The sequence below is a fragment of the Ananas comosus genome, linkage group 20, assembly GCF_001540865.1.
Source record: "Ananas comosus cultivar F153 linkage group 20, ASM154086v1, whole genome shotgun sequence".
In the NCBI taxonomy this organism is placed as follows: Eukaryota; Viridiplantae; Streptophyta; class Magnoliopsida; order Poales; family Bromeliaceae; genus Ananas; species Ananas comosus.
In genome coordinates this window covers 10,076,232-10,198,791 of record NC_033640.1, presented here as the reverse complement: position 1 = coordinate 10,198,791, position 122,560 = coordinate 10,076,232, and the positions used below count along the sequence as shown (strand labels likewise).

The 122,560-nt window shown below is 36.4% G+C and overlaps 16 protein-coding genes and 1 long non-coding RNA gene across 28 annotated transcripts; 9 read left to right on the top strand and 8 right to left on the bottom strand.

Moving 5' to 3' along the window:
- LOC109725951 lies at positions 1,077-8,756 on the bottom strand. Its single transcript, XM_020255358.1, has 4 exons — positions 8,235-8,756; positions 7,190-7,558; positions 2,596-6,850; positions 1,077-2,190 (listed from the first exon to the last, which is right to left on the bottom strand). The coding sequence occupies exons 1-3, from the start codon at positions 8,412-8,414 to the stop codon at positions 2,609-2,611; spliced, it is 4,791 nt and encodes a 1,596-aa protein (XP_020110947.1). The 5' UTR covers positions 8,415-8,756; the 3' UTR covers positions 1,077-2,190; positions 2,596-2,608.
- On the top strand, positions 18,584-21,686 carry LOC109725957. The gene is made up of 3 exons (XM_020255366.1): positions 18,584-19,026; positions 19,733-19,902; positions 21,563-21,686. The coding sequence occupies exons 1-3, from the start codon at positions 18,744-18,746 to the stop codon at positions 21,677-21,679; spliced, it is 570 nt and encodes a 189-aa protein (XP_020110955.1). The 5' UTR covers positions 18,584-18,743; the 3' UTR covers positions 21,680-21,686.
- Positions 22,422-27,904, top strand: LOC109725610 (DEAD-box ATP-dependent RNA helicase 22). The gene is made up of 9 exons (XM_020254850.1): positions 22,422-22,436; positions 23,605-23,796; positions 24,312-24,599; positions 25,309-25,431; positions 25,670-26,106; positions 26,422-26,749; positions 26,931-27,083; positions 27,319-27,370; positions 27,482-27,904. Exons 1-9 carry the CDS (start codon positions 22,422-22,424, stop codon positions 27,520-27,522), a joined length of 1,629 nt encoding a protein of 542 aa, XP_020110439.1. The 3' UTR covers positions 27,523-27,904.
- Positions 30,761-38,514, top strand: LOC109725655 (GPI ethanolamine phosphate transferase 1). Of its 2 annotated transcripts, XM_020254920.1 has the most exons (18): positions 30,761-31,062; positions 31,157-31,348; positions 31,637-31,792; positions 32,181-32,474; positions 33,067-33,284; positions 33,686-33,760; positions 33,917-33,983; positions 34,268-34,596; positions 34,996-35,229; positions 35,315-35,502; positions 35,820-35,961; positions 36,078-36,186; positions 36,361-36,463; positions 36,546-36,720; positions 36,907-37,005; positions 37,112-37,170; positions 37,619-37,724; positions 38,106-38,514. In XM_020254920.1, the coding sequence occupies exons 1-18, from the start codon at positions 30,795-30,797 to the stop codon at positions 38,268-38,270; spliced, it is 2,979 nt and encodes a 992-aa protein (XP_020110509.1). In that variant the 5' UTR covers positions 30,761-30,794; the 3' UTR covers positions 38,271-38,514. The 2 variants fall into 2 exon arrangements, with proteins under 2 accessions (XP_020110509.1, XP_020110510.1); XM_020254921.1 differs by lacking the exon at positions 33,686-33,760.
- Positions 39,365-41,892, top strand: LOC109726005 (peroxidase 31-like). The gene is made up of 2 exons (XM_020255432.1): positions 39,365-40,092; positions 41,075-41,892. Exons 1-2 carry the CDS (start codon positions 39,484-39,486, stop codon positions 41,531-41,533), a joined length of 1,068 nt encoding a protein of 355 aa, XP_020111021.1. The 5' UTR covers positions 39,365-39,483; the 3' UTR covers positions 41,534-41,892.
- On the bottom strand, positions 42,931-47,543 carry LOC109725862 (protein bicaudal C homolog 1). 4 transcript variants are annotated; one of them, XM_020255258.1, is made up of 8 exons: positions 47,405-47,543; positions 47,165-47,277; positions 46,606-46,745; positions 45,617-45,684; positions 44,992-45,542; positions 44,339-44,419; positions 43,779-43,841; positions 42,931-43,403 (listed from the first exon to the last, which is right to left on the bottom strand). In XM_020255258.1, exons 2-8 carry the CDS (start codon positions 47,210-47,212, stop codon positions 43,344-43,346), a joined length of 1,011 nt encoding a protein of 336 aa, XP_020110847.1. In that variant the 5' UTR covers positions 47,213-47,277; positions 47,405-47,543; the 3' UTR covers positions 42,931-43,343. The 4 variants fall into 4 exon arrangements, 3 of the variants coding, with proteins under 3 accessions (XP_020110847.1, XP_020110846.1, XP_020110848.1); XM_020255257.1 differs by having other exon boundaries at positions 47,165-47,503; XM_020255259.1 differs by having other exon boundaries at positions 44,992-45,533; positions 47,165-47,501.
- On the bottom strand, positions 48,548-51,596 carry LOC109725887 (ferredoxin-thioredoxin reductase catalytic chain, chloroplastic). Its single transcript, XM_020255284.1, has 6 exons — positions 51,391-51,596; positions 50,641-50,753; positions 49,898-49,947; positions 49,745-49,816; positions 49,262-49,322; positions 48,548-48,831 (listed from the first exon to the last, which is right to left on the bottom strand). The coding sequence occupies exons 1-6, from the start codon at positions 51,491-51,493 to the stop codon at positions 48,787-48,789; spliced, it is 444 nt and encodes a 147-aa protein (XP_020110873.1). The 5' UTR covers positions 51,494-51,596; the 3' UTR covers positions 48,548-48,786.
- Positions 52,106-58,924, bottom strand: LOC109725853. The gene is made up of 2 exons (XR_002220351.1): positions 57,185-58,924; positions 52,106-53,248 (listed from the first exon to the last, which is right to left on the bottom strand). It is a non-coding gene; the product is annotated as an uncharacterized LOC109725853 (long non-coding RNA).
- LOC109725731 (CRM-domain containing factor CFM2, chloroplastic) lies at positions 67,393-74,203 on the bottom strand. Of its 5 annotated transcripts, none has more exons than XM_020255049.1 (12): positions 73,456-74,198; positions 72,119-72,641; positions 71,899-72,029; positions 71,311-71,625; positions 71,026-71,182; positions 70,276-70,568; positions 69,819-69,878; positions 69,615-69,734; positions 69,030-69,158; positions 68,535-68,769; positions 68,069-68,199; positions 67,504-67,965 (listed from the first exon to the last, which is right to left on the bottom strand). In XM_020255049.1, the coding sequence occupies exons 1-12, from the start codon at positions 74,152-74,154 to the stop codon at positions 67,777-67,779; spliced, it is 2,982 nt and encodes a 993-aa protein (XP_020110638.1). In that variant the 5' UTR covers positions 74,155-74,198; the 3' UTR covers positions 67,504-67,776. The 5 variants fall into 5 exon arrangements, 3 of the variants coding, with proteins under 3 accessions (XP_020110639.1, XP_020110638.1, XP_020110640.1); XM_020255051.1 differs by having other exon boundaries at positions 67,786-67,961; positions 73,456-74,201; XR_002220330.1 differs by having other exon boundaries at positions 67,824-67,961; positions 68,552-68,769; positions 73,456-74,203.
- Positions 74,940-75,791, top strand: LOC109725609 (major centromere autoantigen B-like). The gene has a single exon (XM_020254848.1). It carries the CDS (start codon positions 74,940-74,942, stop codon positions 75,789-75,791), a length of 852 nt encoding a protein of 283 aa, XP_020110437.1.
- Positions 85,633-90,898, top strand: LOC109725934 (protein NRT1/ PTR FAMILY 6.4). The gene is given in 7 exon segments (XM_020255339.1): positions 85,633-85,766; positions 85,932-86,055; positions 88,511-88,728; positions 89,032-89,432; positions 89,595-89,662; positions 89,665-89,740; positions 89,940-90,898. Coding segments are annotated over 7 exon segments (1,761 nt in total). The 5' UTR covers positions 85,633-85,763; the 3' UTR covers positions 90,811-90,898.
- Positions 91,513-96,837, top strand: LOC109725362 (enhanced ethylene response protein 5). Its single transcript, XM_020254519.1, has 12 exons — positions 91,513-92,026; positions 92,123-92,216; positions 92,318-92,407; positions 92,983-93,048; positions 93,383-93,472; positions 93,584-93,640; positions 94,092-94,153; positions 94,426-94,513; positions 95,018-95,094; positions 95,174-95,248; positions 96,005-96,110; positions 96,475-96,837. The coding sequence occupies exons 1-12, from the start codon at positions 91,716-91,718 to the stop codon at positions 96,604-96,606; spliced, it is 1,248 nt and encodes a 415-aa protein (XP_020110108.1). The 5' UTR covers positions 91,513-91,715; the 3' UTR covers positions 96,607-96,837.
- Positions 97,453-103,390, top strand: LOC109725608 (betaine aldehyde dehydrogenase 2-like). Its single transcript, XM_020254847.1, is given in 17 exon segments — positions 97,453-97,503; positions 98,589-98,628; positions 98,631-98,691; positions 98,794-98,956; positions 99,843-99,923; positions 100,024-100,172; positions 100,329-100,421; positions 100,502-100,625; positions 100,746-100,811; positions 100,983-101,049; positions 101,260-101,336; positions 101,512-101,625; positions 102,003-102,080; positions 102,186-102,337; positions 102,453-102,513; positions 102,735-102,841; positions 102,981-103,390. Coding segments are annotated over 17 exon segments (1,575 nt in total). The 3' UTR covers positions 103,072-103,390.
- Positions 103,852-108,145, bottom strand: LOC109725769. The gene is made up of 7 exons (XM_020255113.1): positions 107,604-108,145; positions 106,758-106,898; positions 106,304-106,669; positions 105,726-105,968; positions 105,291-105,383; positions 105,024-105,224; positions 103,852-104,456 (listed from the first exon to the last, which is right to left on the bottom strand). The coding sequence occupies exons 1-7, from the start codon at positions 107,946-107,948 to the stop codon at positions 104,244-104,246; spliced, it is 1,602 nt and encodes a 533-aa protein (XP_020110702.1). The 5' UTR covers positions 107,949-108,145; the 3' UTR covers positions 103,852-104,243.
- On the bottom strand, positions 110,570-112,442 carry LOC109725818 (protein ELF4-LIKE 4-like). 3 transcript variants are annotated; one of them, XM_020255190.1, is made up of 2 exons: positions 111,731-112,442; positions 110,570-110,810 (listed from the first exon to the last, which is right to left on the bottom strand). In XM_020255190.1, the coding sequence occupies exons 1-2, from the start codon at positions 112,079-112,081 to the stop codon at positions 110,760-110,762; spliced, it is 402 nt and encodes a 133-aa protein (XP_020110779.1). In that variant the 5' UTR covers positions 112,082-112,442; the 3' UTR covers positions 110,570-110,759. The 3 variants fall into 3 exon arrangements, with proteins under 3 accessions (XP_020110779.1, XP_020110780.1, XP_020110778.1); XM_020255191.1 differs by having other exon boundaries at positions 110,570-110,774; positions 111,698-112,441; XM_020255189.1 differs by lacking the exon at positions 110,570-110,810 and having other exon boundaries at positions 111,653-112,136; positions 112,226-112,441.
- Positions 113,475-122,453, top strand: LOC109726083. 2 transcript variants are annotated; one of them, XM_020255511.1, is made up of 7 exons: positions 113,475-113,622; positions 113,752-113,773; positions 113,878-113,976; positions 114,104-114,442; positions 120,882-121,002; positions 121,080-121,255; positions 121,758-122,453. In XM_020255511.1, the coding sequence occupies exons 1-4, from the start codon at positions 113,512-113,514 to the stop codon at positions 114,397-114,399; spliced, it is 528 nt and encodes a 175-aa protein (XP_020111100.1). In that variant the 5' UTR covers positions 113,475-113,511; the 3' UTR covers positions 114,400-114,442; positions 120,882-121,002; positions 121,080-121,255; positions 121,758-122,453. The 2 variants fall into 2 exon arrangements, with proteins under 2 accessions (XP_020111100.1, XP_020111101.1); XM_020255512.1 differs by lacking the exon at positions 120,882-121,002.
- LOC109726082 lies at positions 115,164-119,052 on the bottom strand. The gene is made up of 4 exons (XM_020255510.1): positions 118,940-119,052; positions 118,714-118,836; positions 116,086-117,117; positions 115,164-115,578 (listed from the first exon to the last, which is right to left on the bottom strand). Exons 1-4 carry the CDS (start codon positions 118,952-118,954, stop codon positions 115,549-115,551), a joined length of 1,200 nt encoding a protein of 399 aa, XP_020111099.1. The 5' UTR covers positions 118,955-119,052; the 3' UTR covers positions 115,164-115,548.

Below are 122,560 nucleotides of genomic sequence, written 5' to 3'. Positions count from 1 at the left end.
ATCTTTAAATATTTATTGAAAATGTTGTTTTGTTCTCTTTAAAATAAATTTTATGCTAGAAATTTATAGATGATTTTGGGAAACATAAAAATGTATGGGGGCATTTGTTGGGAGGTTATAGGACCTGGTCCATGCAATAATAAATTGGAGGAGGAAAAGTGTGACAAGTTAACATGGTTCTTGGCCCCCCGCCCCCCCCCTTTTTTTTTTTTTTTTTTTTTTTTTTTTTTTTTGTGTGGCTTACCACACCCCTGACCTTTCCAAAATTTAGCACAACTTTAGTCATTAATAATAGCCCATCATTTCAATTCCACTTGCTTCCTCCTCTCCTATGTTGTCCCCTTCACAGCCCTTTTAGCTTTACTTGCTTCTGACAAACTCCTCCAGCTTTTAACAGGAAAAAGAAAAAGAAAGCTAAAAATATATTTTATATTAAATATTCAATTAAAAAAAAGATTAAAAAAAACATAAAGAAAAAGAAGGTACAAATTCTCTTACACACATGGCTTTGCTCATGAGTTCATTGTCTTGGGCCCCCACCTTGTTTTTAAATACATGTCCACATCTGAGGCCTCTCTCTCTCTCTCTCTCTCTCTCTCTCTCTCTCTGTGAAAGGGACAAGGGAACATGTGAGGGGAGTGGGACCCACAAGGATATCTACTAAACCTAATGTGTGTTTTTGGTGGAGGTGGAGTGGTGGTGACGTGGACACAAGCACCACCACCCATTTGTTTTTTCAACTATAGCTGCTCATTTGGATCTACTGTGCTTTTGTGTTCCTCCACATGGGGATGGGGGGTGGTTAAAAGATTGGATTTTGCAGTATTTGGATTGGATACAAGGTTTTGCTTCCATAACCAATTGTAAAGGATTCAAAATCATAGCACTAATCAATGATAACAAAGATTACAAAAAAATACCAACTATTCCTAATGCAGGTGGCAAAGAATTTAATTGGTTGGTATCTGAGATTTCAAGTTCGAAATTCAATTACTTTATACTTTTCAATTACATCCATTTCGAACAAAAAATGAACGGAAGAAGCAGCATACTATGTTTTCTCCAACACAAAGAAATATAAGATAAAAGCCCAATGTCATTTAATTAATCTCGAGAAGTTCAAGAGACAACTGTCACTGTGACATTTTTATCAAACAACTAAGAGTACAAAACAAGAAGAACCCTCACGCAAAACATGATTTGGATTCAACTCGAGTCGAATCTACTCAACCGAGATCAGCCACAAATTTGTTCACCAGCCACGACGGACGGAGGCTGCAAACCACCGAAGCTGTAACAAAACACCTGCAAGCGCAGAACTCGATTTGGGAGACGGCGGCAAAGCATCATCACCACCACCTGCACATTTCTTCTCGAGAAAGTTGCACAGTTTCTTCAGTCAGTGGCAGAACTCCGGAGTTGGAGAATGTTTGTGCTGGGTCATTGGGATGTCTGAGTTCTGCACAAAACACCTCCGGTGAGTCGGCAAAACACCCCGAGATACACCGACTTCATTCAAAAGTGGCGCTGTATCACCTGCTGATCACCGGACAGCCACATGGAGAACAGAAGCACACTCATTGACAAGTATGGGGCAGCAAATATCCGAGCTCAGCTGAAGGGCGCAGCGCATCAGTAGAATAAATTTGAAGCCTCAATCTCGGCCATTCGTTGCTGCCTAACAGACAAAATAATATGCGGCACAAATGTTGAAAGAGATTTTACACCGCAACAACGAGATAAAGAGATGGGGAACTAATATTGAGCCTTGATCTTTAATTTTGTTAGAGCACCTTTCGCCTCTCCGTGTCTTCTTCCTTTCTCGATTCACCTTTTCAACCTCCTCCCTCACAAACCCTCTTCTCAGCATCTTGCCGCTGCTCAAACACCATCTGCCGCTGATCTCTTTCTCAGCAGACGCTGCTGATGCAGCCATTTTCACCTTCTAATGGTAAAGCAAGGAAGAGCTGGAACCCATGGAAAATTGCTTCTAGGATAGTGATTCGCGTTTTTTTTTTTCTTTTTTTTTTGGGCCGGAACCCACGGAAAACTCCTAGGAGAGAATGGTGATCCCAACATTTACACTAGTGAAGCTCATTTCCTCCGAGGGATTCCCACATTGGCCTTAGGGCAAACACCAGCATACATTGGTTTTCTGCGTGCATAACTTAGCGTAACTGTTGCTTGCACCTGCAAATTAAGCTAACGGTCAAACATATGAACAAAGACACAGAATAAAAATGAATAGAATAATATTTCGAAGGTCAAAAAGTACAGGCTATACATGAACTACATCGAGTACTTGTAACTCCAAAACAATTTTCATTTTATTACCTGATCTTTCATTTCTTCTGATTTCAGAAAACTCCGTCAAATTCTATCAGAACTAAATGATTTTTTACAATTACGTTTATAGAAAATACTTCTTTAGTTTACAAGACAGTCAAAAAGAGCAACAGATATGTTAAATTCTGATGTAGAGTGGTAGAATCAAACATATTATATGGTTATGCAGTAAAACCAAAATTTTTGCAAGTTTTATACAGTTTCTTCATATGCAGATCAAACCCTAAAGTCACCAATGAAATGGATTACCCGGAGGTGTCCGTCACTGCCATGAGAGTTGCTTGTAGCCGGATCTCTCTGCTGCATCCCAACCCCCCTCGGGCTCCTTCCTCTTCACGCCGCCACCTGACATTTGGTAGATCCTGCCCTGCTCCTCCACAAAAGCCTGGGAAGTGGCAACAGGGATTTGTCTTAAAGGTGCAGCTAATCTGCCGTCTTTCCCTTCTACATCTGTACTTCCAGGGCCCGCATTGAGATCGAGGCCCTGTCTAACCCATCTCCGACTGCTCTCAGACCCACCACTATTACTGCTTTCCGCAAGGTTGATCATAAATGGCCTAGGGTAATGGGCCGGGCCCACACCAGCTGGGCCCACACCAACTGGACCAACAAACGGAGAAGGTATGGTGGGAAAGAAAGAGGGTCCTACGGACATCGAGTCCGCATAGGTCGATCCGGCTGAGAAAGATGTTGAGACGAGAGGGAAGCCGGAGCTGAAATGGAAGCCTGCATATGGAAAAGCTGTAGCTGGAGGAAAAGCCATCGCAGTAGATGAGGAGAGTACTGGGCCCCTATAGATATCACTTCCAAATGGCCCGCCACTGGCGACAGGGCCCAATATCCTCTGCTGTGGCCCAGGAGCTGCAACAACAGGGTAAGGCTGCTCACCTCTCTCTGGTAAGAAAGAAGGTATAGCGACAGCTGGTAAAGAGTTCCCTGTAGGAAACCACGAAGACATATTTCTTAGTTCGTCATTGTTCATTCTGAAGGCTGAAGCTGGGGATAAAAATGACATATTAGTGGTGCTTTTTGACACTTGGCTCCTCGGCGTGGCCACTGCACTGGCTTCGTTGAGCTCGGGCCCGTTGTTCAGATCAAAGTCCCTTAAACCATTAATCTCTGCAGTACTTAACCTCCGATTACTCTTAGCCAAGGATTGTAAATTATCAGGAACTTCATCAACTCTATTCAAGTCGAGATCAAGGCCCCCACCAGTTGCTTTTGTCCGCGCATCAAGATTAGTGACGCTCCCTGATGCAGAGCCAGTTGTTTGAGCTGAGCCCTGGGAGCCCATGTCTTCAAGAAGTCCCTCGTCAGGCACATTCAGATCAAAGTCCAATAACAGGCGGCCGTGCTTCCCACTGGCATCGGATCCTACTGTCTCTGATGTGCCAAGTGGCATATCCAGAACCTTCCGTGGTTCTGCTGGACGAAAGGCGCTAGTAGCAGCAGAGCCTTTCCATCCAGGCTCGCCCTTACTCTTCAACAAGTTCTCTGGAGGTACAAAAGGTCCTTTTGCAGGGGCTGCTACTGTGATTGGGGCACGTGACCCACTACTTGGCAATGGTGACAAAAAAGGAGAGAAACCAGGCAAATGGACTCTTGTCGAAAATAACGGTGTAGCGGATGTAGTAGTAGCAGGCTCACATTGGGGTGCGTCGTCACCACCGATGCCTTCATTTAAGTCGAAGTCGAGCTTAGCCGCAACATCAGGTTCAGGTTTAGTACCCAAAGAAGATGCATCGGCTAATGGTCCAACAGCCTCCTCCCTTCCATCTTCATTTTTACCCGAAACCTTAGCACTGTGGGGCTTCCCACATGGCTCACTCTCTTGAGCAGACTCCATTACTTTATTCTCTGCTCCAATATTTCCACCAACTTGTTCAGAGATGTTTGACGTGACAGGAGCTGCCTGTTCCTTCCTTTCGTTATTTTTCGGTACGGACTTGCTCTCCTCCAAGCTAACAGGCCTGTAAGAGTGAGATCCGTTGGCATTTGCTGCAGAAGGGAATTTATCCAATCTAAATGAAGCAACGGCAACGGTATCAACGGTATCATTATTATCAGGCCTATCATCAGCATCTGCGTGATTTATTGATGTGATATGTTGTTTGATTGAGTTAGTAGCCTTCTGCACTACTCCATCCTTAGCACATGATAAAGATTCCTCAACAACCAACTTCTCAATTTTTGAGCTTGAGGGAGCAGCATTATCACATTTATTGTCCAATGAGTTGGAAACAACATCAGAAGTGCCTGCATTGTCCTCTCCATCTCCACTTTTGTCACAAGCAATATCTGCGCATTTACCTTCATTTGTTGATGGGATCTTCAATGAGGGCCCACGATCTATAGGATCAGCAGTAGCATGCTTAGTAACAACGGGTTTGTCCGCTTGATTATGGGCTCCGTCACTTTCACACTTCTTGTTAACTAGACCAGGCCTAGTAACATTTTCTTCTTCACCTTTTCCACTAGTCTTAACAAAAGAATTCGTATTTCTATCATGATTCGAGTCGGAAACAATCAATTGTCCGTTAGGCCCTGCTGTTTTATTTTCCTGCGAAGGCAAGTTAGTTTGTTGTGGGTCTGTACCCATAATTCCACCATTTTTCTCATTCTTTCCAGATTCAGACTCAGCAGCTTCCTCTGATTTCAAAATACCACGAACTTCGTAGTCGCCAACACAAGGTTCTTCAACCACAGGCGAAACCCCAGGGGAACCAGATGGCGTATTCAAGCTCGATTGAGATATTTCCCCAGCAGCCACACTGGCAAGTAGATTCATCCCACCATCATCCCCAACTGGTATCAGAGCACTGCTGCTTTCAGCATATTGTGCACAGCTTTCAATTAATGCATTTATAGAGCTGAAAGAATTTCTGGCACCGGGTTCAACCAAAGGAGTTTTCGCGATGTCTGAAGCCCTTCCCGTTTCTTCAGCTTCCTCAGAACCAGCTGGTCCTTCTTTAGCATCACGACTCAATGACGATTCTGTATTCACTTCTGTATGACCCTGAGATCGAGAAGAATCACCCCTCTGTTTCATTTTTTGATCACTATGCTCATTGCCAGGAGATGCCATTCTACTTCCTGTAATAGATGGGTCCTCAAAAGCACTTCCGGTAGCACTTTGTACGGGGCTGCGACCAGGATTAGGAAGCCTAACGATCAACCTGTGGCTGTTCCCCTGATCACCAACAGGTGTATCAAGAGGTTTTTCACATGCGAGTCCACCTTGTAGAGCTTTATCCAATGAAGCGGTTCTGTTAGGAGAAGCGGACTTGCCCAAGCTGCTTTCCTTTTGAGCTCCAGAAACAGCTGCTCCAATAAGTCCGTTGTTGGACCTTCGATGGCGTGATGAGCCACCAGAGGCCTTGCTCACATTCGTTGACCCAGCAGTTGAACTCCTTGCGTCATCCTTCCAAGAAGACTGGCTATTGTTTTGTGAATGACTAGAGCTGTTGCTTTTCTCCTCCTTTATTGTTGTCTGTGTGGAACTAATAGCTGCAGGTATAGTTGAAGATGAGTGCAATTTCGAAGAACTAGAAGCTAAAAGATTTGACTTTGTGATAGAATCAGAATGTCCAGGTTTACTGGTCAAAGCCTTAGATGGAGGAGGTTGTGTCGAGGAGCTTTTTGTGGTCAAATCAGTTGAGCCCATTCGTCTATTTCCTGAATTAGAAACATCCGAGAATCCTGGCTTTCCGGGCCAAGCCACAGCCTGGCCTGCAATTAGAGATTTTGCATCATTAATCTTCATTTCAGCATCTACTCGTTTCTTCCAAGTATCAACCAGGCTCCTGGCTTTCTTCTGAATTTCCAAGTTCTTATGGCTTCGCAAATTGTTCACCGATTTCCCGACACTACTAGTCTGTAGAGCATTAAGATTCACAGGCAATTTATCAAGCGCTCGAAGTAGAGCTAGTAGAAGTTCTTCTACACCTTTATCACCTTCCTTAGGGCTAGTATTATCACCGGTCTTTCCTTTGTGTGCCTCTTGGAGCCAATCATCCAAAACTGGCAGAGCCATCAGCTGAACGAACTTGCCAAGGCAATCATATCTCTCTGTGGCCGCGATGACATTTGCAAGCATTACTTTACCAGCCAAATCTATTTTTTTCTCAGTTCTATCCAGAAGCATGAGATTGACTAGCTTTTCAACTGCTTCAACATTCGAAAGCCCACCTTTCTCAGTTATTTTACCAATCTCTGCCTTCATATTATCGAGTTTAATGTTACTAGGATCAACATCTTCTGGTTTGGTAGAGTGATCTCGCTTAACCGGCTCTGGGCCTGATTCAGCCCGGTCCCTCTTCTTTCCCTTGACCTGTGAATGGAAAGAGGAGCTGCTATTTTGTACAGTATCTGAACCGGATTTCACCTGCTGTGTGGATGACGGACTGTTTGATGATCGTTTTGGTGAACGTCCGCCAGATTGCACTGCTGCATGCATTTCTAGTCCCGTTCTATTTAAAAGTCTATCTACTTCTTCCTGCCGTTCCTGAGGTCCAAAAAGGAAAAGAGAACATCATGAAACAAGAAAAATTACTTTAAAGACTCAGTCCCACTTTTAATGACGCCCTAAGAATTCCAATTTTAGCAATTTTGATTTGTGCAGTGTGACGATTGAGTCCTTCCATCAGTCTACTATCCAATCACAACACCATGTCAACATCATCACAGAATTTAAACCTCAAAAAACTGAATTGTCAGCAAATTCCGACAATAATACCACGTGCCATTTGGCTAACAGAATGGACTATTAGTTATATGTGCCAGCAGTATGCTTTGATTTAGTCTACCAATATTATAGTAAAAATAATACAGGAAAAGCACTTACATTAATATAATTCTTATCAGTTAGCCACCATAAGCGCTTATTCTCGATATCATACACTCGCCTACAAACGAATGAGGATATCCCTCGTGGAAGCTCAACACCCTTACGTAGAAAGGCAACTTTACAAGGATGAAGCAAAGAAGCAGCGGATACCACGTCCTTATGAAAAGAATAAAAGACCTCGTTTGGTGCGGCGTCAAGTGTTGTACCCTTAGCAAGCTTTATATCAGCAGGTCGGTAAAGCCAATTCACACACAACTTAAGATAATCTTCCTCACTTGATCTAATCCAACGTATTATTCCAATGAAAGGTGGGGCATTTCCAGCCTGAAAAAGGGCAGACTCACCAACTCGAATCTCACGCCCGTCCTGCAAAATATTGAAAGTTAATCTACATTAAAATGTTGAAAATTTTAAAATCAATGCATATTCTATCAGCAATGAGAAAGGAACTGAAGAGTTCAGTCTAATTAAAAACAAAACAAAATGATATATGAATGAAATAAGAAGTAAGCAAGCTAATAATCCACAGCATCCTGTAGCCACAACAAACACATCTTGGAAACTAGCAAGCAAAGCGCAAAAGACAAATTAATTTCACCGAACCTCTTAAACTCTACAACTGTATCCAAATACTAAAGTTGAACTAATTATATGGAAGATGCAAGGGTTGTGGCTTAAGTAATGTTAATAAAAATGAACGCTATGGTTGATTTGTTTTGGCACGGCAAATGGACTCAGTATCATATATCTTTGAAAGCATTTAGTTGCCCAGGTTTCAATCGTGTGCTATAGCTAACTTCAAAACATTCATAACTGATGTAAGATACTGCAAAACAAGAACACATTCCACCACTCATAATACTGAACTATCGGTGTAGCGAATCATAGAATTGAAGCAGGAAAATTGAAATCCTTGATCAAACTCCACATCCTCCTCAAAAGTCGATAGGTAAACATCGAAGAGAAGGGGCGGATAGCACCACTACAACACGCCAAGCTCGAAGCTTTCCCTCGTCGACCGAAAACCTAATAAAAGCGGTACCTTTAAGAAAGAATCAGGCGCGGAGGGATGGGAATTGGAGGGGGAAGGGTTGATTATTGGCCCCGGCGGCGGAGGAATCGTTGCGGCTGGTGCTGCTGCTGCTGCTGCTGTAGCGGGCGCAGGCGCTGGCCACATGTGCCGAAGCCGCTTCCTCTCCTCACCTTCCACCCGCCCATGCATAGCCTTGCATCTTCCCAGCTAGGGTTTGCTCCGATCCCTCCAGCCGCGCGAACCATCAATCCGGGGGCACTCAATTCCACCTCCCGCGCCCTAATCGCATCGAAACCCTAGAAACCGCCCTCGCCGCCAAGTCCCGCACCCGCGAAGCCCTTACCCGTCGGCAGATCCAGGGGATAGCAACGGACGCAAGCGGAAACCCTAATCCGGGAGCTCGGGGGATCGAATTGGAGGGGTGAGGGTTGGGAATTAGAGATCGGGGTGCCGGGGGGGAGGAGACGAGGGGGAGAGAGAGAGAGAGAGAGAGAGGGGCCAACGCGTGGGGTGAGAGAAAAGGGATTTGTAGAGAGAGAGAGAGAGAGAGAGAGAGAGGAAGCGGATTCGGAGGGCGAAATCGGAGTATTTGAGGAGAGATTCGGGTCGCGGATTTCGCGATTGAGGGGAGAGAGAGAGAGAGAGAGAGAGGAGATGGTTACATATTGAGTTAATGTGCGTGCACCGGGTGCAATGCACCGGGTGTAGAGTACTTCTCGTACGCTCTATATCATTAAAATATGCTAAATTACGCTGTACTACACTTTAATTCAGCTCCACTGCTTTTTTTTCTTTTTTTTTTTTCAAATACACTAAAAAATTTTCTTTTGCTTATTAATTTTTATTCTACTGTAAACAAATCCTATAATTTTACACAAAAATTAGAAGTTTAGATAAATAATATTGGCCGAAAGTAACCACGCATGTATTCAACCTATTTTGACAAAAGAAAGAGTCTTAAAAAATGTACAATTAAAAATTTGGGTTAATTGTATACAGGTTCTCACAAACATAATGAATTGCATATATATTCCTACAAAGTTCAACTTTTATAAATTATTCTTGCAAAAGTTCTAATGTATTCAGATATGTCCCTGCCGTTAGGATCCGTTAGAAAATTTTAATTAATCACAGGTAAAATACTTAACTATAATTAATTAATAACGTGAATAGATAATTTTACCTTTCTTCTTCCTCCCTCTTCTTCCTCGGTAGCTACTATTGCCGCCCTCTTCTTCCTCCGCAGTGCCGGCAACACCGCCGCGCTGCTCTGCGTCGACAAGACCCGCTCCGCTTCGTCGATTTGGAAGCCATATCATTGAAAAACAACTTGGTAGGACAGAATCCTCCGTACTGCCGATAATATACCAGCCTAACTCTATACACACACATGGTTTAATATCATTTAGGCTTAGTTTGGTATTGAGGCCTATCTAACGCTATTAAATAGTATGGAGTTGAGGAAAAAGTATATAGGGATATACTTCTGCGTTCTCCGGTGGGACCGCAGAAAATATATTGTAACCGACTCATCGCGATATGCGGAACGCAATATTAGGTACGGAAATAAACATAGTATTTTTCCAACATACTTTTTCACCGCACGTAACGCAATATCTCTGCAATCCCAAACGAATCCTTAATGGGGTAACTTTCGGCCCATAAATGAAATGAGGCTCACAATGAGAAGAGCGAAGTGAACAAGGCCTTTCAGTTTCCAACAAAGTCCGAAAACTCATGATTTTGGGCCGGGTTGGCCCATTAACCCAATAACTTTATGCTGTATTATTTTGGGCCTCTTGGGCTGAGCCGTATATTTTCGAGATAAAATTACCGGTAGGAGTGCCTTTACGTGCGGTGATAAAAATACGATGAAAAAAATATTATCTTTATTTCAATAAGCGATAGCACATTGTGCGCATCACACTAATTTATTAAACTTTATTTTGTTTAAGAAGAGAAGCTCTACTGATATTGCAGATTATTATTTTTATAGGTTGCTGATGTGCTGCTAATATATTGGATATGTCATGTACATATTGGCTCTGTGCAATACATGCATGATTCCACATCTGCTCTGATAGAAATTCCGTAATGGATACCCCAAACACTTATAAAAATGAAATATGTGGACTGCTGATATGCTAGCATGCTGATATATCTATATATTACAGACCGACACGTCAATTGCAAAGGCGAACCAAAACGGTTACAAAAAGCACTTCGCAAAGGGGATTTAGGGTTTACACTTTGTCTTAAAACTTTGTATGGTCCCAAACAAATCAAACTATTAATTTTCCTATGCCCGAGCTGTACAAATCTCCACCTATGATGAGGAGTGAGGACAAGATCTGATTATTCTTAGATTTTCTTCATTATTTTTTTTTAAAAAAACANATTCAACCTATTTGGACAAAAGAAAGAGTCTTAAAAAATATACAATTAAAAATTTGGGTTAATTGTGTATAGGTCCCCGCAAATATGATGAATTTCAGATATATTCCTATAAAGTTTAATTTTTATAAGTTATTCCTACAAAAGTTCTAATGTATTCAAATATGTCCCTATCATTAGGATCCGTTAGAGAAATCTAGTTAATCACAGTTAAAATACTTAACTATGATTAATTAATAATGTGAATTGATAATTTTACCCTTTTTCTTTCTCCCTCTTCTTCCTCCGTAGCTACTGTTGCCGCCCTCTTCTTCCTCCGCAGCGCCGGCAACATCGCCACGCTGCTCTACCTCGACAAGACCCGCTCCGCTTCGTCGATTTGGAAGCCACGTCATTGAAAAACAACTTGGTCGCACGGAATCCTCCGTGTTGCCGATAGTATACCACCCTAACTCTATACACACACACAGTCTAATATCATTTAGGCTTAATTTGGCATTGAGGCCTATGAACGCTATTAGATAGAATGGAGTTGAGGAAAAAGCATATAGAGATATACTTCTGCGTTCTCCAAAATATATTATAACCGACTCATCGCGATATGCGGAACGCAATATTAGGTACGGAAACAAACATGTATCTTTCCAACGTACTTTCTCACTGCACGTAACGCAATTTCCCCGCAATCCCAAACGAAGCCTTAATGGGGTAACTTTAGGCCCAGAAATGAAATGAGGCTCAAAATGAGAAGAGCGAAGCGAACAAGGCCCTTCAGTTTCCAACAAAGTCCGAAACAAATATAAACCTCATGATTTTGGGCCTGGTTGGGCCATTAACCCAGTAACTTTATGCTGTATTATTTTGGGCCTCTTGGGCTGAGCCATATATTTTCGAGATAAAATTACGGGTAGGAGTGCCTTTACGTGCGGTGATAAAAATACGATGAAAAAAATATTATCTTTATTTCAATAAGCGATAGCATGTTGTGCGCATCACACTAATTTATTAAACTTTATTTTGTTTAAGAAGAGAAGCTCTACTGATATTGCAGATTACTATTTTTATAGATTGCTGATGTGCTGCTAATATATTGGATATGTCATGTACATATTGGCCCTGTGCAATGCATGCATGATTCCACATCTGTTCTGATAGAAATTCCGTAATGGATACCCCAAACACTTATAAAAATGAAATATGTGAACGGCTGATATGCTAGTATGCTGATATATCTATACATTACAGACCGACACGTCAATTGCAAAGGCGAACAAAAACGGTTACAAAAAGCACTTCGCAAAGGGGATTTAGGGTTTACACTTTGTCTTAAAACTTTGTATGGTCCCAAACAAATCAAACTATTAATTTTCCTATGCCCGAGCTGTACAAATCTCCACCTATGATGAGGAGTGAGGACAAGATCTGATTATTCTTAGATTTTCTTCATTATTTTTTTTTAAAAAAAAACATTCCCTTTAATTTTGATTCTTTTATTAAAGAGTAAGTATCCTGAACTTGTGGAATTTTAAACATGAGTGTGAACGTATTCATCATGTCCAAGGGGATTGCAATTTTATGGGATAAGAGTAAAGTTATGTTATGCTAAATAGGAAAAACTTCGAATAACACGTGTAGTTTCGTACTTTCTCACTTTACTTTTATGTGATTTTAAAATGTATCATTTTAATACTCTGTAATTTTATTTTTCTCTTTCCGTTATTTTCTATATTAATTTTTTTATTAAATAAATGACAAAGTTAAAATCACAGAGTACTAAAGTGAATATTCGATAAATCATATGTGGGGTATCCGAAGTTTTTTATATATTATTTAACGGAGAGTCAACAGAGATAGTGGCGGCGAGAGAAAAATAAAATCACAGGATGCTAAAAAGATACACTTTAAACCATATGATACTAATTGTGTAACACCAACCAACTATATCTAGAACGGTTGGTTAAAGACTTAATGGGTAGTATTCGAAGTCCTACGTTCAAAACTTAATTACTTTATATTTTCAGCTAAATTTATTTCTAAAGAAAAGGAGCGAACTGAAAATAAGGTTCACATTAGCAGTAAAAAGAAAAAAGAAAAAAGAAAAATAGTAATAATAGTTGAAACTGCAGCTCCTGTTTTGATTGTTAAAATGTCCATATTGTCAAAAGTGTCAGAGTAATTAAATTTGTTCAAATTTAGCAAGCAAATAACGACCAAGTTTAACGATTCTTTCTGTTTATAGTAAAATCAGTTCTTTTCGAATCAACTCTATTAATAACAACATCCAGAATATCCAGAAAGGGAGAAACCATTTATTCTAAAGATCATAAAGGGAACCAAATACAAAGACCAGAGTCAGATCCAATCAATATATGTGGCCACCTGCATTAATTAACGTACTACACAAAAAAAAAAAAAAAAAAAAAAAAAATTGGAGCAGTCAAATGGTGGTGTGTGTCTCTTCTCTTCTATATATATAGTGTAGAGCTACTATGCTATCGGAAGTATAGAGGATTTGATACTTTCGAATTTTTGACTTTTTGATAAAAAATTATACGGTTGGGATGATTGCGGTCCCCAAAGATTGAGTAGTACCCCTAGGGTTGAGTGGTCTCCATAGAGTAATAGTATTAATCCAAAGATTAGAAATAATCAAAGGAGTTGATCTAAGGGTCAAAAAATCGAAAGCATCGGATTCTCTATGCTTCCGATAGCATAGTAGCCATACTATATATATATATATATATATATATAGTCCGGCTATGGTGCTTGTAAAAGCACCAATCACTTTGTGCTTGTAGGTTTTTAACCGTTAGATCAGCACTGTTGATCATTTACACCCGTTAGATTATACTATTCAACCAACCATCCACTCAACCCTAGAGGGCCCATATCTTCCTAACCACATATTTTTTAATCTAAAGGCTAAAAACTTACAAGCACTAATGTCTTGGTACTTTTAAAAGCATAGGAGCTCAATTCTCTCTCTCTCTATATATATATATATATGGATAATTGCCTATATACCTCTCAAAACTTTAAAAATATCTCATATATTCCTACTTTTTTTTTCTTTCTAATATACTCCTCATATATTCCTCCGTTATTCCAAAATATTCCTATACTTATCACCCGTTAAGTTAACATAGTTTAAACGTGAGTTAAATATTTATTAGAGTTAAAAAAAATTAAAATATTTTTTTATATACCCCTAATTTAAGGGCAAATAAGAAAGATTGGTTATGGTAGAAGGGTATATTTGAAAATACCAAAATTAAAATACTTTTTATGCCCCTAACTTAAGAACAAATAAGAAAAGTCAGTGGTGTTGAAAAGATATATTTGAAAAGGTAAAATAGTAATTTCATATAGATAACAGTTATTGCTAACAGTTCATTAATAGAATTTAACTCTAGATGTATATTTGAAATAAATTGAAACGTAAAAAAAGTACTTTCAATATTAGCCTTTTCAATATTAGCCTTTTAAAAAGGGTAAATTAGAAAGTTAAAAACTTTTTACGGGTATACATCTAGAGTTAAATTCTATTAATGAACTGTTAGCAATAAAATTATTGTAATAAAAAAAGCAGATCAAGTGGGCCCACTTTTGTCTTAAACACAAATTTTAATACCACTTAGTTGTTGTTGCATTTTCCTCTTAATAAATGCGCACAATTAATGTTTCCTTTCCCACTGTGTCTCTTTGTCAGATATGTATTTGTCAATCCATTTTAAGTCTCATATCAGTTTAAATTTGTCCTCATCAAGTTCCCATCAATGAGCAAGTTATGGACAATTCCCCTTCATTCAGAATGTCCATGTCCTTGAGTGAGACAAGGATATATCTAAGTCCATAATTTCACTTGCAACTTAGACTAATATGAAAAGGACATTGAAGTTGTAGGTAAAGTGTTAACATCATTTTTTTTTTCTTTTTTTTTTTAGAAAAATAGATAGTATGTTATCTGTTTTGTTTATTTTATTTATAAATAAACTTAGCTGGAAATGTGAATCAACTAAAATTCAAATTTGAGACTTCGGATATTAACCATTAAATCTTTTACCACTTGCGCTAGGAACGGTCAGTTGTTAACATTATTTCTACGGTGTGTTTCTTGTGGTCAAATTAACTTTTGGGTCGCATATTATCAGAGCTTGTAGGCAAGTGTACGTCTTCAATCTTATACTTTTTGGGTTAAAAATGTTGAGATATTCTTAAGCTTAAACTTTATAGCATGGTATTTTTAATCATTTATATTCAATAATTTCACATCCATCATGTCATTAGTAAGCTAATTATTATTATATTAAGACTACTACTCTTCTTGAAGTGCTCTTTTTGAAGTGCTCTTTTTCATCTTTTGTCAATTAGTGTCTAAATTAAGCATTAGCCAAAAAAACAAAAGGAATATCAAAAGAGAGCACCACCACAACACATTATGATCCCACAAATAGTTTGATATTAAAGATAACTAAGGTGCACCAATGCCACCCACTTTTTGTAGTTTAAATAGCCCAACCAATAGATTACTCAATTAATATATCTTAATCCCCTAAGCTGGTGTATTATTATACTATACTTTTAGGGCTCTTTTTTTTTGGTAGGTTAGGCATCTAGGGTCTTGGTTTATTATGAGCTTTGAACCAAAAAAAATAGCATGAGATTAGGACTATGACCCCAAGATCTCCAACACCCTCACATGGCCTAATAAATGGTTTTGAATGGGGATGTTGAAATTAGAGATAGGGTATAATTTGATGCTAAAAAAATAAAAATGCATTGGAGGAAGAGAACAAATGAGGTCTAAGTTATTCATTGCTTGACGCATGCGCGCGATGAGAGGGTCTTCTCCAAAATTTAAAATTCATTGTATCTTTCCCGAAACATATATATATATATATAAATTAGTTCATTTTTTATACAGAACAATATATAGCGAGCTAGGCTAGTATACTGTCGGTAGCACGGAGACCTCCGTGCTACCAAGTTGTTTTTAATGATATAGTTTTTAAATCGACGATCGGTTTCGTTAGACTTGATTTACACTATTGAAAGTATTTGAAAATTAAATTTCATAATTTTTCGACATCATTTACCTATCAAACGAAAAATCTAAAAATAAACCGCTGAAAATAAAAATCTCATAAAAAATGATGATAAAGGACTTGAATTTAAGATCAGAGATACCGATCTTACTCTAAATAGTAAAAAGAATTTTCTATAAATATTTTATCAGATTTGGATTGATTTACACCGTTAAATTCACAAACGCATTACATTGACCATTAAAATTATCAATTTTGAGACTTTTTGATCACTAGTCAAATGAGGTCGAAAAATTATGAAATTTAGTTTCCAAATACTTTTAATGGTGTAAATCATGTCTAACGGAGCCGATCGTCAATTTGGAAGCCACATCATTGAAAACAACTTGATAGCACTGAGACCTCCGTACTACCGATAGTATACCAGGCTAGCTCATATAATATAGTAAGAAAGATAATGAATATGGAGCCCACGATGAGCTGATATGGACCGACCCAGTGACGAAGCTAGGACTTGATTATGAGGGAGAGCCAAAATACATACAAATTTAAATTTTAGCAAGTAAATAAAATATACCTAATTAAAATTTTGATTAGGAAATATATTGACTAAATTGTTAGTGTAAAAAAAACATTTACCTTTTTTTATTTATACTTACTTAACTTTTAATTATTTTATTTATATTATTTCACTCAAATAATTTTGAAATTTACTAAATCTAATAGTAATTCCGTTAATAATTTAATTTCTTAATTTTTACTAAATACAATTGTGATCATTGATTATTATTAGTTGACTGAGCTATTAACTTTAATATAATTTTTTTAATTAAATAAAAATTTATCTAAAATAATTAGAAATTATGAAAGTATGTACTAAATAACAAAAATTAAAATAAATTTAGAGTTAAGAAAGTATTATGTTCGCACCAAGAACTTTTTTAAAAGATAGGTCGGTCAATATACTTTTGAGATTAAACAAAAATAAATCCTTCAAATTTTTTATATGAAAAGGACTATAATGAAAATTTTGAAAAATCTGGGGGGGGCCATGGCCCCCCTCAGCCCACATATAGCTCCGCCCCTGGACCGACCGATGACTGTTTGTTCGATACGAGATTTGGGGGATTAGGTGTGGTGGTTGATCTCATCAACATTAATGAGATCATGTTAACATATTTTGTTATAATTATTATTTGTTTTAAGGAAAAGTTTCAGGTGGGGGGGATGCTTAAATTGAAAATTGTTGAATGTCCAACCCCACTAATTGTTTAGATTACATTTCATATATATACATGAACTTGTATTGTTATTATGCTTGGTCCAAAAAAAGGTGAAGTGGAAAAGCTTGGTAGTGGCATCAACTTTAGGTTAGTCACATTAATATTAAAATAATTGGTTTATCATTAAACAAATTTAGATTCTTATGATAATTTATTTGTCCCTAGGATCAAGTGGTGCACTAAGCAACAAATGGTGGGTTTGAATAATTAATGGGGTGGATTATTATTATTAATTATTATAACCTTATTGCATGGAGCAAGTTAGTGAAATTATTACATGGGAGTATAGGACTTTGAGATTTGGATTCATCCAAAGCTAAACCCACATGTAGATTAATGGATAATATATTAATGAAGAGACTATATATAAACCATGTTTTTCCTTTTTTTTTAAATTTGACAAGTTACATAGATATATATAACTTTGGATTTTTTTTGACTAGTTATAAAATTTACAACATTTTGAGACACTTTTGTTGTCCTTTAATATTCTAAAAAAAGCAGTTAATTATCTTTATGTAAATATAATCATGACCTTTCTAGGAAACAATAAAAATATTTCAACATTATAAAGGATATTATATAAGTTATTTTTGAACGTTTCCCTATAGTTTCTAAGCTTCAAAAATAGATAATAAGCACCTTATTTTAGTATAAAAAAAGTGCTACATATACACTTCATATATATAAGAGCGTAAATTTTACAACATTGCATTAATAAAAAACATATAGATTATTAGATTTAAATATATTATGGGTGTGTAGAAGTGGCATTTTTAATTGTTGTACTCCACTTGTCGCGTTACGATTGGCCGGGTCCTGTAGACCACTTCCACCAAAAGATTTCCCCCGTACGTTTTATATATTTAATATCTCTTAGCTATAGTTTTTTTTTTTTTTTTTTGACTAAGACACTGTTAATTTTTCATGATTAATTAATCTAACCAAATGAATTAAAATTATTACCAAAAGGATACATATTCTTTCAAACTTACTATCTTAACCATCTAAATTAGATTAATTAATACTAATACTAAATTTTAACCCGCAAAATTTAATAAAATATTTTAACATAATCAAACTATATATAATAATTTTAATAAAAAAATTAGAAATTAAATAACTACCAATTAAAATAATTAAAGTTGAGCAAGTTATTTAAAAACAGCTTATAGATAGTGGAGGAGGTGCTCCATACATTTTCACTCTCTTTACAGTAAGTTACATAATAACCTATAACCATAGTCCCATAGTCTTTATGGTTATTATAACAGATAAACTAGAATATGTTGAGATAAAAATATATAAAAATATGTTTCTGTATTTTTTTATAGCACCATAAATAATACATTATAATTAATTAATTACGAAAAGAATATTTTCTTTCGTAATATTTTTTTACTACATGCATCGTAAATTTAATTTCTATAATTTTGAACAGAGTCTTAAATTTACTGATGAGTTAAGTAAGCAACGTATAAAATAGAAGCAACGTATAAAATAGTCTAACGTCGGGAACTGTACTACCATTTTTTTTTCTTTTAATTAATTATCAGAGTCTTAAATTTTTTTTTCTTTAATTTCTTTACACCCCTTCTCTCTCTCTCTCTCTCTCTCTCCTCCCCCAAACACACTCCCCAATCATCATCACCACTATTTCCATATTACTCCATTCCCCCACATACTAAACACACACTCACACACACACACTCCCCTTTCTCTCTCCTCCTCTTCAAGAGAGAGTGTAGAGAGAGAGAGAGAGAGATTTCATCATCTTAAGCAAAGCAGTGCATGCAATGGGGAATTGCCAGGTGGCGGAGGTGGCGGCGGCGGCGGTGGTGGAGCTTCCGGGGGGGAGGGTGCGGCGGCTCTACTGGCCGACCCCAGCCGCCGAGCTCATGCGCTCGAACCCCGGCCACTACGTCGCCCTCGTCGTCGTCGCCGCCGCCACCGCCGCCAATTCCGATCGCCTCTGCAGCCCCGACGACAGCGGAGGTGCGAAAGCGACGCGCGTGAAGCTGCTCAAGCCCAAGGATATGCTCCTCCTCGGACACTCCTACAAACTCATCACCTCCCAAGGTTAAGTTCGATACTATCTGCTTCATTCATTGAGAAAATAAATTTAAATAAAAAATAAAATAAAAACTTCCTCAATTTGAATATGAAAAGCCTTGGCTATGAATAACTAGAATACTGTATATCTTACATCAAAAAATAAAAAATTTTTTAAATTTTTTAATATTAAAATAATTGATAAGATGAGTCAGCAAATTTTAGCTTTGTAGATGTTATACACGATGTAAAATTTATGCCAGTAACATAGATGTACAGGTAACATTTGCTCTTTATATATATATATATATACACACACACACATATTGTTTTCTTTTTCAAGGGGTGGTGAATATGGTTAAACTAGTGTATATTTTTCTATGTTCAAATGCATTTTTTGGATAAAATAAATTATGTTTTTAAAATATTATTTCTATAAATTATTGATGCAGAGGTAAATTTTATACCATAAATTGTACAGCACGTGTATTAGTAAAAAAAAAAAAAAAAAATTCTTATGAATATCAATACATCAACAACATAGACCATAAAATATTATTCAGGTGAATTTTATATAGTATTTTGCTGATGACACTTTACAACTGGTCAATAACTTATTAAACAATAATAGCCACTATATATGTAAGATCAAATTATTATTATTTTTTTAAATATTTGTAGTTTCTGTTTTCTAATTTGTTTTTTTTTTTTTTTCATTTGTGTGTGGGATCAGAGGTGACAAAGGCTCTTAGGGCGAGAAAACAAGAGAAGATGAAGAAGAGCCAATTATCTGAATCGATTCAGAAACAAAATGGTGGAAAAGATGATGATGATGAGGCTCATGTGGATCATGTTGTTGATAAAGGGCGAAAACAAGTTGACTCACAAAGTAATAATGGGAAGGTAATTAATTAATTTCCTATATATTATATTTAGTTTCTTTCTTTTTTTTTTTAACTATCTAAGTAGAAAAAATTAACAAAGCATATTTATAAATATTTCTTTTATATCACACAACTATATATATATATATTACTTTCAGTTTTGAATTATATAATAATATTTTCAAACAAGATTAAAGAGATTTTTTTTTTCTTATTCTTTTTTGTACTAGAACTAAAATAATGGACAATTGATTCTACTCCATTATATATGTATAAACAATTAACTTTGTTATTTCTTGTGAAGTTTTCAACAATTATGTTAGATTAATGTTACCTCTACAATTTATATATACCCCACTCATCCAATGACTTTTGTTTTCTACTTATTTTATCAAGGTATATATTTTTAAATTTAAGGAGTTTTGTAAATTTTAGATTTGTGGGGCGCAAGATTTATACCTATGTATAGGTGTACATATAACATTTTTTATTATTTTAACTGGGTAATTTCAAAAAGAGTCAAAATGTTGTAGATAATTCTTCAAAATTTAAAATATCAAGTACACCTTCCTAAATATATGAATTTATTATAAATATCTCTATCCGAGTTAAAAAAGAGTTAAACACTAGTCTATCTAATAAAATAATAATTTTATCCTTAATTATTTTTTGGAGGGCAAAATATGAATTAATACATATTATGTTTTAATCCTTATTAAATGTGTGATCTTTCACATTAATTTATTTAAGTAAATTTTTTTAATAAAAATGTATTAAATTTACTAAAAATTGCACATCCAATGAAAAGTGTTAAAATTTTAATATGTTGGAAGATAAAGATCGATAAAATTTTAGGAATAATCTATCAAATAGGAATATTTGATAATGTTTTTAATATTTACGAGAACATCAGTAATATTTCGAACTTTGGTGGAGTATTGGTACAATTATAGTTTGACAAAAACAAAAAAAAAAACTCAAAAGTATTATCTCGATTTTAACTTAATTTAGGCTAAAATTATTTGATTCATTTGGCTATTCTTTATTTTTTTTAAAAAATATTGTAATTGACTTTGACCGTATTCTAATTAGGTAAAAACGTACAGAATTTATCTGAAGTTTACATCATTTTGATTTGACTACTGTACCTTTTAAAATTTTGGTTTTACTATCTGATCTTTCGATTAGTTTGATTTGAGTCAGTTAACGACATTTTAACTTTCAAATATAAGCTTATTACTTATTTTAATAAATTTATATTTGCGGGAACTACACGGAGTATTCTAATTAAACTTGTAAGATAAACAATTGGATAATAAACTAAAAATTCTAAAATATAAGATAGTAAAATCAAAATAATTAATACTCTAGATAAGTTTTACATATTTTTACCTTCTAAATTATGTATGGAATTTGTGTAAGAAAATTAGATTTGTGGAGCAAAAAGCCCATGCATGGAAGGACACAAGTACAAAATATTTTGGATTGAGTGATAGAAAAAAAGAAGCCCATGCATGCACTTCACAAAAAAGATGAATGATTTTGTACTTGTTGGGATCTTTAAAAGCAGTGCAAAAATTGTGTGTATTATTTGTCCCCTTATGTTCATGGAATAATAATAATAATAATAATAATAATAATAATAATAATAATAATAACAAAGAACAATAAAATCTCAGGTGGAGAAGCATGAGAGAGAAAGGCACAAAAGCAGAAGCTCACAATCACAATCACAAGCCAATAAAGCTCGTCAATGGCGCCCTTCTTTGCAGAGCATCACTGAAGTGGGAAGTTAATATATTTATGGTGTTTTTTTTTTTTTTTTTTTTTTTAAAATCAATTAGATGGAGCCTTCACCGGCCCGATTTTTTTCAAACAATTTCCAAACATGAAAATTTTTTTCAAACAATTTCCAAACATGTAAGCTCTGTGTAATGTAATGTTTATTATTTAACATAAGAGGACAAGAACAGTTGGGCTAATTAATCCCACTTAATGGAGAAATATAATATGCAGTGATATTAGGGACTTAGAAGAGTAATTGTTTTTGCATGAGTGAAAATATGAAAATGTATTTTTCTTTTGTAAAGTTGGTATTTATGCATGTACCTTTAAAATATTTAGGTAAAAATGTATAGAATTTATCTGAATTATATATTATTTTGAGTCGGCTGTCCAACCTTTCTAAATTTGATTTTATTATCTAATCATTTAATTTATTTGATTTGCGTCGGTCAACGTCACTGACTTCAAAATTTAAGCTGGCTGCTTATTTTAATAAATTTTTAGTTGTGAGAATTGCATGAAATATATTAACTAAGTCTGTAAGATAAACTAGTGCATTTAAAGTTTGAAGTCAAGGCGTCGTTGACTGATTTAAATCAAACAAATTGAAAAAATTGGATAGTAAAATTAAATTTTTGATAAATTGGATATATAGTCAATTTAAAATGATCCACAATTCAGATAAGTTTTACACGCTTGTATTGAAACTTAGATGTGCATATAATTACAAATGTAGCAGTTGCAGCTGCCTATATGAATCTTATTTGGGTAGATGTAGTAGAAAGTGCTGTAACAATACATAATTTCTTTAGTTACACATAGTTGAAAAATGCATTTTTAAAATTTTATTTCTTTACATTCATATGACAGTGAGAATACATCCAATGTAGATCAGAAAAATTATTTTCTATCAAAAAAAAGATTAGAAAAGTAAGCTTATTTTTGCTTAAAGCTACTCTCTCCAACTATTTCAGTCGGAACTGCTGTAGTTGGGTCTCATCATGTAGTTCCAATTATAGTAATTGAATTTAAATACATCAAAGCAAACATCAAATTTGGATATACATGTAGTTACAACTATAGTGTAGTTGATCACTATAAGAGTAAGTACATAGTAATATAGGGTATTAATGCAATTTTGAGTTTTTGCAAGAGTACATAAGAGCAATCCTATGATTATAAATAAATTTTATAATATTTTACAAACTAGCAAATATATATAATTGATGAAAAAATATAAATTACAAGGAGATAAATATAGCTTATAGTTTAGGTTGAAATCTAACCATTAGATTGTAAAGCTAGAAAAGTGTTGTGAAATTTATTTATAAATGCATCGAGTTTTTAAGATTTGAAAAAAAAAATTTCCCCAAAGACCTTCTGAACTTTAGCTAGATATTCGAACTTTTAATTTTGATAATTATACATTTTAAATTTTATCAAATAGTTTAGTATATACAGGCTCCTTTTTTCAACTAAAGTTATTAATTTCACTATCAAAATAGTTGCGTGTTTAACATATTATAATCTTAATAGGCTTACTCTGATCTTTATTTTCCCATGCCTAGTTATCAAAATTAGAAAAGAAAAAAAAATAGTTTTTTATATTTTAAAGTCTTATAAAATTTTATATATCCAATCAAAATGACAACATAATTATCCAAATTAAAAGTTTAGGCGCGTTTATGCAAAATATCTAAAGATTGGGGTTAGGGGGGATATTGTCCGCTTGCTCTGATGCTTATAGGTACCAAGTTGCGTTATGGAGATAGCACAGGGACCATTTATACATTTTACCTTACGCTCGAAGCCGCGCGAGCTCACCTCAATGCACCGTCTCCGCCCCGCCCCGTCCCCTCTCCTCCTCCTCCGCGGCCTCTTCCCCTCCTCCTCCTCCTCCTCCTCCTCTCACCCCTTCTTCCTCCTCGCCCCTAAGCCCTCGTCGTCGCCGCCCCCGCCGCGGCGCCCCCGCCCCTTCCACGCGCTCTCTACGCCGAGCCCCTCCCCGGGGGCGGCGGAGGTGGGGTTCTTCGCGGAGGAGGGGGTCTCGTGGGAGTCGCTCGGGGTCTCGGAGCGCCTCCGACGTGCTCTCGAGGGCGCCGCCCTTCGTAGGCCCTCCTTAGTTCAGGTGCTCGTGCTGTCCTTGCGTGGTCTGTCAAGTGTTCGACGAAATGCCGAGCTTCGAACACTCAACCGACCAACCCTCTTGGATTATTATTACTGTTTGTTATTACTTTTTCGATAACATGTTAATATTTTTTTTATCGACACGCTTCTCTACTTTTATTGTTTTGATTTGAGATATTCGCATCAAATTAATGATTCTATTAAATTTAATGGCTCCGCATGCTTTTCAAAGATGTTGAAGTTGTGATTTTTGTCATCAATTAACTATCGCTAGCTAAAGAAAACCGTTAGTTTAAACAAAAAACAAAAAGTGGAAATGTAGAGACCTTATCTGAACTATAGGGCATTGTAATATGCGAACGGGAAAACTAATATATTTGATTCATTTTATTCAGTTAGTAGAAATTTTTATGTTGCCTTGTACTTGCACCTCTTAGAAATCTCCCAATTTCAGTTGTATATGCTTATGAACTTGGTATAAATCTTAAAAAGGCTGTAAATTTTGTTGCATTGTAGGCTGCTTGCATTCCTTGTATACTTAAAGGAAGCGATGTGATTATCGCCGCGGAGACAGGTAGCGGCAAGACGCACGGATACCTCGTGCCGTTGATTGACAAACTGTGTGCTGCTTCTGCTCCCAGGGAAGTAGCAGATGTGTTTGAGAGGACTTCTCGGTCCAATGATATCTTTCTTGTGCTTTGTCCGAATGTGATGCTATGTGAGCAGGTGGTACAAATGGCTAACTCTCTGCTCGATGAATCTGGCGAGTCGCTTGTAAGAGTTGCTGCAGTTTGTGGACAGAAGGTTTGATTCACTGTGAAATGCTTTCTATGATCAAGCATAGAATGTGGAGTTAATACTGTTGTTATAATCATCATAGATTTCATTCAAAATATATGGTTTTGCGTGGTTCCGTTCTTGAAGTTCAAATGACTAAGAAATAGTGAAAACATGGTGATAATGTGGTTGGTCGCTTGTTGCTTAAGCCTCAACTTAAAACTTAGGAGGCTTTAAAAGTGTCAGCTGGTGCCATATTTGTTGATGTAAGGATCTTATGTCTTACTAGTCATATATGAGTTTCAGGACATGTTTGGCTGAGCTGAAGCTTCTGCAAAAATTCTATTTGAGTAAAATTGTCCAAAATAAGCACTGATTATTTCTTCATTATTTCCTCTACTGCTTCTTGTTGCCCAGATGTAGACATTTAGGATAGTAGAAGCTCATTTTAGCTTCCCTTACCAAAATGTCTAGACTATTTTCTACTCAAAAGCATCATTTCTAAGAGCTTTTGCAGTTGGGTTTAGAGACACCGTTCTAGAAGTGACAATAAGCAAGCTCTTAATTTGGTTTATGGTTGACTGAGGCTAGTTTTCAGGGTTGATAAAATCTCATCTTGGGGCCTAACCAGCTAATTCTTGAGGCTGATCTTATTTTGACGGCTAGCACTCCGTATGTGATAATCATTTGTATTTTGTATTTCTAGACCTAATATATTTGAACTATTGGCCTGCAGGGATGGCCGGTTATACAGCCCAACATTCTTGTATCTACTCCAGCTGCTCTTTTGAATTATCTTTTTGAGTTCGACCCAGAAAAGAAGCGGCGGGAAAGTTTTTTGCGCAGTGTAAAATTTGTGGTAATTACCTTCTTCGAACTGTTATAACTTGCTTAAATTTGGCATGATACGGTGAAACTTTTATCCTATTATTCAGCTCTGTCAAAGCATCTGTAGGAAACTTCTCTAGTAGTTTCAGATTGTAATACAGAATTGCCTTTCCTAGCAAATTTATACATTTTTTCAAGGGAACTATGTGCGTGACTATCATTATTCTACAGCTACCATAAACACAATAATGATCATGATTTTCACACAGGTCTTTGACGAAGCTGACATGCTGCTTTGTGGGAGTTTTCAAAATCAGATCATTCGTCTCATTAACATGTTTCGTTTTGATGAGAAACTTGTGTCTAAGATGGAAAGTTCTGCAGAAGACGTTTCAGTAGATGAGAATGATAAAAATCATGGTGAACTTAATTTTGAAGACAATGAACTTAACAGTGATTGTGAGGATGCAGAAGCTGATCTTGAGGATGCCCTAGAAAATTTTGCTACAGAGGAGAACAAAGTTGAAACAACTAGCGTAAGGGATTGGAGGAGGGTTAGAAAAGTCTATAAGCGCAGTAAGCAGTATCTCTTTGTTGCTGCTACCCTTCCACAGAGTGGCAAAAAGACTGCAGGCGGTGTTCTGAAGAGAATGTTTCCTGATGCCATTTGGGTCAGCGGCAGTTATCTACATCGACATAACCCTAGGTTGGCACCTTTTTCCAGTTATTCTTTCTTATATACTGTTGCACCTATTTGACATGGCAGTGCCAACACCAGGGCCATGGTAATCCTATCCTTGCGAATGATTCTATCAACATCTTTTTTGTGTTATCTCTTCTCTTGAATGGTTATATATGCTTGCGATGATACGCTGCAGCATCTTACTATAGTATGATATATCCTGAATGCATATAGATATGCTTAGCTCGATGTGGCTTTCTGCCATTTGCGTTATATATACTTTTCTTATTTTCCATCTTCATATTTTACCTGATTTCTATCTTACTGTTTCTTTCTCAGATTGGAACAAAGATGGATAGAGGTCACAGCTGATACACAAGTAGATGCTCTTCTGGATGCTGTGAAACATAGTTATAATGCTGAACACAATGAATTCAGTACCAGTCCAAGTCGGACAATGGTGTTCTCCAATACAGTAGATGCTGCTCAATCAGTGGCTAAGATATTGCAGAGAGTTGGCATTCAGTGCTTTTTGTACCACAGAGAGAGCTCCCTGGAAGAACGGGCATATAACCTACAAGCTTTCCGAGAAAATGGTGGAGTGCTTGTGTGCACGGATGCTGCCGCGCGTGGCTTGGACATACCCAATATTTCGCATGTTATACAGGTAACGTATTTTTTATGGATAGGAGATTTTAGTCATGGTTTATATAAAATCTGTAAAATCTGAAATTTTCACGAACTGTTATCACTAATTGTTTGTATCATGTTTCCTCTCTAAAGTATATGCCATCTAAGAATTTTTCTCTTTCCCTTAATCTGGCATACACTCTTCCCTTTACTTAAAGGCGGAGTTTGCAACCTCTGCTGTCGACTTCTTGCATAGAGTTGGTCGAACAGCAAGAGCCGGCCATTCTGGGATAGTCACAAGCTTGTATACGAAAGCCAACAGGGATCTCGTGAATGCTGTTCGTGAGGCAGAGGAACTGGGTCGACCTGTGGTAATTTTTATCTGAAATTCCATTTCCTCATATTAATTATTGTTTCCTAATTATGGAGTCTGAATAACGATTTTCTTTTTTTTTTGAAATGGAGGGGGAAAAAACTGGAAGATATTTCCTGTTCAATTCACGTTGTCTATGTTAGAATATTTAACTATGTATTGATCAGATGATAATCCTTTATCTTTTATACATTACTATGTCCTTTTAATGTCAATTGTTTCTATGCTTGCAGGAGCAAGCATTTAGCAGGAAAAGGAGTTTCCGAAATAAGCTTAAGAAGAAAGGTACGCTATCGAAACATTCCAATGTTGCGAACATATTGAGAAATTATTGCTTGCACGTGATGCACCACGTTGCACCCTTTCCGCCAATTCATGTTATGTTGTTATCGACAGGTCGAAGTAAGGCTGAAGATAAACCTAAAGTCCCAACATAGTTTGGATCGAGACGAAGGCGGTTCAAATTTTTTTTTTGCCCCTTCTTAATGTGTTTCTCATCTTAAAATTTTGACTATGAATGTTCCTGTATAAGTGGTTATGTAACCTTCACTTGTATTTAGATCTCCTGGTCTTGGATCAAGTTTCTAAAAAAAAGAAAAAAAAAAGAAGACATGTTTGAACTATCATATGTGGAATGCATTATTGCTTATGTTGATGTTATACATGTGATATTACTGAGGTATCCAGTTTTTTTATTTTAATTTTTTGGGGCATTGCTTGTATCATGTATGTATCAGTATATACTCTAGCGTAGGCTTTGTTGTTGCACTGGACATGTTTGACATTTTGGGGAATCAAATTGTAACTGGATTCTATCTATGATAATTTGTAATTTACCTCCTTATTTGTAAATTTTCTTATTCTATGGAACTAGAAAGAGCTGATGTTACAAATCTTTTGATCTTTAAAAAATATATAAAAAGATGGAAAAAAAATTCAGTGTGGAATAAGGGATGTCCATGCCTGACATTTCGGTTTTGAAAACCCTCTCTGAATCCGACTCTATTGACAACATCCTTGTGTGGAAGGATGTAATTGCAGAGACAGAAAAAAAGTCTAAAATACAGAAAACTGTACTATGAATATTTATTTATTTTTTTTATTTTTTCCCTCTAATTTTTAAAAATTTATATTTTAACCATTCAAAAATTTTAAATTGACGTATTTAACCCCCTTTTCGTCATTATTCTGTCTTTTTTTTTATACTGTATATTAAAAATAAACTCGAGAACTACAGAAAGATATTAATTTTTTTCTTAAAGAATAAGTAAGAACTATTTAGTCACGTTGCTCCCTCCATTAACACCATAGTTTTTTTAAAAAAATTTATAATTTTTAAGAAAGTCAAATATAGATTTTTAGAAGTAAAACAAATAAAAAAACATATTTATATCTGTATTTTATCAAAAAAAAAANGGAGAAGAGCAAAGAAAGCGAAGGCGAGGCGACGGAGGACGGCGAAGGGGATGTGGCTGAGGGCGAGGCAGTGGAGGACGGCGAGGCGGCTAGGCGGCGAGGCGGCGGCGAGGTGGCGAGCCGGAGGGAGTCGAAGCAACAGGGAGATGGCAGAGGGGTATTTTCGGCATAAAAATATATTTTTTAACGGAGTCTTGACGAAACTCTAACGGTAGGGGGTGAAGTGCACATTTTTTATTTTACAGGGGGGCAAAGTATAGGTTTTTAAATGTCAGAGAAGGAAAGTGAAAAAGCGGGTTATTACAAGAGAGTTTTCTGTAATTTAGCTTTAAAAAATATATAAAAAGATGGAAAAACATTCAGTGTGGAATAAGGGATGTCCATGCCTGACATTTCGGTTTTGAAAACCCTCTCTGAATCCGACTCTATTGATTGACATCCTCGTGTGGAAGGATGTATTTGCAGAGACAGAAAAAAAGTCTAAAATACAGAAAACTGTAATATGAATATTTATTTTTTTTTTATTTTTTCCCTCTAATTTTTAAAAATTTATATTTTAACCATTCACAAATTTTAAATTGACGTATTTAACCCCCTTTCCGTCATTATTTTGTCTTTTTTTTATACTTTATACTAAAAATAAACTCGAGAACGACAGAAACATATTAGTTTTTTAGGCTGCGTTTGGTTCGGGTATAAATAAGAACTGCTAGTTCTAGGGAAAGGTACAAGTTCAGGTATAAGCAGGAACTAGACCAATTTTGTGTTTGGATGAAAATTGAGTTGTTCCTAGGAATAAGGTAAATAGTGTTTGGATGGTTAGATTGGAACAAGAGGAATAAGAGTTATAATTTGAAATTAAAATTATATTATGTAATTAATAGTAATAAAAATATTACTTAAAAAAAACAAGAAATTAATTATTAATAATTAATTATAAATAATAATTAATAATAATAATTAATTATAAATAATAATTAATAATAATAATTAATTATAAATAATAAATTAATAATATGGATGATCTAATTAATAATAATAATAATTATTATTAATTATTAATAAATAATAATAATTATTAATTATTCTTATTAATTAATTATAAATAATAAATTAATAATAATATTGATTATCTAATTATTAATAATAATTAATATTAATATTTATTAATAAATAATAATAATAATTATTATTTAATTATAAATAATAAATTAATAATAATATCGATTATCTAATTATTAAGAATAAAAATTATTAATAATTATTAATAAATAATAATTATTATTAATGATAAATAATTAATTATAAATAATAAATTAATAATAATATCGATTATCTAATTATTAAGAACAAAAATTATTAATAATTAATAATAATAATAATAATTATTAATTATTAATAATTAATTATAAATAATAAATTAATAATAATATCGATTGCCATTAAGAATAATAATTATTAATAATTATTAATAAAAAATAATGAATATTATTAATTATTTATAATTAATTATAAATAATAAATTAATAATAATAATTATCTAATTATTAATATTTAATTATAAATAATAAATTATTTAAATTATTTAATTATTAAAGTAATAAATAATGATTTAAATATATTAATTAAATTAATTAATAATTTACTGTCATTAAAATTAAATTTAGATTTTAATTAATCTTGTTCTCATAAAGGAACAAGCTTGTTCCAGGAAACGGGTAGAACAATAGTTCCAGCCTTATACCAACTAGTTCCAGATTTCCGGAAACTACTGTTCCCGGAAACCAAACATTGCGTTTGGGAACAAAGGGGGGAACAAGGGCTTATTCCCCCCCTTGTTCCCGAACCAAACACTACCTTAAAGAATAAGTAAGAACTATTTAGTCATGTTGCTCCCTCCATTAACACCATAATTTTTGAAAAAAATTTTAAAATTTTAAGAAAGTCAAATATAGATTTTTAGAAGTAAAACAAATAAAAAAACATATTTATATCTGTATTTTATCAAAAAAAAAAAAAGCATCCCCCATTTCACCCAGACACACTCTATACCTTATATATATATATATATATATATATATATATATATAACACACTATGCAACTAAAGATTTACATTCCTATTCAAACTTTATATACCTATATTTTGTTCAATAAAATTTAATATTTAACAAACGTAAATGTANAAAAAAAAAAAGCATCCCCCATTTCACCCGGACACACTCTATACCTTATATATATATATAACCTTAAACTCAACTGCTCCGTCCCGGATCCCGCATTAAAATAAAGAAATGGCCGGAGCCGGGATCTTAGGAGGCGGCGCCGCCGCCGGGAGATCCACCGGCGCTCCGCCGCGCGGCGGCGGAGGCGGCGGAGCCCAGCTGCTGCGGTGGCGGCGGCGGCGGCGCGAGCGGTGGCTGGTGGCGCTGGGGATCGCGCTCCACGCCGTCTACATGCTCAGCATCTTCGACATCTACTTCAAGACCCCCATCGTCCACGGCACCCTCCCCGTCCCCCCTCGGTTCTCCCCGCCGGCCCGCCGCGTCGTCCTCCTCGTCGGTGAGCTCTCCCTCTCCCGCTCTCTCTAAAGAGCTCTCGATCTCGATCTCTAATGGTGGATGTGTGGATTTGGGGATCTGGGGCGTCGTCGCAGCTGATGGGCTCAGGGCGGACAAGTTCTTCGAGCCCGACGCCGAGGGGGGCTTCAGGGCGCCGTTCCTGAGGAGCGTGATGCGGGAGAAGGGCCGGTGGGGGGTGTCCCACGCGCGTCCCCCGACGGAGTCGCGGCCCGGTCACGTCGCCATCATCGCCGGGTTCTACGAGGATCCGAGCGCCGTCACCAAAGGTGTGTGTGTGTAGGGGGGAGCTCTTCATCTTGTGTTATATGTTCATGAATTTCAGCAAAAACATAGATTTAAACTGGAGTTTCGTTTTCTAGGGTTTCCGAAAGCTCTTTTTGTTTGCGAAATGCCTAGCTTTTGCTCTTAGGACTGTAGAAGCTGTTTGTTTTCAACTTGAAGCAATTTAAGACACTAAAGTATTTCATAAGCTATTGGTGATCAGAGTGTTTGCAATTTATGTATCATTATTTTAACTTTTGCTAACTCTAGAACATGTCTCATGCTGCTTGCAGGATGGAAAGCTAATCCAGTTGAGTTTGATTCAGTTTTCAATCAAAGCAGGCATACTTTCGCTTTTGGAAGTCCGGACATTGTTCCCATATTCTGCAGTAGCCTATCTCACAGCACCTGGGGTACCTATCCCCATGAATATGAAGATTTTGCGACGGGTTAGATTCCCTACTAATCTTTGACATATTATTCTGTTTTCAGAAGTTTATTCCTTTTTGTTTTTTTCCCTCATCCTTAAAAGTATAACATTTTTAGAGCAGTGATTTATTTAGTATCAATAGTATCTATGTAACTGAACAACACGCATAATCAGATTGCATAAGACCTCTATAATTGATTTGCTTGCTATTAGTATCTTGCTAGAACTGATCGTAGAACATTGACTCCAGATTATTACTTTGTATTAGGCAGATGAGATGGGATACACGTACTTAGAGATGTTTGTGGTTCGCCTTTGCTAATATCTGGTTGGATGGATAATTGTTTTGCTCTTTCCTTGTGCCTCTGTGGATACTTGTTTTTACTTGTTTAGAGACTTTACTGCAGATGCATCCTTTCTGGATCAGTGGTCATTTGATCAATTTCACGGTCTTCTGAATAGGTCACATGATGATCCTAAATTGAGGCAATTGCTCCGACAAGATAAATTGGTTATCTTTCTACATTTACTGGGTTGCGATACAAATGGCCATGCACACAGGCCTTACTCGTCCATCTATCTGAATAATGTGAAGGTGGTTGATCAAATTGCCGAAGGTGTCTATAATCTTATGGAAAACTACTTCAAGGACAACAGAACAGCTTATGTCTTCACAGCCGACCATGGAATGAGCGACAAAGGTTTGGATATTTGTCATACCTGTGGATATTCTCATACATGTCATACCTGTGGATATTCTCATACATGTCATACCTGTGGATATTCTCATACATGACTACTCTGTTCTCCTTTTTTTATTTTCCTGTTCTTCTTAAATTCAGCATTGTCTGTTGATATGGGGCTTTGTAGATATATGAGAAATTTGAATGCAGTAGCCAATCTGTTAAAATGATCTTTCCTAATAATTTGGTGGATCATTGTTCAGCCCTAACAGTGTAATTGGTTGATACATATTCCTTAGGTCAGCTAGAAATATTATTTTCCCTGACAATAATTGGATTACTGCAATTAAAATGAGAATATTAATTATCATTATAATATCAATCTTCTCAGGAGATGATGTGTGCAAAACATAATATTTACAAATTTTATATTCTGAAGTACATAATTTACTCTTTGGAAATATAAAATTCTTCAATATCATACCAGATGAGAAGTTGAATGCTGTCATCTATATATCCGTTTATTGTGCAAATTATATTGGCTCATCTTGGGTTCTGCAATACTACTCTTCCTTTGACATACTGACAAGATAATTGCCTTTACTATTAGGAAGTCATGGGGATGGACACCCTTCCAACACGGACACACCACTTGTGGCGTGGGGAGCTGGTATTAAGAGTCCCAAGTATTTGGCTCATGCTGAAGAATCTGATGATGGTTTTCGCTTTGTTGACGATCACAAGCATCATATGCCTACGCCGCAAGAGTGGGGCCTCGCTGGCATTGAAAGACTTGACGTCAATCAGGCTGATATAGCACCTCTGATGGTCATAAAACTATTTCTGACTGCATTTTGATATCTTTACTATATGATTTCTTTTAGAGATACTTACATGTATATCCTTTCATAGTTATTTATTTACCTATAAATCCCTTCAAAATCTAAATTTTCAGATATGCCCCACAAAAGTTGATTTCTTACATACATAGCCTTGTACTTAGAGAAATACCCCTGTTTAATGACAAACTGCCACGATTTGGAGTCTTGGATTACTTCCCAACTTGAGGTTATTCTTGTGAGAAACTAGGCTTTCAAGCAGCATAAATATGAAAATTTAGATTTATAGAGGTAAATATGTAAATAGATGTTTTTGCGGGGATGCAGATGTACCATTCCCTTTCTTTTGTAGATTTCTGTTTCTTCTTCTCATTTTGTTAATATTTGCAGTCTACTCTTGTTGGCTTGCCATGTCCTGTTAATTCTGTTGGAAACTTGCCATCCCAGTATCTGAAGTTGAGTAAGGTTAGGATGTTATTCAAATTGCGCATGTTATTTCATTGAATCTGTTTTGTTTGGTGGTGTTTTTCTTGAGGCAACAGAAATGACTATTCACCTATTCTAATTGGCAATATGTTAATTTTCTGCGAAATGTGCTTCTCTTTTTTTCTTTTCAAGTAGGCAGATGAAGTTGAAGCAGCTCTGGCAAATACAAAACAAATCCTTAACCAGTTCCTCCGCAAGTCGCGTATCCTGTTCAAAATTTTATATGTTAAGAATGTAAACTTTTTTGCTTCCAAAGTTTCTTTTTATATAGTAGAATAGTACTATGAATAATATAATATCCTGCAAGGCTATTCTCGTTTTTGTATGTCTGTGCATTTTCTGTGAGGTATCACTCAGCTGTATGTTGAATTATCTAAAATGTTGCCCTGAAGTACGGTTTCTTCTATGATCTTTTGATGTGATACATAAATTGATACAGAGTAATGCGAGTATACAGTACTTGTTCTTCCTTAATCAGAGGTAAAGAGCTAAAGCAATCGAGTTCACTATACTTCAAGCCCTTCAAGCCTTTGGCGAATCATTCTTCAGTTCTTGATCAAATTGAAGATCTCATGTCAGCACGGGACTATGAAACTGCCATGCGATACGTCGAAAATCTTAGGAGCCTGTCCCTGGCAGGTCTTCATTATTTTCAAACTTATGATTGGTTGATGTTAATGACAACAATTACCCTTGGATATATTGGATGGATGGTAAATGTTATTATTCATGTGCTACAGTCTTACACGATATTCCCAAGTAACCCTTTTCTGAAGAAGAATCAAGCATCCCTTCTTCAACCCATGTCAGAGAAGGTAAGTGAATGACATTATATGTGAAGAAAGAATTTTGCATAGAAGTGTTTCCTATATCATCATTATACTTAAATGCGCAGGCATAATCGTTTAAATGATGAACGGTTATCTTACTAAAGCTTTTATTTTTCTATTTGACATTAATATTCTTGATATCATTGCTTCTCAATGGAATTGTGTCATCGTGGCAGTTTTTGATGTTCCAAATTCTTTCGGGAGACATTGTTTTGCTCTTGTTTTCAGACTAGCTGGGTAGCTTAATATCTTTTTTGTTGTCTTAAAAACAGATGATAATAACTTTTAAATAATTGTTATAAAGTTAAGAAATAAGAATAATACTTTTTGGGTTTAATCAGTTATTAATAAGTTTCTTTTTGAAAATTCCTCCTTTTATCGCAGGTGTATATAGGTGGATGCTTGTTGGCGGGTTTACTCTCTCTTTTACTGGTCCTAGAGAAATCTCCACCTCTTTACCATGCTTATGTTTTAATGACTGTATTCTTGTGGACACAAATCTTCTCTAATATCCAATTTTTGGAGTCAATATGGAGAGAACTGTCTTCTAGAACATTTAGCTCTATTATAAACCTTCTGTTTATCTCCGGCGTGGCATTATTTGTTCTTGAGTTTCTGGTATGTTCCTAGTGCGGTGTTTTCCACCTGTTACCCAGACTGTTCTAATGTCGATTCCACTAATTAGTTAATGTATTTGGCACAGGTTATGAGCTTCTTTGAAAGGAAACTGTATACTTGGTGTTTTCTGATCGTGGGGTTACTTGCTGCTATTTTTATACTTTTATTCATCCCGGGAAACCCTTTCGTAGCAGTATATATATGGGCATCCTGCTGGTTTATATCCATCTTTACACTGATGCCTGCGGAAATTCCAGACAACAATAATTTAGTGTAATCTCAACTCTTTCTTTGTTTGTTTTCTGAATCGTAAAGGACTTTATTTGTTCATCAATATCACCTCCACATATTTTTCCTAGTGGTTAGCAGAAATCTGGGAAATAAAATTCCGGAAGCCTTGGAGTTGTTATGGTGATTTTGCAAATAAATGATAAACGTGAATAAAATTGATGCTACTCCGCATGTACATTTCCTTTATATGCTCATACTTTAAGAGTGATTCTATTAATCTTGTTTTCTGTTAATCAATTATGTTTTTTGAAAACTTTTCTTACAAAACATTAAGTGTCTAACCATGTTTCTACATGCAGAATATTCAGTGGCGCACTGATAATAGTGATCGGAATGGCTTCAAGATGGGTTGATTCAAAGACTGATAAAATTAAGTTTGGGCTGTATCTTTCCCTAGCAAATAAAAAAGGGCATCGGTTACTCATGCTCTTCTTCATTCAGGTACACTATGTAAACAAGGTTTTCCTTATCTTAATGTATTAATTGGGGTCCTTTAATCAAAGTATAATAATCTTGTGTAACAATCAAGATATTAAATTGCTTTGTACTCGTGTTAGGTTATCCTAGTCGGGCTATCATCTATAATGGTCTGGTTGTCCACCTCACACAGGGCTCAGAACAAGGAACTCCTCCCGATGCACCAGTTAATCAACTGGTCCATAGCTGGTGAATTCTCAACTTTGTATTTTAATCCTACTGAAAATAGCTTTCAGCTATTCTCATAAATTTGGTTATGTAACAGTGTTATTCCTAATTTGATTTGTCTCACAAGTATTGTTAACTGTTATCACTCGCAAACTTCCGACTGATGATATCATTTTCTTGCTATTTTACAAACAGGATCCTCCCTGGTTCTACCACTATTTTCTCCCCCCAGTATTCTTTCTCGTCTCACATCAATCTTTTTGGGTTTTGCCCCACCTTTCTTGCTACTCTCAATCGGGTACCCTATTAATTCATGCTGTCTATACACCATAAATTCCAGTTGCAAGGTCCCGAGCTAAAAAGGGCTGAATTGTTTGCAGTTATGAAGCTGTCTTTTACAGTGCTTTTGCTCTAGTACTTATGGGATGGATATTGGTTGAATGCGCTTACCTATATAGTTCTGGAGAGAGAGGATCCAGTTTGGGTTACAGTGAAGTTGGCAGCGCTGATGAAAGATGTTTACAGCTGTCCGACCTCCGAATTCCGCTTATATTTGTAAGCCTTTTCCGACAAATAGTAGTAGCAGAAGTAAAGACAATAGAAATTTTAAATCTCAAAGCTTAACAGGCCGAGGATATATGCGAAGAGATTGCAATGAAAAATAAAGGGTGATTGTTCACAAGAATTCTGCACACTTGTTGGATGTTATTCTTTGATACTTACGCGTACTCTATTTTGCAGATGGTTCTGTTTAATGTTGCCTTTTTCGGCACCGGTAACTTTGCCAGTATTGCAAGTTTTGAGATTTCTTCCGTGTATCGTTTCATTACAATATTCAGCGTAAGAACTGGAATCTCTGTATTTATTATTTTTGTGAACAAAATTGTAGTATATATCTTGTTTAATATTTTTATCACTTATTAATGTTTTCACCTCCTAATTGCAGCCGTTTCTAATGGCGGCGCTGCTCATTTTCAAGCTGTTCATTCCATTTATGCTTGTTATGTAAGTCCGTATCTATTTTTTTCTAACTCATTCATATATGTATGGGCTTAACTACATTTAGTGATAATTTTCGAAGATTCATCGTGATTAACCTTGTTGCTCATTTTAACCAGAAAAATAGCACTTGATGTCGTATGTAAAAATTTGTAATTAAAGAAATGGATGTGAACTTGCTTTCCTTTATGATCATTTTCTTCCTCATTTAAACATACTTGAAAAACTTGAAAAAGGATGTATCGTGTGACTAGAATTTTTTTCTAATTTCTGGCTCAGCACTTTCTGATTATTGTATTAGCCAATATAATCGTGCAAGCCCTGAATCATGTGTCAAAGTTAAATTTGAATGCCTTTCTCAACGTTATCATGATATTTTTCACTTAGATTGCATATTCTGAATATCTAACGTTTAGTGGTTTCAACATTGTCTAATTATTCCGACCTCATGCAGATGTGTTTTTAGCGCCATAACCAAGCTTGTTCGTGTTCCACGACTGGGATGCTATTTTCTTGTAATATTGCTTTCCGATGTGATGACTATTCATTTCTTTTTCCTGGTAAGCATTCTCTCTTACTTTTTATTTCACTTCCTCTTTCATCTACAGATTTACTACCACAGCGGTGTTTCAAGTCACTTCAAGACACTAAATTGTGAATGATTTTTTTTCTCTGCCTAAAAGTTGAACCTTTCTCTTAAGCCATACGGTCCGCAAACAAATTAGCCGATGTTACACGAGCATGCGTATTGATCAGCTGAACTAGCTTTCACTTAATCAGCCGATTTGTCTCGTTGTTGGGATTTTGTTTTGCTTCCGATAAAAACCCCACATAATTCGCCAGTTGCTTATTTACAAACACAAATTTCGCTGAAATGCACAAACTCCGTGTTGTTGTTGTTGTTGTTGTTGTATGTTCTCACATTAAAATTATGCCGACAGGTGCGCAATACCGGGAGTTGGATGGAAATTGGTAACAGCATCAGCCATTTTGGGATTATGAGTGCTCAGGTAGTTTTCGTATTGATGCTTTTCGCCCTCACGAATATTTACACGAAGGATATCGAAGTTTCGTCTCGGCGGCTATCCTCGCAGAAAGAATTGTAGTATTTTGTTCCTTTGATTTTTGTTATTAGAATCATAGGATGAAATTGCTTATTCGTTTTTGTTCAGGTATTTAAATAGAAAATTTTGTGATTCTATTCATGTTCTCTCTAGCATCATTTGGCTTGTATCATTAGAACTTTGGTTCTGTTTCTGATTCTTTTTTTCTTTTTTTTTTTAAACTGAAACTCTTGGATTATTTGCTTTGCGTTGTTTAAAGCATTCTTATTGTGATTCCTATGGTGAATTGAGAGGCTTCTCTTGAATTAACAAAAAATGAAAGCATTTGTAATAATTTTTTTTTTCCTTTAATATCATAAAATTGTGATGAAAATTGCTACTTAGTTCTTCAACGGCGGTTCCTACGATGATTTTATAATATTATCAAAAGAATATAAATAATATTTTTTTAAAAAAAAATTAAAATTTTTTTAAATAATATCCACTTATAGTAATAGAGACCGAGACAGCTGTTTCCAGTTATAAAGCTTTTTAGCTGGAAACGGCTCTCTTCTTATTCCGCAACTACTACACGTGTCGCTCTTCCATTCGCTCGTCGGGGTTTTGGGTGTTCCGTGCCAACTATGCGGATCCTCCTCGGATCCGAACATATTCCGTACTCGTTGGATCCCATGCGTCGTTAGATTTTTTGAGGAACTTAATAATAATTAATAAAATTAATAATTAATTACGTTGATAAGCAAATCTTCAGACAAATTTTATGGGCAGAGTCCTCAACTAACTAGTTTGGAGACTATCTAGATGGGCGCCATGTGGCCCATCCAACGGCCACCGATGGAAAGAAAATAAAAAAATACTATATTGTTAGAGAGAGAGAAAATAGTAGAGAAGGACACTCGTCGGATTGGCCACGTGGCGCCAATCTGCACCGTCTCCAAATTATTAGTTTGAGGATGATGCCCACATGATTTTTGTCCCAAATCCCACCTTCGTCCCCCGTTTATAAATTATAAAGAATGATCTTAGTTCTGCATATTCGCCACACCCGGTCCACCGCATCACCCTACACCGATTTGAATGTGTTGGTGAGTGTGGTAAATATACTCGACACTTTTGAGATCCGAGTCTATAAAAACTACTTAATTCAAAGAGAAAGAGAAGAGACAAAAAGAGAAAAGAAAAAAAAGTAACATTTTATTAAGTCACTAGCTTACTACTACTACCAGTACTACTGCAGCTGTGTACTAACTACATCATGCCGCATCCTCTCTCTGTCCCTCTCCCTCTCCCTCTCCTCATGATCCTGACCCTAACCCTAACCCTAACCCTAGGGTCGGGCTCCGGGGCCCCGAGGATGAAGGTGAGGGTGAAGCTGAGGGCGTCGTACTACCGGCGGACGTGCCCGGGGGCGGAGCGCATCGTGGCGGAGGCGGTGACGGCGAAGCAGATCGCGAACCCCAGCACGGCGGCGGGCGCCCTCCGCGTCTTCTTCCACGACTGCTTCGCCGGCGGCTGCGACGCCTCCCTCCTCATCTCCCCCGACTCCGGCCCCGGCTCCGGCTCCTCCGCCGCCGCGGAGCGCGACGCCGAGATCAACCGGTCGCTCCCGGGCGACGCCTTCGACGCGGTGGCGCGCGCGAAGGCGGCGCTGGAGCAGGCCTGCCCCGGGGCCGTGTCGTGCGCCGACGTGCTCGCCCTCGCCGCGCGCCACCTCGTCTCCATGCTCGGCGGGCCCTTCTACCCCCTCCGCCTCGGCCGCCGCGACGCCCTCTTCTCCCCCGCCCCCTCCTCCGCCCACGTCGCCCCCGACCTCCCCCGCACCAACATGACCGCCCCCCAACTCATCGCCCTCTTCGCCTCCAAGGTATATACTCCTTTTCCATTATATTTTTACAATCGTGATTCATAGACTCATCCCTTGAATGATGTGATATGACTCTGATGCTTGTCATGTCAGAGTCAGCGCTAAACCTCCTCCCCCTCCGATTTTTTACTTTGGAACGTCGTTGTCACTCAATTTTATATGTAGATAGCACTTTTGATCGTGTGATTAATATAAATATATTAAAAAAAATTTAATTTTTGGGGCTTTTTAAAGATTTTAGAGGTATAAAAAAGAGGAGGAGAAATATGATTGTTTATCTGGTAGTTTCAGTTTTTGAGAAAAGGCAAATGGTAATTTTAGGGATATCTCGAGTTTTAAATCTTCATGAGGGCCCTGAGATGGTAGTTTAAGTATTTAGAGAGACAAAAATAGTTGTTTTAGGGGGTTTCAGATTTGGCCTGCACGTTCTGAGTTTCGAGTTCGAATCATATCAGGTTCCTACTGATATATTTGATTAAGCATTTAGAGCGACAGAACAGTTATTTAATTTAGAGGTGGTATCAGAGCTGAGCTGCAGGTCCTGACCCTGACTTCATCAAATCTCATCAGGCCCCCACTAGGCTACACTGATAGGTAGTTTAAGTATGTTGAGAGACAAAACACTTGTTGTTTTAGGGTTATCTTATTCAACTTTTCACCCAGATTTAATTTAGTTATAATTTATTTAAAACTGTCGTAGAACTGGCCCGATCCAATCAGATTAATCGGGTTAAACCGATCGACCACTTCGTTATTTCAGAATAGGTTTTGTTATTATTATTATTATTATTATTTAAGGCGTGAAGAAACCGTCTATCTGACACACACTTTTAAACAGACGCAAGATATGAACTTGAATTAATTTTGTATTCGTATTCTCTCGCTTGTGATAACCATACCGGGGATAGAACATAGATGTTCGCGCCACTATTTGATTCGTATTTGATTCGTATCTGATATCTCTTTCGCCCCCTACCTGAAGGGCTTCACGGTCCAGGAAATGGTTGCCCTCGCTGGTGCCCACACCGTCGGCTTCTCCCACTGCAAGGAGTTTGCTGGCCGGATCTACAACTTTGAAAACCGCGGCCCGAATGCTTTCGACCCGGCGCTGAACCCGCGCTTTGCGCAGGGGCTGCAGAGAGCATGCGCAAGCTACTTGAAGGATCCAACCATCTCCACCTTCAACGACGTGATGACGCCAGGGAAGTTCGACAACCTGTACTTCCAGAACCTGCCGCGGGGGCTGGGGCTTCTGGCGTCGGACGCGGCGCTCTTTGTCGACACCCGAACGAGGCCGTTCGTCGAGCGGTACGCGGCGAACCAGACCGCGTTCTTCGAGGACTTTGCGCTCGCGATGGAGAAGCTCAGTGCGTACGGGGTGAAGACCGGGCGTGACGGTGAGGTCAGGCGGCGGTGCGACGCGTTCAACGACCATCCCTAACAAACTGAGATGCGCAGCGATGGTGAGATCGGATTATAATTTCAACCTAGCCGCAAACAATGGCTAATAGGATTTGAGCAGTTTTAATGAATCTTATGTGTCGATAGTAAAAGTGGCTCCATTAATATATCTTCTCCTGAGTGAATCTTTGCATGTTGTTATAATTAATTATTCCTTTCTAGTGTTTGTAAGTGGTGGTGTTCATTTTGTCTATGGGTGGTATCTTCTTGGGGAGGGATGTGGTTGAGTTGAGATGAGAAGAAATGTGGCTGTATCTTCTTGTTGTCAACACATTAAGAAATTTTATACATTTGTGTAAGAATAGGATTTTTATACTTTATTATTTATTATTATTATTATTTTTTTTTTTATCATTTTTGCTGTTGAGGGTAAATTTAATGAAACGCCAAATTGTAATTGGCCGGATGTGATATTCTTTTGAAGTTTTAGTTTTATGCTTCACAAGCAGAAATAATTGCTTCTTACAACTTTCTTTTGTTTTTTGCTTTGTTTTTCTCTGCTGCCTGGCGATCATAATAACGGCACTGGAGATGGAGAGCAAAAGTTTACTTATTTGGAATATGATGAAGGTATCCATCCAGGTAATCAATCCCCGCGCTTTTTGCAAGCATGCAAAAAAAGAGAGAAAAAAGAAAAAAAAGGAGCTTTTGCTGCATCAAAATGTTATAATGAATGTTTGAACACCTCCAATTTGGAACCTTTAATTTCCTTGCAATACAAACGTCGCCGGTGCCAAGAATATCAATGAAAAAGCTGCTAGAGCTTTCATTTTTTTTTACAAACAAAAACTCTCATTTTTTTTTTTTAAAAAAAAAAACGACCCAGTTCCAGCCCAAATGGTTAAAACAAATATGCCCTAAAATCTACTTCAACCCAAAGTCCAGCTTCGGTAGAACTTCACTTACATAACTACAAAATAAACAAAAAAAAAAAAAAAATTTCACCGAACTTTACTTTAGCCTAAAGTCTACTTCAACCCAAAGTCCAGCTTCGGTAGAACTTCACTTACATAACTACAAAATAAACAAAAAAAAAAAAAAAATTTCACCGAACTTTACTTTAGCCTAAAGTCTACTTCAACCCAAAGTCCAGTTTCAGTGAAACAAGCATGCTCCGAGTGCTCGGGGAATTCAAACTAGAGAGTTTTGAACAAAGCACTATATATACCCTTTCAGTCAGATGCATATGCGCCTACGGACCAATAGACCAGCAACTGTAAGTAGTAAATTAAGCATCATGATTATGGCATGAGAGATCTCACAGCAAATCGCCACTGATTCAACTTGAGATTGTCCCACAACAGTTCTCAAAAAATTGCAGTGAGACTTCAGCAACCACCAATAACAACAATAAAAGTTTCGCAAAAGAAGCGAAAAGAAGAAAAAGAGAGTGATAACTCGTGTACAACTACATTATATTAGGTCACAAATCAGGATTAATATACAGCTTGCTCCTGGTGCATCCATGACAGCCCTTCATCTCACCTCTTACTCGTAATCCGACAATCCATTTTTTTAAAAAATTTCTCCTAAAGAAAAAGGACGCCATTCATCAGGCGGCGGCAGAGATTATACAGTACGAGACAGGATGAGAGGTTAGTGGAGGACATTTACTAAGAAAAAAGCAGCACCAATAAAAGTTGGAAGGCGATAGAGCTCGAAAAGGCAAACATCGGAGGATATACATGGTCCCGGAATTTAACAATCTTAAAAATCGCAAGTTTAAGCAACAATCAAGTTGTGATGATCTCAAATGCGACATAACGACTACCCAAAATTCCACTATATTCTCACCGCTGCCGCTGTTTTGAATAGGATAGCATTGCGAGGAGAATTTTCTTCCGAGGGCCCTGAAAAGTGGTAGTCACGTGTTAGGAACGTGCGTGCAAAAAAGTGATGTTCATTTCCACTTAAATGATAGCGCAAAAGGCGTCAACAAGTATCAGCATATTTAAACTACAGAACTAGAGTTGAATTTTGATCCAATCTATATGAAATGCATCACATTCTTTAAAACGACCATCAGCGGTGATGATATTATCTATGACATGACAATGTAAAGATGCCTCTAGAATTTAAGGTAAGAAGTGTCACAAAATGTCGTGCCGCATTGGTGGTTTGATAGTGATTATATTTTAATCTAGAGACAAGGTGATAAAGTAATGCGATTTTATGTGTCAAATTGATAACGCAAATATGAAAACCTTGGGAGCAAGAGATATTACCATCGGTATTCCCAATTCTTTGAGGTCGCCATCTCCCATCTGCCTCAATGCGGCCATGTCCACCTGCAGAGAAAATAACCAACTCATGACAGTTAAAAAATAATAGTTATTTCTTAGGAACAATTTAAATATTACAGACCCGAGAAATTGGTCAACAACATAGTTTTTATTGGATATGTGGCTTCAAATAAGCAAGCCTCAAGCTTAAGCAAATTGATCAACAACGTCTTAATATGCTTAAGCCTAAGGAAATCCTTTGCCACACATTGGATGCACCTCGAGATCAGTGTGCCCTGTGAGCGGGAATCTTGATAAGATTCACAGGCATGCATCATAAAGTTAGTTGAGGTATACTCACCTTCAGGTGCTAGTGCATAAGTATGGTGAAGTTGGTATTACATATCAAACTTGATTTGACGATGAGTCAGAAGTAACGTGGAACAACACAGGTCCACGACAGCTATAGAAAACTAGCTATGTAAATCCATGCTAGCAATGTGTGTCCTTTATAAATACATTTACCCTAAACATATACTTGTAGGGTTGAAGAAAAACACTACCTCCTCTGCCTGAAACAGAATAGCATATTTCCCTAGTCCTATCGAGTGCAGCAGGCCAGATACAGTAAGTGGTTCTTCCGTCTGCGAGAAAACAAAAGACTAATTATATGAAAGGGAGAAATTAACTAATATCTTATTCTTAACAAAGAAAGCTACGAGTATGATGCACTAGTTCATTGCTGGAGACAGCCAGCAGTCAGCAATCACGGAGATCTGGGCTTACTATCAACAACTTTAACAGGTATTAATCACAGAAATTTTGACTCAACGTGTACCCAAACACAGTTATGACTTGGACCAGCTGTCAATATACATGCACAATAACAGTGTACTTCAACATCCAAGTGAAAGTCTATGTATTGACACCTAATAAAAAAATAAAAAGAAAAATAAATAAATGCATTCAACCGGTTAATAAGCTGAGAGTGAAAGCATTTATGCATACAACTGGAAAGTTGTCCGCCACAAGTAATGATCATATGCAAATGCTTCTGTTCAACAATAGGAGGCTACACCAAATCACTACAAAGGGAGAAAGAAATATTACAGGGTTATAGCACCGTAGTTGGTCTTTTAACAATAACACTAGTAACTGACCATGAAAAGATTCAGTCGAACATCACGAAATTGAAAACTTGGTTTTTGAGTAATACCGTGAAAGAACTTTTCTGAACGATGTTCCCAGCAGGAAGAGATGGCACAACTGGCCTTTTTGCATCAAGAGGAGCAGAAGGATTACTCATATAAGCTGCTGATCTTGAAGCACTAGGTACATCTTTTGTCAACATACTAGAAGGCCTCGAAGTGCCAAGAGATCTAAGGGTGGGCCTCATCCTCATCTCCCCATAACTCCTCGGAGGGGAAATAGCCCTGGAAGCACTTAAATGTCTATCAGGAGAACTACGCCTGAGACCGTCACTTCTCCAAGAAGTGTAGGAGGTCTTCACTGAATCTAGCTGAAGCAAATCATCCGCACTTCTTGCAGGAGGAATTCGCCTTACAACAACGCCAGACTCCCTTGATCTTGGCGCACCTTGTCGTGTATCATATCTTGATGAACTTTGAGTGTTTCGAGAAAGCCTTTCACGAAGGTCAACTCCATTAGAATTGGCTTTTCCAGCACCAGCATTTCTTCTCTGAGACAAGCTTTTCTCCATAAGTTTCAGTCTCAGATCACCTCGCGCAACGCGGCGATCTTCCCATACTTAAGGAACCGACATGAGTAACAAGAAAAGAGTGAAACAAAAAAAAAAAAATCAAGATATTTGCAATGGATACTGGATAACTGATCGTCATAATCCAAATCTCTGTTACTGAATCTTGAAGCATGGCTTTCAAGTCGTTGGCTGCAAAAAAGCTATGAACTTTCATATGAGTAACGAATTCACGAACTCGACGAACAATCACTTTTGCAGTTAGTGAAACTACTACTAACTACAGAATTTGAAAAGATATATGTAGGACAAAAATTGGGGAAAAAAAAAAAGACACGTGAGAATGTCTAATAACCAAGACTCAAGGAGCAACAATACATTATGAATAAACTCCATATGATACAAGTCAGGCAGCATCAAAAATAGAATACCCATGATAATATAATATACAGAACAACAGTACATTTTGAGTACGAGTAAGTGTGATTAACTACACACACACAAAAAATCTCTAGTCAAAGCACGTATTTATTTTCCATTAATTAAAGGGTTAAAGTAAAGAAACCAGCATTGAAAAAGTGCAATACAAATAAGTCAGCATCCATAAGCGAATAGAGTGAATGAAAGTAATGAAAGTACTTCTCTGCCGACTCCAGAGAATGAACAATAATCTTTTCCAAACCAATAAAAAAATACATTAGAATAACTTTTTCGATAAATAGAAGCATGAGCAGAGGTAGGGTATGGCAATAATGAAAAGGGAGAATTTTGATCCATTTCATGTTAGACAGGTCCTCAATTTTGAATCAGTTATTTGTTTTAGAAATTCTTATCTCAGGTGTACGCAGATCCTTATGTTCTTCTGCCTTTAACTATAAAGTAAACATATATATTGTCGAAACTTCCTTTAGCAGGTGAGCATTTGAAAGTAGAAATTCAACTAAACCTGCAATTATCAAATAAATCATCTGAATTTCCAGTACTCCTGGGGGAAGATTGTTAAGTATGACGGTTCTAAGTCCATACATCAGTGTTGAATTTAAAATAAGGCTAGTGAAGATGAGTCCAGAATTATAATTCTGGGAAACCAAAGTAGGCGACAGAAGAGAGTACCGTTTGTTCTTGTACAAACTTCCATACGAATCAGATTCATCCATGTTGCTTCCCAATCTCTCTCTGATCGACCGTTTATCTCCTGCCGATGGCATATCATCAGAATGACTAAGATCAGATAAAGGCCCCTTCTTGACAACCTGCAGTCGGCAAATAAGAAAGCGCCTAAGGCGGAGCAACAGCACAATTCTACATAAATGAAGGCCCTTTCATGGCATTTCAGAAGCCATGATGCCTCTAACCTAGAGCAAGTAATTCGCGCATGTTTTCATGCAGACCCAGAGAGAAATTATAGAAGATTAGCAACTCCACGGATTTGCTTGCCATGCCATACAATGCTCTTCTCATTATCTCCAGATTTAATAAAAAAATCTTCTATGTTACATGACAAATTAAACCTCATATTAGAAATATTTAACCATGCCTTAAAAGTTAGAGCAAACAAACGATCTCAGAACCAAAACAAACTACTGAAGAATCTCGAAGTTTCACATTTAGCAGCCTCATTAGTATTACAATTGGAGCTCAAATTCGGGGGTTAAAAAAAAAAAAAACGAACCTGACCACTCCGGCCCAACGTGATCGTCACACGGGGCCGAGACGACATCGTCCTTCTCCTCGAATCCCTCACCAGAGAGAAATCAAAGCTCCCGAATGACGAAACCCGAAACCCTAGAAATGGGAAAGAAGGGTGGCGAATCAGCTGCCTCCGCGGGGCAAAGGGATCGAACGAAACCCTAGAAGCGACAAAGAGGAGAGGGAGAGAGAAGAAGGGAGGAGACGAAGACGAGGGTTTCACCGGGAAAGGGGGCGCAGCGGAGGAGAGAGAGAGAGAGAGAGAGAAGCTTCAAAAATCGCTCCCGAGGAGAGAGAGAGAGAGAGGGAGAGAGAGAGAGAGACGTGTTGTCGCTCGTTAATCGTGCTTCGCTTATTACTTCATTTCCTTTTTTAAAAAAAAGAAAAAAATTAAGCGCACATTTTAGTGTGATTTAGTTTTAAATTGTAAAAACAACTAAATTTAATGCACACAATTTAATTTGTAATAAATTTTCATTAAAACTAGAAAATAATTTCAAATAGTACCATGAATGTTTTGCTTACTTTCCAAAAATAAAAAATAAAGATTTAAGTTTTTCGGAGATCAAATCGAAATTGTGCGAGCGAACTCATAACTAGTAAAATGCTAATGAGCTTCCAACGGTACTTCTCTGTGTAATTCAGTACGTTGAATTTTTTCTGTACAATAATTTATATTACCGTTCGTTCGACGAAAGTAGCGTGCATCTGAACTGTTAGAGTGAAAAACTGTAAAATCATTCACTGCTGATGGTAAGATTGTTTGTTTATTTAGAATGGACGGTTAGATCAGCCAGTGCGTAAAAATGTCCTGCACACTGAATTATAGAAAATTTACTCTGGAAATTCTCGGAACAAGAGAATAAGAGAACATCCGGAAAAAAGTGCTTTTTAGATAAAGCTTCAAAACTCTGGAAACGGACTTCGAGGGGCCTGAACTGGTCAATTACCTTATCAGAGAATTTCTTAGAATAAAAATCACAGATGATTCTACCTCGTCAGATATTTATTCTACCCCATCAAATAGAGATTTTTTCTTTCGACCATCTTTCGATTGTTAATACGAGATACAAGGACCAATACCAATACTATTACAACTACAAATAATACTAATAATAGTGATCAAGCGGAAGAGGTGGCTTTGATACGTTACTCGCAACAATCGGATTTACCAATATAGCTATCTACCTATCTGCATATTCCATTTTTTTATCGTAATTTCACTTGGAGCAACAGGGATCAGATCAAGTCAGAAGAATGGATTGTAAATTCAAAGAGAAGTCACAGAAGCATTGCATTTATTCCCCTTCCAAACTATTGATAAATCAACAAATTAAATCAATCACAAACGTATTATCATCAGAGATATCTCGATAAAGTAAAATTTAGTCGATCGCTTTTCCTCATTGAAGAGATAAAAAGGCTACATTAAAATGTATTATTACAACTGTTACTTTACAACTCGGGTAATTTTGCATCGGTAACTTTTACGATTGTGAAACAGGAGAGGAAGAAAGAAGTATTCAGGCCTTTTCTCTACGAGTGTAGGAGTACATAATGTTTATGGAGATGCTTCTGTGAAGATCAACAAACAATGCGACAACTTCAGAGTTTTGACGTCGCTTCTTTGATCTCTTCCAAGGTGATGGCCTGCAATAAAAAAAAGCCAAACTGGATTACCGGAATAAATTGAATGAAAAAGTTGAAAACTAATTAAAACTTTGAAACCACTAGTAAGATAACATATGCAGAAACATTCATCGAATGTTCCAATGAATACAGGGAACGGAAGTAGAATCTCGTTGATCAATTTTATCAACACTATCAAACTCTTATGCTGCCCAACAGGAGTTCAAGTGGTAGATCAATCCAAAATGAAGTGACAGGGAAGTACTCACAGATGATTATGTAATTGTCGAGAACTACGAGCCGATGATATGAAATGATTACATGTTTTCAGGTATATCAAAGCGATATGAATGAAGTGGTTATGTTGACGAATCAAGATAAGCCCTCAAAATATTTGGAACAAACCACCAAAAGCAGTATTAAATAAAAGAAATTGCCATAAGCTACATGCCTGTTCCTTTCCGGCAAAATCATTTTCAGGAGTGAGAAAAAGCATACAGTGACATTCCTTCCTGGAAAGAGAAGAAAATATTAGAAGGCGATATAAGGACAACATAATATATCAGTATAGTGATGAATTAGGAAATTTTTTTTTAAAAAAAAACTATTATAAATTTGGGAGTTTAATTCCTTACTGCTATATACACAACTAGTAACTAAAATGCAAAAAAAACAAGATCATAAAGGAAAAAAGCATTCAAGAGGTGAATAATGAAAGATTATCCTAGAAAGTGGTTCTCCTCAGTCTTCCCTCTGTATAAAAGGTTTTGAACTCAAAATTGTTAGTGTTTTCTGAAGAACAAGAACAGGTAACAACGATTTAAGAAAAGCAAATCATTAATCGAATGCATGTAGCTCCAGCCAACGCAGGGTCTTCTGGTAGAATTAGGTAATTTTCACATGAATATTTGACTAAATTCAGAGAAAATCGCACCTTTCCCTCATGGGTACACATGGACAGTTCCAAAATCCTTGCCCCACCTCAGCAGCCTTGTCATCGTAATGCCTGATATTTATAAATCATGAAGAACGAGTGTTAAGGGTAGAAATATTATTTTCGAGACCAAGGAAAGCGGAGGGTAATTACCTACAAGGACATAAAGGTGCTCCGATTGAATCTTTGTGTTCAGCAAGCCCCTGTTCAAGTTTGTTGCTGTTCTTAGATTAACGATGAAGCACAAAAATGCTGAGGCTAATTATAGTAGAGAAATCGTAATGAAAAGAGACTTCAACACCAACTCATCAAGTAACATAGATAAGTACAATCTCTTGTTATGTTGTGAGTGTTCAAAATCAAGTATGAAAAATAAATGCATTCTACAAAAAGGATGAAAAGAAGGGCCCTTAAACTCCAGAACCCGGACAGCCCATTGCAAAGTGCTCAGTTACTGCTGGAGATTCAGCAACTCGTGGCAGCATAAACCTTTTTCTTCATTAGTCATTAGCACGATATACAGTTAATAAATTATTACACGAAACTACAACATTCACTCTGCCAGCAAAAGATATCACAACATCAAACAGTATTGTCAAAATTTTCCCTTCGCTAAGAACCACGGAGAATATCAACATCAAAAATACGTAAAGAATCACATTTCGGTCTTCCGCGAAACTCTTAAACTACTTTTACAAGAATACTACTTACCAGACAATCATCACTCAATTACATACCTAACTAGCAAACATTCAAAATGCTAGAAAAAACGTATCACAGATATGATCCAGAACAGAGAGCTACATATGCATAATGGGAATGAATCGAACAAAATTAAATGAAAACATCAGCATATATTCTTTCAGACGAATTAATCGAAGAATTGTGACATTTACCTTTATAACAACAGCAGTGACTCCTTTATCCATACAAAAGTAGGTACCCGACTTACGGGCATACTGCTCCGAGAACTTCCTCATTATCTCAACTGACTTATCAGAAGGCTCCACTGCAACATCGCAGATATTAAAAACATCTTATAATCTCTCAAGCGTAGATGAACATTCATTACTTTAAAAGACTAATCTCCATTCACTACTTAGCCCTAGCTTGATTAATTTACTACTGAACACTCTTGTCCAATCGATCGCAACTCACAAATTACAACCAAGGGCCTGTTCTGGCCCTGCTGTAAGGTGCAGCGTTGTTTAACAAAGTATTTTTCTAAGAAGTGGGACTAGGAGAACTGCTTTTTCGCGTCAAAATCACTTTTTTTTTTTTTTTTTGATCCTGCTACAGCAAAAGCTAGATTTTTCTGGGTGTAAATGCGCTAATAACGGTAACTACAGCTCAAAACAGAAGCACAAACAGCAATAGGGCCAAATAGACCCCAAATTGTTTACTACTCTTCAATCTTCCCATTCATTCTTATGCTAAACAATGGATTTAAATCAAATTAGATCGCGAATTCAATTCATAATTTCGTTCAGCTGAATAAGTACCAAATATCAAACCCTATTCGTCTCCATTGGTTCACAAACACAAATCTAACAACAAAAATCAATCCGAAAAGCATAAATTTGCAACAAAAACACAATTAATCGAATCAGAGATCGATTCAAGGGGGGAAAACCCCGGTCCCAAACCTTGCGCTCGGATTCGGAGGCGACGCGAACGGGATCGGGAGGGGGCGAGGGCGAGCGCGGGGCTCGGGAACGCGGCGCCGAGGAGGAGGGTTTGGGAACTCATCGCCGAGTTTTCGCAATCTGTCGTCGCCGATTCTCTCTCGCGGCCGCGTAGATTTTTTCTTTTTTCTTTTTTTTTCCTTATTTTTTTTTCCTTTGGAGTTTTTATTTTTAATTACTTTATTTATGTTAAAAAAAATTTGCATGATATTTTTTATTTTTTTAATCTCTGGTGCTCGCCACTCATTTGGGCAAATGAGATAACCTGAAAAATGTGGCCACGAGAAAAGCATCGTTTTTTTTAAAAAAATTTCAATCTTTTATAAATGTATTTTCACTGTAATGATGTTTCATGTTTGTGGAGCACTTTTCGTTTTTTTTTCTTTTTTGAAAAGCATTTCTTACATAAAAATATATAGTTTTAGATGTAATTTTTTAAAAACTCTAAAATATACAAATTTATTCTATAAGTTTACTATATTTAGTTTTTTTTTTAAAGAAAAAAACAGCGCGCTACTCATTTTATTCATTTAGAAAATAAATTTTGCTATAGAGATTAAAGCAACATGGCCTCGGAAAATATTAAAGGTAAACAAAACAGAAAATACAAATAAAAGCAAAGAGAAAAAATTGTAGAAAAATTACTAATTCTACTCCTCACTCAAGATCAAGTAACTAAAAGCTGCAAAACTCAACCCATTTTTGGCTCACTTCTCAGATTCGTTTAATTGTTACAAAAAGGTCAAATGATTAGTTCCTAAAAATTATGTCGTTTCTTTTTTGCCAGATCATCCACCAACAGATTGCGACTCTGATTAGATCCCTCACTGTTGCCCCTCGGGGGTGGTCCCCAACCAGAAGTTCCCAAACACGCCTGACATCCATCCCAGGCCACAGGATGTGCCTACCTTCTAGGATATTGAATATTAAAAATCTGCTGATTACACATCCAACAGGCAGATGATCAACAGTCTCAACATCGTTGCTGCATATCATACGCTGTTGATTCCCGGACCAGCCTCTTTTGAGTAAGTTGTCAAACGTAGGTAGGTGCTTCTTAAGTGCTAACCAAATAAAAATTCTAACTTTAGATGGTATTTTCAACTCCCAAACCTTCAGCGAAAAAAAATCTCGTATTCCCCCATCTCGAATCAATACATACATAGACTTAACGGTAAAACGCTTTCCAGCATGCCATCTCCATTGAATTTCATCCGGCCTGTCTGCTACGTTGAAACTTGAGAGAAACTCCTTGAATTCTCTAATTCGGCAATCACCCCTCGACAACCCAACCCCTGCTCCTCGTAGGATTTTTCTCCATCTCCAACCTTGTAGGGAGCAACACTTCTTGATTAAAAGTCCCTTCTGAGCTACTTTCTCATAAATATCGAAAAAATAGCATTTTCAAAGGAGCGTCACCACACCATCTATCAGACCAAAAGTCAATAGACCGCCCATCACTGAGATCAAAGCATGTGCCACTTTTAAAAATCTCTTTAGTAGAAAGCACACTCTTCCACCATTGTGAAACAAGTCAAAACGTTCTTCCTTCACTTAAAGGTTTCCTCCTCTTGTAATATAGAGTTCCAATAAGAATGCTCCACTGTAGGCCCTGCTTTGATAAAAAAATGCCACCACCATTTCGAAAGTAGTGCATCATCCATCATGGTGAGGTCCTTCGCCAGAGTCCTCCTTCATTCTTTTCTCTGGACACACAATTCCATGCCACCATACGTGTACCTCTCTTGTCATCCATTCCCCCTTTCCAGAAGAAATTTCGTTTTAGGGCCTCAATCCTATTAATAACCCACTTCGGAGCCTTGAAAATAGAGAAAAAATACAGAGACAAATTAGTGAGTACTGAATTCACCAATGTTAGTTTACTATCTTTAGTTCATCGTTGAATTTTTACTGTTTGAAACATTACACCTTTGAAAAAAACATATTTTTTTTAAAAAAATTAGAATTTATATTTTCTGATGATTTATGTAGAATGACACCGATATTAGAAAAAAAAATCAAGATAATAAATAATATTAAATATAACTAAAAAAAAATTATTTAAGGATAGAGTGGTTAATTATTTCGGCGAAAATTCAATTTTAACTCATTAACTGATGTAGACGAATATATTTACAAACTACATATTTTTTAGACAAGCGTCCACCACGGACCAATTTTTTCAATCAATTGTTAAAATTCTGAGATAAACTTTTAAATCGCTATAATGTGATGTATAATATCTAAAAAGTCTACATTATATTTTATTTAACCCAAAAAAAAGGTCCACATATTTAAAAATTATAAATTCGTTAGCTTCTTCAATTATAAATGTTCACAAGTTATAGCTTCCATGTTTATGCTACATCAATGGCTTATTTTGAGAACTCTATAGCTTAAAAAGTTTAAAATTAATGGTTCTTGCATGATGTGGTAGACCCGGTCCACGCAATGACTTCTTGTAGTGACCCGTGCACCAACTAAAGGGCCACTCACTTTTGAGTCGATTTTTTCAACACCTAACTCATAAAAGTGGATTCGTTTTCAACACATATAACTTTTTTTTTGTACATATATAAATTTTCATTTCATTGATTTTAGTCCCTTTTTTTTCCAAAAAAAAAAAAATCACTTTTAGAGTTACATCTAGTTAAAATTTATTGACCATAGTAATAATGTTTCTATTTTGCTCTCAACGTAAAACGCAAAATGAGTTGCAATATATGAAACGCCAAATGGTGCAATGTGCCGCAGCAGTACAAATTGCTGCTGCATGGAGAAGCAGCTAAGGACCGAGTGCCAAACATTCATAATTAATCTCCCATTGTCTCTTTATACTGCACAGTAAAGACCCTATTATGGGTTCCTATTCCAATGGCTTCATATATAGATCATAATCATTAAGGGCGTGTTTGTTTTCGTCGGAACGAGTGTTAATTTGTTTTCGTCGGAGCTCGTTCGGGCTCGCTGGAACTCGACTGGCTCGACGTGTTTGTTTTCGTCCGTCGGGGGAATCCCCCGTTCTCATATGATCGGAACTCATGACTCCGGCACTGATGGCCCGCTGTTGGGTTCAAATCACTGACGAGCGCTTTGCTTTCGTTCGTGAGAAAAAGCGCTAATTCTGATAGAGTCAGAGCTCATGATTGATAGTTGATATATGTATGAAACAACGGCCTAGTGCATATTTTGGCTATAAATAGAAGTTAATGTATTGTTGTAAATGAATTTCTATAGTAATATTTTCAAAAGAGGAATCTCACACTTCAAAAGGCCATTGATTATTTTTCCTCTAGCAGGGAACTGTTAAAAAGAACTAAATGAAAAAGATATTCGCGCGTTCAAATCATTCTACTCGATCAATTTTGGTACATGGATAGAAGCTCAAGTTATAAGGAGGAGATCATAACATTAATGGGATTGCAACTAAAGTGATGGAGTTTGAACTTGCAAACGCAATTAAAAAAATTAGGTGTGGCTTAGAACTGATGCTGTTACCATACTACATATGTAATACCAAATAATCAATATTCTATGTAGCATCAAAGTTTATATATGACATTTAAGTATAAACAATCATTTATATATGATTTATAAGGAAGAAATAATGTTAACTATATTCTTACTGGTGTAAGATCAACTTATTTTCTTTCGGAGTAAAGCAAAGTAAATTGTCTCTATTAGAACCTATAATTAAAGTAACCAGCTGGATATATACAACTTGCATGTAAATTCAAGAGAATAAAAATTAAAGAAGATCACCTCAAAAACTGAAAGAATAAGAGGGATAGTCCACAACTTGATTTGCTTAAATTGTAACATGAATTTTGACAAAACAAGCCTTAATTGATGGATAATAAAGATACCATCTAATTAGCAACCGTAACAAAAAAAAAAAAAAAACAAACAGACTCTTTAATTATCTTTAATTACCAAGACCAAGAGTTTCTCCAAAGATGTCTTCAATTTAGAAGAAATTAGCATTATGTTAACAACTACACTAAATACAATTATGAATATTTTCTTCAAACATGGCCAATGATATTCTCCTGAATACAGGTGTTATTTATCAGAAACATAGAAACTAAATAGGATCACAAATAGTTTATTAAATCCTTTTTCATGTTTATAGATACTGAGAGTTTGTACAGTTAAATACAATAAAATAAAATAAAACACAACACCTCATGAGAGTTTGTAAAACTAATGAATGAAGCTATCATACAGATTGTGTTTGAGGAAGCAAATGAACAGCTACTCAAAAGGTTAGCTTTGGTCAACAAATTCTACAAAAAGGAGATATTACTCCTTTATATATATATATTTAATTTATTTACACAGAAAAGAGAAAAATGAGCAAAAAAAAAAAAAACTCTAAAAATTTAGTGTGTTAACTAATGACTGCTTTCTAATATACTTGATACTTTTCATCAAAAATTCATAAAATTTTTAAATAGCAACTTATAATATATAGAAATCAAAGTAAGATACCTATTAATCTACATCTACATTAAGCATTATAGTTAAGCAAATGAAAGTTTTAACATTAGCTTACTATATATGTCTATCATTCACTATCTAATAATTAACATTGGTATGTAGTCTAGAACAAAAGGTTTCAGAATATACTCGATAGCACAAAGAGTTTGGTGCTATCGAGTTTTCTATCGTTAGATTTAACCCTCTGATTATTTTTACCCGTTGGATTATACTATTCAAACAACCACCCACTCAACCCTAGAGCCTAACCGCAAATCTCTCAATCCAAGGGCTAAAAAACTAATAGCACCAATAGCTTGGCGCTACCCTTTGTGCTATCGATAGCATCCCAGCCGGACTCTCTCTCTCTCTCTCTCTCTCTCTATATATATATATATATATATAAACAGCTACTTTGATCAGCAGTAATGAAACGACTGAAAATAGCTGATTAACTAAGGGGAAAAATCATGATAGTGCTATTTATTTTCATGTTTCACTCTATATGTAGATCATTTTATTCGGTATTCAAAGAAAAATACACATTAATATGATTCAGTTTTGCAGGCCAAAGAGAGAGAAAATAAAGAGCTGGTGTAGCTATTAATTATATGATTCACTCTAGTAATACATATAATTAATAGGAAAAAAAATGAATAGCTTTCATTAGGCTAGAAACAAGAAAAATATTCTAGCAGAGTGATCAGTTGCTTAATTAATCTTCCTACAACTAACACCATGAGATACATATGTTGCTTGGGAAACTATTCTTACAGCTAATTCCCAATCCAAAGCATATATTATTATCACTATGACTAGAATCTCCATATTTACTTGTTTAACAATATTAATTAGATGACCATCACAAAAGCAAAGAAGTCACATATATATGTAGTAACAGTATTAATTAGATGACCATCACAAAAGCAAAGAAGTCGCATATATATGTAGCACACAATTCATAGTCAAAATTGTAGTAGTGAAATGAATATATCTATCTGTAGATTTGAGACATGATCAGATGCTTTTCTTTAAGAGCTCCATCTTCAGTTGACTATGAACAACACCACCAGTATATACAGGTCAACAAAACCAACTCTATGCAAGTAAACAAAATCATCTTCATGATCATACAAAAAATAGAAAAACAAAAGAAGACAAGAAAAGACATACCATCTTTGTGTAGATCTTCAGCATGGAAGCATTTAATTTCTTTGGATTCTTTCCTTTTCTACAACTACAAACAAAATTGGGTTCAAAAGCTATGATAACATACCACTGTAAATCCTGTGCTTGGGCATAGGATGAGTCATGTTTTCTTTCTCTGATCCATTACTTTACTTCAAGCATGTGACGTATCTGAGCCTTCTCATCCACAGCATGATCAGAGGACCAATGTCAAATGTTTCTTTCAAGGCATGCAAAGAGGTAAGTGGGGTTTTCCAGCAGGATCAGTTGGTTGCATTGGAAAAGCAAGTTGCAGAATAATTAAGCCAAAGAGGACACATGAGAGTGGAGATCAGGACAAGTTATCAATTTTTGAGCTATGACCCATGTTATCATTACAATTGTCGAGCCTTTCACTTTTACATGTTACATGTTACATGTTACATGTTACATGTTATGCACTCATGCTCTCTCACATATTTAGAAACCCAACAGATTTGGACATATCTATATACAAAGATATAGGACCTTATATATAATTGTAGATAATCACTCTCTCAATAGAAATGCATGCAATATATGTTGAGGAAAACAAAAATGACTCATGAGAGTGCTCTAGCTACATGTATTAGTGGTTCTTCTCATACTTGCAATAACTTAATGCTGAGTTTCTAGCAAAGGATCTCTCTCTCTCTCTCCATCTATCTATCTATCTATCTATCTCAGCTAATTTTAGTAACCAAAAGAAACCAAGTAATCAATTCATAGGAAAACAAAAAGGCAAAGCAAATAAACCATTCACACACACACATATATATATATGTCTTTGATAATCATCAAACTAATTAAAACTCCAAAAGAATAAAACCCACAAACAACAACACAACACAAAGCTTGTTCAAATAAACAAGATCAATAGGGACATGACAAGTCCAAGTAGAATGGAAATAAAGGAAAGAAACAAAAATTAAAGATACCAACCATAGAAAACAGATGCATAGGAGATAGATAGTGGAATAACAACTACTTGTTATATATATATATATAAGTAGCTAGCTAGCATATAGCAAAGTATGGATCGGACCAAAACGGCTTGATTCCCCACGAGAAGTAGTACACAGAAGGAGTGAAGAGTAGTTTTGATGATGCCCTCTTTGACTTGAACATAGTGACAAGAATCCCAGGTTCTCCTCACAAGGCCACCATCATCTTCTGTCTCTCTCTCTCTCTCTATATATACATCTCTCTCTCTCTCTCTCTCTCTCTCCCCTCCTACACCACCTCCTTAAATTGTCTCTTCATCTCTTTCTAGGTCTTTCTCTCTCTCCTCTTCAACATCTCCTTTGGAATTAGTAGCATGGTAATGATGAGGATGGAGAAACCCATGAGGAGTACACATGGGATGTGTGGGTGGTGGTGGTGGTGGTGATGATGATGATGGGGGTTGATAGGAGGAGATGATCATGAGGTTTGAAGAGGAAGGAGAGATAAATCCAAGGTGGTTTTGGTTGTAGTAGTAGTAGCAGTACTACTACTACTACTACAGCCACAAAAATTGTGCCTCTAATCAACATGGAGAATTATCATGATTATGAGAATACCCATGATCCTCTCTCTCTCTCTCTCTCTCTCTCTCTCTCTCTCTCTAGGTTTGGATGAGGGATGTGGTGATAGATATTGGACCTGTGATGGGGGCTAGTGAGTAGTTGGCAATCCCAAAAACCCTAGCTAGCTAGGGCATGTTTTTTTGCTTTTCTATTTTTCCAAGATTATTGTCTTGGGTAATTACCAAGTTAAAAAAAAAAAAAAAAAAGAGTCCATGGGATGTGTGGCAGGGAAAGTAAAAAGACAAAGCTGTGTGAAAGAGAGCTCAAGAAAAGGAGGGAGGGTTGGGTCCATTGGTGCTTCAGAAAGGGCTTTTGGGGCAGATGAGTTGCTATTATATACATACATAGGGGTTAAGATTAAAAATATATATATAATATAATTATATAAAGTGTTTTATTCAATATAAATATAATATAATATAATATAAAACTGAGAAAGGGGAAGGTGTGCAGAAGAGAGGAGCCATGTGGCTAGATTAAGACCAGTGGTGCAGAAAAAAATGTCTCTGATTATGCATGTGTGGGGATGGAGAAAGTTGAAATTTGGGTTTATGTTAACTGTAGTGTTGTTAAAAGAAGATATTTTTCTTTTTCAATTTATATTAAATTATTATTATTCTCATTAAAGCTGTTCATTGACTAATTTGTTTATATTTAGTAAAGCTGATTTATATGAAAGATGCTACTCATACATTCTATATTAATATATATAATTCTATATGAGTCTAGCTATAGTACTTTCAAAAGTACCAAGCATTTGGTACTTGTAAATTTTTTACCGTTAAATTTACTCCTCGGATCATTTTCAACCATTAGATTATACTATTCAACCAACCACCCACTCAACCCTAGGGGGCCCACATCATCCTAACCGCATATATATATATCTAAAGGCTAAAAATTTACAAGCACCTATGCCATGCTACTTTTAAAAGCATAGGAGCTAAATTATATATATATAGTATAGTTTGGCTACTATACTTTTATGAGTACGATCGCCCTCTTACNTATATATATATATATATATATATATATATAGTCTGGCTACTATACTCTTATGAGTACGATCGCCCTTATACTCATAAGTTGATTTCGATGATAGAGCTTCCTAATCGACAATTCATACCGTTAAACATTATCTAGAGCATTTAAAACTTTTAAAAATTAAATTTTATAATTTTTCGACATCATTTGCCTTACGATCAAAAGGTCACAAAATTGTCAATTTTTAACGGCCGGTATAAGATACTTGCTAGTTTAACGGTGAAAAAGAATCAAAATAGGTTGAATTTTTAATAGAAAATTTTATTCACTACCTAAATATAAAGATCAATAACTCCGATCTTAAATTTAAAGATCCGATCATCCATTTTTAGGATGTCATTCGATTTTAACCGTTCATTTTATACTCACTTGATGGACTTTATAATGATTTCGAAAATTTATAAAATTTATTTTCTAGAAATTTCAAATACTCTAGATCATGTTTAACGGTGTGGATCGTCGATTCGAAAACTCAAACATCGAAAACAACTTATGAATAGTAAGGATTCTATACTCATAAGAGTATAGTAGCCCTACTCTCTCTCTCTCTCTCTCTCTCTCTATATATATATATATATATATATCTTACATTCCTCCTGTTTAGGGTTCGTGAAACTCTTTTGGGTTTAAATTAGTGGGATGTAAAATTTACATTTAATTAGTCTAGGTGTTTGCGTAGCATTGCTCTATAGATATATTTATAGATACTAACTACAATTTTGTTAATAATCATCCTAGCCTGAATAATTATTATTAGTTAATTAAGTAGTTAAATAAAGCCATTATTGTCGAGTATGTTCAGATTATTTTTGAACTATTTTATGGATAGAATTTGTTTAATAACTGCACACGAGCTTAAAACTTACGGACTAACTAAAATGCGCCCAAAATTTGGGAGTTATGTCACCCAATAATTTTATCTATTGCATACAAAATTTTAACATAATTGACCTAAGAAAAGTTGGGAGTTCAGATTATTTTTGAAATCATATTGCATACAAAATTTTATCTAACAAAAAAAATAATACAAAATTAATCTTAACATAATTGACCTAAGAAAAAATTCCTTTAATTTCTTGAATCTTTTTTTTTTTTGAGAGATAGATAACACGCTATTCGCTTCGTTTATTTTATTTAAAAATAAACTTAGCTAAAAATATGAATCAACTAGAATTCGAATTTTGGGTCTCGGGTACCGATCACTAATTTCTTGAATCTTGAGACAGATAAAGTGGAAAAGGGTGAAACTTAGAATCATTCCTGAATTTCAGAAACAGTAGTCCACCTCAAACACACCATGAAACCCAACAGTAGTGATGCACAATTAATTATAAAAATGAGGGAGCCAGGATTTGGTATCAATTTTGAAATCAGATTAAGTCCCACCCACCCCAAGGAGTTGACCCACTCAAAAGTTTGAGCGAAAAAAAAAAAAAAAAAAAAAAAAAAAAAAAAAAAAAAAAAAAAAAAAAGTTGACACATGATGACATGAGGGTCACACACATATCTCCCTCTTTATATATCTAAGAATAGGTGAAAATGTAAGAACCCTCAAATGTACCCATAATTCAAATTATTTACTACACTCCTTAATTTTTTTTTTTTTCCAATTATTTTGATTTATGTTGTTCTCTCAAATGAGTTAGAGATTTTACTAAATTTCTATATTGCAGTTTAGTTAAAATTAACTGATATATTAGTTTTTAATTAAGCTGATGGAAAATGTTGATTGGGCAACTAAGTTACCAATGTAATGACTAGAGTAACTCAAATCAAAATGGTCAAAATTAAGTTTGACTTAATGTCAAAATGGGCTATAGTTGATGGGGTCTCCATACATTTTCACCAAATAAATACTATTTCCTTTCCATGGAGAGGCAAAAGGTGTGGGCTCTGTGAAGTGTGTGAGAAAAAGAGGAGAGGTGGGAGTGGTGGGGGTAAAGGAAATTAAAGTGAAAGGACCTTACCCTTCTCATCATTGTGCTAACTAAGTAACAATTAATTAATAAGAGGGGTTTAATTTCCATTCACAGTGACCTCACCCAACATCTTGGTCCCACCATTTGGCAGGTCCTCTGGCCATCTAGGAAGAGGCTAATCCCTCCCATGTTGGTGCCACTGTTTCACCTTTCGCCTCTGTTTTAAGCATGTTGCTTAAGTTTACTGCTATCATCACTATTTAGAGTAGTTGGCTGGTTAAATATTACGTTTCTATCTTACTGTAAATTAATCTCTCCTGTGTTGATGCTGCTGTTTGACCTTTTGTCTCTTTCTAAGTGTGTGCTTAATCTTATTACTATTATCGCTATTTAGAGTAATTGATTGGCTAAATATTAACTTTGCATTTTACTGTAAGTTAACCCCTCCCATGTTGTTGTGCTTAATTTTATTATTATCAATACTATTTAGAGTAGTTAATTGGTCAGAATGTGTGCTTAAGCTTATTCCTATCATCACTATTCGAAGTAGTTGATTAATTAGATATTAAATTCGTATTTTGCTATAAGTTGAAAAGAGTGCGTATGATCTACAGGCATCTTAATGAAAAGATAATACTCATTCTATAATTTTTCTATTTGTTTTTTTTTTTGTTTTTAGTTATGTTCATTTGTATTGAAATATTGACTAAATAAAAAAATATTAGCTTCTAGAAGATTCGATCTTAGTTTCTAATAAAGTTTCAATATTATCGACTTATTCTTAAATAAAATTCCAAAAGACCAATTTGTAAAACTCTAGAACAAAAAAGATGTAAGATATACACTTCTGTCGTAGGTAGCATTTTTCGATAAAGGTAAATTATTGTGGATATCTTAACAAGATGCTTAGCCTAACGGCGCGATATAATGAACCATAGACCTTATAGAGGCCCTTAATTAGTAGCACAACCGACTTAGCTTAACTTGTCATAGTCAGATTGGTTGGTACCCCTATAAAAATATTTGTGCAACATCCATTAGTACAAAAAGATTCTAAACTTTAATTATAAACTGTCTCCATTGAACGACAACACTTGAATAGCACAAAACACACTCCCATGCCCCCACCCTTGTGCGTTATACATGAGCAGTGTTTGGTTAGGGAATAGGAATAGGGATAAGCCCTTATCCCCTTTATACCCAAATACTAATTTTTTATTCGAAAATAGTAGTTCTCGATTATCCCCACCAACACCTCCATTTTCTATATAAAACTACCTAATATTTTTCTTATCTCCGAGAACTATCCAATTTTCATCCAAACGCTATTTTTCTTATCCCCATACTTGTACCTATCTCTATAATGGCTACTTTTTTCTTATACCCGAACCAAACGGTGCTTTAAAAAAGACTCGTTTGGTATTGAGATATATCTAATATAAATAGGCAAAATAGAGTTTGGAGAAAAATATATAGAATATAGTTTTTTTACTTTTTATTCAAATCATAGTAAGTATATCGTAATCGATTCATTGCAATATCAAAAAAAAAAAAAACGTAATATTATATATAACAACAAATAAAATTTTTTTTTTTAATTATACTTTCTTAGTGGGATACAATTTTATTGTAATCTTAAATGAAGCCTAAATCTCATATAGTTATTTTATAGGGTACTTCAGACACCATCCTTGTGGTTTCGTACTTTCTCAATTTAGTACCATGTGATTTAAAATGTATCAAGTTAGTGTCCAATGGTTTCATTTTTACCTTTTTGTCCGTTTCTCTGTTAATAATTCGTTAAATTATATAAAAAAAACTTTAAATATTTCACCTAGGTTTATCGAATATTCACTTTAGTACCCTTTAGCTTTAACTTTGTTACTGATTTAACAAAAAAAGATTAGTAAAATCAATAATAAAAAGATAAAAATGAAAGCATAAGATACTAAATTGATACACTTTAAACCACAAAATAAGTGAGAAAGTATGAAATCATACTGATGGTATTTAAAGTTTTTCCTATTTTATGAAAAAAAAAAAGGTTTGAGCTCGATAACCAAGGTGGAGAAGGGACACAATATGTTGAGCCAAAAAAAAAAAAAAAAAAAAAAAAAAAAAAAACTCAGTTTGTACAACAACCACGCGCGGTGAGGGGACCAAAAAGCTNCAGGTCCTCTGGCCATCTAGGAAGAGGCTAATCCCTCCCATGTTGGTGCCACTGTTTCACCTTTCGCCTCTGTTTTAAGCATGTTGCTTAAGTTTACTGCTATCATCACTATTTAGAGTAGTTGGCTGGTTAAATATTACGTTTCTATCTTACTGTAAATTAATCTCTCCTGTGTTGATGCTGCTGTTTGACCTTTTGTCTCTTTCTAAGTGTGTGCTTAATCTTATTACTATTATCGCTATTTAGAGTAATTGATTGGCTAAATATTAACTTTCCATTTTACTGTAAGTTAACCCCTCCCATGTTGTTGTGCTTAATTTTATTATTATCAATTCTATTTAGAGTAGTTAATTGGTTAGAATGTGTGCTTAAGCTTATTACTATCATCACTATTCGGAGTAGTTGATTAATTAGATATTAAATTCATACTTTGCTATACATTGAAAAGAGCGCGTACAATCTACGGGCATCTTAATGAAAAATAATACTCATTCTATAATTTTTCCATTTGTTTTTTTTTTGTTTTTAGTTATGTTCATTTGCATTGAAATATTGACTAAATAAAAAAAAATTAGCTTCTAGAAAATACGATCTTAGTTTCTAGTGAAGTTTCAACATTGTCGACTTATTCTTAAATAAAATTCCAAAAGACCAATTTGTAAAACTCTAGAACAGAAAAGATGTAAGATATACACTTCTGTTGTAGTTAGCATTTTTCTGTAAAGGTAAATTATTGTGGATATCTTAACAAGATGCTTAGCCTAACGACGCGATATAATGAACCATAGACCTTATAGAGGCCCTTAATTAGTAGCACAACCGACTTAGCTTAACTTGTCATAGTCAGATTGGTTGGTACCCCTATAAAAATATTTGTGCAACTTCCATTAGTACAAAAAGATTCTAAACTTTAATTATAAACTGTCTCCATTGAACAACAAAACACACTCCCATGCCCCCACCCTTGTGCGTTACACAAGCAGTGTTTGGTTAGGGGATAGAGATAGACCCCTATTCCCTCCTTTATACCCAAACGCTAATTTTTTATCCGAGAATAGTAGTTCTCGGTTATCCCCACCAATACCTTCATTTTCTATATAAAACTACCTAATATTTTTCTTATTCCCGGAAATTATCCAATTTTCATCCAAACGCTATTTTTCTTATCCCCATACTTGTACCTATACCTGTAATGGCTAGTTCTTTTTTATACCGGAACCAAACGGTGCTTTAAAAAAGACTCGTTTGGTATTGAGATATATCTAATATAAATAGGCAAAATAGAGTTTGGAGAAAAACATATGGAATATAGTTTTTTTACTTTTTATTCAGATCATAGTAAGTATGTCGTAATCGATTCATTGCGATATCAAAAAAAAAAAAAACGTAAAATTATATATAACAACAAATAAAATATTTTTTTTTAATTATACTTTCTTAGCAGGATACAATTTTATTGTAATCTTAAATGAAGCCTAAATCTCATGTAGTTATTTTATGGGGTAAACTTCAGATACCATTGGTTTCGCACTTTCTCAATTTAGTACCCTGTGGTTTAAAATGTATCAAGTTAGTGTCCTATGGTTTCATTTTTACCTTTTTGTCCGTTTCTCTGTTAATAATTCGTTAAATTATACACAAAAAACTTTAAATATTTCACCTAGCTAGGTTTATCGATTATTCACTTTAGTATTCTTTAATTTTAACTTTGTCATTGATTTAACGAAAAAAAAATTAATGAAATCGATAATAAAAAGATAAAAATAAAAGCATAAGATACTAAATTGATACGCTTTAAATCACAGAATAAATAAAAAAGTATGAAATTCAGAATGATATTTGAAGTTTTCCTATTTTATTAAAAAAAGGTTTGAGCGCGATAACCAAGGTGGAGAAAGGACACAACATGTTGAAAAAAAAAAAAAAAAAAAAAAAACTCAGTTTGTACAACAACCACGCGCGGTGAGGGGACCAAAAAGCTATGTAGGAAACACTACGGCTCATACCATCAGTAAAAAAAAAAAAANTGGATCACTCCGAACACAAAAGAAAAGGAAACGTTTCATCAACGAAACGATAGGTTAAAAATGGAAACAAAACAAAAAAAAAAAAAAAAAAGAGGAGGAAACTTTAAAAAAGAAAACGAGTTTGGACCCTTCCTTAGCTTTATTTTTTGAGCCAACACGCCGTATATTGCGGCTGGTGTGGTACAATGTTGTTTGGTGAGCAGTCATATCTTGCAATTACCAGAGTTTTTTTTTTTTTTTTTTTTTGTGTGTGTGTGTGTTTTTTTTTTTTTTAAAAAAAAAAAAAAAAAAAAAAAAGGTCCTTCTTCCTGAAGCTTTGTTTTTTTTCAACGCTCCCTCTTTGGCGTCTTCTTCTTCTGCTTCATTCTATTTGGATCACTCCGAACACAAAAGAAAAGGAAACGTTTCATCAACGAAACGATAGGTTAAAAATGGAAACAAAACAAAAAAAAAAAAAAAAAAAAAGAGGAGGAAACTTTAAAAAAGAAAACGAGTTTGGACCCTTCCTTAGCTTTATTTTTTGAGCCAACACGCCGTATATTGCGGCTGGTGTGGTACAATGTTGTTTGGTGAGCAGTCATATCTTGCAATTACCAGAGTTTTTTTTTTTTTTTTTTTTTGTGTGTGTGTGTGTGTTTTAAATATATAGATTTTTAATTATTATTTCTTAAAAGATATTGGCATATATGATTTGGTAGGAATTAATGTAGGATGATATATATCATCTAAAGAGATAATTTATTTTATTGTGAGAAAAGTAACTAAAAGGGCTCAATTTGGTATTCATANTTATAAAATTGACGAGTTGTTTTTTTGAAAAATAGTATATAAAAAACAAATATTTTTGGAAGATGTAGACAATTGGCCCCTCTGTAGGTCCCAAATGCACATGCGCATGCGCATGGGCGTTCTATCTGAAATAAGATTTCCAAGTTGAATTTTATAGTGCAACGCCAACTAACTGCTCTAAATAATAATAATAATAATAATGTGATATACAATTACAGTCAACTAACTGCTCTAAATAATAATAATAATGTGATATACGATCACACATGTGCATACGAGCACTCCACTAGAGGAAGTAGGACCGTCAACAAAACTCGTTGATCGCGAGCCAGCTCGTGTTCGGCTAATTTTGGGCTCAATAATTGCTCGCTTAAATTGCTCGCCTAATTTTATCTAATTAATGTAACATAGTTGGCCCCTCCACAAAAAGGGGGTCCAAAAAATGATTTATCACTTATAATGCACGAATCCTAAAACAGTAGTATCTCTATGCGATATGCGAGGAGGCTCCACATATAATTTCTCCTTTTTTGGCTTTTTACACAGGACATAAGACAACACTGCCCTAGGACTAAACAGGAGACCAAGCAAAAGTGCCACGTACAATTATGCAAGCTAGTTTCAAAGTTTAGTTTTATTATTATTATGAACTTTATAGCACCAAATTTACTGCAAAAAAGCCCTGACATTGGGATCGTTTTCCTGTGTAATTAAGTTTAAAATACACGAGAAAGAAAATGGAATGTCAAATTTAGATGTTATTATAGCAAAATCATGGACATTTATTACTGTTTACACAGAGGAGATATTCAAGCAACGAAAACAAGAGGGGCTCAGAATTTATGGCAACATCAAGTTATAAACACATTTGCTGAGATAACAAGGGAGAAAACAAATACAATTCAATATATATATATACTTTGCAAAGATGTATATTAAACCCCTAAATGTATCTCGATTTACATTTCACTCGCTTCTGATGGAGAAAAAAAAAAGAATTGTAAGATTTTCTACTAACTTGAGGGGTGGTTATCTGTTGGTTCTAATTGTCAAGGGTAAAGTGCAAAAACCCATATTATCCTCTTAAACCTTCAAAAAGCGCGAAGAGACGCTTGATGTTGGTGCGTAGAGTGAGCTTACCTTCCTTAAGTAGACTGCAACCCGCATTCACGCCTAATGGCCTCAATAAGTTGCGGAGAAATTGCTTCCTTCGTTTCTCTAAACGAAGTTGAATCTTTCTCCTTTGCACCTCCGGGTGTATCTCCCTCTCCCCAACCCCGGTACAAAATTAGCTTGTTCGGCTCTCGGGACACGAGAACTGCTCCAGTCTCTTGCTAAGTATATAAAAAGGAACAATAATAATAATAATAAAAGAAATATAATGAGCAATTGTTTCTGATGTCGGAAAGAGCTTCGTTTTGAGTAAAGAGCTTGCACCTCGAGTTCAAATATCAACTGCTGAACTGGAGTGCCCGTGGCTCTGCCTTTAATATTCACAATGGCGAGAGGGTGCTTCTTAAAGTGTGTTTTGATTGTTTTTGCAACACCTGGGATGACATTGTTCCTCCCTGGTTGATAATCACATTTAATACTTGATTAACCACCAGGAAAAAGTTAAAAGAATAGGAAGGGCTTTGGCAATAAAGAGTTTCACATCGAAAACAAATATGAAAAGATAGTATTAAAACATTTCCCACCGATGAGGGGAAAAAAAAAGGCTTGGTACAGAAAAATGGAAACCATTTAAGCTTGGAACTCGATGGAATTTTCCGAAATCAAAGGTTATAAAAGCTTAGGTAGTGAAAATAAAAAAGATTGATGTTCAGGAACCAAATAAAAAAAAAAAAACTTTTTATGGTTTTACTGACAAACTGATATTGCAGTAAGTAGAAGTAGGAATTACCAACAGCTATCACTGGCCTTTTTCTCATCTTGAGGGCCTGCTTTCGTAGAACGAGTCTTTCCCGATTTGAGAGTGGTGAAGCTCTAAAAGGAACTTCTACATCAGATTCCTCATTCAACTTCTCCTCATAAACAGCTGAGTGCTGCTTATTCGAGATTTCTTCATGTGATGCATCAATTTCTTTATTGGTATCACGATTATTACTTTTGGAAGTAGAACAATCCAGCACTTGCGGCTGAAATTGAGAAAGTCGGAAATCACTAAAAGAGAAACAATGCTTGAAGCGAAAAAAAGAAAAAGAAAATTAAGTAGACAGTGTTTAGTTTCAAGTGGGAAAGCAGCATGTGGAAAAAATTAACGCACGATGACATGAGAAGTTACATAAGTTGTTTCACTACTAGACGCATTTGTGCTTAATTGTTTCCCCAATAAATATATTATGATAGCACTGAAATGCCTAAACTTTTAAGCTTAATACAAAAAGAAAGAACGGACCTGTTCAGAATCTAAAGGATACGAAGAATTGGTTTCACTTGTTGCTGCATTGACTATTTCTCCTTCATCAACTAAAGCATGATTGCAGTCTTTTGAATTCCGGGATTCACAATCTACTTCATGCACTTCCTTGGAATAAAGATGAGAAACAAACATCACTGAAATGAATAGCATTGCTAAGGAGAAGTAGAATAAACCCAGACAATGAGTATGAAAATGAATCTCAAGTTTTAGACTCTAAAAGTTAACCCACAAGCAAATGTTGCTCAATTGAGCTTCTCCATAGCTACATATATACTAACACTGAGAGGTAATTTGGCCTAAGAGGCTAAGTATTTGGCAAATAAAAAATTTGGAGCTTTTATTATGACAGGAACTTAAAAGTGCACTTTTATCTGTAAAAGAAGAAGCTCCAATTTGGTGCTTTTCGTTCTACTGCAGTGGAAAGATGTAACTAAGTTCTAGTGTAAAAGCTGTTAGTACTTTGAATAGCTTCACTGAAGCAACATTTCTGCAGAAGCTCCAGCTGGGCCAAACAGGCCCTGAGTTGCAGTTTTTGCTTGTTAGCTAGTATGAGATTAGTACCTCCATGTAACCTTCAAAATCCCCAGAGATATTCTCGTCCCTGTTTGTAGAGACGTATTCATCATTTGTCCTGTCTGAGATTATTTCCATAGACTGCGGCAAACTATCATCCTCCTTAGTCTGGGAGCCACAACTTAGAAATTAAACATTTAATCTTGTTAAATAAGACTGTAAGAGTAAAATGTCTTTGGAAAATAAACTCACCATCCGATGCTTCAACTGGTCTATTCTTCGGGAGAGGTTCAACACATGAAGTTTCAAGGACTAGAGAGAAAAAAAAAATTCTAAATTACAATACTAAGAGAAAAAAAAGGTAAAAAAGCGAAAACACAAAGAGCTTCTTGAACTGTAGCGCATTTTGAAATGGCACCTGAACTTACAAAACTTTGGATTTTAACTACCTAACCTTACAGTAAGTTTTTTGTAAATAGTACTTTTAACTTTCTCAACTTAATAGAATATTCTGTTAGCAGAATATTCTATAACATTTTTTACCAAAACCATTAACTAACTAACAAAACTTTACAGAATTTCCTAAATGGAAAAAAAATATTAGGTAGTAAAATTCGAAGTATTACAGTTCAAGTATCCATTTCGATAGTTCTTATATACATGTTAACCAGCGATAGAGCAGATTGAAGGAAAGAGTTTTCTTTTCCACCTCACGACGCTGAGCCTCCAAAGATCGCTTCATTGCTTCCCTTTTATTCAACAGAGACTTAGGTCTCAAGTTTGCCGGCCTTCGGTAGTTCTTTCCTCGATATACAATAATAGCATGACCTTTGCTCACTCTCTCCACGGCTACCAGTATACCACCACTTTCAGCCTCAAGAATCCGAGCTGCACTTTCAGCTTCTTTGATGCAACGGTCTTTCGATATAACCTTTACAAGCTCCCGATATTTCCAGTGAAGGTGCATGTTTTCAACTGTTCCGTCAAATACTCCTCTCCTGCCTGAGTATCAAAAGAGGAAAACAGAAAAAAGGGTTTCAAAATAGGCACCTTATTGCTTTCCACTGTACAATAGCTTATATTGGTTACTTATGTAGATCAAGTTCAAGTTTACCAGATCATATGTATAAAGCCAAACAAGTTACTAAATGTAAATTCATATATAGGGAATGATCTTCATCTATAAAACACAGAAACCTCGAGACAAATGAAAGGTCCTATGCCAATCACCTGAATGCACAAAAAGCCTTGGGAAAACAGTAATCACAGTGGACAAACATGAAATCTTGGTATTTTACATTTTGTTTTGTTCTTTAAGAACAATTTTAGACAATAGTTCCTCCATGGCCATGTAAAAGATGAAGTGCATCAAGATAGGAAACTGAGAAATTTATTTGTCAACTGCTGGAGGACCCACTTTCAAATAACAAATGTATTGCTAGAAGTGATGAAAACTCACCTAGCAACAGAAAAGGATCCATCCTCAATCCAACTTTCCTCAGCATGTATCTTTCTTCTTGTGAAATAGCCTCCCTATCAGGTTCTGCCTTAGGAGGCTCAGCTGATTTTTCCAGCTCAGCCAGAAGCTGCTCTGCCTTTTGCTTTTTGGCTATGGCCTAAAATGAAAGTTAAGATACATTAAATAAGATAATCACAAGATCTTTCGTGCATCCACCAAATTCATGAATGCATTTACAGAATTTCCACAACAAGTATTAAGTAAGAACAAAAAATTGAGATGTACCTGAGATAATTTAGTCTCCACCTTTTTGAGAGTCAAGCTCACAGCCTTTGTCCTACCCTTTGAGGCAAGAGTTTCCTTTTCTCCTTTTTCTTGAAGTCCGTCTCCTGAGGCTCCATCGTCAAACTTAGGTTCAGAAGCATCTCTAACAGCTAAATGCCGCTCTTCCTTGTTCTGCTTTGGGTTAGTCAATTCAGAGTTCCCACTATTTCTCCGCTCTTCTATTGCAACAGAGACCGCAGGGGGCAGAAAATCTTTCCCTCTGTAAAATACAATGAACTCCTTATCTCTGGATAGAAGCGTTCCTCCAGTCAGTTGCTGCAATGTTTTCCGATACAACGATCAATATCTATGATGTAATTAGGTGTATAAACAAGTTTCTTAAACCCTAATATAATCAAATTTCTAGAATCAGCAAATGGCTTAGTAATCAGAAATATTTGGTGTTCGAAGTTTCTTATGAAAATGAAAAGAGCAAACACAAAGCTTAATGTAAATATATTATATATACAATCCTAACATTTATTGGAGCCTTAACTATTTACAAGATGTTCATATTTACAGCTTGTTTGGTAGATAAAACCTACCGACCTTTAGCTCCTCGACCATTAATTCGCTGTTTGTGTTCTGCACACCTCTTTTAATTGCAATCTTAGCTATCTCACATTTCTCCCACAGCTTGATCATAGAGACAGCCAATCCCTGAAGGTTTCTATTCCTTCCTACAATAGCAAAAGTTGTACTTTTAATCAAAGAACAATTATCGACAGATCTGATAAATATTAAAAACTGAGAGACTATAGAGTCTCACCAAGTGCAAAATGGCATGGTAAGGGCCGTCCGAGCCTACGCAATATAGTCATTTCCCTATCTGTTAACTTTGGTTTTATACCAAATGAAAGAAGGCGGAAAGGCTTGCGAAACCCAGGAACAATAGGTGGTAGTAAATCGGCATCAACAGGTAGAGGATCGCAACCCCACCAATCAGAAAACCGTGGGCCCAACCCATCCAGCAATCTGTCAGCTTCCTCTTCAAGTTTGACTTCGCCAGGTAGTTGTAGTCGCACCTTATTTGGAGAACCGACACCAGCCACTAAGGAGGTGCGAACTGTAGCATTATGTACTTCATCTGAAGGATTTACAGGCAATTTCAACTGTGAATTTGTTTCTTGCTCCTTTGCTACTTGATTGTCCATGCTAGGGTCTGAAGATTTTTCGTCTGCATTTTCATTCTTTTGGTCACCATCATGAAAGTAAGGATATTTATAATCGATACCTCTATACAAGATGATGATACTTCCAGATCTCCAAACAACTAGACCTCCAGTTTTTCTCTGGGAGTAATAGGTAATCCTAATTAGAAGATGCACCAACAAGTTATCAATACGAAAAGATACAGAGAACAACCTACAGTATAGTAATATAAGCTCGACTAATATCAGAAGATTTTCAACTTGAAAGCTAATTGGCATACATGTACAACATAAAACAATATACTCAATAATGGGACAAGAAATTGCATACAATTAGCAAATTCATGTAAAAGGAATGCTAAAAGAGTTAAAGTGATTTAAATGTGTTTATTTTATCACTAAACTGAATCAAATGTTATCAATATAATGGTTTCCATCTAGACATAAAAAATAGCAGAGATTGGGAATCTCACCAACTCATACATCGCAAACAAAAGCAAACAAATGAGCTTGAAAATGGCAGCATCTGTGTAAAAGATTCTTCATTTGACATATAACTACTAGCCAGCTGAACCTAACTGAATATTGAGTTATCACACTCGATTGCTTTGGTAACTTACTAGAGTAACTTAAAGCTTAAAGTCGAGCTCTGCAAGGTGATAAGGTTCCACTTGTGAGGCTATATTCTGTAGATGTTTATATTCTCAACTAAACATTGCTAATAACAAACCAGAAAGAAAAACAGACAAAGTTAAAACCGAACACATGTGGTCGAAATTTGGCCATCAACATGCTATTACATCCAAATGGCGCATAATCCCCAAAGTTTTGGTTGCAAACACATGCTATTTTCAACGAAATATGCTTATTCCTCTGAGCTAAAAAGCATAATCTCTACATTCTAAAACAGATGATAAAAAAGAGTTAAAGATGCTAACTTTGGACCCAATCTCACCTCTAAAATCTCATGGGTTCTCTTCATGTTTATCCTACACAAATCCTCGCACTTGATCTTCACGAGTTCATTCCTCCGCCACCTCTCGTGGATCCCATTCACGATCCCCTCCGTGATCCCAGCCTTGCCCACGTTGAGCCGCTTCCTGATCCTAATCCCCAAGGTCCGCAGCCGCTTCAGCTCCTCCGCGGGGATCGTCAGCTCCGCGACCGACGGTGCGGCCTCCTTGGAATCCCTCTGCGGGGATGGCGCCTGCGCCCTCTCCCTCCTCCACAGCTCCCGGAACCTCGTAATGGCGGCGCCCGACCCGGGCGCGGGGACCGGGCTCTCCGGCGTGCTCCAGCTCGCGTCGAGGGTGGAGCCGACGCGGTAGCTGGGGATCTCGTGAGGTGTGGGGACGAAGATCTCGCCGGGGGAGCCGGGGCCGGTGGTGGTGGGGCGGCGATCGCGGGGTTCGTCGGCGAGGTAGCCGAGGCTGCGGAGCTTGTCGGAGATGCGCTTAATGGCGGATTTGGCTAGGGTTTTGGGGGCGGTGGGTGAGGCGGAGGAGGCTCGGAGGGGGAAGAGGAAGGGTTTAGGGTTTGCGGAGAGGTGGGGAGGGGAGGGTTTTGGGGGTAATGGCGGGAGGAAATGGCGGATAGAGGGGTCGAGGGTTTTGGTGGAGAGGAAGGGGGAAGGGTGAGCGAGAGGAAGAAGCATCGGAGGAGAGAGAGAGAGAGAGAGTTTAGAGAGAGAGAGAGAGAGAGAGAGAGAAGAGTGAATGGAGGAGGAAGAAGGATAAGGTGGTGCTCGGTAGTGGTGATTGGGGATTTTACAGTTTAAGGAAGGTTGAAGTGTAAATTTCATTCTAGTCCCTGACTTTTAAAACTTTTGATGTTTGATAGAATTATATACATGGCTTGTATAGATTGTATTAGAACATGAATTGACAGATAAGTAATCGATGATATATTTAGATGTTTGAATTTATTCTTCTGTGTATTTTTAGCACCAAAGTATTTTAATAAAATATTTGTCAAATAAATAGTTCCAAAGTAATCTTTATGGTAAAAAGAAATAGAAATAAAACTCTGAATCACAAAACTAAAAAATTATAATTCCTTATTTTTTATCATAATGTACAAATAATGTTGGTATAAATAAATATGCACGAATCTAATGCTTTTCGAGTGATATTTCTCATGTGGTACTAAAGCCAAAATTCAAAACAGTTTGAATAGTTTACAACAGTAAAGGGTCAAAGTGAAAGACGACTCAAATTGCAGGCTTATGGTGCAATTTTAATCTGCGGCTTCTGGGAGCAATGAACAGTTTTACGGATGCCATTTTGCGTCCAAGGACCTGAAAGATGGTTCTCTTCCCCAAACAGCTCCTCTCCCGAACCCTAAACCCTAAACCCTCCTCCTCCTTCCTCCTTCCTCCTCACTCCTTTCCTCCTTCTCTTCCCCTCTTCCTCCTCCTCCTCCTCCTCCTCCTCCTCCGCCATGGGCGTGGGCGTGGGCGTGGGCGTGTTCTGGGACCTGAGCTCGAAGCCCCCCACCACCACCCTCCCCCTCCGCGACGTCGCCGTGCGCCTCCACCTCGCCGCCTCCTCCTTCGGCCCCCTCCGTCTCTCCCTCGCCTTCGCATCCCCTCGCTCCCTCCTCCCCTCCCCTTCCCCATCCCCATCCCCATCCCCAGCTTCTTCCCCCTCCCCATGCCGCGTCTGCGGCCGCAACTTCTTCGTCGGCGCCAAGCTCCTCCGCCACTTCGCCGAGATCCACGCGCCCGAGCACGCCAAGCGCCTCCGCCGCCTCGCCTCCGCCCGCGGCGCCCGCCGCGTCCGCCTCGCCGCCGCGCTCGCCCCCAAGCTCGCCAGGTTCGAGAAGGCCGCGCGCGACCTCCGCGCCGCCCCGCGCGGCCCCGCCGACGAGCTCCGCCGCGCCGGGGTCACGGTCCGCGCCGTCGAGGGCGCGCCCCGCCGGGCGATCCGCGACCGCGCGGTCGGGGCCATGGACGAGGGGATCCTCGCGTGCGTGGTGCTGGTCTCCGACGATTCGGGGCTTGCGGAGGTGCTCGGAGAGGCTCGGAGGCGGCGGCTGAGGACGGTGGTGGTAGGCTTCCGGTGGGCGGAGGTGGTCTCCGGCAAGGCTAGGGCGGCGGCGCCGGCGATGGTGGGGCGGTGGAGGGATCGGGAGATGCTGAAGAGGTTGGAGTGGAGCTTCAACGAGGACGAGGACGAGGACGAGGACGAGATCGAAAGCGAGGGTTTTGAGTGGGATAGCGAGGAGGAGGAGGAGGAAGAAGAAGAGGGTGGGAGAGAGAATGGTCGAGCGCCATGGTGGGAGCTCGATTAGGGTTCAGAGTGTTTGAGGAGGGAATCATGAGATCTCTGAGATTGGTTGAAATGGTAGGGAAGTGGATACATTTTGAAAGCAATGTGTTTGTTAATTTGTCCCAGAGAGAAAAAGTTTAGGGTTCAGGGCTTAGGGTTTAGAAGGCGGAAGTCGGAAGCTGAACCTGGGATTCTGGAGATCCAGCAGTTCACATAGCAAAGCCGGAAATGAGCTCGGTTCGACGGGCTCGCACTTTTGTGCAAGCCGAGATGAGGTCGCATGCTTCGCTACGATCAGAGCTCGTGACCGTGAGACGAGGTCATAAGCTTCAATCAGAGCTCGCGACTTTGCCTGCCAACCGCTCGATGGCGAGTCTGCAAACAAAAATAGGCCGTCGGTTCATGTTCGAAGATGTGACAAATGTTTCTAGTCACAATAAACTTCATTTACGACTAAACTATAGCTTGTAAAGTTTCGAAAATTTGTTGCAATTGTAGAAAAACAAAAGCTACTTGAACAATTTCCTCATCTAATCTAAATCAATTCATCTCAGTTTCCATCCGCTTGTCCATCTTAATGCGGTACAAAAATACTTTATCTAACAACACTATAGCCTTCGACAGATCTAAACAAGCCCTTAGCGGAGTTGAATCAGTCAGGCTCGATAATGCGGTTTCGACCTACTCTCCACTAGCCCTGCATCTCACCTGAGCCAACACTATGCATAAGAATAGTTCATTTCCGCTCTTTCTTGGCCGCGAGCATGCGACCGCATACGTTTACTGATTGTTTAGATGCATGAAAGTTGCGGACGAACTGAGAACCTCCGTCAACGCCTCCAAATGCTTGTTCTAATCGTGCGAGGAAGTCGGGGAATCACTCTATCATCGGTACGGATCGTGAGGGAGAAGAAGTGTTTAGTTCATGCACCGGGCAAAGTTGAGCTCCCACTATCTCTCCACCTTCGCGAGTTAGTTGCTTTTGTGGCTTACTATTATTTTTCATGCATCCCACAAGTATCACAACTCAACGATCTCATCGTCTCTCATTATAATATTTTATTAAATATTATTGATGAGTCAGTACTTTAAAACTTTAATAGATAGATTATTAATTTAATATTTATTTTTAAAAAATATTATATTAAAATGCTGACTTATTAATAATATTTTTAATCATTCTATTCTATTGCGTTTTCGAATAGCAGTTTTATTAAAATCGTGTTAATTTGAAGGTGTAAGGTTTTATGAAACATGAAGCATTTTCAGAGACAAAATTAAAAGTTAAAAAATATTATTTGACTTGAGAATAAGGCTTAGTTTAGTATCGAGGTGGATCTAACGCTGTTAGATAAAATGTAGCTTAGAAAAAGTATATAGGGATATGTTTCTGTATTCTCTGATGGAACCGCAGAAAATATATCGTAACCAACAAACCGCAATATGGGGAACGTAATATTACGTACGGAAACAAACCGGATATTTTCCCATCGCCGTTTCTCACCACACGTAATTCAATCTACCCGCAATCCCAAACGAAGTCTAAGCCTGCCACAAGTTTTACGGAGCATGCAAGTTGACCACGGCTAAATGAGTAGATTTGTGTTTTGCTTGTTCCTTCTCCTTCTTCTTCCAAATTTTCAAAAATAATAATCTTATTTTCCTATGCTGCAACCTATATCTGTCAATCTGTTAATTTGTTAAAAGTTCTTTCACGATTTATAAGAATACCATAACAAATACCGACCGGCACGAGCGTAGGTGGCAAAAAAATTGATGATTGATATCTGAAGTTTCGAATTCGAAATTTATGTAGTTGTTTCATAATCCAGCTAAGTTCATTTTTAAAAAGAATAGCAGGTAGATATATTATAGCAGAACTTGACAAAAATGTATCTATTATTTGGGAAAACTTCAAAAAACCCCCTTGTGGTTTTAATTTTTTTCACTTTAGTACCCTGTAGTTTAAAATGTATCAAGTTAGTACCCCGTAGTTTCTCACTTTATCATTTTAGTACCATATGGTTTAAAGTGTATCAAGTTAGTACCCAATGGTTTTGCACTTTATCACTTTAGTACCCTGTGGTTTTAATTTTGTATCAAGTTAGTACCCTGTGGTTTTTTAAACTATAGGGTACTAAAGTGATAAAGTGCAAAACCATAGGATACTAACTTGATATACTTTAAACCACAGGGTACTAAAGTGATAAAGTGTGAAACCACAGGGTACTAAAGTGATAAAGTGCAAAACCATAGGGTACTAACTTGATACACTTTAAATCTCAGCGTACTAAAATAAAAAAATGTAAAACCACATGAGGGGTTTTTAAAATTTTTCCTTAATATTTTGTAACATTACTATGCTTGTGTACTAACCAACAATTGAAAGATTCTTCTCCACTAGGGAGGAATAAATCGATTTTTTCACTACCAAACTAAGATGCGCGAATATATATAACGTAATTATTTTGAGCCATTCATTTTGCTTTATACGGAAAGCATAGTACAATTCAAGTGAGTTAAATCAGTGTTCAAAAGAGATAACTGATGACTAAGATTTAACACACACATTTTTTTTTTTTTATTGCATTGTTTTTTACACGTGATACGTATGTGCAAATTTTTTTTTTTATTGGGGTGGTGGATCCCCTACAATGAGGATTGTAGGTGTTTGCTTCATCCTCAACATACAACTAATTAATTTAAGCCTAAAGCATAATCATAAGCACGCGCATTTAGAGTTTCGAATTCATAAAAAAATTAGGGTCATTTTGAAAGATCCTTGAAATATATAAGTTAATAAGTGAGTTGAAAACGTAACAACTAATTCATTTTTGGTATAGATAAATCATAAGCTTTCGAATAATTTTGAATGATGCATGGATTATTAATAGTTTCTTGTGAATTTCCTACTAAGCAACATTTATATAAGGACCAGTAAATTGTATGAAGAATAAATAATTTGTTGAGTCCAAGTAAAAAAAATTTCAAAAACATTCAGAGTGTTTTATGACTATGCTGTGAAGAACACAGAAAATACACAGATTCAGGTTCACTTTATGTGTCCCTTAGTTGATTAGTTTCATATATATATATATTATATGTTTAAAGTGTATCTAATAATTGTCATTCAAAATTATCAAAAATATCCTAATTAGTGGTGCGAAATTGTGGTCGATATTAATTAAAATCGCTTTTTGGTGAACCACACACCTACACCCATGGACCCATCGATTCATTTTTAAAATAGTTAAACATATCACGCACACTTCTAGTGTGTTCTATCACAAAATGTTAAAGCATTCAAGCACATCTCACATCAAATAATACCAACCTTTGAGAAACATCTTTTTGAAAGTGATTAGGTTTGCTCCATTAATTTATAATTGAACAATGAAAAGGGAATAGAGTTCAAACACCAAAAGCTAGCTACAATAATTAACCTCAAATTATTGCAATTTTTGTGCTATAATAGCAGAAACCTGTGATCACCTTTTTCGGGAATGTGTATTCGTCAGATACCTTCTACTTTGTACGGGAGTTGTAGACATAAGCGAATCGGATGTAGGGGGTGTCGGGAGGATATGGGCTGAATTAGGTAACATCCAAAATGCCAAGTTGAGAGCAAAAAGTCTAACCCGATTGGCGGCAATCTGGTGGGTGGTATGGACAGAGCGAAACAACAGGATCTTCCGTGAGGGGAGCCCTAATGCTATCCGGGCTCTTGAACGAGTCACTTCTTTGATCACAGATTGGTTCGAGGTCAGGTAACCAGTTCCTCGGACTGAGGTGTTTCTCCCTTTCGTATCTTATTTGTAATGGTAGCCATAGGGTAGTCTAGATTTTCTTTTGCTTTTTGTTGTAATCGTTGGATTCGCTTCGGAGGCCCTGGCTGCCTCCAATATGTAAGCCTAGTTTATTTTGCTTAATGAATGAAGCAAGTAACAAGCTACCTATTTCTCAAAAATAATAATAATAATAATAATAATAATTAACCTCAAATGAATAATTTTTTGTTATGATATTTGGTTAAGAGTCCTTTTTAACTAATTACGTTGAAATTAGATTTCTTCACAGTCTTAATAAAAACAACAATAATAGCAAATATATTTCGTTTTGTAGTAACTTAAGCTTGTATATAAGTTTATCATATCCCATAATATCAGAGTTAAAGGTATTTAATTTACGAACATAATCGAATAGTAAATGATGAGATGGTATTAATTTTATTATGCTAATTAACATCTCCACTTAATTAAGGGACCATTCAAATATTATTGTGTGGATAAATCTTGCTGATTAATTTTTGGTTCTATAAGTTATTTATAGATTAGTCAAAAAATTTAAAAAATAAATAACATGATGTACAAAAGCTAGTCAAAGGCTTTTACCACTCAAACTCATTAAACTTCTAGTGGTATCGTTTAGTTCGGGGATAAGTAAAAAGTGGCTATTCTAGAGATAGATATAAATTGAGGTATAAGTGGGGATTAGATCAATTTTGCGTTTGGATGAAAATTAGGTTATTTTCGGGAATAAAAAAAATAGCGTTTGGTTAGGTAAGATGGAATAAGAAGGATAGTGAGTTTTTATTACTAAAAATAATGATATTACCCTCTTATTATATTTAAATTTAAAATTTAAAATTTATATTTTTAAATTTAAAATTTTAACTTTGAAATTTCAAAATTTGAAATTAAAATTTTAAATTTAAAATCTCAAATTTTTAAGTCTAAATTTTAAATTTTAAAAATCAAACTTTAAATTTAAGATCAAATTTAAATTTGAAAAATATTAAGTTCTAATTTTCAAAAATTTAAAATATATAAATTTAAATTTAAAATTTAAAATTTAGAATTTAAAATTATAACCTTTAATTTTGAGCTTACAATTATAAATTTCAAAAATTTAAATTTTTAAATCTTAAATTTTTAAAATAAGAATAGGGGGGGAGCAATTAATAAAAATAATTTATTATAATAAATTTATAATTTTTTTTAAAATTCTACTTAAACTTAAATTTAATAAAAAGAATTTATTATAATATTTATAGGGTGGGAGCAATTAATAAAAATAATTTATTATAATAAATTTATAAATTTTTTTAAAATTCTACTTAAACTTAAATTTAATAAAAAGAATTTATTATAATATTTAAATATAATTTATTATAAAATTTACTATAGTATTTAAATATAAATAATATGTATTAATATAGTACAATTAATAATTTTATAATAAAAATAATGTATTATAATATATAACATATTATATTTATATAATTTAGTTGTAATTTAATTTATAATTTTAATTAAGTTTAAAATTAAGTATTGGAATAGCACCTTTCCACCCACCAAAATGGTGGAATAGCAAATACCTTGCTATTCTGGAATAACCAGGAATAGCAAGATTTGACCGAGATAAAATATCCTAGCAACAAATCATCCCGTTTGGCGGAATAGCGGGGATAACTTTCATTATCCCCGCTTATCCCCCCGAATCAAATGGGGCCCTAGAGTTTTAGTGAACATGATGATTATGTTTTTGAGTAGATAAGTGCCACCCCTCAATCATTTTGGCTTGCAAAACACTACCATGTGATCTCTATATCATTATCTTTTTCCAGTGAACAACAAATTAATCATTGAAGTTTCCCAAATAAAAAACAAAGAAAGAAGAAAAAAAAAGAGAAAACAAATTAAAACCTTATCATATACATGCTCATGGACCACCCACCTCCAAAGAGATCAACACCACAAGAACTATTTAATATTTTAACATTTTATGTGGCGCATTGTGTTTGATAATCATTTTATTCCAACAATACAGTCTAACAATTTGTTCGATATTAAGATCTATTCACAAGTTCAAATTAAGAAAATACTTTAAATATCATTCCTGTGGTTTCACATTTTTCCTGTGGTTTTCTTTTTCTCTTTTTATTATCCTTCACTAATAATTTTTTTTCGTTAAATTAGTGAGAAAGTTAAAACTAAAAGGTACAAAAGTGAGGGGTATCTGATATATAATTTAGAAAATATTAACAAATGAGCCGATAAAAAAAGTAAAATGAAACTGTAAATTACTAAATTAATACACTCTAAACCATAAGCCTTTGTTTGGTTGGGGTTAAGGGTGGAATAACTCCTTAACCCCCATATTATTCCCAAACACCCCAAAAAATAGATTGGGTTAGCTAATCCCACCTCAAATGGGCTATCCCGGGTTAGCTAACCCCACATAACCCCACCAAATTAATCTCAACCAAACACTATTTTCTATTCATAATAATCCACTATCTTTATTATCTCACCTACTCTAACAAAATACTATTTTTCACTATCCTGAGCTAATTCCAACCTCCAGCAAATACAAAAATACTTTAACCCCATCTTAACCCTGAACTTAACCTTATTCCTGGAATAACTAATTTTTTCTTAACCCCGAACCAAACGATAGCTAAGATACTAAAGTGAGAAATTGCGAAACTACAGGAGTGGTATTTAAAATTTATTCCAAAATTAATACGCTTTCTTTGTATTCTAATAAAATTATATTTCAATTTGATCTTTAATATTGTTGCATCATATGGAGTCATAAAAGAAGCGAAAATATCCTAATAATATATTATCTATAATAATGATATATTACTTTGATTCGTGTCGCGTCAAATTATGTTGGTGCGTTACTTTCATGTTAGGCGAATTTCGCTTCGCGTTGCGTTTCAGTAACTTTTGCACGCGTTCCACTCACTCGATTCGCGCTCGGATTAGATTCTCTGTGATCGTGTTTAGAATCACCTACGCCATACGCTGTGCGCCACGTGTCCCACTCTGACCCAACCCGCAATGTGGGGCCCACAAGGCCGACATAAAGTGGCGACACGTGGCGGCCGTTCCAACGCTTTGGACCGAAACACTTTGCACCTTCTTTGGCATCTTTTAAGCACCCCCCCCCCCTCTAATTTTTTTATGAGTGGGACCCACAGTGATTGGCCACGTGTCATAATCGCGAGGGTCCCAAGCACCACGTGCCGTGATCACAAGAGCCCCAATCATGACAAGTAACTGTGCAATATGTACCCGTTACACCGAATAGTTTATTCATTGATTTTAGGATAAACTTCAAATACCACCCTTATAGTTTCACCGTTTCTCACTTTAGTATCATATAGTTTAAACTGTATCAAGTTAGTGTCCTATGTTTCATTTTTATCTTTTCGTTAGCTTCTTCGTTAATATTTCGTTAAATTATATATAAAAAACTTGCAGATACCTTATCTAGATTTATCGAATATTCACTTTAGTACCATTTAATTTATCACTAATTTAACAAAAAAAATAAATAAATTGATAATAAAAAAATAAAAATGAAACCACAGAATACTAAATTGATATACTTTAAACCACATGATATAAAATGAGAAAGTGTGAAACCACGTACAGAGGTGGTATTTGAAGTTTTCTCTTTATTTTAAATACAATCCATGTGATTTCACACTTTCTCACTATAATTTTATTTTTTATCGATAGTATCTTCGTTAACTTTTTGTTAAATTATATACAAAAAAATTTTAGACACTACACATATGGTTTATCGAATATTCATTTTAGTATTACGTAGTTTATTGATTTTTTATTTTAGTATTATATAATTTTAACTTTGTTACTGATTTAATGAAAAAAAAAAAGAAATAACAAAGAAAAGTAAAATTATAAAATACTAATATAAAAAAATTGAAATTACAGGAATTTTTTGTTTTTTAGAGAGATAGGTAGCACACTATCTGTTTCATTTATTTAATTTAGAAATAAACTTAGTTTGAAATATGAATTAATTAAGATTCGAACTTGGGTCTCGAATATCAACCGAATATCAACCACCAAACTCTTTGTCACTTGTTTCAGTCGGAAAAATTATAGAGATATTATTTAAAGTTTGTGTACGGGAACGTGTAGTGTCGTTCTCACCTTTTCTTTTTTTAAGTCCACTCAATAGCCTCATTGGAGCCCAATCACACGTATCTACTGCTATATTCGGAATAATCTCTCTCCAATGATTTTTCACTGATTTTACATATTTACCCCTAAAATTCATTTATTAATATAATATTTATGAAGCCTTTTTTTATATATTTTTATATTAAAGATTTGCTCACATGCTCCTGAATCCAAAATTTATAGGGAAAACTTCAAAAATCTCCCGGTAGTTTCGTAGTTTCTCATTTTGTCCCTTTGTGGTTTACAATGTATTAATTTGTTCTCCTGTGGTTTTTTTTTTTTCTTATTAATTTTATTATTTTTTTTTCTTAAATCAGTGATAAAGTTAAAATTAAAGAGTACTAAAGTGAATATTTGATAAATCTAGATGTGTATCTGAAGTTTTTTGTATATAATTTAATAAAATATTAATGAAAAAGCTACCGAAAAGATAAAAACGAAACCACAGAGGGGGCAATTTGATACGTTTTAAACCACACGAGGACAAAGTGAGAAACTACGAAACCACGGGGGATTTATTTTGAAGTTTTTCCAAATTTATATATCTAAATTTATGCTATTCCAATTCCAAGTGCGTCAGGACAAAGGAATACCGAATAACAGCCACTATGTTGCTTACCAAAATATTTATCTTTAATTATAGAAATATTTATTTATATAAAAACTTAGATTTGTGTACATTAAGAAAGTCTACTATTTTAAACTAATTATATTTTGTTCACTCATAGATATTGCTAGAAAAGCATGGAGAGGTCCGTATGCTTCTGAATTATTCGCAAATTGTTCATGAATAATTAAAAAATTGAATAAAAAAATTTGTTTGCGAATTTTTTTCTAAAAAAAGAATAAAATACTAATTTTTTGGGCTAGCCGAATTATTTGCGAATTATTCACAAATTATTAAAAATTTGAATAAAGTTTTTTATATTTTTTATATTTAAGTATGAACTATCTTATATTTTATATTTAAATATGAATTCTCTGTTCTTTCATCCTAAATTGTTTTTAATATATTTTATGTTTAATTATGAACTATTTTAGTCTCTTTCTTGCTTGATTGTTTATATATCGTATTGTATAATATAGTTTGCTATTGTTTTTTTTACTTAATCTACTTTATCTTGTAACTCTTTATTTTTATATTCTTAAAAATTATAATTATTTATACTAATAGCATAAATGTAGAAAAAAATATTTAATTTAATAGCCAAATTTTTTATCCCGGATTTTTAATTGATGAACATATAATTTTTGTGTAAGCCCTGTATCCGAATAATTTGCGAACTCATTTTTCAAGTCGTATTTTCAACGGATTTAAAAATTAGAATAGAAATTTTGTTCGTATTATATTCGTGCCGAAATTTTGCTGAATTCGAATTACCTAGTTATGGTCCAAACACAATGGTGGACGAGAAAATTCAACTATTTTCTAAAACGTATATATAGAAATAAAAAAAGGTACTACATGGACATGCACAGTATTATAGAATAATATACAAAACACATTGATCTCATCATCTAATTAAGTATTTTTAAATTTCTTTTCGATTTTTAACATCAAAAGAAGATCGATGAGGCTAACCAGTAAATCGAAACTTTTGAGACACGAAGATATAAGATTTTCGCCTATATTATAAGTGTACAGATAGCAATTTTGTACAAAAATTTATAGTTTGTACGAATATGTTGATGTAAATAGATAATTTTGGAGAGACTTACACGCAAATGATCCATAATTCTAAATCACTAGCCGTCCACACAATGGGCACTGTGGGAGGATGTGAACAATACACACTCTACCTCTCTCTCTCTCTCTCTCTCTCTCTCTCTCTCTCTCTCTCTCTCTCTCATCTCCGTTTATAACCACACCCTCTCCACCTCTTCTCCCCACCCATTTCTCAAGCTCTCTACAATCCATACTCTCTCTCTCTCTCTCTCTCTCTCTCTCTCTCTCTCTCTCTCTCTCTCTCTCTCCTTGTACACTACGAATCAATATGGTAATCATTATTGGCATTACCAAACACACCAACATTACATGCATGTTCTCCACATGAAGCCATTTATAGATACATATACTTCATTACATACTCTTTTGAGCCTTTATTATTTAACTTATAAACTTTACCATATCTTTCCATGTTTAACTCTCTTTTTTCTGATAGGTCCACGTTGGAGGTGCTTATGCAGATGATGAGAGTGGTGACAACAAATTGGTTGTAGATTTCAGAGGAAACCCTGTTGATAAATCTAAAACTGGTGGATGGCTCGCTTCAGGGCTCATCTTAGGTGAGGTTTTTTTTTGAAAAATTTAAATCTCATGCTTAAGAACGATTTATCAAAACTAGTTTTAAAGTTAAAGTTTCGAATTAGAGTCGTTGTTTTTTTGATATTCAGAAGCTTATTTTATCTTAGAGTTTAGTTGACATCGCTTCTGAAGACACCTTTTTGTTCGAAGCAAGTGAAGTCGAGTTGTTTTAATTTGGAAAGTTATTGACAAGAGTGCGTGTCGCGCTTTCTGACTAGGCGTAAAATAGTCATTTTGGGTTGTAAGAAATAAGTTAGAAGCGTTTTGATTGACGAAAAGCTAGTTAGATGTCACATCAAAGTTAAATATAATTTTTTAGCTTTTTGTTGCAATAAAATAGCTGGATTTTTTTTTTGTCACTTTACGACACTTTTTAATGAGCACTACTAGAAAATTAGTCATTAGTGACATTTATTTATGCTGCTAAATATTTTACAAATGCTGCTAAATATTTTAGCAGCATATGACACCAAATATTACTTGTACCAATGTTGCTAAAAGTATTAACAGCATTTATAATAAATGCCGCCAATTCAAATCAATTAGTATCATTAGAAACGTGGCGTGAAAAGTGATTAAATGCTAATTTTAAATTATTTATTAGTAGCACATAAATATAATGTCGTTAAACTGAAACTTTAAAATTTCAATTTTATTTTAATTTTTATTTAGATGTTACTCTACTGGAGAAAATGTGAATCAACTAGGATTCGAACTTGAGACCTCAAGTACCAACCATCAAGCCCTTTGGGGGTTGCGCTAACAACTATTAATTATATATATTTTAATTTTTTAAATTTTAAGTTTTCTATTTTAAAATTTTAAATTTTAAATTTACATATTAAATTTAAATTTTTAATTTTCAAATATCAAATTTTAAGTTTCAAATTTTATAGTTTTAAATTTGAAATTAGAAATTTAAAATAAATATAAATATTTAAAAATTAAAAATTAAAAAATTTAAAATTTAAAATTTAAAATATATATATTTTAAAATTTAAATTATAAGTTTAATTTTTAAAATTATATGTTTCGAATTTTAAACTTTAATTTTAAAATTTTAAATTCTAAATAAAAAGAAATATATTAATAATTATATTTTAATTAATAATGATATTTAGTAACAAGTGCTGCTAGTTTATTATATTTAGCGGCATTCACTAATTTATACTGCTAATTTATCCTATTTTGCAACATTAGTAGTAAATTCTGCTAAATAATTAAATATAGTGGCAATTATCAAGTAATACTGCTAAATATATTAATTAGCATGATTTAAATAAATGTTGCGGAGCAAATATTGCGACATTTAGCAATAAGTGCTACTAATTTATTACATTTTAGTGTCATTTTTTTAAAATGTTGGAAACTTTATCGGCATTGACTAATTTATGCAACCAATTTATTTTATTTTGCAACATTAATAGTAAATTACTGCTAAATTATTAAATCTAGTGGCACTTATCAAGTAATGCTGTTAAATATATTAATTAGCGTTGTTTAAATAAATGCTGTCAAATAAATACTGCTAAATCATGAATTTATTGTAATAGAGCCAAATATGTGATACATAAGAGTCTATTTGCTCCTAGCCATTTTTGCGTATATTTACAACAATACTAATTTTAGCTAAGGGTGTGTTTGGTTACCCTGAAAAAAAATTTTCGGACTTGAAAATTGCCTTTCCAGCGTTTGGTTTGATGTAAAAAAATTTTGCCGGAAAGTTTATTTTACGGATTCTACGTAAAAGCAAACTTTTCATTTTCCGCCAAATTGCGGCGGAAAACGAAAACTCACAATGAAAAACCGCGGCTCAGGATCGGGGTCCACAAGCTCATGTAAGAGCTCGTGGATCATGTGAGTGGTTCCCACACACACACACACACACACACACACACATATATATATATATAAAATATTTTATTTATAAATTTATTTTATAGTATTAAATATATATATATACTATTATATTATATTATATTATATACTTATTGTACAATATATTTTATTTACAAATATAAATTATAATATTAGTAATATGTTAGTTATTATATATTANCCTTTCAACCAAACAACCGTAACGGAAAACTACTTTTTTTTTCTACAAACCAAACGCTAAGAGCGTAAAGTTTATTTTCCTCCGAAAATTTTTTCCACCGAAAATTTTTTTTCCTCAGTTTTACGTCAAACTAAACAGCCCCTAAGCTTTACGATTGATAGTAAAGTTTTAAAAGCTATCCTATGGCCAAATGTAAGAATAAGATTACAAATCTCACAATCAAATCCTTTCAATTTTATTATTTTAATCGGATAACACTTTACTAATTAAATTTATGTTTTTATTAAATAAAGTGGTAGCATGCTATTTTTTTAAAAATACTTTACAAATTAAAAGCCCTGCACCCAACAGAAAGACCTAAAATAAGATATTTGCAGGAACGGAGCTGTCGGAGAGGGTGTGCGTGATGGGGATCACGATGAACCTGGTGACATACCTGGTTGGGGATATGCACCTCTCGACATCGCAATCTGCAAACATCGTGACCAATTTCATGGGAACACTCAACCTGCTCGCCCTCTTAGGGGGCTTTTTGGCCGACGCCAAGCTCGGCCGCTATCTAACCATCGCCATCGCTGCCGCCATCACTGCCACTGTATGTTGACTATTTAATGAATATCGTATCATTTAAGTAACTTAGCATTGCGGAGTTACATCTTAATGTACATAATTTTTATTTTATAATAATTTCTATCGTCTTAAGTAACACTAAACTTCGCTAGATTAGAAATTATTTAAAATATTATTAATGAGCCAGTATTAATATATAATAGTAAAAAAAAAAAATGATGGTCAACACCGGCTACGTTTGCATTAGCAAACTAACTAATCATTTAATCAATAATATTCTAGATAATATGTGTCTAATTTTGTTTAATTTTTTATTTTTCATCTGCAGGGAGTTTGCCTGCTGACGATTACAACGTCGGTCCCGGGCATGCGGCCGCCGGCCTGCGACGACTTCCGGCGGAGCCACCACGAGTGCGCGACCGCGACCCGGGGCCAATTGGCGATGCTCCTCGCGTCGCTCTACACGATCGCGCTCGGCGCGGGCGGGATCAAGGCCAACGTCTCCGGCTTCGGCTCCGACCAGTTCGACGGCCGCGACCCGGAGGAGGAGAAGTCGATGGTCTTCTTCTTCAACCGCTTCTACTTCTGCATCAGCCTGGGCTCGCTCTTCTCCGTGACGGTGCTCTTCTACGTCCAGGACAATGTCGGCCGCGGGTGGGGGTACGGCGTGGCGGCCGCCACCATGGTCGCCGCGGTCGGAGTGTTCGTCGCCGGAACGCCCCAGTACAGGTACAGCAAAAAAATCAAATAAAAAAAATTTATGGTTCATAAAATGATAGTTTAATCAATCGAAATACAATGCACGAAATTTAAAACAGCGGTTGTCACGAATATTTATTATGCTCTACTGATTTTTTTTTTTAATATTTTAATATTTTATATTCGACACAGATACCGAAGACCGGAGGGGAGCCCGTTGACCGTGATTGGGAGAGTGTTGTGGTTGGCGTGGAAGAAGAGGGGGTTGACTATCCCGAGGATTTGACTCGGCTCAACGAGTTCCACGTGGCAAGAGTGGCCCACACAGATACGTTCAGGTAAAGTAACTAAAATGCAGGGGTTTTTTACGGATATTGAAGCGTGTGTTGGGTGCAGTTCATTGGTGCTTTTGGAATCTCAAAAAAATATAACAAATTTATTTTAAAAAAGTACAATATAGTGACAATTGATCTCGATCTATGATTCAGACCAAATTCGGCCTCAAAACTAAATTCAATTATACTTTTTTCAATGCAGGTGCTTGGACAAAGCTGCGATCATCTCATGCGACGATTCTGAATCAAATAAGAAAGCGTCAGATGCAGCAGCAACTGCGACACAAGTGGAGGAGGTAAAGATGGTCCTCAAACTCCTGCCAGTCTGGTCTACCTGCATCCTCTTCTGGACCGTCTACTCGCAGATGACCACGTTCTCCATCGAGCAAGCGACCTACATGGACCGCCGCCTCGGCTCGTTCCTCGTCCCCGCCGGCTCCCTCTCCGTCTCCCTCTTCCTCTCCATCCTCCTCTTCACCTCCCTCAACGAGAAGCTCCTCGTCCCCTTCGCCCGCCGCTTCGTCACCCGCTCCCCCCAGGGCCTCACCAGCCTCCAGCGCATCGCCGTAGGCCTGCTCCTCTCCGTCGTCGCCATGTCAGTCGCCGCGCTCGTCGAGAGGAAACGAAGGGACGCCGCCGTCCACCTCGGCACGACCATAAGCGCCTTCTGGCTCGTCCTGCAGTTCTTCCTCGTGGGCGCGGGGGAGGCATTCGCGTACGTCGGCCAGCTTGAGTTCTTCATCCGCGAAGGCCCGGAGCGGATGAAGTCGATGAGCACGGGGCTCTTCCTCGCCACGCTATCGATGGGCTTCTTCCTCAGCAGCGTGCTCGTTGCGCTCGTCGACAAGGCGACTAATGGGGGGTGGATTAAGAATAATCTCAATGAAGGGAGATTGGATTATTTTTATTGGATGTTGGCGGTATTGGGCGTGGTGAATTTCGCGGTGTTCTTGTTTTTCGCTAGCCGCCATGAGTACAAAGTGTCCAACTATAGTTTGAAGGGGTGGGGGACGGATGTAGCCATTTTGAAGGAGGAGATGGCCGAGGAGACGATAAAAATAACCGATGTATAGAAAATTCATCGGTGAGACATATATTGTAACGGTCGATGATTTACATTTTTCATCAAAATTATATAATATATATTTTGGTGTGCACTTATATTGTCAATTGGTACAAAGAAGAAATTAAAGCAGAAGCAACAATTACCAACATAACTTAATTTTTGCACATAGTATATATATAGTATATATATATATATATAACATGCTTACATGCCTTCCAAAAAAGGCAAAAATTTTGATAAAAGTGTGTTAGAAATAACGAAGGTTTCAAAAGAAAATCTTATGTTTTTGTCGGTGCTTCTAGCCTTAAAAAAATTTAAAAAAAATGTCAAAAGTTATGAAAGTTGCAATTTAGAAAGTCAAATGGGATCTTAATTAGTTCCAGTTCATCCGAGTCAACAATTCACTATGCCATTCAAAAAGTTACACCAGAAAACCAAAAATAAAAGACACACAACATAATCCACGTAGCTAGCTAATTTGTCATTGACCCTTTCAATACCATAGTCTAAAAGGTAATTCTATTTGTACACACAGAAAGTAAATATAAATTTCACATTCTATCCATATGAGGAATAATAATTTTATGCTAATATGCAAGTTTAGTATTGTTAAGTACAAATAGCAGTTCTCTAGTCCTAATAGGATTCGGAAACTACTTTGCTAAGAAGTCGGCAAAGTAACTTAACATTGAAGTCGGCGGTGCAACGCATCTCGTCACCGAATTTCCCATCCCCCACACAGTTCACTCGCCACCACCGATTAGAATCTCCGACGTGTTCCGTCGCGGAATCCAATCCCGAGGTATCTCGTCGCCGAATTCGTTTCCCCTTCATTAAATAGCACCGAATCCGTCTCCTTCCTCTCTCTCTCTCTCTCTCTCTCTCTCTCTCTCCACCTTCGCGCTCCCTCCCATGGCGTACCTCAGCATGGGCGAGGCTCACCGCCGCATCTCCTCTTACCTCGCGAGCTTCTCCGACGCCATCGCCGCCCAGGACGGCGGAGCCCTCAAGCCCCTCCTCGCCGTCTCCTCCTCCTCCTCCCCTTGCCCTCTCCTCGGCGTCGCCGATGCCCTCGTCGCCTTCCACGATTGGCCCCGCTTGGTGAACCAATCGGAGAGGTTCTCCAACCTCGGGGAAACCATAATCCCCCTCCTCCGATCCCTCCAGAGCTATCGCCTCCGCCGCTTCGCTGACGCCTACGCCTCCTACGAGAAAGCTGCGAAGTAAGAGGATCTCTCTCTATCTCTCTTTCCCCCTCTATTGGTGTTTCCGATGAGGTTTTTGGGGATCTAATGAGGTTGGGGTGGTGGATCGCTCAGTTCGTTTCTACAGGAGTTTCGGAATTGGGAGACGCCGTGGGCGATGGAGGCGATGCAAGTTGTAGCGCTCGAGATAAGGTTGCTTGCTGAGAAGGTAATCGTGATTTCCCCCCCCCCCAATAAAAGGAAAGGGTTTTTTTAGCGTTTTGGGGAAGAAATTAGGGTTTAGGGTTTAAGTCCTCTAAAATTTTGTAGGCCGATAGGGAGTTGGCATTGAATGATAAGAATCCAGAGAAGCTGCAGAGCGCAGGATCGTTCTTGATGAAGGTCTTCGGGGCTCTTGCGGTATCGTTCTCCGATCTCGAGAGAGTTTTAATCTTGTAGTTTAATTTTGTACCTTGATTGTGTTAAATGCCATGTTTTGTTACATGCAATGCTTTGCCAAAAGTATTAGTTCGGTTTAGCTCAGTTTTTCGCTCAGTAAATTACTTTGGTTTTTAATTGTTGCTCGAAGCACATGCTAGGGTTGTCGAACAATCTTCGTGATGAATGGTAGTTAAGGGACCGATTTTCTGATAACCAAACTTTCTTTTCGATTATAAACCAATGTTTGAAATCCCCCGTGAGGTTCTTTGAAGTGAGCGAGGCCTTATAATCTTACTTTTTCACCCCATAGATAGATCAAGCTAGATATATCAATACACAATCTTGTAGACTTCAACTTCTTATTTTACTCTGTGTTTCTAGTTAATAGTTATATTTAGACGGAAGAACATCTAGACGCTGATTCAACTTAGTTTCATCATATTATGATGATGGAAATGAAACTTTTAATCTTGTTAGTCCTCCATTGCTTTTAAGTATCAGTTATGTTTCTTTGGTAACTTTTATATACTCATTGCATCCTTCAAATTTTACAGGGCAAAGGACCTAAGCGTGTTGGAGCATTGTATGTCACCTGCCAATTGTTCAAAATATACTTCAAGGTTTGTTTCTTATCTCTTATTTTTGTTGTTGATTGGATTCCTTATTTTGATTGTATTATGTCAATTGGGATCTTTTTTTTATCACGTTGTTCTTGGGTCCTGTTGCAGGAGGAAATACATTCTTTTGCTTGTATGAACCTCTATAAAAATTTACTTTAACCTTCTCAGTCTAACATAGGCCAAATTGAAAACCAGACCACCAATTAACATAGATTCTTTCATCAAGTCGACTTGGTTCAGATTGCTTCAGTTAATTTCACCACGCAATACTGTATCCATAGTTATCTTTCTTTGTAATGACTCCAGGCTAATATTTGCTATTTATATTTTGCAGCTTGGCACTGTTCACCTTTGTCGCAGCGTCATAAGAAGTATTGAAACTGCTCGGATATTTGACTTTGAGGAGTTTCCAGCTAAAGACAAGGTTAGGGAACCACATGTTTTGCCGCCATTAGTGTTGAACGGACATTTTATGGCTTTAGATCCATATTTATTGGTTAATAAACTGTCCAATTTCGCCTGATTCACACAACAGGTCACATACATGTATTACACGGGTCGCTTGGAGGTCTTTAATGAAAATTTTCTTGCTGTAAGTATTGCTTGATGAATGCCAACTCTCTCTTTCCTATTCTTTTATTACTATTCTAATGCTGCTTGAAACTATGATATTGACACTGGAGGAAATGTCCGTTTTGCCTAGCTTTTGAACGGATTTTCTATTGTGAAAAGTAGCGGACAAGCAATTGGCAAACAGTGAGGTTATAGCTTTTGCTATATAGAAAGTTTAAATGAGCTTCTGAGCTTAAAAAGTAGAAGCTCCATTGAAGCTTCTACTTTTGCTTCAGTATGAAGCTGCTTTGTTTTTGTGCTTTTCAAACATCTCTGCTCAATAAGCACAGCTGTAGAAGCTCCAAGAGGGCTAAGCAAGTCAATGCCTGCCATCTATTCAAACTTCTGATTTTATTAACAGCTTATTCAGCAGAACAAATAGTGAAGCTGCGAAGGATATTACAGCTTTTTCATCTTTTGAAATAGGACAGGCCGATCAGAAGTTAACGTATGCATTGACGCATTGCAACTCTAGAAGTCGAACAAATTTAAGGTACTCTTTTTATTTTGTTAAGTGGTGTTGTGGCTTCTCAGCCTCGTCATTTATTCTTGAAGAGTTACCTGTACAGCTGATAGTAAAATGGTGTTGCGGCAAAGTTCTTCTTCAAGAAGACCTTTTTCCCCTAGTTACTATAGCTTTTCTTAACAAACATCTTTTATTTGCCGATTTCTTAAGCATTAATTTTTATTGAGTGGCCAATAAATGCCTTCGATGCTGTATATTTTATCACAATCAGATTCTAACTTATTCTATTTTGGATGTAGGATGATTTTGAAGTATCTTATTCCAGTAAAGCTTTCAATAGGTATCTTGCCTAAAATGTGGCTTCTCGAGAAGTATAATTTAGTTGAGGTATGATCTTGTGCTTTGCCGCTTCCTTAAATGCACAATGAAGTACTTAATTGTCCACATTCAGGAACTGATTCTTGAACTTTTTTTTTGCATTCTATATTACTGTATCATAGTACTACAAATCTGGATACTCTTGTTAATTTTGACCTATTGTTATATTATCCAAGAAAATATATGGGTTAATTGTATATCCATGGGCTCGAAAGCAGATGGAAAAACTTTTTACCTTTTTGTTTTGGATATAGACAATTTGCCAACAATAGTACACTGTAGTGCTAGATGTAATGAATCATAGCAGGTTCTTTAAATTATTTAGTACATCAAATGCAAAATTTAGCATCGAAATTACTATTGGCCTTTGTTAAATTTATTTTTTTTAAGAAAAACCTTGATTTATCTCTTATTTTGGCAAATTATAGATGACTTCTGCTAAGGATCAAAGATCCTCTTCAGATTAAGGTTTTTAAATTTTTTTTCCTACAGGTGCTAACTTGACTCTTGCAGTATGCAGATGTTGTGAATGCACTGAAAAGGGGAGATCTCCAACTTCTAAGGCGGGCTCTTCAACAGCATGAAGACCAGTATGTTTTTTTCGTCATCCTTCACTCTAGTTAGTAGTATACTTCTTAAACTTCCATTGCTAACTCCTGTACCCTTCAGGTTCTTAAGATCAGGTGTGTACCTGGTGCTGGAGAAGCTAGAACTACAGGTCTATCAAAGATTAGTGAAGAAAATGTAAGCATACGAATTATGATAACTAGATTGATTTTGATTTCTTTTCCCAGTTATATCATTTAAAAATGGGTAAATTACATCAGGATTCTTAACCTTTAGGGCATGTTTGGTTCACCTATTTTAGACTATGGAATCGGAATGGAATTCATTGATTCCGATAGTTGTTGTTTGTTTTATAGGAATTGGATTCCGATTCCCATTCCACTCCGGAATGGAAATGGCCAAATCTATTTATGATCCAATCCGGCTTTGAATCCCGGATTGGCTCATTTCAAAGCAAACTATTCAAAATTCTCTTTCACCAACACCCACCTCCTCTCCCTTCGTCACTCTCCTCTATCTTAAATCAAAACCTTTTCTCAACAATTTTAAATTTTCATTCCGATTTCCATTCCAATAATGAACCAAACATTTTTGAAGGATTCGTCATTCCATTTTCCATTCCAAAGCAATCCAATTCCATTTCCCATTTCCATTCCAAACATGAACCAAACATGCCCTTAGTGTAATATCAGTTTGCCTCTCGTCCTGCATGTTTTACAATTAGGTCTGCAACCTTGCTTTGCGCTGCAGTACAATTCTGTGGACCCAATTATAGCAACTCAAAAAGTCGGGACCCAAACTGAAACTATTAGAAAAGGTTGAGGATGAGTGGTTCAATTTACCCATTCAGAAAGGAATATCAAACTAAGCTGAAAAATCGCCATCAAAGCTTTGTGACGGCTCGAAATTGACATGCACATCTTTCTTGCGCAGTTACATAATCCAAAAACAAAAGGACCCCAGCAAGGCACATCAAATTAAGCTGGAAGTAATCGTCAAAGCATTGAAATGGCTTGAAATTGACATGGATGTCGACGAGGTACTTCTCATTTTTCCCTTCATTTTCTCAACTTTGTGTCACCAACGTGCTACATTTCTTTTTTTTTTTTTGTTTTTGAGAGTAAGGTAGTATGCTACCGCTTCATTCAATAGGAAGATGAATTTAGCAAAAGGTTGAGACAACTAGGCCTCAGGAGGATCGTCGGAAAAAAAAAAAAACCAACCTTAACCAATTACAATAACCTACCTATTACAAAGAGAAAGCCAATGGCTTCTGAATGAACGAATGTCTGCTAAAAGTAGACTTGGGGAGCTCTTCTTTTTGTCGAAGATCAACCAAATGGCCCACCATGTGGTTCTTCTTATGTAACATGATCTGATCATTACTCTCCTGTACTTTGCAGGTGGAGTGTATAATGTCCATTCTCATTTACAAGAACCTTATGAAGGGTTATTTCGCGCACAAAAGCAAAGTCGTCGTTCTCAGCAAACAAGATCCTTTTCCTAAACTGAACGGGAAACCCGTCGGATCGTAACAGCAAAACTTCTTGTGGAATTTGCCTGTTGATGGTAGGATTTTTTGTTATCTTTGCTTAATTATTGTTGTAAAACTTTTTGTAGAACAATTCACAGTATAAGCATTGCTAATTTAGTGGTTGAGCTTAAGTGTAGCAGGTGGCCTTTTGGGGCATGTTATTTTTTATCTTCATAATCATCATGTAAAGTTTCTTCACCATTTCAAGTTCCCCATTGATCTTTTTTTTTTCTTTGTTTTTTGTTTTTTTTTTTTCGTTTATGTGGTTGAACTAGTTTGCCAAATAGTAATCAAAGTTCTATTTTTGTTAATAACATTTTTAACTCCATGCTAACTCCTCTCAGGGGGAAAAAAAAAAAAAAATTATAGAAAAAGATAGAATGGTTACTTTATGCACATGCTCGTGAATCTTAGCATGTGCATACACGTTGGAGAAAGGTGCGAGTATTTGTTTATATTATAATTTTCAATTTTTTAAAAAATGTTATTGCTAATTTAAGGGACCAAATAAAAAGCTTTTGTGTACTCGTTATCGTTAGTGGACCAGTTTTGTATTAAAAAAGTTGTGTAAGGTACAGGTCGTTCCCAGCGTAATTAGCTAAGAATAATAATTATTACTTATTTTAATATTTTTACCTAAATTTTTTTTAAAAAATTAAATAAAATAAATAATATATATTCTCTCATTATTTTTTTTTAAAAAAAGTTGTGTAAGGTGTGGCCCTTGCTTGCGGTAGATATGCTATAGAAAGGAATAACTCCTCTGTATCCCACTCATTGATTGAAAAAGTACAACTTCTTTTTGAAAAAATAGGTAGCAAGTTACCTGCTTCATTCATAAAGCGGGATGAATTCAGTGTACATAGTGAAGACAACTACGGTCTCCGAGAAAGAAAAGGTATAGAAGAAAGAACGAAGTAATAAAAGAAAGGAATAAAAAGTAAACAGTAATAAGTAAGCAGTAATAACTAATAAGAGAGGTAAGGAGAGAGAGGTGTAGCAAGGGTGATGGAGATTGCTCAATGAAGTAAGGTCCAGTCACTCATCAAAAGTTTGACACATTCGAATGATCGGATCTCGTTGTGGGATGTGGCTCGAAAAATAGTCAAGTTTCTTTCGGTCCAAACTACCGAAAAAGTACAACTTCAATCAATAAAAGAGAGTTAAAAGGTAGGAGTTGAATGGATTGAATATAAATACTTAAAATATTATTTTTTTTAGTTACTTAAGCTTTTTAAAAAATAATTAGTAAATCTGGTCGAAAATGTTGGTACTAATGATACAGATATTTTATTATTGGAATAGCTATTTTTGTCATATTTTATAGTGTTTGATAGACTAGTAGATATAATTTTCGTTGTCTCTGATTTATTTCAAAGTCAAACGGAGCATAAGAACACAATTATTTCTGTTTAAGTCGAGAAAGGTAAAGTTATTTTCACTCCTAAATATCAACTTTTATTGTTTAATTTCACCGCAAATTAAATTTGTCTGAATTTCTATTTTTTCAAAACACCGTAATCTATTTTGCCTTCAATAATGGCAAAGTTAACAATCAAAAATAAAGTGAGATAGAAAATAATTAACTATAAAATTTTTTTATAAAATAAATAAAAAATTAAGATAATCATAGTTTCAATTTTTCAAGCAAATAATAGTATTTTTTTTTTAATTTAAAACTTGAGTTTAAGAGAATGTTATTCTCAACCTAAAAATTATTTAGAGAAAAAAATTGCTTCGCACGGTCCATCGCACCCGCATATATCGGCCACATTTTTGCTACCTTTTTTTTTTCCAATAAAATATTTATTTATTTATTTATTTATTTATCTCTCTTCTCTCTCTCTCTCTCTCTCTCTCTCTATATATATATATATATAAAGATAAGATATACCCGTCGCTCTATTTGTCCTCTTCTTCCCCACTTCCCTCTTCTCTTCTCGGAGCTCGTCTCCTTCCTCCTCTCTCCGACGATCGTAGTAGCCGAAGCCAGCGTCGCCGCCATTAGAGGTCCCTCGCCGTGGCTCTTCATCGACGGGGAGTGGCGCGAGCCGCTGCTGAAGAAGCGGATCCCCATCATCAACCCGCCTCCGAAGCTGTCATCGGTTCGATCGCCTCTTCTCCCCCTCCCCCCCCTCCCTCTGTTTCGGCACTAGGGTTTCGGATTTTAGTGTCGGCGTTGGCTCAGTGTGGCGGCGCATCGTGCAGGGGACGTGCCCGCGGCGACCGCGGAGGACGTAGATCTCGCGGTGGAGGCCGCGCGAAGGGCGCTCTCGAGGAATCGGGGCCGGGATTGGGCGCGCGCCTCAGGGGCCGCGCGCGCCAAGCACCTCCGCGCGATCGCGGCGAAGGTGATGAACCCTTTGAGATGATCTTAATCTTTTCCCTTCTTATGTTGGAGTACGCGATCTCTGTGCCTTTGCCGTACCTTTGAGATGATCATATTTAATTACGTAACGAAATCGTAACTCCATGACTAAATTTCTGTTAAGTAGTCCAAGTACTAGTCGATGCACGGGAGTATAGTATCAGATTCACACTGATTAGTACACTAGAATTGAATGATATGTAGGTTACATCAGATTTGAGGTTCTAAATCTTGTTTTACCCAGTTCAAATGTGTCAAACTTACTTCATTTTGAACTGGATATTCTACAAAATCCAACTTCTGCCTGTAGTAATTTATAATTCAAACATTTTGTTGATAAGAATGTGGTTCTTTGAGCATGTTAGTTCCTGTACTGATCTTGTGTTGCATGCAAACATGTTCTGCTTTCAACTTGACCCATAGTTCTTATTCTTTAACAAACTGGATTCTCAATAACGAATTTCTTATTCATCACTACAGCAACTGACACTCATGCATGTCAGCCTCTTGGTATTAGAATGGTTTTGGAACTTCTTAATGTTAACCTGAAGCTTTCTTCTATGAAACTTCGTTAGTAGTGAATCGTTTCTAGATCCAAATGGTCGGTAGTCATTATTATTTACTTACTAGTTTCTGTGATTACAAAGAGATGTTTCCTATAACCTAAGAATAGGAAGTTCGTTTTAAATGAATTTAATATGTTTCATGAAGTTAAACTACTTATATCAGCTACTATTTGATATGAGCAGGTATTCATGAATAGCTCCACTGATCAGAAAAGTGCTTTTTTACTGTTGAACCAGTATTTTGTTATCTATTCATTGTATTATTATTAGTCTAATTAAGCTCTATAATTTTGGATGGTGCAGATAACTGAGAGGAAATCTCAGCTGGCTAAGCTAGAGTCAATTGATTGCGGGAAGCCTCTAGATGAAGCAGCATGGGACATTGTAGGGCTGCTAGTTCTAGAAACACTTCCCCTTTTTTATTGGCATAGCATGCAGATTCTCGCTGCCTGCTCATTCATTTTCCAATGTTCGGTCTTTTCAGGATGATGTTGCTGGTTGTTTTGAGTACTATGCAGATCTTGCAGAAGCCTTAGATAAAAAGCAAAAGGCTCCAATCTCTCTTCCGATGGAAACATTCAAGAGCTATGTGCTTAAAGAAGCTATAGGAGTTGTTGCATTGATCACTCCCTGGTACATGATCATTCTTTGTGGAGGCCATCTTTTTATGCTTCTTGTATCTACTGATATTGTGTGCAAGGGACTTGTATCATCTATGTAGTTAAACCATTACATCAACACAAATTGAAATATCATGTTCTTTTTCTTTCCTTTTTCTGGAAAATGAAGGAATTATCCCCTATTGATGGCTACTTGGAAGGTCGCTCCTGCCTTGGCTGCTGGGTGTACAGCTATTCTAAAGCCGTCTGAATTGGCTTCAGTGTAAGACTTGAAATGTTTTTACCTATTCGGTTTTTCGTATAATGTAACTGGCTATGACTTGACAATATCTTTCCCATCAGGACTTGTTTAGAGCTTGCCGATGTGTGTAAAGAAGTGGGGCTTCCTCCCGGTGTCTTAAACATAGTGACTGGGTTAGGTCCTGACGCTGGTGCTCCTTTAGCAGCACATCCTCATGTGGACAAGGTTCGGTTTTTTCACTTGATGCATGCATTCGGTTTTTATTATAGTGCCACTGAGACTATTCAAATAAGAGATGCTGGCCCTCTTAAGTGCGTGAAAACTTCTTTGTTTGTAATGGTATAGATCGCATTTACTGGAAGCACAGAAACTGGTAGAAGGATTATGACTGCTGCAGCTCAACTGGTCAAGGTTTGTAAATCTTGATTGGGTGACTTATTGTTGTGTTTCACATTTCTTCTTTGTTTTCATTAGCTTGCAATGTTCATAATTTCTTTCTTAATTTCTTTCCTGATCGTTTGATTCGGATTGATGATGATGGTTCATCTGCTTTGATCCTCATTTTGTTATTCTTGTTATCAGCCTGTCTCATTGGAGCTTGGCGGTAAAAGTCCTCTTATTGTATTTGATGACGTCGACATTGACAAAGGTCTCTCTCTCTATCTCTCTTTCTCTCTCTCTCTCTCTCTCAAGTCACTTGATGAATTAGTAACTTACCGTCTTGAAACATTTGACCAAAGGTGAACTATGAGAGCACAATTTGTGTTTTTGTCTTATGATAGTACATTTAAGGCCTTATTAATTTAAAGGCTTCGTTAATTCAAGACAGTACTGAAGGGTATTTTATTATCGAAAACAGCTGTTGAATGGGCTTTATTTGGGTGCTTTTGGACGAATGGCCAAATATGCAGTGCAACTTCTCGTCTCCTTATACATGTAAGTGTTTGGGTACCATTGCTTATTTTGCATATCATCTTGTTATGTGTAACCATCCAAATTTCCGTCCTAAATATTTACATTAACACATTTCTAGCATTTATTTTTTATCATTCATTGTTTATAGCTGGAGAAAATTTCCTTGCATTGAAGTATTTTAGCTGTGAAATTTCAGGAAAAAATAGCAAAACAATTTTTAGAGAGACTTGTTGCATGGGCCAAAAATATTAAAGTCTCGGATCCATTGGAGGAAGGCTGCAGGCTTGGACCTGTCGTCAATGAAGGACAGGTATTAAATTTCAGTAGTATGCGTGATTGAGTACTGTTATATTGATTGAGCAAGGGCTTTAGAAGTTATGTGAATTGAGAGAGAGAGAGAGAGAGAGAGAGAGAGAGAGAGAGATCATAATCATTTCGACATCTTTTCGACATGCTAGCTTAAGTTGACCATTTTTGAATGTCTGCTAAAAGGAAGACTTCAGCTTGAGTAGTGAAAGTTGATGTTATCTAAACACTTGTATGATAAAAGTATCGGAGTATTCCCTAATGTCCAACGCGATCACACAAACAAATATATTTGTCGGTGCATTAGAAATTTATATGACGCACCTCTATGTTTTCCTTTTGGTATTGGAAATTCTTATACCATGTTTATCTTTGTTTCAGTATGAAAAGATAAAGAAACTCATCTCAACAGCCAAAAATGAAGGCGCTACTATTTTGTCCGGTGGTGTTCGTCCCAAGGTAAGTCCTCTCTTTCTTTGTAAGTACACGCATTGCTCATAGTATTGTGATATATTTGTGCGACTACTTGGAAATTATGCATATTAATTTTGATGAAATTCGCAGCATCTGGAGAAAGGGTTCTTTATTGAGCCCACGATTATAACTGACGTGAACACATCGATGCAAATCTGGAGAGAGGAAGTTTTCGGGCCAGTCCTCTGTGTTAAAGAATTCAGCACTGAGGAGGAAGCTATCGAACTTGCTAATGATACTCAGTATGCTTCTAATTATTATTATTATTGAATTCCGTGTATAGATCTCTAAACTTCAAATGGCAAAATGTTCTGCAAGCATAAGTAATTAATTCTATCTTTCAATTTTTATATCCAGATACGGCTTAGGTGGTGGTGTTATTTCTAATGATTTAGAGCGGTGCCAGAGGCTAGCTGAGGTATGCTCTAAGTATAAAAAAAAAAAAAAAAACAACAATTGCATTTACTAAATTTGCCCTGATAATTTTGTTTCTCTTACACCATGTCTAATGATCCAGTTAGTAACTTACATTTAATATGTGTGACATTTTTCTGTTTCATTCGAGAGAGAAAAGATGTGGGATACATTGAATCACACTTAAACCAACGTTAACAAGAATATCTCCATTTGCCTCTCCAGGAAATTCAAGCTGGGATAGTTTGGATAAACTGCTCACAGCCCTGCTTCTGTCAAGCCCCTTGGGGAGGGAACAAGCGCAGCGGCTTCGGTCGCGAGCTTGGCGAATGGTGAGCTATTTTTTTTTTTTTTTTTTTTTTCATTTTATTACCCCCTTAACCAAGTTCGTACTATCATTAAATATTTATTATTATCCTTCATGAATATTCAACCTGCATTTTATTCTCACTTAAATTAAAAACTTTGCAGGGGACTCGAGAACTACTTATCCGTAAAGCAAGTGACGCAGTACGTCTCCGATGATCCGTGGGGTTGGTATGTATCCCCCTCCAAGCTGTAGACGTGATAACGGGCGGAGAGAACGGATAAATTATGGGCACAGAGAGATCGGATATATGTGGACGGTGAGATATCTAGGATCGGTTGGAATAACTTTAAGAACCTCCTATTAGGACGGCGAATAATAAACAACAATAATAGCATGTAAAATCTGTTGTACGAAAATATATGCAATCGTATTCGACAGTTTGGGCGGCCCGCTTATCGTGTTCTCGTGGATCCGTCGATGATGGGTTACTGAATTTCGCATTGAGAAGTGCTTGCTGAATCAATTACTAAGAACTGCGATCTGAGCTAATGTGTAATAATGTGCTTGATTTGCTGATGTGTTAGTTGATTGAATTGCGGCTTTACCGTTCTCTCCAAGCTTAAGGCCTTATTTGGCTGTCCGGTTAAATTATTCCGTATAAAAATTTTCAAGTAAACTTCTAAGTTTTCAAAAAACTTGTTCTTCATGATTTTGATAGAATAATATAATTTTATCTAAAAAGATAATTTAAAAGTCGTACATAATATCCAGTTTAAAATAAAACTTCTTATTAATCAAATATATAAAAGTTTAAATTAATTCAAAAAATACACTGAACGAAATATTCATGCAGTCCGACAATTGCATGATCGATACGGTCTTCGCAACATGTTCCTGCAGAAGCAGAGCAGAGCAGAGCAAATGGGGAAGACCAGAAAAAGGGGGGGTAAATTCCAAAAGAAAATGCACTACTACAATAGTACGATTCCCCAAGTAGCTATCTATAGTAAGTTGAGAGAATGTAGCACACCATTCAAGTTCAAGCAAGTTTCATTAAAAACATTTATGATAATAAAATACAAAAGATTACTCTTGAGGATTACAAATATTGAAACTAAATTTGCTATCAGGGCACCTTTTCATCTGATTTGATCTGCAAATCTTGAGTCCACACTATGATACTTAAGAAGCAGCAACAGCATCTGTTCATGTGTACTCTCCCATTTCGTGTGAAATTAATGTCTATCGCCTATTAGTGGGACAACGATGACAACGGCAGCATAAAAGAGAGCAACTTATTTACATGGTAGATGGAACAACAATGTTGGGTAAAACTAATAATATGCGAAGTACCAGAGCTTTTAGATTTTTTTCTTTTTTTCTTTTTGCCCCACCTATCAATTAAACCTGGTATGGAATTAGGGTCAGCATCGCGTCGGTCTCTTGTAAGTCGGCGGCAACGAAGGGCAGTTCTCGTTCATTTTCGAGTACGGTTCTATTGTATTGTACTCTGGCAACTCCATCCGGTATTCTCCGAGTATTTGGCAGAAGGGAAGCTTCTCCTCCCCCGAGTTACACCAACTTGGTAGCCGTGTTTGGTTACTCTCGAAAATCTTGAGCATATACGCATCCCGAATCTACAAACCAAGAATATGTTGATAGTTAGAATTAGGATAGAAAAATATACATTGGTGAAGATAATGAGAGTAGTTTGAAGAGGATAAGAGTTTTAAGGCCAGTTTGGATGCCGGAACGGAGATATCTGGTGATAATTCGTGCGGTATGGGAGTTTCCCTATGTGATCACGACTTCATTGCAAAGGTCCTTAGAATCCTTAATAATTAAAAGCTAAGAGTATACTACCTGCGAGGTGATCTATTAATTAGTACATTTTGACAAGAAGGATTTACGGACCTTGCATCAACCTTCTTGTGGATATCTTTTCACACCCCTAATCAAACCAGCTACCGGAGTTAACAAAAGAGATATACCAAACAAGATATTCTCAATCGTTCTAACAGGCCAGTGGTAAAATGGTAAGTAAAAAGAAAGCTAACGACGAGGGAGAACGACTAATATGGTAGTAATTTGAGGCCACGACAATGAAAAAAAAAAAAAGAATAAAATTCAGGAAAAAGAAAAGAACTTTCAGAGTGGAAACTTCAACTATCCTGGGCCAGTGATGGAAAGCTCAATGTACTTACAGTGAATTCAGTGACCTGAATGGACTCGGAGAATGGGGCAAACACTCCGGCCTCTTTGTACATCGCAAGAACAAAGGCAACACACGTAGTTGATTTACCATCACTGTACACCCATTCGTCTTGTTCGGGGATGGTGAGTAACTGATCGAATGTCATCCCGCGTCTTTCGGTCTCAGCAATGATCGCATGCAGGTCCAAATCCTGAAGGAAATACCTTTTAATAATATAACCCATTAGCTACATAGATGGCAAAAATATTATGCATACCTCAGTTCCAAGCCGTTTGTTAAGGGCTTCATTCCACATGTTAGCAGCATAAACAGGTTGCAATCTAGTCCACATGGACATAACAGACATTACCTTCAAAAAAAAAAAAAAGGATAGTAAAAGTAAATATTTGAATGTCAACATGGATTGCAAGTAAGTTTCAACATAAGACTAACTTAAAGCCAGACCTTGTACGATATTAAATATTGATCTTAAAACATATTAGTTTCGAATTTAATTACTAAACCGTAAAAGAATAAATCACCCCTCACTATGCATAACCATCAGCCTTATCCTAGTATTTCCTGAGAGGTAAATATAAAACAGGACATGTCATCTCTTCTTAAAGACTATCTGACATGAGCAAGGAAAAACAATAGGAGATATGATGTATTTGACTGAACATTAAATTTCAAATTATGTAAAGATCAATACCAAGTTAGCATCAACAGGCGGTGGGTAGTTGTCAGCTATCGTGTCAATCCAGCTGAATATCATGTTGTGATAACCATAAGGCTTCCCTGCCATGCTCTTGGCATATTCCCAAGCCGCTGTCTCATTAAACCTCGCACGCAAGTCAGGATGCAATGGCAATAAAGCTATCTGAGGGTTGGAGTCATCCTTTAGCGCCAACTCCCACCATTCATCCCACGGAATTACAACAATAATCTCCTCTCCCTGCCACCATTTCAGAGATAAGCAAGAAACTCCATTCACTTAAATGATAAATGTTCATTTTCATCTTAATTTGATATATTTGAGGATTTTTAAAAATAATGGACTGCTGCCACGGCAACCGAATGAGACAATGCAAAGGGATCAAAGGCAGCAATGCCACAAGTGACGAGGAAAAATTTTAGAAGTCCAACAAAAATGTGTCCCATCAAAGAGTGATTGATGCTGAAACCAATTTAGCAAGATGAACGAGTATTTGTTCAGAGTGGCAATTTTAGACACCATGCAGTTATAAAAAGGGAAAAAAAAGTATAAAGTAATAAAGATCTTAAAAATACCTTCTCATTTTCATGGCCAGATTCGCCCACCCAGAGGTTGCCCATCTCATCCTTTAAACAAACCGCCGTGTGCCCTGCAAATGCACCCGTCACCCATTTCTCTAAAGTCTCGAATCCACCCCATCGTCCGCGGATCTTTGACACAGCCAAGAAGTCGCCGGAGTGAATATCCTCTACATTAATATTCGTTATTGGAGGTTGGGAACGTTTCTTAAATGTGGCGCCCATGTGCTTTTCTAAAAAGGCTAAGTTCGCATTCTGGCCCCAGATAGTGTTCGAAAATAGGGGTATGACATCAAGCAAGGATAGCAAAGTTCCGAGCATCCCGGATGGCATAAGGAAAACAGAAATACCATGTTGTTTTACCTGAATGCAAAAATCAAGTATCAGCATAGTGGAGATCAAATTTTGTGACAAGATGAATAAAAGGTACAAATTTGAAATGTCAACGGACATATTCCATTTCTGCTTGTTCTTCCCACGACTTTATCTCTAGGGTATGTTCTCGTGCGGCAAAGTAGTAATCCCATGTTATCCTGTATGGTGTCGCAAATACATATAGATCCATGCATGTCCAGCTGTGTGCTGCCGAAGTCTACAGAAAAAAGAAACAATTGTTTGATACGAAACGATTACAAAAACAAAGAAAACCAAAAAAAAATCACATAGAAATTTCAGGCATGAAACCAGCAAATGATCCAAGCAATCCATTCTATACACAACAAGCTACAATGAAGTCAAACTAGAAAGCTATATCAAAAGATAGTAGAATCTAGAGTCTATACTTGTGCCAAAATGGCGGTATTGCATTGATTTGAATAGCAAATTAGTCCACCTATATTGTGATTTCGTATTTAAAACAGTTGAATCAATGGTTGTGCTGATTCCAGCACAGTTTATGCTAATTTTCACATGGAACTGTGACACCTCAAAACATTTTAAGAGGTTAACGTTATGAATTACTTAAATAGCTCGACACTTCATGCCCAAGACAAAGCACATGAAATGGAGCATAATAAATGGTCAATAATGCATCAGAGCAGATCAGTAAATCTCATATTTGCAACAATTGAACCAATAACTGAGCTCATTCCAGCATAATTTATGCTAATTTTCGCATGGAATTATAACACATCTTATGAATTACTTAAACAGTTAAATAAACTTCATTTGCAAGATAAAATACATGAAATCAAACATAACAAATGGTCTATAACGAGCCAAATCAACTCAAAATACTACAATCTCGTCCTAATTGTAGATCGAAACGAAGAAAATAAGAATAGATCAAGCGATCTACCTTGAGGTGGAGGATCCCCCCGCCGAGCCCATCCTCGCGATCGCCCTCGGTGAGCTCGAGCCGCGCCTCGTTCTCGAAGAAGCAGGCCCCCTTCCACGCGAGGGAGCTCCCCGAGGGGTCGGCTCCGACGGAGCCGACGAAGGAGGGCAAGAGGTCGACGGCGCTGTGGATGGTGCTCATCATGGGCCACGAGACCTGGCGCGGGAGGATCGGGAGCACGTCCTTCACGCGGAAGGGCACCTTGAACCCCGCGGCGATAGCGAGGTCGGATCCAAACCCTAACCCCAGAAGAAGGACGATCCCCACGTAGACGAAGCCCCGATGCGGGGGCGACGGGTGTGCCATGGAAAGGGGGCGATCGACCTCTTCTTCTTCTTCTTCTTCGTCGTCGTCGTCGTCGTCGTCGTCGTCGTCGTCCTCCTCCTCCTCCTCCTCCTAGGGTTTGGTTCGATCCTCGTCTCTTCTCCCTCTCCTTCGACTTTTTTTTTTTTTTGGGGGGGTGAATTTCGGGCTATTTTCTTAACTAATTTTTGATCGATATATCGTACCCTATATGAGCATGAAACTACAACAACGGTGGAAAATTATTAAGGATTAATTAATAATTGTACTATTGGTTCCCAATCTTCACCCGAGTTTTCAGTTTGGTCCCTAGCCTTCTAATTATTTAAGAATCAGTGCTATAATCTGTAGCCCTTTTTTCACTTTGGTCCCTACCTTCTTCTCCCCCGTGCGAGCACTTTTTGATTACAAGCCCATAACGTGGTGGCCTATGCTACAATCGTACACGATGGTAACGATCTTTTTTTGAATATTCGATGTTCTCCGTATTGAACGGAATATTCTATCTATCTCTTTTAAAAATTTAAAAAATAAGTATCCAAATTCATCAGAAGCTATTGCTTTCTGAACTGTACTAAATTTTGTTTGGAATTGCGAAGATATTGCGTTACGTGCGGTGAGAAAGTACATTAAAAAAATACTCTGTTGATTTTCGTATGTAATATTGCATTTCGCATATTGGAATTAGTTGGTTATGATATATTTTTACTGTCCCACCGAAAAATGCAGAAACAGATTCCTACATATTTTTTCCTCAACTCCATTTTATCTAATAGCGTTAGATAAACCTTAATACCAACTAAGCCTAAGTAAGATTTTATTTGAGTTAACGTTATCTATTTCGTCAAAATTAATAAAATTTTAGATGATTAGAATTTAAATAAAGTAAAATATACAGGTGAGCGACCTTATAGACTGAAGTGAAAAAAAGTAAAAGTTTGCAACAAATAATGCAATTAACTCAATTATTTTTACTAAATAATATAGTAGATGAAATTGTTTTAAATCTCGACCGTTGGATTAGGCATCTACGGTGGGATATGCATGCTTTGTTTTGACCAGCGTAGGGACCGCGTGTTAAATGTTAAAGGACCAATTCTGTTAAATGGTATTTAATTTTAGGCCCATTAAAAAATTAAATGGTGAAAACGTTGCCTTGTAAAGCTACCTCGCGCCCACCGAAAAAGCCTCTTTTTTTCTTTTTCTTTTTTTTTTTTTTTTTCCAAATTTCTTTAGATTTTTTTTTTTTGCACATAAATGATTAAATTTAGAAAATTGTGTCATATATTTTTCTGTTATCTTAAATAAGTCTGCAAATTTGGAATAGCTGTGGATTTCAAATGCAAATTTTCTAAAAATAAATTGACAAATGAGAGTGGTAAAATTTCCATAAAGTGCAATCATACGTTATTGAATAAATTTAAAAATATATCCAATAATTTCAATAAATTTTAATATTTTGAATTTTGTGTTAAGTGCAAAGACATATTTAAGAATGAATTTCAATGTCGTAAATAAAATTATTTATCTGCAGCCAAATTAATAGTTCGAGTCACACACTCTCGTATTTCACCCTCTCTTTCAATTTCTGCGAATTCAAAGCCATACTATTTGCGGATAAATCCGGTCTCAAAAAATTTCTTTAATTTCTCACAAAACACTCCATTTTCGTTCTTTTCCAGCTCCCAAATTTTTTGAACTATTTAAAATAGCGATAAAGTGCGGTGTAAATTGATCTAATGTTTTACACGAATTAAATGAGACACGCATAAGAGCGACGGATATTTGTTTTGCCTTTTAGCCTNTTTTTTTTTTTTGCACATATATGATAAAATTTACAAAATTGTGTCATATATTTTTCTGTTATCTTAAATAAGTCTGCAAATTTGGAATAGCTGTGGATATCAAATGCAAATTTTCTAAAAATAAATTGACAAATGAGAGTGGTAAAATTTCCATAAAGTGCAATTATACGTTATTGAATAAATATAAAAACATGTCCAATAATTTCAATAAATTTTAATATTTAAATTTAGTGTATGGTGCGAAAACATATTTAGATATGAATTTTAGTGTCGTAAATAAAATTATTTATCTGCAGCCAAATTAATAGTTCGAGTCACACAATCTCATATTTCACCCTCTCTTTCAATTTCTGCGAATTCAAAGCCATACTATTTGCGGATAAATTCGGTCTCAAAAAATTTCTTAATTTCTCACAAAACACTCCATTTTCATTCTTTTCCAGCTCCCAAATTTTTTGAACTATTTCAAATAGCGATAAAGTGCGGTGTAAATTGATCTAATGTTTTACACGAATTAAATGAGACACGCATAAGAGCGACGGATATTTGTTTTGCCTTTTAGCCTACCATCAAATGTACAAGCCCCAAATTGATTCTTTAAACATTTCATCCAACTAAAACTCGAATAAAAAAAAAAATTTCTAAACCCAGAAGCCTAAAAATGCTAAACTTTAAAAATAGTAATTACAGATGGAAAAAAAAAAAATACTAATTAGGAATCAATATTCTGTGAGAGAAACTTGGTGCGTGTTTTTAAGATTTAGAAAGACCTATATATAGTAAACATAAATTGATAGCAACAACTATATGATTTGGTGATTTAGGGAAATATTTTTAAATAATATTATCAAAATAATAATTATCAAACAGCACTGCACTCTATTGCGAATAGAGATCAGCAATACACTTTTTTTTTTATTGAGATTGCACCATGACAGATGCACTTTTGCTGTATCTTCATTTATTTGGCAGTACTGCACTTTGCGCACGCATGCAGGAGCTGTCTGTTTTATTCAGGCCGGGCAGTACTCTCACTGCCGGCTTCTTTCGCCTTCCGCGCCTTCGTTTNAGCGATAAAGTGCGGTGTAAATTGATCTAATGTTTTACACGAATTAAATGAGACACGCATAAGAGCGACGGATATTTGTTTTGCCTTTTAGCCTATCATCAAATGTACAAGCCCCAAATTGATTCTTTAAACATTTCATCCAACTAAAACTCGAATAAAAAAAAAAAAAAAATCTAAACCCAGAAGCCTAAAAATGCTAAACTTTAAAAATAGTAATTACATATGGAAAAAAATTACTAATTAGGAATCAATACTCCGTGAGAGAAACTTGGTGCGTGCTTTTAAGATTTCGAAAGACCTATATATAGTAAACATAAATTGATAGTAACAACTAGAGTGCGGCTAGGATGCTTATGGAAGCACGGAGGGCTCCGTGCTTTCACTTTGTTTTTGATGTTCGGACTTTTGAATCAACGATCGGCTCCGTTAAACATGATCTAGAGTATTTAAAATATCTAGAAAATAAGTTTTGCGATTTTTTGATATCATTTGCCTAGTGATCAAAGTGGCTCAAAATCAACGGCTGAAAATAAAAATCTTACAAAATATGATGATACGATATTAAAATTTTAAATCAAAATTATTGATCTTGTTTTATATGGTATAAAGAATTTTCTATCAAAATTTTATATGATTTGGATATTTCTACACCGTTAAACTTGCAACCGGCTCACCACAGCCGTTAAAATTATTAATTTTGAGCCCCTTCGATCACTAGGCAAATGATATCGAAAAATCGCAAAATTTATTTTCTAGGCACTTCAAATACTCTAGATCAACTCTAACGGAGCCGATCGTCGATTCGAAAGTCCGAACATCGAAAACANCTTTGCCCACGCATGCAGGAGGAGCTGTCTGTTTTATTCAGGCCGGGCAGTACTCTCACTGCCGGCTTCTTTCGCCTTCCGCGCCTTCGTTTTTCGCGCGGCGGCGGCGGCGAGGGCGGCGGAGAGGCCGGCGTAGAGGTCTGCGGCGCGATGCATGTTCTCATTGAGCTCACCGAGGAGGGCGATGTTGAGGGCGAGATCGTCCCCGGTCTCGGAGTCCCGATTGTGGTCCAGCTCGTTGATCAGGGCCCGATTCTCGTCCAGTAGGTCCCAGGCCTCCTCTAGCCCGCTCTTCACCGCCCTTGCGAGTCGTTTGCCCCATCCGCCGCTCACGCGACACTCGCTCGCGAATTTCGAGACGAGCGCCGCGCGGGCCGCCTCCTCCTCATTCGCGAATCCCGAGGCGAAAGTTGCCTCCTCCTTCTCCTTCTCCATCTGCCTGACTGATCTATTCGAGAAGCGAAGAAATAGATTTCTTTTTTTTTTCCCCCTAATCCGAAGAAAAAAAAAGAAATTTTTCAACAATTAAGAGGAAAGAGATAAAGAATTTGTGGAATATATTGTTAATTTTGGGCATACCTTTGAGATCTCAAAGTTTTCTTTAGAGAGAGAGAGAGAGAGGTGTAAATTGTGGTGGGGGGTGTGGTGGTAAAACCAACCAATAGGTGAACCTATCAATTGGGGGAACGTTAGGGGAATCCTCAAACCTCTCAGAGAGAATCCCCAATTAATATTTGGTTTAATTGTACTATGGCTGCTAATCTTCAAGTTGATTGCGAATTTGTTTTGTATTTTTCTTAATTTATAGTGGTTTAAAGCCTACTAATAAATCTAGAAATTCATGAGACGTGTGGCAAATTTATATGTATCTTAGTGATTAAGAAAACAGGTGTAAAGCACATGCAGCGTGAAATATCAGATTCTTAGTTCAATTCTTAAAATGAAACATAAGAGTGAGAATTAAAAAACAAAATAAAAATCTTATGTTTGGTTTTGGGTCTGGATTGGGATGGATTTTGGCTAAGGCACTATTGGCATGTTCCTTGAAAAAAAAAAAAAAAACAATTTTTTTTTTACTTTTTGAAGTGGTATATTTACATATAGTGATGGCTAAAGACCACCTTAGTTGATGTCACACAATTCTTCTGGTCATTATTTTAGCATGTCACTATAAGACGGTTCCTTGACTATATAGTGATGGCATTGAAGTAATTTACATAGAATTTATATCTAATCAACCCCATTAAGTTATGTGAAATTACAAATATTTTTTCAAATCAATGTAATAGCTCCAAGTTAAAAAAATAAAAAAATAATTGTTAGTCCATGCACTTTTAAAGCAATGTTGTAACTTTTTCAGTGATAAATATAACTTTATATAGAATATTGTTAGAGAAAATTTTAATGAGTTAATTATAATATATTAAATGTAAAAACGAACATAACTTTTGATGTGAGATCTAAATCTATTTCTTAGAGATTGCGATATTAATCCATTTAGGAATACTAATTTATGTTAATAAAAAGTATGTTAAAAAATGAAAATATTTCTCAAAACTTTATAATGGAATCCTAATTTCAAGTTACATTATACGAGTATTATACCTCAGTTCCGCTCCTAGTACGTATTTATACATTTTGATCCCGGCGCGATCAAGCATCTAACGGCGGAGATCCTTTCTCGTCCACACGGTTTTGCTTACCAAAACTACCCCCAACTTCTTTCTGTTGAAGTCCAGAAACTGACAGGCATTTTCGTCATCCCGAAACTCTTTATATACCCCCGTCGAAGCATTTCTCCCGCCCTTCTCCCTCCTGCCCAGTCCCCACACACTCCTCAACGCGAGAGAGAGAGAGAGAGAGAGATGGGGGGTTCGGTGGTGACGGGCTCTTCCGCTCCTCCTCCGCCGGATCCGAACCCGAGCGTCGACATCAAGAAGAAGAAGAAGAAGAAGAAGAAGAAGAAGAAGACGAAGGTAAGAAACTATCGAATCCCCGAATCATTTCATTCTATACGATTAGGATAAGATCGATGTTCCTATTGACGAATCAATCCTCCGATTCCTCCCGTTTTTTGATTTTTTTTGTTTTTTTTTTTTTTGCAGAAGGATCAGAATCTCTCTCAAGGTCACAAATCCCCTATCACCAAATTACAATTCGATATCGTGCTTTTGCACTCGAATTTGAGCTCAATTTCACGATCTCCGTCCTTTGATTCCTGTCACTCGCAGCTGAGATCGGCAATCAGGACGAGAGGGGAGCCAAAGAGGAGAGCGATGAAGGGGGAGAAGCTGGATCTTCGCGCGATCAGGATCAGCACCTCTCTCAAGGTCACAAATCCCAGATCCCAATCCCTGGTCTTTGAATATTTGAATTGTGATTCGAAATCCCGCTTTTGCTTGCTCCTGAATTTGCGCTCAATTTCGCGATCGCCGACCTCTATCCTGTCATTTGCAGCTGAGAACTGTAAACGCGACGAGAGTGGAGCCGGAAAAGATGGCGAGGTTGCGAACATGGTCGCACCTGAGGCCTTGCCGAGCACGACCACGGAGAAGACGAACCCGGAGCCGAGATCTTTGTCCCCGCCGCCGATTTGCCCAATCTGCTACGAGGACATGGATGCGATGGATGTGAGGTTCCGCCCCTGCGAGTGTGGGTTCGGGCTCTGCCTCTTCTGCTACAACCACATCATCCAGCAAGGCGACGGGCGTTGCCCCGGGTGTCGGATATCCTATGACAGGTCCAAGCGGTAATGAAGGAGGAGTGGGGAGGAGATCTCATTGTGCATATTGCGAGGTACGGTTTCCATCAAACCACTGATGCTTCTTTTTTCGTTTTAGCATATTTCGAGTTTTAGGTGTTAGTAGCACGTGGGAGTGGCACGAACGAACGTAGAGACTACAGATATAGAATGGTAATAGAGAAAAGGAAACAGAGGTCGTATAGCATAAATTTCCTTCTTGTTCGTCGTTTGGAACGGATTTAGATTCCGAGATATTGAGGTTGTTAAGCACGGATTTGGAAGGAAAGGATGAATTAATGCGAATGGTTTTGATGAGAAATGATAATAAAGAGATAAGATTGGAAGAAACGGAGAAATGGATTGAGCCTCTCTCAATAAGCCTTCCACTATGCTATTGACGTGTAGACATTTATAATGTGAAAGATTATGATTGAATTATACATACAGTTTGAGATGTGATATGGATTTATCAACAAATACAACATTATGAGATATCTGTAGTAGCGCTGGAAGTAAAACTGCTAGACAGAATCATCTAAGATGTTCGCTAATGTGTTTATGTAGGACACTCCTAATTTTTTTGGGAAAAAAGAGATCTAAGCGACTATGACTAGGGAGGTTTCTTGGAATGGAACCTAGAGAAGATCTTTAAAAAACACACACACACACACACACACACAAGTGAGAAGCATGTTTCTGGAAAGTACATTTTCTTGGTAAACATAAGAGGTCATCAAAAGCTCTTGAATTAGAGATATCACAAGCTAGCAAATAAAACCAGAAAAGAGAAAACAACTTAAAGAACGTTCACCTCCAATCATATCTCAACCTCTTAATACAGCGTTACGCTTAAGTAATAGCTGGAACATTTCTCTACGATCATGGACCTATTAGTAGCTATTGTTGAACAACATACAGGCGCGCGTGCTTTGTTTGTACATTACAGAAGCAAGTGGAGTTTTCTTCCTTTGTGGATGGTGCCCTATTTGTTTGCTCTTGATTGAGGAACATGAGAAACACTCTCATTTATGGCACTCCGGTACATTATGATGAACTCCAGAGTTTGAGCAATCTCTGTTGGGTCGACTTTTCATCGTCATTGAGGATAAATGCTGGTCATAGTTAAGGAGCAATTCTTGTTCATTGTGTTGGTAGACACTCACCACCTTTTCGAAGATAAGGAAATGAGCTGCAAAGGAAAGAAAAAGTTCTAGTTAGATCGTCACGCGTGGTAAGTTAGTCTAAGGGGCCTAGTTGGCTTGGCTGGAGCATCCATATAAAACAGTTTGGTTAGAACCTTTGGAAAAGACCCAGATAGTTGTATCATTAATATCTCCTTGACAAATTTCGATGCTGCAGGAGCAAAGGCGTCAAGCAGAACTTTTGTTCTGGAGGCCCAAAAATTCATTTCAACTTTCTGCTAAAGCAAAAGCCCCAAACTACTTATTTCTCAAATGCCTCATTCCTAGAAGCTTTTTGTTTTTGGAATTAAGAAGTCGCTCCGGAAGCCAGGCCAAAACATGCAGTAACTCAGATAGAGACCATCTCATGCAATAACTCGGATAGAGACTATCCCATAGTTATGCAGTAGAGAGAAAATAGCAAGTTCATGAGTGCTCAGCTATCTTTGACAGGCAAATCAGCCTCTTCTCATGTCATAAAGGTTATTAATACTAGAAAACTTAAATTTGCTTACCTGGCGAGCAACCTGCATAAGCCGCCTATCGCTTCGAGGGGAATCCACAATTAGGCTAGTTTTCTGTGACTTCACTTCAGAATTGCGTTCATCAACCATTCTCTTCAAATCACTTTGATTGTCAGGGATAACACTCTCCGCATTGCTGTCCAAAGATTCTCTCTTCCGCTTCCTCTGGAATGTATATTTCAGAAATCTAACACTCTCAGCTTGAACTGAATTTCCATGGCATTCAATAGTATTTTCATCCGTGGGTTCAGATTCACTCATCGGCGAAGCAGCCTTCTCAGACTTCTCTCTACAATTAGACTTAAGATTTTCCTTTGGCAGCGAATTAGTTGATATGTTTTGAATACCCTCACTGACAACGAATCCACTGCTATGGCCAGCTGCTTTCTCAGAATCCAACTGGCTTTGCTTTGTAATACTTGGTCTTTTCGCTCTTCCTCTTGTGCATTGAAAGAGTCCAATACTTTCCTTTTCAAAAGGAGCATTCGCACATATTTCTGTATTTCTGCAACTCACATTTTTATCAGGCATGATTTTTTCATAGATTGCAGCACAGTTGTCTCCACTGCTTATATCGGAGCAATTATAACTACATGATTTATGAACTGGTTTCCCCTTGTCCAATAAAATAGTAGGCTTACTATTATCCTTGGGAAAATTCTGTCCAAATGCTCGAACACGTTGAGTCCGTCCCATGCGAACTTTGCTTCTCATCATAGCAGACACTAGATCAGGACCATTTATTTCGGAATCTAATTGAGATCCAGAGGAGAAACACACGCCATTGGAAACGGTAGTTTGGTTGTTCTCCCGGCAATTCACATTATCAAAGCTAGGGCGGGCATTTCCGTTTTCCCTAATAGATGAATCGGCTAGGTTTTTCTTCACATGTTCCAATTCACCATTTGTTCTTTTAAGCTCTGTTTGAAGAGACTTTATAGTATCTTCCGCCTCATGTAGCTGAACTTCGAGTTGCTGAATTCTTCTAACATGACCTGAAGTTTGTATTTCTGCTTCTTTAAGCTGTAGAGAATTGTATCAGTAAGAGCAATCTCGAATTAAGAATGCAAGACAAACAATTTGGTTAAAAGTAAGAAAAAGAATCATGCATAACCAACATCATTTTAGGAACCAAATAAAGGATGGATACGGCAAAATAATCAAAAGGATTAAGATTTGATGCCACATAGCTATATGAATTAACAAACACTTAACAACACTCCAAATAAGGAATTGAGAAATTATGCCGTGGTATGCTGCGAGGTTGAAGAAGAATACCAAGTTGATAATCTAGTTTTCTTCAAAAGAATTACACCAAACTTCTTCATCTTGCCATAATCCTACACATTTTAACTACCGACTGTAATGATAAAGTTCCAAATCACATGGTTCCAAATGTCGTTTGAAACCCTTAGACCCCCCCATCAAATGCTAAATTCCATCAAATTGTTTTCTGAATCTTTCATAACTCCTGATTTTACATTGTTTTCCTCTTTCCCATATCCAGAGCATAAAAATCATGCCCTAAGCTGGCGCGGGTATATTCCCAAATAAATTCAGAAATTACATCCATGTCTGTATCCGTGAGTCGTGAGCTCATGCTCATGTATTTGAACTACTATTCTTCCCCCTATTTAGAGCCATCTAAATTTGCCCTGAGGTGTAAGAACAACATCAAGTGACTAACGAGGTACTACACTGAATCCTGTTATATTGTTGGTTGATAAGTTGATATTTATCAAATCCCACCATATTTCCTGTCATATTATGGCACAAGTTTGAGAATGAAGCTTCTATAAACCTAAAAAAAGAAGGTAAAACCTATTCTTTTCTTGATTCGATGAGGTAGAATTAGAAATAGCTTAAAGTCTGATAGTGTAATGTAAATCTTAGATCTCCTATTCTTTTTTGACACAAACATGTAAATGGTCGACTACAAACCCATCCTGCCACCCTTAACATACAGATTAATCCACTACACATAGATGCATGCAATAAATGGATCTAATACACCTGGGCATGTACCGAGCTCATAAAAAGAACAAATGCCACAATAGCCCCAGTACCTGTAACAAGTTGAAATTTTCAACCACAAATTTAACTGCTAAAACATGCATCAAACACCGTAATTCATCATAGCGAATATCCATAAACAGTATATGCTAAAAATGGGCATATGCGAGATGAAACAAACATTTCATACTCTTTGGTACTGTTTGGTTCTGGAATAAGACTCTTAACCGCGACCAAGAACAGCTATGTCCAACTAACCCAACCTAAGCTTCACAATGCCTGAATGCTAAATCAAGTAGGGAACAAAAATAACAAGAAGTTGTAAAGAAATCCTAAAATAAGGATTTGAAGTAACTCAATTAATCCAAATATCTATGTAGTACATACTAAACACAACCCAACACAATAAAGTTACTGTTTTTAGCTCTTTCCTATCAAAGTAAAAGATCTAACCTACTATTCATGAACATCAACAAAGGATATATGATGATTAATCAAATAAAATCACAAGCTTCTTAGCTAAAACCCAAATCAAATAAACATTTGCATTGAACAAAAAAAGAGATCAAATTATATAAAACAAAAAGGGCAAAAAAAAAGGGGGACCTTAGAATCCATGATCGCCTTGAGGCGGAGCATGGTGGCGAGGGCGTCCTCCTTGGCGGCGGCGGCGCTCCTCGCCGTGTTCACCAGCACGTCCGCATACGCCCTCTTCAGCGCCTCCGTTCTCTGCTCCAAACACCCGCACGCAAATTAGACCAAGCGAGGGAGCGCAATAAGAGGAGCAGGAGCGGGATTTGTTAATCGCTAGGGTTTGCATCAGTGTTATTACCTCGGATTCCGCCATTGATGGAGCTCGGAGAATGGGGCGTGGGGATGTTGATGGCGGTTGAAGAAGGGAGAGAAAGCGAGGAGGAGAGAGACGAGGGTGGCTCTGCGCTCCCCCTTTTTAGGTAGTTTACAGTATAACGCTCGTATAGAGACTGACATGCGGGGCCCACACGGGGGAGAACGCAAACCGTGATATGCCACGCGTTGCACTGACGAATCTCCCCGTCCGTTTTTGGAATTTACTTTCGTGAACCCGGTGCATACGTACAAGCTCTGCACCACACCTTATTATCATTATATATAATAATAATAATAATAATAAGCACTATGTTTTGGAAATTTGAAACTGATTAGGGCCCGGTATATTAGCAGTTTGAGGTTTTATGAGAGCTTTTTTTCTTTTTTTTTTTTCTGGCTAATGTTTGTATGTCCCATTCTCACAATATCTCTCTAAATCTATATGCTAAATAAAAAAAATATGAACTCGACCCTCAAACTTAATTGTATATAGACCGTCAAACATCTTATTATTAAACTACTAATCATTTTATAAAATTTTATTAGACTACTAGTGATTTATGATTTTACTAGCTCGACTTATTAGACTCTTTTTTTAGTGAACCAGATTAACGAGTAGTTAACAATTCAACTGGTCTGATCATTCTAACGAAATTGATTTTTAAAACCTTTTTTGTAACTTGCTTTTGGACCAAGTTATACAACTTTTAAGAAAAAAAAAAAAAAAAAATCCAGTGGGAGATAAAAGTTGTAAAAAAAAATTAGCAGGGAATTAGGAGGTGCACGAATGTATGAATGAACTGGGTGTAAGTAATAATTTCCTCGTGGCCAATTACGAAGCGAAAGGAACCGAAGCGGAAATTCTCGTGTAACGGTTCCGTGGTGCCCACATGAACAGCGGAAAGTGATACGTAAGCCGTTACACTGAAGACCAGTATGCAACCTTCGGAGATCGGACGGTTTAGGATGCCTTGGGTCCAAAATGAACGGCGGATGTAAACTGACTTGTTGACCTTCAAAGATTTCCTGCGGGGGAAAAATGTAACGCGAAAAGAAAAAGAAAGTTCTATGCGGACATCCTCATAGGATTCTTATGATGACAAGCACTCTGAACCGTTCATCAAGAGTCAGTTTAATTGGACATAGCTGTGAAAACACTATAGTTCAAAATACATGGAGCCGAAAATACAATAGTTATAACTACATATATTTTATCTGTTGGCTATTTTCAATGTTTGGGCTACAACTTCTACTGGAGAGTGGAACGATTTGGCATAGGAGCTAATCTCATATGGCAGGTGATTCGGGTTTGTGAGTAGTGTTTGTGTCCGACAATCATGTTAGTTGGATCAATTCAAAGATTATACAAATGTTTGTAATTGGACCTTAGAATACTCGCAGAATGATCTTGTTTCTTCTTCGTGTCATAAAGTCGTGTAGGTGTCCGATAATCATGTTAGTTGCTCCAGTTTGAAGATTATAGAAATGTTTGTAATAGGGCCTAGTACTCAAAAAATGGCCTTGTTTCTTATTTGGGCCGCATTGTGCCATGCTGTGTTGTTTTTGTGTTAGATGGTTTCCAAAGTCCTATCATGTCAATTTCAAACCCCTCTCAAAATTTTGCGTTGTGTTCAATTGTGTCGGAGTTGTGTCACTGTGTTGTGTTCATCATGTTGGAATCTATAGTAATAGAGCATTATCTAAGTGTCAATAGCTCTTCATGTTGCACAAATTATATGATTTCCCAGTTCGCCGGTGATTGCCTAGATGATAGAATTCAGTTTAAAGTTGCAAACATGTGAATTCTAATTATGACTAAGTTTGTGGATTCGATTTTGGACTTGCTAAAAATCTGTGTAAATCTCTGTTAACATGCTAACTCGATGCACTAAAAGTTGGTTCCTTAACTTGTTTCCACGTTCCAGATCAGTGGCTATTCTGCAGATAATGATGCCATATTGTTAGTCATTTTACCAATTACATACCAAGCACCCGGAATTTTATTATCTCAAGCTTGCAGGATAGCCAAGGATCTTCATTCAGATGGTTTGTATTAATTCTGAATTATGAGACGATGATCACAGTTAAGAGAATCATACTTTTGTTTCCTCACTTTGTTGCAGGAACCAGAGCGATTCGTTGTATTACCAAAGTTGAGCAAGCAGCTGGAAACCAGAAATATCCTGCTTCTGTTCTGGCCCTTCAGAATCAGGGACCCGTCCGCAAGCAAAGGGCAAATGCCTTAATCCATGGAGATAAGGAAGCAGATGAAAGTCAGGCTCCCAAACCTCTAGATAGGGTAAGGATTTTGTCCAAATTTGTGTAGCTACTATCTACTTAAATGCCTTACAAATGGTTAAGTCAGAGTCCACTTATGCTGACATTTTTCAGTTCTGAAGTTGAATAGAACTGTCCAGCTTGCTGTTTGCAGTTGCAAACTTATCTTCTTTCCGTTTGAAAGCTTACAGAAAGCTTTGGGATGCTCCTTTTAAGTTGCAGCATATTAATCTAATGTAGCAAACAACTTCCTCTTTTCGCTTTTGTATCAAATGTACTTATCAGGTTCATAGCAGTAGCACAATCTACTAAATTGTGGATGAGGAACTCTATTACTGAAGTGATTGGCGAATGTAATGCGACAAATACATTAGGCACTGCAATTATGTGTATACCAAGGCTCCTTCGCAAATTTAATTATATGCCTTTCTGCTGGATCTTGTATATGGTATTATTCATCGCTGGATTTTGTGATCTCTAGCCAGATTGAACTATCTTACTTTTCCTGTGGCATGCTATTGCAGGCTTCGCGGTAAATCTCAGATAGTGCGGGATCAATTGGTTAGACTTGGTGAACAAATGGTATGCTGTGCTGAAGGAACCAGGGATCTTGCTTTAGAGCATTGTCGAGAAGTCGAGGACAAGTTTCTCCAGCATATTGCAGCTGGTGAGGTTAGTGAACCTTTGTTTTCTATTCTGTTATGAATAATTTTTTGCTTTTCCATGTGGTTACAAATTTTTCGTTTCTTGAAGGCATACTAAAATGACAATACTTCTATACCTCACCAGTCATAAAACTTCATGAAATCTTGCTGCCACTTTTGCCCTCTAGATGCTTATTTTTTGTTACATTTTGTACTCAATCTTGCTTTAAGTATTTAAAAGGGCACGACTTTGAAATTAAGAGAAGATTTTCAGATACACTGCCTTCGATCTTTGTTGTGCAGTAATTCAAATTGAGTTATTTGCAAGAAATTAAGCATTTTGTTTTGGATCGAACTAATAAATCTATGGACAACAGCAATTAAATTTTTCAGTAGATGCTCCTTATACCTTTTGAAGTACTAGAAAGTGTTTGAACATTGTAAGTACTTTAAGTTTTACCTTTGTTTGTTTTTCTGGTCGAAAGTCGTGATTTCTTCTCTTCTTTTTTGTTTTCCTTTTCTATTAATTAACTCAATTCAGAAGTGTCTGTTAAATTCTTCTATCTTAGATGTCTAAATTCCTGATGCTGAAGATTGTTGAGAAATGTCTTGCCATTTGAAATGTTAATGACACAGCAAATACTTCATGCTGTAGATTTTTTAATTTTGAAATTTTTTGTTTA

Excerpts from the sequence above, each read along its gene's own strand:
- LOC109725951 (XM_020255358.1), bottom strand. The coding sequence starts at position 8,414 with ATGCATGGGCGGGTGGAAGGTGAGGAGAGGAAGCGGCTTCGGCACATG. Across the intron at positions 7,559-8,234 it reads CGCCTGATTCTTTCTTAAAG|GACGGGCGTGAGATTCGAGT; the intron begins GTACCGCTTTTA and ends AATATTTTGCAG. Across the intron at positions 6,851-7,189 it reads CTGATAAGAATTATATTAAT|GAACGGCAGGAAGAAGTAGA; the intron begins GTAAGTGCTTTT and ends TTTGGACCTCAG.
- LOC109725957 (XM_020255366.1), top strand. The coding sequence starts at position 18,744 with ATGGGGAATTGCCAGGTGGCGGAGGTGGCGGCGGCGGCGGTGGTGGAG. Across the intron at positions 19,027-19,732 it reads CAAACTCATCACCTCCCAAG|AGGTGACAAAGGCTCTTAGG; the intron begins GTTAAGTTCGAT and ends GTGTGGGATCAG. Across the intron at positions 19,903-21,562 it reads CACAAAGTAATAATGGGAAG|GTGGAGAAGCATGAGAGAGA; the intron begins GTAATTAATTAA and ends ATAAAATCTCAG.
- LOC109725610 (XM_020254850.1), top strand. Across the intron at positions 26,107-26,421 it reads CTACATCGACATAACCCTAG|ATTGGAACAAAGATGGATAG; the intron begins GTTGGCACCTTT and ends TTTCTTTCTCAG. Across the intron at positions 26,750-26,930 it reads ATATTTCGCATGTTATACAG|GCGGAGTTTGCAACCTCTGC; the intron begins GTAACGTATTTT and ends CTTTACTTAAAG.
- LOC109725655 (XM_020254920.1), top strand. The coding sequence starts at position 30,795 with ATGGCCGGAGCCGGGATCTTAGGAGGCGGCGCCGCCGCCGGGAGATCC. Across the intron at positions 33,285-33,685 it reads CTGATATAGCACCTCTGATG|TCTACTCTTGTTGGCTTGCC; the intron begins GTCATAAAACTA and ends TAATATTTGCAG. Across the intron at positions 35,503-35,819 it reads CCAGACAACAATAATTTAGT|AATATTCAGTGGCGCACTGA; the intron begins GTAATCTCAACT and ends TTCTACATGCAG.
- LOC109726005 (XM_020255432.1), top strand. The coding sequence starts at position 39,484 with ATGCCGCATCCTCTCTCTGTCCCTCTCCCTCTCCCTCTCCTCATGATC. Across the intron at positions 40,093-41,074 it reads TCGCCCTCTTCGCCTCCAAG|GGCTTCACGGTCCAGGAAAT; the intron begins GTATATACTCCT and ends CCCTACCTGAAG.
- LOC109725862 (XM_020255258.1), bottom strand. The coding sequence starts at position 47,212 with ATGTCGTCTCGGCCCCGTGTGACGATCACGTTGGGCCGGAGTGGTCAG. Across the intron at positions 46,746-47,164 it reads CGTTGGGCCGGAGTGGTCAG|GTTGTCAAGAAGGGGCCTTT; the intron begins GTTCGTTTTTTT and ends TGCCGACTGCAG. Across the intron at positions 45,543-45,616 it reads TTATGACGATCAGTTATCCA|TATGGGAAGATCGCCGCGTT; the intron begins GTATCCATTGCA and ends CGGTTCCTTAAG.
- LOC109725887 (XM_020255284.1), bottom strand. The coding sequence starts at position 51,493 with ATGAGTTCCCAAACCCTCCTCCTCGGCGCCGCGTTCCCGAGCCCCGCG. Across the intron at positions 50,754-51,390 it reads CCTCCGAATCCGAGCGCAAG|TGGAGCCTTCTGATAAGTCA; the intron begins GTTTGGGACCGG and ends GCGATGTTGCAG. Across the intron at positions 48,832-49,261 it reads ATTTTGCCGGAAAGGAACAG|GCCATCACCTTGGAAGAGAT; the intron begins GCATGTAGCTTA and ends TTTTTATTGCAG.
- LOC109725731 (XM_020255049.1), bottom strand. The coding sequence starts at position 74,154 with ATGCTTCTTCCTCTCGCTCACCCTTCCCCCTTCCTCTCCACCAAAACC. Across the intron at positions 69,735-69,818 it reads ACCAGTTGAAGCATCGGATG|ACTAAGGAGGATGATAGTTT; the intron begins GTGAGTTTATTT and ends TGTGGCTCCCAG. Across the intron at positions 68,200-68,534 it reads AAGGCCAGTGATAGCTGTTG|GGAGGAACAATGTCATCCCA; the intron begins GTAATTCCTACT and ends ATTATCAACCAG.
- LOC109725609 (XM_020254848.1), top strand. The coding sequence starts at position 74,940 with ATGGGCGTGGGCGTGGGCGTGGGCGTGTTCTGGGACCTGAGCTCGAAG.
- LOC109725362 (XM_020254519.1), top strand. The coding sequence starts at position 91,716 with ATGGCGTACCTCAGCATGGGCGAGGCTCACCGCCGCATCTCCTCTTAC. Across the intron at positions 92,408-92,982 it reads AGGTCTTCGGGGCTCTTGCG|GGCAAAGGACCTAAGCGTGT; the intron begins GTATCGTTCTCC and ends CAAATTTTACAG. Across the intron at positions 96,111-96,474 it reads TTGACATGGATGTCGACGAG|GTGGAGTGTATAATGTCCAT; the intron begins GTACTTCTCATT and ends TGTACTTTGCAG.
- LOC109725769 (XM_020255113.1), bottom strand. The coding sequence starts at position 107,948 with ATGGCACACCCGTCGCCCCCGCATCGGGGCTTCGTCTACGTGGGGATC. Across the intron at positions 105,225-105,290 it reads ACAAACGGCTTGGAACTGAG|GATTTGGACCTGCATGCGAT; the intron begins GTATGCATAATA and ends TATTTCCTTCAG. Across the intron at positions 104,457-105,023 it reads TTCAGGTCACTGAATTCACT|ATTCGGGATGCGTATATGCT; the intron begins GTAAGTACATTG and ends CTTGGTTTGTAG.
- LOC109725818 (XM_020255190.1), bottom strand. The coding sequence starts at position 112,081 with ATGGAGAAGGAGAAGGAGGAGGCAACTTTCGCCTCGGGATTCGCGAAT.
- LOC109726083 (XM_020255512.1), top strand. The coding sequence starts at position 113,512 with ATGGGGGGTTCGGTGGTGACGGGCTCTTCCGCTCCTCCTCCGCCGGAT. Across the intron at positions 113,623-113,751 it reads AGAAGAAGAAGAAGACGAAG|AAGGATCAGAATCTCTCTCA; the intron begins GTAAGAAACTAT and ends TTTTTTTTGCAG. Across the intron at positions 113,977-114,103 it reads GGATCAGCACCTCTCTCAAG|CTGAGAACTGTAAACGCGAC; the intron begins GTCACAAATCCC and ends TGTCATTTGCAG.
- LOC109726082 (XM_020255510.1), bottom strand. Across the intron at positions 117,118-118,713 it reads AGGCGATCATGGATTCTAAG|CTTAAAGAAGCAGAAATACA; the intron begins GTCCCCCTTTTT and ends AATTCTCTACAG. Across the intron at positions 115,579-116,085 it reads TTATGCAGGTTGCTCGCCAG|CTCATTTCCTTATCTTCGAA; the intron begins GTAAGCAAATTT and ends TTTCCTTTGCAG.